Source organism: Erythrolamprus reginae, chromosome 2 (assembly GCF_031021105.1).
Source record: "Erythrolamprus reginae isolate rEryReg1 chromosome 2, rEryReg1.hap1, whole genome shotgun sequence".
Lineage (NCBI taxonomy): Eukaryota > Metazoa > Chordata > Lepidosauria > Squamata > Dipsadidae > Erythrolamprus > Erythrolamprus reginae.
The window spans coordinates 148934464-149078642 of NC_091951.1; the positions used below are offsets into that span (position 1 = coordinate 148934464).

General features: G+C 40.7%; 2 protein-coding genes, 1 long non-coding RNA gene and 1 other non-coding gene across 6 annotated transcripts; 2 read left to right on the forward strand and 2 right to left on the reverse strand.

Moving 5' to 3' along the window:
- The first annotated feature begins 13176 nt into the window (after positions 1 to 13176).
- Positions 13177 to 51660, forward strand: ST6GALNAC1 (ST6 N-acetylgalactosaminide alpha-2,6-sialyltransferase 1). 2 transcript variants are annotated; one of them, XM_070739844.1, is made up of 10 exons: positions 13578 to 13623; positions 19810 to 19889; positions 24748 to 25510; positions 27945 to 28113; positions 30939 to 31113; positions 33897 to 34035; positions 34214 to 34317; positions 39168 to 39254; positions 43346 to 43445; positions 46415 to 51660. In XM_070739844.1, exons 3-10 carry the CDS (start codon positions 24779 to 24781, stop codon positions 46583 to 46585), a joined length of 1677 nt encoding a protein of 558 aa, XP_070595945.1. In that variant the 5' UTR covers positions 13578 to 13623; positions 19810 to 19889; positions 24748 to 24778; the 3' UTR covers positions 46586 to 51660. The 2 variants fall into 2 exon arrangements, with proteins under 2 accessions (XP_070595944.1, XP_070595945.1); XM_070739843.1 differs by lacking the exon at positions 19810 to 19889 and having other exon boundaries at positions 13177 to 13623.
- A 6713-nt stretch (positions 51661 to 58373) lies between these two features.
- Positions 58374 to 100062, forward strand: ST6GALNAC2 (ST6 N-acetylgalactosaminide alpha-2,6-sialyltransferase 2). 2 transcript variants are annotated; one of them, XM_070739845.1, is made up of 10 exons: positions 58374 to 58988; positions 87002 to 87094; positions 88138 to 88177; positions 90664 to 90838; positions 94942 to 95107; positions 95751 to 95889; positions 96544 to 96647; positions 97586 to 97669; positions 98227 to 98326; positions 98948 to 100062. In XM_070739845.1, the coding sequence occupies exons 1-10, from the start codon at positions 58867 to 58869 to the stop codon at positions 99113 to 99115; spliced, it is 1191 nt and encodes a 396-aa protein (XP_070595946.1). In that variant the 5' UTR covers positions 58374 to 58866; the 3' UTR covers positions 99116 to 100062. The 2 variants fall into 2 exon arrangements, with proteins under 2 accessions (XP_070595946.1, XP_070595947.1); XM_070739846.1 differs by lacking the exon at positions 58374 to 58988 and adding an exon at positions 59036 to 59494.
- A 10152-nt stretch (positions 100063 to 110214) lies between these two features.
- On the reverse strand, positions 110215 to 117137 carry LOC139161120 (uncharacterized). The gene is made up of 6 exons (XR_011558071.1): positions 116910 to 117137; positions 116030 to 116092; positions 115619 to 115765; positions 113738 to 114062; positions 111532 to 111684; positions 110215 to 110735 (listed from the first exon to the last, which is right to left on the reverse strand). It is a non-coding gene; the product is annotated as an uncharacterized lncRNA (long non-coding RNA).
- On the reverse strand, positions 115846 to 115928 carry LOC139163331 (small nucleolar RNA R38). Its single transcript, XR_011558481.1, has one exon. It is a non-coding gene; the product is annotated as a small nucleolar RNA R38 (small nucleolar RNA).
- Positions 117138 to 144179: the final 27042 nt, after the last annotated feature.

Here is a 144179-nt window from a genome sequence, read left to right on the forward strand (position 1 = left end):
CCTTCACCCATTAGTTGCAATGTTATTGAAAGGGAAATTTCCACCCCTCTGTCTTCACCTCTGCAGATGTTTGTTTTTATTAAAACAAATAAATAAAGTGACCCTTATAACCCTTAACTCTTGTCTGTGTGTCATTCCATCTTTGCCACAATACCAAATCCAGGGTTGACTGAAGAATTTTATGTTCAATGTTTACCCACTGAAAGTTAATTCTCCCAGCTTGTAAAACTTGTTGGCAAAACAGTTGGCAATACATAATAAAACAATTTGATCCAATTAATAATAATTAAAAGACTTTAAAAACATCCTAAAAATTAAAACATTCAATTAACATTCACTCAATCATTAATTTATTCTAAACACGTCAGATGGGGGAAAGATCTAATGACCCCAGGCCTGGCAGCAAAGATGAGTCTTCAAACATTTTCAGAAAACAAGGAGGGTGGGGGTGGTGCGAATCTCTGACGGAGCTGGTTCCAGAGGGCTGGGGCCCCCACAGAGAAGGCTCTTTCCTAGGCCCCGCCAGCTGACATTGTCTGGTTGACGGGACCCTGAGAAGGCCAACTCTGTGGGACCTCACCAGGCGCTGGGATTCGCTGGATATTAATAGTATATGAGGGACTCTTGATCACCAAAGGCTCCTAAAAAAGCTCTTCAGCCACAGAATTAAAGGACAGGTCTTGTCCTGGATTGATAACTGGCTAAATTGTAGGAAGCAAAGAGTGGCAATAAATGGACAATTCTCTGGATGGAAAGAAGTGAGAAGTGGTCTACCCCAAGGTTCAGTTTTGGGACCTTTACTTTTTAATTTATTCATTAATGATCTGGATGTAGAAGTAAATAGTGAGGTAGAAAAGTTTGCTGACGACACTAAATTGTTCCGTGTAGTGAAAAGTGAAACTGATTGTCGGGAGCTCCAGAAGGATCTCTCGAAATTGAGTGAGTGGGCAACAAAGTGGCAAATGCATTTTAACCTAAGCAAGTGCAAAGTTATGCACATCGGGCAAAGAACCCCAATTATACCTACCAACTGATGGGGACAAAACTTTCCGAGACAACCCAAGAAAGGGATCTTGGGGTTTTGCTGGCCAGCTCAATGAAGATGGCAACCCAGGGTGCAGCAGCAGTTAAAAAAAAAAGCAAATTCCATGCTTGGCATGATTAGGAAGGGAATTGAAAATAGATCAGCAAGCGTTGTACAGTGGTACTTCAAGATATGAACCCCTCATCGGGGTTCGGGGGGGTGCTGGGAAGCCCCCCAGCCCGGCTGTCACCTTTTAAAACAGCCGGGCGGCTTTCCAGGAGCCTCCCGAAGCTGAACGCCAAACCCGAACTTCCGCGTTCGGCGTTCGGCGGCTGCTGGAAAGCCGCGCTGCTGTTTTAAAAGGTGACAGCTGGGCGGTGGGGCTTTCCAGCAGCCTCCCGAACGCCGGTTCGTAACTCGAAAAAAGTTCGTAAGAAGAGGCAAAAATTTTATGAACCCTGGGTTCGGTTCGGGAGGCTGCTGGGAAGCCCCCCAGTCCGGCTGCGACCTTTTAAAACAGCCGGGCGGCTTCCCAGCAGCTGCTGAACGCCGAACACGGAAGTTCGGGTTTGGCGTTCAGCGTTCGGAGGCTGCTGGAAAGCCGCACGGCTGTTTTAAAAGGTCGCAGCCGGGCTGGGGGACTTCCCAGCAGCCTCCCGAACCCCAAACTTTTGCCGAACTTTGGAGTTTGGGGGTGTGCTGGGAAGCCCCCCAGCCCGGTGGTCACCTTTTAAAACAGCCGGGCGGCTTCCCAGGAGCCTCCGAATGCTGAACGCGGAAGTTCGGGTTTGGCGTTCGGCTTCGGGAGGCTCCTGGAAAGCCGCCCGGCTGTTTTAAAAGGTGACAGCCCGGCTGGGGGACTTCCAGGCAACCTCCCGAACCCCGAACTTTTGCCGAACTTCCGGGTTCGGGGTTCGGGAGGCTTCAGGGAAGCCCCCCAGCCCGGCTGCGACCTTTTAAAACAGCCAGGCGGCTTCCCAAGAGTCTCCGAATGCGGAAGTTCGGGTTTGGCGTTCGGCTTCGGGAGGCTTCTGGAAAGCCGCGCGGCTGTTTTAAAAGGTCACAGCCGGGCTGGGGGGCTATCCAGCAACCTCCCGAACCCCGAACTTTTGCCGAACTTCTGAGTTCGGGGTTCGGGAGGCTTCAGGGAAACCCCCCAGCCCGGCTGCGACCTTTTAAAACAGCCAGGCGGCTTCCCAGGAGTCTCCGAATGCGGAAGTTCGGGTTTGGCGTTCGGCTTCGGGAGGCTTCTGGAAAGCCGCGCGGCTGTTTTAAAAGGTCACAGCCGGGCTGGGGGGCTATCCAGCAACCTCCCGAACCCCGAACTTTTGCCGAAAGTCCGAGTTCGGGGTTCGGGGGGTGCTGGGAAGTCCCCCAGCCCGGCAGTCATCTTTTAAAACAGCCGGGCGGCTTCCCAGGAGCCTCTGAACGCCGAACGCGGAAGTTCGGGTTTGGCGTTCGGCTTCGGGTGGCTCCTGGAAAGTCGAGCGGCTGTTTTAAAAGATGACCGCCGGGCTGGGGGGCTTCCCAGCAACCTCCCGAACCCCGAACTTTTGACGAACGTCCGGGTTCGGGGTTCGGGGGTGGGTGCTGGGAAGCCCCCCAGCCCGGCGGTCACCTTTTAAAACAGCCGGGCCGCTTTCCAGCAGCCTCCCGAAGCCGAACGCCAAACCCGAATTTCCGGGTTCGGCGTTCGGAGGCTGCTGGGAAGCCCCGCCGCCCGGCTGTCACCTTTTAAAACAGCCTGGGGGCTTCTCGGCGGCCTCCGGAACGCCGAACCCGGAAGTTCGGGTTTGGCGTTCGGCGTTTGGGAGGTCGCTGAGAAGCCCCCAGGCTGTTTTAAAAGGTGACAGCCGGGCGGCAACGTTTTTTTGCGGGGGGGGGGGTGTTGGTTGCACGGATTAATTGACTTTACATTGTTTCCTATGGGAAACAATGTTTTGTCTTACGAACCTTTTGTCTTACGAACCTCCTCCTTGCACCAATTAGGTTCATAAGACGAGGTATGACTGTATTGCCTCTGTACAAATTGATGGTGAGGCACTGCACCTCAAGAAGGATATAATGGAATTGGAAAAGGTGCAAAAAAGGGCAACAAGAATGATAAAAGAAATGGAGCACCTCCCTCATGATACCAGGTTACAACGCCTTGGTCTCTTCAGCCTTGAAAGACGGCATTTAATGGGTGACTTGATTGAAGTGTATAAAATCATGTATCGGATAGAAAAGGTGGATAAAGAAAAATTATTTTCTCTGTCACATAATACTAGGACAAGGGGGCACTCCCTAAAGCTCATAGGTAAGAAAGTGAGGACAAATCAAGATAAATATTTCTTCACCCAGAGGGTCATTGGTTTATGGAATTCACTTCCAGAAGAGGTCGTGACAGCTGTCAGCATTGATAGGTTCAAGGCAGGATTAGACAGATTCATGGATGCCAAGTGTATCGATGGTTATTGAAACGGATGTCCATGTGCCATCTCTATGTTGGTTGAGGCAGGCAGGATTCCCTTGAGTACCATTTGTTGGGGGTCAAGGGAAAGGGAGGGTCTTGCCTTCTCTTGCCATGGACAATTGGTGGGCCACTGTGTGACACAGAATGCTGGACTCAATGGACTTTGGCCTGATTCAGCATGTCTCTTCTTATGTTAATTTGATGTTAACTATCCTACAATTTTAAATTAAAACAGGACTAGTTTTTAAAAAAATAATCTTTATTAAATATACATTAAAAAAAGATTAAAAAAAGGAAACGTTAATCAAAACAAAATGGAAAAACAATAACAGTACAAACGAAATAATAAAGAAAAGAGTACAATTTCCATAATGGTGAATAGTAAATACATAATAAAAGTACAAAAAGAAAAAGTTAGTTTACATACATAGGGTTGATTCTTAATAGGTTAATCAATTATATCGATTTCATCTCTGAGTGAATCTTATATAGTCAGTAATCGTACTTTCCTGTTTTTTTGGTTCAGTCTTAAAGATATCACATTATTAGAGATTTTTAGAGAAGAAAAAAAAGGAAAAAATAAAAGAAAGGGTGGAGAAGAGAAGAAGAGGAAAGGGGAGGACTAGTTTTTATCCTTGCCAGCCTCTTTTTTGCTGGGTCCTGTACTCTACTCTGTTCTAGCATGCGAATTATTGGATAATCTATGAGCCATCGGATCAGCTTGCTATCTATAGGAGCTTAGCAAATCAAAAGAGATCTCTAATTGCTGACACAGAGGAAGAACATGGAAAGCTTCTCTAAGCAGTTTCCAGCGCACAGAAACATGTTTTTTCCTAAGCGTCCACCAGCACCCACCCTCCTTTTTCTACCCTGGGTCAAGGATGCCCTGCTAAATTATTTTTGTTCAACGTAATAGCAAACTGGCAAGCAAACAAGGAAAGCTGGAGACAAATGGGCAGTGCAATTAGCCGTAACACATGCCTTGGAACAGAGTTTGGATTATAATTATAATTGCAATTGTTTGGAATCCTTGCTTCTAAGCCTCGGGGAGTCTTGATCAAGCATTATAACAAAGCAAACGGTTGACACAAATGGCTGTGTGCTCTGAATTAATTTCCAAAGCAGAAGCTGGAAGCGGAGTGAATAATAAACTCTGTGTATGTGACCTCCATGACATGTAGAGCACAGATGCTCAAGTTTAGCCTTTGAAATGTGGAGTATCTCTTCTTGAGATTCATCATATCAATATGGGAACAAGAAAATTTGTGGGAAAACCGCCCCACGAGAATGAAATATTTTGGGAAATATTTTTTTAAAATAGAATATTATATTCGCCTAAAGGAGAAATAGGTTTTTAGAGCCTTAAGAGAGACATATTAACAGAATTGCAGGTCATGTATTCCAACCACCTGCCCAAGCAGGGGACCCTACATCTGCCTCTACTTAGCTTCGAACTCACAGCTTCCTGATACTGTAGTTCCTACGGTCCCTGGATGAAGCCGATTACCTTGACCCTTAACAGTCTGGTTTTAGGCCTGGCTACAGCACTAAAACAGTTTTGGTCGTGCTGATGGATGATCTCTGGCGGGCTTGGAATAGGGGTTACTCCTCTATCCTGGTGCTTCTTGACTTCTCTGTGGCTTTTGATACCATCGACCATTGTATCCTTCTACGCAGACTGGAGGGGTTGGGAGTGGGAGGCACTGTTTTACGGTGGTTCTCCTACCTCTCTGGTTGCAGTCAGTGTTAGTGGGGGTCAGAGATCGGTTCCTTGGCCCCATCTTTGTGGGGTGCCTCAGGAGTTGGTTCTCTCCCCCTTACTGTTTAATATCTACATGAAATTGCTGGGTGAGATTATTCAATGACACGAGATGGATTTTCCTTTCAACAAAAGTATTAAAGTATTTCAAAACAATCACAGTATGTAATTCCATGTTGCCCTTTAGATTATTGGGAAATGAAGCACAAAGATGTGTATAAAAACAAAGGGTAAAATGTTCTTTCTGGAATAGCCATGGACAGGAACAGCTGTTTGTTTTTCCTCCATCCTTTCAAATGGATGAAAAATCAACATTCCCATAGCAATAAGAGCCGGGGTGGCGCAGCAGGTAGAGTGCTGTACTGCAGGCCACTGAAGCTGACTGTAGATCTGTAGGTCAGCAGTTCAAATCTCATCAAGGTTGACTCAGCCTTCCATCCTTCCAACGTGGGTAAAATGAAGACCTGGATTGTGGGGGCAATATGCTGGTTCTGTTAAAAAGTGCTATTGCTAACATGTTGTAAGCCGCCCTGAGTCTAAGGAGAAGGGCGGCATAAAAATAAAATAAATAAATAAAATAAATAAATCTCACTTATTTTACTCTCAGCGTGGAAGTAAAGTTCTAAATATAGACTTAGGACAGTGATGGTGAACCTTTTTTTCATTCATATGCCAAAAGATGTGTGCGTATGCTAGCAGACGCCCATGTGCCCACATCCATTCATACACCTGCGCACCCTCATGTGCTGCCCTGTGCATGTATACAATCCTCCATCCCTGTGCTTGTGAACGGGCCTCACTGAAACCTGGTACGGTGAAAAAACCTCAACCAAATGGGCAAACTGGAAGTTCGGAAAAACAGACTTCCAGTTTGCCCAGTGTGCTGATTTTTGGACACCAGAAGTTTCAGGGAAGCTTTCTGAAGGTCTGGAGTGCCAAAAACAGCACAATGGGCAAACCGGAAGTTGTTTTCCAAACTTCCAGTTTGCCCATTGTGCTGTTTTTATGCACTCTGGGACTTCAGGAAGCTTCCCTGAAGCTTCTGGTATGCAAAAAACAGCACACTGGGCAAACTGGAAGTCTGTTTTTCTGAACTTCCAGTTTGTCCATTTGGTTGGTTTTTTGATGACACGGGGTGAGCCTCCGGACTGCAAAAAACAACACAAAAGGGCAACCTGGAAGTCCATTTTCTGAATTTCTTGTTTATCCATTCGGCTGTTTTTTTTTTTTTGCATTCCGGGGCTTCAGGAAGCTCGCATGAATCCTTTGGAGGATGAAATGGCCTTCCCCAAGGTCGAAAATCTGCTGGCTAGCATCTACATGTGTGCTGCAGCCAGTGATGGGCTACCAAAATTTTTACTACCACACTGTTGGTGTGGCTTATGCATTTTCTTTCAACATCTTTCACTGCAAATTGAGTGCTCTGGAATGGAGCTCCATTTTCGCTAGCCCACTGCATTCCCTCCCGTCCGGGCAATAGCCCACCCTTGATTATCTACTGTATAAAGTGTATGTACACACACGCACGCACAGCTCTTCTAAACTTGTACACATTCAACCTCATTTACTGTGATAGGAAAAACATACCCAGAGCCCAGAAGGGAAAAAAAAGAAAAAGAAAATCAAAATTTTGCTACCAGTACTGTGTACCAGACCAAAGTTTTGCTACCAGGGCTGCATACCTGACTGTACCTGTAGGAGCCCATCACTGGCTGCAGCTGACATGGAGCAATGCCAGTATTGGATTGCTAGGTAGTAAAACTGACAATGCCCACATAGCTTCAGGTGACCAGCAAGCGGTCGCGTGCATCCCGACCAGATTTTGCTTCTGTGCATGCGCAGGAAATAAAATGTCACAAGGGGGCACGTGTGCGCGAGAGATTTTGTTGATTTTTTGCATAGGTGGCATGCGGAGCCATATGGGAGAGAACAGAAGGTGTTGCCCAGATGGGGGTTCCTACTTACTGCTGTTACTGGTGCGATGTGCTGGCAGCTCCAGGTGACCGGGGGAACACATACACATCCCGGCGAGATTTTGCTTCTGTGCATGCGCAGGAAGCAAAAATCTTCCGAGGGGCTGTGCAAAAAAATGGGCAAAATGTATTTATTTTATTTTATTTTATTTTATTTTATTTTATTTTATTTTATTATTTTATTTTATTTTATTTTATTTTATTTTATTTTATTTTATTTTATTTTATTTTATTTTATTTTATTTTATTTTATTTTATTTTATTTTATTTTATTTTATTTTATTTTATTTTATTTTATTTTATTTTATTTTATTTTATTTTATTTTATTTTTATTTTATTTTATTTTATTTTATTTTATTTTATTTTATTTTATTTTTTAATTAGATTTGTATGCCGCCCCTCTCCGCAGACCCGGGGTGGCTCACAGCAATAATAAAACAATGTTCAACAAATCTAATATTTAAAAGTAACTAAAAACCCCTTATTTAAAAAGCAAGACATACACACAAACATATAATGCATAAACTATATAGGCTTGGGGGTGATGTCTCAATTCCCCCATGCCTGATGGCAGAAATGGGTTTTGAGGAGTTTACAAAAGGCAAGAAAGGTGGGGGCAATCCTAATCTCCAGGGGGAGCTGGTTCCATAGGGTCGGGGCCACCACAGAGAAGGCTCTTCTCCTGGGTCCCGCCAGACGACATTGTTTAGTCGACGGGACCCGGAGAAGGCCAACTCTGTGGGACCTAACTGGTCGCTGGGATTCGTGTGACAGAAGGCGGTCCCAGAGAAATCTCATGCGCATGTGCATCTCCTCATGAGGTTTTGCTTCCTGGGCATGCGCAGAGGCAAAGTCTCACCAAGACTCAGGCGCCCACCCACTGATCATCCAGAGCTGCGCGCATATCACACAGGTAGCCGTGGTAAGCAGGAACCCCCATCTGGGCAATGCCTTCCATGCCCTCTGATATGGCTCCATATGCCACTTGTGGCACACAGGCCATAGATTTGCCACCACAGACCTAGGAGATGCTGTTGCATGGAAAATCAATCAATAGTGCTTGCAAGTATCAACAACATACTTCTGGATGTGTAGGCCAGACATGGGATCTTCCCGAAATCTCAGGAGAACGTCTCCGCCCATCAGGATGCTGCCCAACTGCTTTTGTCAGAGACATATTTTATTTTTCAGGCTCATAAAAAGAAATACTTCTGAAGAGCTAAATAATTTTAGGAATGAAGCCAGTTATGCAAAAAGAAAGTTGGGAACAAATTGTTGCAGAGAAAACAATTTCCTGTTACAAAGACTACGGTATCTTCATTTATGGCCATTGGGACAAAATGACTCATTAATAACCTTGGCGCCGCTCTGCTCCCCTGTAAACATTTTTATCTATGCATCCTACTAAAACACTTTATAACACTGATTATCCAAACTGAAAGAAAATAAGGTACAAAATGCAATTTTGAAAGGAGCCCAATATATTCTTTGCACACACAGAAATGATCCCTTTTCAACCAGCCTCCAGCTTCTGTGCTATTCTTACTAGATCGTTCAATTGCCCTGCTTTAATCCAAAAATTCTCTAGTGATAAACGAATTCCCATCAGCGGTGGGTTGTAAATAATTTTGCCACCGGTTCGTGCACTTGCTTGCAACACTTCTACGTATGCGCAGAAGCATCCGAAGTGAGTGGGCGGAGCCTCCTGCCACTGGTGCTATCGACTCTAAGAACTGTTCCAAACCAGGAAGAACCCAGCACTGATTCCCCCTGACATCTTATGATTCTAAAATTCAGTAACAAAAAGCAGGACAGTTACTGTATGCAGTTTAGGAAGAAGTAAAATCCAAATGATCAACTATTATTATTATTATTATTATTATTATTATTATTATTATTAATTAGATTTGTATGCTGCCCCTCTCCGAAGACTCGGGGCAGCTAACAACAATATAAAAAGACAATGTAAACAAATCTAATATTAAAAACAATCTAAAAAACCCCAATTTTAAAAAAACCACTCATACATACAAGCATACCATGTATAAATTCTATAAGCCTAGGGGGAAGAGAAATTTCAATTCCCCCATGCCTGGTGGGTTTTAAGGAGCTTGCGAAAGGCAAGGAGGGTGGGGGCAACTCTGATATCTGGGGGGAGCTGGTTCCAGAGGGTCGGGGCTGCCACAGAGAAGGCTCTTCTCCTGGGTCCCGCCAGACGACATTGTTTAGTCGACGGGACCCGGAGAAGGCCAACTCTGTGGGACCTAACCGGTCGCTGGGATTCGTGTGGCAGAAGGCGGTCCCGGAGATATTCTGGTCCGATGCCATGAAGGGCTTTTAACTAACTATGATCAGTTAAATAAAACTTTAATCTGGGGTGGAAAACAGTATGAAATTAGTCCCAACTGCACTTTAGGAAAGAGGGATTTCCTCCAGAGAGAAAATTCTCTCTTCTTAATTCATAATATTTCTGTCTGAATGACATACCAAATACTGAACTGGTCAGCCATAATTTGGGCTAAGTGATCATACAACCCTAGCCCATATGGTCAATATATGCTTCAATGTGGTGGGCAAATCCAGAAAATATTTACTATTCAGCAACAACTTTACCACAACTATTTACATCTTTGTTAGATCTCACCTTTTCTCCAGGAATTTAGGATGGTTTATTTAGAATACCCTCCCCAATTTCCCCCCAGATTAACAATTCGGTGGGGTGGGGCTGTAAAAGAGACCCTTGTCCGAAATCAGCCAATGAGCTCCCTTGACTGAAGGAACAGTAGAACTAGGATCTCTTTGCTCCTAGCCCCAACACCTGAATTAGCACATTGCCTTTGAGTAGCCATGCCAGGCAAGTACAACTTGAACATCCAAGAAAAATTGAGGAGAGCATCTAAGAAGTTTTGTGGCTTGAGCCAACTGTTGTAAAAATTGCACTTCTTTTATATCAGCTGTTCTGGGCTGCCATAATATATTAATAACCTGGAAGGCCAAGTACCTTTAATTACGCTAACATGAATGATATAACTTAGTGATCAACATGAAACCTACAATTTCATATTTTTCATACATTCTCCTACAGTACCATTTTTTGTATAAATATAGGAATTGCAAGCACCATCTGCTGTAGATACTGACAAGCTTTGGAAATTTTTATGTGGCTGCTATCTTTCCCTTAACATTTATATCCCCCCCACCCGACTGGATTTATATTCCTTGCATTGTAATCCTGTTAGTTATTTACTCCATTGTAGGAGGAAATATAATAGACTCTTCCCGATCTTGGATGATACTGCATCTCACTGAATTTAACCTTGCATGTGGTTAGAGGTAGGTTGGAAAAATACAAATTAGTGCAAATGACTACACTTTTCATTAGTATTCTCAAGCTGCACTGGCTTTTCTCATCTTGAAGTCTGCATTATAATTTCTTTTTTGAATAATATAATAGTTTTGTTTCATCATTTTATATGATGGGACTAAAAATGTTTTAGTTAAATCTATTCCTTACCATGGCTGTGCATGGTAGCTTTCCTAATATACATTAATAATTATAAAACTTCATGATGAATCTGACCTTCAGTGCAATCAAAACTCAGAACAAACAGAACACACCTGTCACATTTATATGAACCTGTTCTGTCTGGGTGCCCCCAGACCTCAACACCAACTGGAAAAAACAGCCAGACACGCTGGTAAAAGCAAAAGTACTTTATAGCTTGAAAAATAAACACAGAGAAAAACCTGTTCTTCCCCACAGGCAGGTTATGAAACTTTACAGCAGAGTCCTGATGTCCAGACAATACAGCAGCCTTCTTGCTGGCACACCCACCACTGTAGAGAATAAGACCCCCCACCTTTCCCCCCCAAGGTTTCAGTATTCAAAGTCACAAACCAGAATTCCAAGACGCCAAAGAGCACAGCCAGGTCCCAGGACTCCCAAAGACAATACTCCACAAGCCAGGAAGGGTGGGTCTGCCTTTTAGCCTTTCCAGAGAGCACCACAACCAAACCCAGCTGTTGCCTCTTTAGTGCTGAAAGTACCTAGCTAATTGGTCCCTTCTTTGTGTTGCTCTTCTCTGTCGCAGATCGATTATTGCTTGTGCATTTTCCTCTAAGGAATCCAGGCTGCTTGCTGGGGAGAGCTCCCTCTCGGGGGCCTCTGGCTGTTCCCCCTCTTCCTCAGCCTGAGATTCCTCCTCCTCGTCTGCCTGCACCTCCTGTTCCTCATCCTCCCCCTCTGAGCAGGAAACCGACAGAAGATCAGCCGTTCCCTGAGGGGCCTCGGACGGAATCACAACAGAACCCAGCCCATTTATGCATTTATAACTCAGTATGCAATATAAACCCAGGAATTAAAACAAAACAAAACAAAACATGCTTTAATTAAAATAGCAACTCAAGAAACATAAATATTGAAATTTTAAAAACTATATTATTTTATAGAAAGTTCTTTCTTTCCATAAAAGTAGAATGTGTCTTCTGGTTCTTTTTGATGGTGTTTACTTTGAAAAAGTAAAAAGTAAAGAGTTGATTGGGTCCTACTTCTCCCCCCAAAATATGCATGGCATCATAGCATATACAGTAAAAATCCTATGCATATTTGGCATAATGTTAAGTTGTACTCTTCCTCCTCCTCTTTTTCTTTCACATAATCACTCAGAGTGAATGAAAATGAAATTCAATGGTAAATAAATGTAAGGGTCTACATTTAGGTAAGAAAAACAAAATGCACAGGTACAGCATCTATATGTGGTATCTTGCTGAATAGTAGTAACTGTGAGAGGGATCTTGGAGACCAAGGGGACAATCATTTAAATATGAGCCAACAGTGTGTAGCAGCTGCCCAAAAAGCGAACATAATTCTAGGCTGCATAAATAGGGGGCTAGAATCAAGATCAGATGAAGTACTGTATTAATTTTATAACTTTATAATGCCTTGGCAAGGTCACACTTGGAATACTGCATTCAGTTTTGGTTGCCAGGATGTTGAGACTCTAGAAGGAATGCAGAGAAGAGCAACAAAGATGGTTAGGGGACTGGAGACTAAAACATATAAAAAATCTTGCTGGAGCTGGGTATGTCTAGTCTGATGAAAAGAACTAGGGGTGACATGATAGCAGTGTTCTGATATCTCAGGGGCTGCCACACAAAAGAGGGAGCTAACCTATTCTCCAAAGCACTTGAAGGCAGCAAAAGAAGCAATGGATGAAAACTAAACTAGGAGAGAAGCAACTTAGAACTAAGGAGAAATTTCCTGACAAGGAGAACAATTAATCAGTGAAACAGCTTGCCTCCTGAAGTTGTGAATGCTCTAACACTGGAAGTTTTCAAGAAAAGATTGGATTACCATTGACTGAAGAGGTGTAGGGTTTCCTTCCTAAGCAGGGGGTTGGACTAGAAGACCTCCAAGGTCCCTTCCAACTCTGTTATTCTAATTCTAAAGGAGTCAGTACTTGGGGCAAATCAGTAGAACAGTCAAATATTGCATCCAAACTATACAAGAAGCAATAGGCAAAAATTACTCTTCTTCCTTCTGTGTGAATTAAGAAATTATCTTTTGCCTCCATAGCATTTTATGCCAGTGTTTCCCAACCTTGGCAACTTGAAGATATTTGGACTTCAACTCCCAGCATTCGCTGGCTGGGGAATTCTGGGAGTTGAAGTCCAGATATCTTCAAGTTGCCAAGGTTGGGAAACACTGTTCTATGCAATGGCAGGGGAAACATGTGATCAAGAAGAGGATTGTCTGCACTCTCATGTCTTTGTAGCTTTCAGTGTAATTGAGGGTTTCATTAGCTTCCAGGCTTGTGACAGTTGCCTTGATGAACTCCTTAACCAGGTTCCCCACATTTTTTCTAACAATCAGAAAGGACTTGTTGGTTATAACAGAAAAGAGGAGGGGATTTGGGCAGGTGCATCTTATTTAAGCAGATTTGGGGTGGGAGGGGAATTTGCACTCCTGCAACTTTGTAAAGAAGCCCTGTTCCTTTCACAACTACACACATTTGTGAATTCAGAAAATATTTGCACTTCCTTGTTTAACTTGTTGGAGTCTTTCCATTTGGGAAGTCTGCCTCCAAGGAGAATAATTCTAATAGGAGGAACTAGTCTTCTCTTTCTTTCTGACAAAGAAATGAAGTATAGAAATTCTGCAAAGAGCTCCTGCCCTGCCCTTTCTCCCTCCCTCCCTGGGCAGGTGATATCAGGGGAATAATGCTGCAGGATTAGCCAATCTGCACTTTTACCTGGGGTCAAGACAAGTAGAGATATTCTGAGCGTTCAAGATAACACCATGAGATTAAGGGGGAAGTTTCCTACATCATCCCATCTCTTTCTCCTAGGCTTTTTTTTCCTCGTTCTGTCATTTGCAGCTTACATTGGCATTGTTGAAAAATATCCATACAGGTAAGAAGAAATTCAACTTCTCCAATGAAAATTATATACTGCTTACTCTTAACACGATCAGCTGGTCTTTGATTGGGTACTGAGATGCACTATATGTTGTACCTAGCTATATCTTCTCTTTTGTGGATACAGCAATATCTTCTCCAGGCAAGTATTTGTGATGTCAAGTTATAAAATATCTTCCATTATTATCGTTCCCATAGCTTTGGGATGGCGTCAGGTTTTGTTTTGTTGCAAGATACATCTTGTGTTATTAGGATAGGTCCCAGCAATGTGACTAATTTTGCTCCCAAGCTTAAAACCAACTTTGGCAATCCTTTTTTCAAATTTGTGCATAATTATAGATAAAACATCAATAAAAATAATGCTGCCCCCAGAAGGATGCTTCAACCTTATCCTTGTCTCTTTGAACCCAATTGGAAGTCCCCGAAAATCTTGTTGTTTTGCCCATAGACTCAGTGTGGGCACCTTCCAATCAATAATACCACTGTGATCAAACAATATCAGCAAGCGATGCAAATGTAAGATATAAAATTCAATCACTTTATAAAGAATGAACAACGTAACCCAGAGATGAAGCAAACGAAGGATACAAAATTGAATCTTCCCTGGTGAAGGGAATTTTTATTTTTGTTTGGTGATGGTACACCTTTATGTTTTTGTCTTCTGTAAATTTAATAAAAAATCAATAAAAATTCTATATTAAAAAAAATATCACTGTGATTATTTTTAAGGTGGTTAAAAATGCAGTTCTTGCTTTGCTCTGCTTCGTCCTGCCTGAAAGTTCTTTTATTGGGACAGAAATGAAAGCAAAATGATTCTGATTCTAGACAAAAAAGAAATCTAAAAACTTATTAAAACGCATACTTGTATATTGGTACACACATACCTACCAATTTGTATATGTAGGATTAGGTCTAGAAACATATCAGTCTCTCTTCTGTGTGTGTGCATGTGTATGTTTAATTGAAAAGTTTTCATCTATTTGCAACATATTCCTTTAACAATAGTGACAGGATAGAATTTATCTAGCTTATCAGATTGCTAAGGTGTAAGCTTTGTTTAAAAAAAGAATGGATAATGGAGTAAAACAGGTATAATTTACTAAAAATATGTTCTCCAGCAATGGAAGATCGTTTATTTTTCCTAGACTGTTGGTAGTGAATATTCTAATATTTTTTTTAAAAAATAGTATCAGTCACAAAACAGAAGATGCAGTTTTCTAACTATAAAATATAGCACTTTCAGGTGTGACTATTTTCATTCAGAAATTAGTAATGAGTATGAGTTTAACTCTTCTAAGTAATGACCTGGGATTTGGTTGTTAGATAAAAAACAGGAAAATCTTTTTGGAATGGAATGGAATGGAATGGAATAGGATAGGATAGGACAGGACAGGATAGGACAGGGTAGGATAGAATAGAATAGTTTTTTAATTGGCCAAGTGTGATTGGACACACAAGGAATTTGTCTTAGTGCATATGCTCTGGGTGTAAATATAAGTTTGTCAGGAATCATAAAATACCACACTTAACGATAGTCCTGGTACAAATAAGCAATCAAATCATATTAGGAACCAGTCAATATAAATTGTAAGGGTACAAGCAACAGAGTTACAATCATATAGTTATTAGTGGGCGGAGATGAATGATGGGAACGATGAGAAGATTAATAGTGCAAATTTAGGAAATGGTTTGACAGTGTTGAGGAAATTATTTGTTTAGCAGAGTGATGGCGTTTGGGAAAATTTAATGTTCCTATTAGGTGAAAAATTATGAACCTAGGAGCAATTCTAGTCCTGCTTTAGCCATGAAAGCTGTCAGATTGCAGTAATTCTCCCTCTAGTAATCCATCTCACAGGGTTGTTGTTGTAGGGAAAATAGGAGGAGGAAATAGTGTTGGATATGTCCACTGCGTGGAGTTATTCATACCGGTAGGAGTAGGAATAATAAGAATAGGAATATAATTTTTTGGCAAGTGTGATTGGACACACAAGGAATTGATCTCTGTTGCATATGTTCTCAGTGTAACATATAAGCAACAATGTCCTATATCATGAGATACAACAACAAGGTGATAATCATAAGATAGGAGAAAAGATGAGAAGGATAATAGCAATGCAGCCCTGCTACATGGTTAGATATCCTTAGGCATAAGACAGTGCTGTGGAAATTTGGTGTTTAGAGTGTGTGTTTTGTCTAGTTGCTTTGAACAGGATGCACCGTAGTGGCATCCTGTACAGAAAACGTTTTCCTCCTTCTCATCATTCTTCTTCCATTGTTGTAAGAAGACAACGGCCAATTTTTTAGCCTTCACAGGAGGAAGTGTTATTGATGACTGTTATTTCTTGTGGAGTTGGACTGCAATATTTACTTTTTCACCTGGCTGGCCAGAAAATAAATTGTATGCTCCTTGAATCTATTTATCTAACATATGATGCTTCAATATTTACTAAACGTTACAGACTTGTTTAACAATTGAACGCATGCCTATGTAACTATGTGACTACAAGCTTTTATATATCCTGTATCCTGTTTTTAAAAGTTGGCATCTTTTAAAGTTTGAAGTTGCTTAATAATACAGTAGTCCCTCGCTATATCGCGCTTCACCTACCACGGCTTCACTTCGTTTTGAAGTCAGTGTTGGCACAGATACGGCGCTTAGAAGTTTGGAAGGGCAGGACAAGCCAACCAGCCCGCGGCTGGGCGAATGATGAGCGGGGCGGGGACTGAGCTCCGGCGGAGGCCCGTCCCCTTGTTCAACCCGCCTCGCCAGTGCCGAGAAGGCAGTCTTTGGAGGCGCGCTTAGTGGTTGGCGGCGGCGGTGTGCTTGGAGTTGTAGAAAGAGCTCCCGGCAGCGCGCGAACGAGCGAGCGCGAGCAAAGAAAGGAACGTGATGTGGCGGGGATTTCCAGACTGGGCTCGAGGGCGGGAGAGGAAGTGCTGGGCGGGTGGAGGGGAAAAAAAAAGAAAAGAAAAGAGAGAGAGAGAAAAAAAGAACCAGCCGGGGCAGCTCACCAGGGACTTTCCAGCCGGGGCAAGGCAAAAAAGACAACGTTTGGCCGAACTGCTACAAAGAACAGCAGTGGGTCGGGAATGCTCGGGGGCGGCCATTCTTTTGCCCCCCTCCCCTTCTTTTCCTCAGGCGCAGAGTAAGTAGTAGTGGGGGGGAAAGGTTAGCCGGCCGTTGCTCGCCTCCAGGCATCCGGAGCTGGTGGGAAGGAGGAGAAATGGAGCAAGGAGCGTCCCCCCTAAAGTACTATCAGTCGATAAATTCCCCATCGCGGATTTCACCTATCGCGGCCGGGTCTGGAACGTAACACCCGTGATAGGTGAGGTCTTAATGTATGTCTAAGATTCTCTGTTCATTTAGAACAGACTTTGTATGTGATCTAAATGTGTGCTCTTAAGACATAAGAAGGGTAGAATAATCTTCAGTTCAGAGAGTGAAGAAATAATAGTTCTTTATAAATCAAAGTCTTACATCTACTGCTTGATTATTATTTACAGCCGTGTTTCCCAACTTTGTCAACTTTAAGACATGTGGATTTCAGCTCCCAGGATTCCCATGCTGGCTGGGGAATTTTGGAAGCTGAAGTCCACACGTTTTAAATTCGGCAAGGTTGGGAAACACTGTTTTAGAGTTTAGCCTCTAGAGAATTTGCCACAAGATACAAAGGAAATGTGATTGGATCAAAGTAGCATTTCTACTGTTTCTGCACTATTCTGGCATGAAAATAGCACTCTCTCTAGTATTAATCTTGGGGTTGGGATGGACCCTCTCCTAGAAGAACTGAAAACAAAGCAACAACATTGCTTTCAGAATAGTTTTATTTTAGGAAACAATGTGATGGCATTGTTTCCTAAATGGGGCTACCTCTTCGGAAACTTCAGATCGTGCAGAACGCAGCCGCGAGAGCCATCGTAGGGCTTCCAAGATTCGCCCACGTTTCTTCAACACTCCGTGGCTTGCATTGGCTGCTGATCAGTTTCCGCTCACAATTCAAGGTGTTGGTTATGACCTTTAAAGCCCTACATGGCAATGGACCAGATTACCTCCGGAACCGCCTGCTACCGCACGAATCCCAGCGACCGATAAGGTCCCACAGAGTTGGCCTTCTCCGGGTCCCGTCGACTAAACAATGCCATTTGGCGGGCCCCAGGGGAAGAGCCTTCTCTGTGGCAGCCCTGGCCCTCTGGAACCAACTCCCCCCGGAGATTAGAACTGCCCCCACCCTCCCTGTCTTTCGTAAACTACTCAAGACTCATTTATACCACCAGGCATGGGGGAGTTGAGATAGCTGTTCCCCCTAGGCCATTACAAGTTATGCATGGTATGTTTGTGTGTATGTTTGGTTTTATAATAGGGGTTTTTAGTTGTTTTTATTATTGGATTGTACATGTTGTATTTATTATTGTTGTTAACCGCCCAGAGTCTGCGGAGAGGGGTGGCATACAAATCCAATAAATTATTATTATTATTATTATTATTATTATTATTATTATTATTTCTGAACTCAAGCAAATAGCAAAAAAAAAGTAAAACTGAAGCTTTGGTCCCAGCAGTCAACTTACATTATTATTATTATTATTATTAATAATAATAATAATAATAATAATAATAATAATAATAAGATTTGTATGCCACCCCTCTCCATAGACTTGGTCCGCTCACAACAGTAATCGACTTCTTGCAGATGTAGGAGGAAAATGTTGCGTGAAAATGTCCTCTGTTTTGCATATTTTGGTTTCTATAACCCTACTTGTAAATTCACTATTGAAAGCTAAAGCTACAACAAATAGATTTTTCTGTCCAATAGCATTAGATTCTTATATTATTAAGGCAGTTTTCTTGCAGCAAAGCAATGGAGGTCAAAAAAATCATGGTAGGCTTTTGAGTCAGAGAGTCCAACAATTCTCATAGAAATCATTTTTTTAAAAGGCTGGCACCTCAGTAGTGTATTTCCATTGCACTTCCATGGATGATAAATGGGTATGTCATCATAACCCTGTTTTTCAAAACCATGGCAAGTTCATGCATATAAACAGTTCGTTGCAGACTGGATTTTCTTTAACTTCGTATCAATATTTCAATCATTGCAGACTATCTTCCACCAAGATTTAGTTTTGTCTTTTTGCCTACCTAATAAATATTTTCAAATATAATTTATGAGCTGCAATAGCAATGGTAGTAATTATAAAAGAAGGAACAACTGATTTTATAAATCACTTACAACTAGACAGTATCTGTATACTGGAGATTTTTTTTTTGCCTTTTGTTAATTTACTGCATCATATTTAAATATATTTATATAAACATATCTAGAGAGGTAGACTGATTATGTTTTCCTACATCCGAGATGCTGATATACCAAATTTATAGTTGCTATAAAAAAATAGAACTTTTGCTTCTCTTTTCCACTTTTAAAATTAAATGAAAATACAGTCTATAAATGTGGTGAACCACAAAAAGATAGCTGTTATAGCAATAGAACGTAGACTTATATACAACTTCATGGGGCTTTATAGTCCTCTTTCTCTAAGCAGTTTACAGAGTAAATAGAACGTAGACTTATATACAACTTCATGGGGCTTTATAGTTCTCTCTCTCTAAGCAGTTTACAGAGTAAATATTACCCCCAATTAGTAACCTAGTAACGTAGACTTATATACAACTTCATGGGGCTTTATAGTCCTCTCTCTCTAAGCAGTTTACAGAGTAAATATTACCCCCAATTAGTAACCTAGTGGGTCTTCTCCGGGTCCCGTCAACTAAACAATGTCGGTTGGCGGGCCCCAGGGGAAGAGCCTTCTCTGTGGCGGCACCGACTCTCTGGAACCAACTCCCCCCAGAGATTAGAACTGCCCCTAATCTCCCTGCCTTCCGTAAACTCCTTAAAACCCACCTCTGCCGTCAGGCATGGGGGAATTGAAACACCTCCCCTGGGCATGTTTAATTTATGCATGGTATGTTTGTGTGTGCGTCTGTTAGTATATGGGGTTCTTTTAAATCTTGTATAAATTTTAAAGTTTTCTGATTATTTATGATTTGTTCTATCTTGTTGTGAGCCGCCCCGAGTCTTCGGAGAGGGGCGGCATACAAATCTAAATAATAAATAAATAAATAAATAAAATAAATAATAAACCTAAATTATCAAACTTTTTGATATACATTTCATCTTTACAGCCTAAAGCCAAGTACAAAATGCAGTATTGAGGTTTGAAAGTTCTCTCGTAACTGCTTGTTCATATCTTTCATTCCCCAAGGTGAGTTCTTGATTCCTTTTCAGGTCTAGCCTCCTGATTAGAAAAGAAAGGACTTATGGAAGGGAGGAATCTTAGAAACCTATTCCTTGCCACAATCATTTTGGATTGCAAAGCATTTCCAGTGAACAGAAAATGTAGACCGATTTTTTTTTACTGTTATCCTTATTCATCTGGTTTGTAAATGCTTTCAACAAATGACTACTTCTGACTGAGTGTGGAATTCAGTCAGAAGTAGTGCTGGCTGGGGAATTCTGGGAGTTGAAGTCCAAATATCTTCAAGTTGCCAAGGTTGGGAAACACTGTGCTAGGGTGTGAGAAAATGGAAACATGCCCAGCAGTAGAAAGTCAATGTGGCAGATACACACAACAATATTCCTCCCGACGCACTCCAGCTTAAATAATGCCATATCTTAAGACAGACAAAGTTAGGTCTGATTTATTTCACCCAACTCACAATCAAGTCTAGAGGGCAAGGTTAATAGCTAAATCCTTATAGTTGAAGAAATGGTCAGAAGAAGAATGAAGAAAAGCTTTTGTAGTCCTCTGCTTGTCTCACCTTTATTATTGTGCGTGTATGTGTGTGTGTGCGTGTGTATACATATGCAGGTATACACACACACACACACACACATGATTCATAGTTAATTTAATTTAATTTAATTTATTTGACTTCTATGCCACCCAATCCTGTAGGACACAGGGCGGCTTACAGCAATACAAACCAATAATAATAATAATAATAATAATAATAATAATAATAATAATAATAATAACAACAACAACAACAATAATAATCATCATCATCATTATAATAATAATAATAGTAATAATAATAATAAGTCAAATAATAATAAGTCAAATTAATTATTATTAATTAATATTAATAATAATTATAAACCCCCATATAAATCTATACTAAAATAACCCCCTAAAAATCCCAAGTCCAATCTAACAACAGCATTCATACCAATCGAACATAATTTGGCCGTGCCTGATGTTAAGATTCATGGGAGATATGCAGCAGGAGATGGTCCCGTAAATAGTCAGGTCCTAAGCCATGTAGGGCTTTATAGGTGATAAACAATACCTTGAATTGTGAAGGGAAATTAAGCCCCTCCTAATTAGAATGCAGTATTGCAGGCTGACTCTGCCCACTGCCTAGTGTTCGATCCTGACTGGTTCAAGATCGATCCAGCCTTCCAAAGTTGGTAAGATCGTTGGGGGTAATATGATGACATTATAAACTGTCATATGCAGCTGCAAAGCACTGTGGGGCATCATAAAAGGTTGAGTGCAATCACTATTTGTGACTATTACATATATTACACAGCTGCCATGTATGTGGGAATGATCAGGAGGAAGAGCAGCAGCCTACGGAATGGTTTGATAAATGTATTTATTTATTTTATTTATTATTTCAATTTATAGGTTGCTCTTCTCCAGAGACTCAGGGCGGCTTACAATATAAAATAGATATATACAAATAAAATAGTAGAAATTGAAAATTAAAACTGAGTTTAAAAACTAAATATTTAGATTATTTTTAATATTAGATTTGTTTACATTGTCTTTTTATACTGTTGTTAGCCGCCCTGAGTCTTCGGAGAAGGGCGGCATACAAATCTAATAGATAGATAGATAGATAGATAGATAGATAGATAGATAGATAGATAGATCCCTTAAATATGCTAAAAACTAATTTACCAAACCTAAAAACCCCATATCATTTAAAACCAACCATTCACTCTATTTATGAAATGAATAGAGCGAATAGAATAAATGAAGTCTGAAGAAAGGATGGAAAAAGACATCCCAGACATGGTACATCCACTCCTTAGTTTTCAGGAGAGTAAAAGTAAGGGGGAGAGAAGTACTTTCAGACTTACAAGATTCTATTAATGGAACCTTACAATAAAGGTAGAGTAAGTAGTCATTATTGGTGTTTTTTGTCTGGATTGCCTCAAAGGGCTAACCGTTGGATATTTATTTCCTTATTGTGGGGCCATATTTAGTCAACATATTGAGGTAGGTACAAGTTCTCAAAATATGAGCATGGCCAGGAAAGAAGTAGGTGAAGTCGGAACAAAAGATGGGAGAACAATTAATATTTCATCAATAAATACCAAGATATTCTGCCTCTGAAGGAGATACCCAAGTGCTTTCGGGTGACCAAAAAAGAGAATGTAAAATTTATCAACCAAGATAATTTGCTTTACATGCTATACAGTGATCCCCCGCTCATTGCGAGGGTTCCGTTCCAGGAACCCCCGCAACGAGCGGGTTTTCGCGAAGTAGCGCTGCGGAAGTATAAACACCATCTGCGCATGTGCAGATGGTGTTTTTACTTCCGCAGCGCTAGCGAGGAGCCGAAGATTGAGGACTCAGCTCGGAAGCTGCATGGGTGTTTTAAAAGGTCTCCGCCGGCATGGGGGGCTTCTTAGCACCCCCCCAAACCCGAGTTGGGGGTTCAGGAGGTGGTAGGAAGCCCCCCATGCCGGCGGAGACCTTTTAAAACACCCGTGCAGCTTCCGAGCTGAGTCCTCAAGCCAAGCGCAGAAGTTAGCCTTGAATCCCTTTGAATCCCGCCGCTTCTGCTGGATACGGGCGATGGGGGGGGGCGAGCTGCCACAGCCCCTGGCTTCCGCGCCGCTCGTCCCACCCACCGCCCGTATCCAGCAGAAGCTGCTGGATTCAAAGTGCTGCTGGGAGCCGCAGGCGAAAGGAGCTCGGGCATCGGAGCGCGGCGCCAGGCATTGTTCTCCGGACCCCGCCCGCTCAGCCCCGCGGCGGCCCTTTCCCTCTCCAGGCTGTGGGCGGGGTCCGGAGAACAATGCCCGAGCTCCTTTCGCCTGCGGCTCCCAGCCCACCGCCTGTCTCCTGCTGCCCGGTTTAGCCAGGACACGAGCGGCAAAATGACTTGGAGGAATGTGAAGCTGAAACTGGCCGGTTTCAGCTTCACATTCCTCCAAGTCATTTCGCCGCTCGTGTCCTGGCTAAACCGGGCAGCAGGAGACAGGCTTTGAGTTTTGGCTGCGGGGGGGAGAAGTAGGACTTTCCTAACTCCCTCGCCCCGCAGCCAAAACTCAAAGCCTGTCTCCTGCTGCCCGGTTTAGCCAGGACATGAGCGGCGAAATGACTTGGAGGAATGTGAAGGCTCAGCGGATCAAGGCCGGCTCCTCTCGGCCCAAGCGGCTGCCTTGATCCGCTGAGCCTGGCTGGCCCGGAAGATCGTAGCGTGCGTTGGCTGCACCGGCGGCGACATCGCTCGCCGCTGCAGCCAACGCGCGCTACGATCTTCCGGGCCAGCCAGGCTCAGCGGATCAAGGCAGCCGCTTGGGCCGAGAGGAGCCGGCCTTGATCCGCTGAGCCTGGCTGGCCCGGAAGATCGTAGCGCGCGTTGGCGGATCAAGGCCGGCTCCTCTCGGCCCAAGCGGCTGCCTTGATCCGCTGAGCCTGGCTGGCCCGGAAGATCGTAGCGCGTGTTGGCTGCACCGGCGGCGACATTGCTGCCAGCTTGGCTTCTCTCGCCGCTGCAGCCAACGCACGCTACGATCTTCCGGGCCAGCCAGGCTCAGTCACGGAAGGCAGCTGCTTGGCCCGGGATGCTGGGCCGAAAGGAGCCGGGCTTGAAGATCGCAGCGCGCGTTGGCTGCGGTGGCGAGGGCTTGCAATGGAGGGTGGAGGAAGCGGCCATGGGAGGGCGAGCTGCCTCAGGGAGGAGGATCGGGCGGGACCAGGTGGGGGCTGGAATTTCTCCGCCAGGGCGAAGGGCGGGCGAGCGGCGAAGGGCGGGTGAGCGGGTGCTGGGGAGGGCTTCTCGCCCTCCCGACAGCAAGAGGGGGGAGCGAACGGCGTGGGCAGGCGAAGGGCGGGCGAGCGGCAGCGAGGAGTTTGCGTGGGCGGTGGGGAAACTCCTCGCTGATGCTAGCAAGAGGGGGAAGACCCAGGGAAGCCGCTGCCATCTACGCATGCGTGCCCGGCACGCATGCGTAGATGGTATTTTGACTTCCGGGTTGAAAAATCGCGAATTACCCTGTTCGCAATGGTCGGGGACGCAATAACCGGGGGATCACTGTATATCAGTGGTCCCCAACGTTTTTTCCACCAGGGACCAGTTTCAGCAAGACAATTTTTCTATGGCCCGGTGGGGGCAGAAAGGGGTGTGGTTGGGGGCGGGATTAAGCATGGGGGTGCTGGTCCTCCCCGCCCCTCTTTCCCGCCATCGCCCTGTGGCCAGCAGAACCTGCCTCCCAAACCCTCTTGCCCAGCGGTGGCTAAGCGCTGGAGACAGAGAGTCAGGCTGGCCCTCCTGCCTCCCCCCAGCCAAAAACGCAAAAGCGCCTCGCGGCAGAAGCCAAAAGAGGCTTGAGCCTCTCGGTCCTTCCCGCCCCTCTGTCCCGTCCATCTTCCTGTGGCCGGCAGAACCTGCCTCCCGAGGCCTCTTGCCCGGCGGGAGGCGAAGCGCTGGAGGGAGGGGGTGGCGGCATGAGGGCCGGAGCTGCTGACTCCACGGACCGGTGCAACATGCCCTGCGGCCCGGTACTGGTCCGCAACCCGGTGGTTGGGGACCCCTGCTATATATCACTCATCAGTATTTTTTCTTAAAGATTTTTTCTGGAATTAGCTAGATAATAAAAATATACCTGTAGCCATTTATAATCCGGTGCAGCATTTAAAAAGGGGGATGGTTTAAAAGGCAAACATTTCTGAATAGGAAGTCTGCAATCCAGATGGGTTCAGGAGATTTACCGTACTTTGGTTTTTTATTTTTATCATACGTACGTTCTAAATGTCATACATATGGACTACTTTAAATAAATACATTTTGAATGCAATTATCTTTTTAACTACATTTCAGCTACTTGTTTAGTTTTCAATATGCCAAAAAGATGCCTCTGTTTGACATTCAAGATGACGTTCAAGACGTTGCAGCTGCCGGTCCAAAGACATTAGAGCTTTCAGATACAAGAGTGGGACTAGGCGGTTCTTCACTGCAGAGAGATCCAGTGAAGAGACCAGGAAACTACAATGCCCATGAGGGGCATACAGAGTTCCAAGGTGCATCAACATCACTTCAAAAGCAAACCAGGAGTAAGCTTGTCGTAGTGGAAACTGGTCAAAAATCAGCCGAGAAGAAAGAAAGGCCTTCATTAAACAAAATTGAAGCGAAAGAGAGTAAGGAGATACCAGCAGCAAGCCAAAACCGTGCCAAACCTTCAGTTGAAACACCATCATTTAATAAAGATGGCAAGAATAATTCGCCAGCCTCCAACAAAAAGGAAGAAACAAATAATGGCATGGCACCAGGAAATGAAGAAAAGGAGAAAGCAAAGACTAAACAGGTGACACCAGTACCCCCAAGAAAGCAGACTACAAGAAAAGCAGCCAAACAACAACCGTTTCTTGGTAAAAATGCCACACTGCCCTCTAGAGCAAATCAAACTCACCAGAGGAAGCAATCCAACAAAACAAACTTAATAAAAGAACACTCTGCAAAGGCATCCATATCTGGTGTTCCTTTAGCAACAACCCCTAAAAGATTAAAAGCAGCTGACTTTAAATCTGAGCCCCGTTGGGAGTTCGAGGACATTTACCTCTTGGATAATTCAACGCCACCATTGGTAAGTACCATAGTGCAATCGTACCATAAATTTCCTAAAAACATGCTTGCTGCAACACACTCACATATTAATAATTCTGTAATATAATCAAACAAGGCATAGGATTTATTGTGATGTATAATGCTTCCTGTTCTCTTCACTTAATGCAGTGGTTCTCAACCTTTCTGATGCCGCGACCCTTTATTACAGTTTGTGGTGACCACCAACCATACGTCTAGTGCCAATTCTCCCAACAGAGCTTTAAGCTGATTTGCAGGAAGATCAGAGGGACACCCCCACTATAAACACCTGATTGGTCGGATTGTTAAAAATATGTTCCAAGGCACCAGAATAGAAGCTTTAGTTCCTAACACCATGGGAAATTTGTCTTTTCCCAGGGTCTTAGGTGACCCCTGGGGTCATTCGACCCCCAAAGGGGTCCCGACCCCCAGGTTGAGAACCACTGACTTAATGGCATTTAATTTTTCTTGGAGACCATATGGCCCTTAAAAGCGGCTTCCCTGCAGCCTGCCAGCAGTCCGTATTAATCCTATCTAATTGATAATAAAGGTGCTGAACTGTTCCTGTGACTCACCTCTTCATTTACTCACGAATCTAACACAGGAGATGAAGCACCTCGTGGCATCTGCGGCCATCTTACGAAGGCCCATCCTGGGCTGCAACATCTGCTTAATTTCACTTCTAACAGAACTCAGGGAGAGTAAATATCATGCTTGCCTGTATAGTTCTTCCAACTTTTGGACAATTTTGGAATTGAACTCTCCAACCACATAATCCAAATGTATTTTATTTACTGATCAAATTTAGGCACTGCCCAACTAGTTATCTAGCATAGGATTTTATGGAATGAAAAAGAGCAATATTTTATTTATTTATTTACTTATTTATTTATGATTTGATTTGATTTGTATGCCGCCCCTCTCCGAGGACTGTTGCAGCAATCTCCACAGAAGATGAATCTAAAGACTAGATCCTGTTGAGATTGTACTGTTGTACCATGCCAGGGAGAAGTAGAAATTCAGTGATTTTTCATATACAGACCTGAATATTAAGTATTTTTCTAATCTAGCATCTACATTAGGATTCCTTACACATGTTTGGGGATTTAGATTATTAATGTTCTCAAATAATTCACTGATTTGTGTTGCTGCCAAACCAAGAATGTTTCCAGACAGATGGTTTCTAGTACAGGTCGTACTACTTACGACCTCAATTGAGCCCAAAATTTCTGTTTGTTAAGCAAAACATTTGTTAAATGAGTTTTGCTCTATTTTATGATGACAATTGTTAAGTGAATCACTGCAGTTGTTAATTAGTAATATAGTTGTTGAGTGAATCTGGTTTTCCAATTGATTTTGCTTGTCAGAAGCTCTCAAAAGTGATCATGTGACCCAGGGACACTGCAACTGTCACAAATGTGAGTCAGTTGCCAAGTATCTGAATTTTGATAATGTGACCATGGGGACTTTGCAATAGTCGTAAGTGTGAAAAACAGCCATAAGTCACTTTTTGTTGTAAGCTGCCATGAGTCCTGTAGGAGTGGGTGGCATATAAGTAATATAATATAATATAATATAATATAATATAATATAATATAATATAATATAATATAATATAATATAATATAATATAATATAATATAATATAATATAATATAATATAATATAATATAATATAATATAATATAATATAATATAATATAATATAATATAATATAATATAATAATAAATATAATAATAAATATAATAATATAATATAATATAATACAGTATAATACAGTATAATACAGTATAATACAATATAATACAATATAATACAATATAATACAATATAATATAATATAATATAATATAATATAAATGCCGCTCCGAGTCTTCGGAGAGGGGCGGCATACAAATCTAATTAATAATAATAATAACAACAACAACAACAACAACAATAATAATAATAATAATAATAATAAACAAACAAACTTCAAATGATCATTAAATGAACTATTGTAAGAACAGGACTACCTGTATTACTGGTCTCCAAGAATTTTGCTCCCCTTAAGAGATAAATATTTGGTAAGAGAAGAGTAGGAAAATATTAAGAAGATTGGAGAATTAGAACTGGAGAGCAGTAACGAGACCCCTCATCAAATTCTTTGAAGAAAACTTCGGATATGGAGGTATTCTTCAGCCATCACCAAAAAGAAAAAAAAGAAAAGGAACACTCCAAAATTAGCAAAAGAATGTTTACTTTTTTTAAAAAAAAATCACCTTCTTAGAATTATGTATCGGAATACCTGGCAATGTGCAGATCAGATTGACTTTGAGATTTCATTCATATCAATTATTGTAGTCAACAAGGATGGAAAGCTGCTGTGATTGGGAAATGATGTTTTTTCAAACAGTTGTGTAACTTTTCCTCCCTTCTTTCTTCACTTCTTAGACCTGCCCAGATTCTCTGAGGAACAAGGCTGCCAAATCTGATTGGTTACATGATATTTTCCTACCCAACATCACACTCTTCATGGACAGGAGTCACTTCAGTGACAGTGAATGGAAACGTTTGGACCACTTTGCTCCACCATTTGGCTTCATGGAACTAAACTACTCATGTGAGCATATTTATTTATTTATTTATTTGTTTGTTTGTTTGGATTTGTATATAGGGTGATATCACTATTATGGCATAATCTGGGTTAAAAAACAAGACTACTGCTTCTGGTAGAAGATATTAGAAGTCGTTATACTGAGTCAGTTATCAATCCATCCACCAAAACTTGCTCCATGTTTCCCCATCTTGTGATAAGGGAAAATTGCATATTCTCAGTGTGATCCTAAGGAAAAAAGAAACAAAAGTCACTAGATTATTGACATGTGATTGCATCAATATCTGCTACAAAATTTATTGGCAGTAATAGGGTTGGTTTACTGTGCACCATAGGATGATGCCAACAATTATATAGGATGAGCCGGGGTGGTGCAGCAGCTGGAGTGCTGTACTGCAGGCCACTAAAGCTGACTGTAGATCTGAAGGTCAGCAGTTCAAATCTCATCACCGGCTCAAGGTGGACTCAGCCTTCCATCCTTCCGAGGTGGGTAAAATGAGGACCCAGATTGTGGGGGCAATAGGCTGGCTCTGTTAAAAAGTGCTACATGTTGTAAGCCGTCCTGAGTCTAGGGAGAAGGGCGGCATAAGAATCGAATAAATAAATAAATAAAATAAATAAATTATGCCAACAATTATAGCCTTTTTCTACTGTATCTCTTAAATCGTCTTATCTCCCAGTGGTGTTCTGCTTCAAAACTGAGTGCAATATTACTGATCCTCAGGGCTAAATACTATGCCATTAAACACATGAGTATAAAAGGATCCTTCATACAAAAATAGTGAGGAAATATTAGGAGACCAAATCTTTCCTCTGATGACTACTGCAAGGCACAGGGACATATGACCATAGCAGAGAACCAAGTTATTTGTGGGGGCCCTTATCTCCAATTATTTCTGCCCACCTCACCTGATCTAACATAGCAGGCATGCTCCAATTCTCTATGAAACAGAGGAATGGGGTCCCAAAAGTGTGCCTTCTCTCATGGTCCCTACTTTATGGAAACACCCCACCTCCACCCTCAAAGAACCTCTTGGTTTTCCATAAGCCCTTCAAGACCAGGCTATTTCTCCAAACCTTAAGTGAATGTGATTCATATGATTTCAGTGTTGGGAGGGGTTTTTTCAGTTAAACACCAATGAATTGGGCTATGTGGATGAATATTACCTGTACCCTTATTTTATTATCATTATTGTTGCTGCTTTAAATTGTTGTTAATTGCCCAGACTCATATGCTGAGAAAGATAAACATAAATAACATTTTGTTGAAAGATTTGCCCTGGCTACAAGTTATCTTTAATTTAATTTAATTTAATTTAATTTAATTTAATTTAATTTAATTTAATTTAATTTAATTTAATTTAATTTAATTTAATTTAATTTAATTTAATTTAATTTAATTTAATTTAATTTAATTTAATTTAATTTAATTTAATTTAATTTAATTTAATTTAATTTAATTTAATTTAATTTAATTTAATTTATAATTTAATTTAATTTATAATTTAATTTAATTTAATTTAATTTAATTTAATTTAATTTAATTTAATTTAATTTAATTTAATTTAATTTAATTTAATTTAATTTAATTTAATTTAATTTAAAATTTAATTTAAAATTTAATTTAAAATTTAATTTAAAATTTAATTTAATTTAATTTAATTTAATTTAATTTAATTTAATTTAATTTAATTTAATTTAATTTAATTTAATTTAATTTAATTTAATTTAATTTAATTTAATTTAATTTAATTTAATTTAATTTAATTTAATTTAATTTAATTTAATTTAATTTAATTTAATTTAATTTAATTTTAAGCTGCCCAACTTCTTGTGGACTGGATGGCGTACAATAATAAATATAATCTAATATAAAAGCAATGTAAACAATAATAAACATCATAATACAACAATAGCAATATAAATCAGTTAAAACCCAAACTATAACAATCATTCAACAAATATTCACACTTCTTGGGCTGGGCTAGTTGGTCTTGCTCAGCGTCCCCAACCGTACAGGTTTTCACAGCCTTTCAGAAGGCTAGGAGGGTGGAGGCAGTACAAGTCTGTGGGAGAAGTTGATTCCACAGGGCTGGAGAAGGTCCTCTCATGTGGCCCTGCCAATTGGCACTGTTTGGCCAATGGGACCTGGAAAAGGACGATGCCGTGGGTTCTCATCGGTCGCTGAAGATGGTCCCATAAATAGTCTGACCCGATGCCATGTAGAGCTTTATAGGTAATAACCAACACCTTAAATTGCATCCAGAGACCAATAAGTAGCCAGTGTAGCTCACAGAGTGTTAGAGTTATGTGGGTATACCTAGGTACACCCACAACAGCTCGCACGACTGCATTCTGGTCTCCGAATGCTTTTTAAGGGTAGCCCCATGTAGAGCACATTGCAATAATCCAGCTGTGAGCCGTCGTAAATGTCTTAGGACACAATTATCTGCAGGAGCACTTCTCCTGCTATGAACCTATCAGGTTACCTAGATTAGCTGGAGGAGGGGGAACCCTCATCTGAAGATGGTCCTGTGGCTAGAAAGTAATCTTGTGGCACTATGGAAAAAGATGTTCTCTTACATGGTTACCTGATTAAGACTGGCGCCGACAATTCCAGATTCAATTTGTATCAGGGAAGATCACAAGCTCTATGCACTACTGAATTTTCAGTGCCAAGACAAGATAGTCAGTGCAATATATTCTAAATCTAATTTAGTTTTTCAGTCATGCCCAAATTGTTTGTTGTGTCCTACCTGGTTTGGACCTGTCCGGTTTAATGTAACCTGCTAGCCTCTTCCTATGAATAATTGTGTCTCGTTTCTTTCCAGTGGTAAAAGAAGTGATATCCATGCTTCCTTCTAAACTCTACCACCGTCACATTCTCTTTGGACGCAACAACAGTCAGGCCTCCAAGTGCATCACTTGTGCAGTAGTAGGAAATGGAGGGATACTGAATAATTCCAGAATGGGCAAGGAGATTGACTCTCATGATTATGTCTTCCGGTAAGAGGGACTATAGTTCTGCAGAAGGCCTGACTTTGTATGCAGCTTTACCTATTAAGATGCCACCTGCACAGTCACGACTCTTCCGCTGCCATCCCCGAAGCATAGCTACCTCCTCCCCTCCAGCTTAGCTGTTCCATCATCTATGTGACAGCAGGAACTCTTTAGCCAGGTATTCAGTCCCCTTTCAGAAGACTGCTGGACGCAGAAATAAAAAGCAGTCCCCAAAGTGTACTGGAGCAGGCAGCTATATTGGCCCTCTTTGTATTCTGTGCTACAGCAAAGTTTGCAGGCGCTGGCTAGTCCACCCCACTTGGAGGAAGAGAACAGGAAAACTGCTCTTCAGCTATCACCCCATGGAGGGAATTAAGCATTTTTGAGGACTAAGAGAACTGGCACCAAACATACTTCCTTCCTTCTTCTTCTTCTTCTTGCTGCTTTTCTTGTCACCTATTGATCACTAAAAGAAATGGGAGATGGTTTTTTTTTTAATTAAGAGAAGTGAGAGATATGTTTTGTTTAGCACAGAGTGGAAGCTGTGATTTGCCCAGTGCCAGAGAGCAAATGGAGCTGAAAACCAGAGACCAAAGAACAGAGAAAGGTCTGTAGCAGTTTCAGTTAGCCAGTGGACCCTGCTTTTAATCCGTTCTTAGTCCAGTGCTTCTCTAATAATAATAATAATAATAATAATAATAATAATAATAATAATGAATAATAATTTATTAGATTTGTATGCCATCCCTTTCTGGAGACTCGGAGCGGCTCACAACAATTACTGCAATACAGTGTTCCCTCGATTTTCGCGGGTTCAAACTTCGTGAAAAGTCTATACCACGGTTTTTCAAAAATATTAATTAAAAAATACTTTGCGGTTTCCCCCCCTATACCACGGCTTTTCCCACCCAATGACGTCATATGTCATCACCAAACTTTTGTCCACCTTTAATAAATATTTTTTAAATAAACTTTAATAAAGAAACATGGTGAGTAATAATCTAAATGGTTGCTAAGGGAATAGGAAATTGCAATTTAGGGGTTTAAAGTCTTAAGGGAAGGCTTGTGATACTGTTCATAGCCAAAAATAGTGTATTTACTTCCGCATCTCTACTTCGCGGAAATTCAACTTTCGCGGGCGGTCTCGGAACGCATCCCCCGCGAAAATCGAGGGAACACTGTATAACAAATCCAACAATAAAAAGACATCTAAAAACCCTTCATTAAAACCATACCACACAATCTTACCATACATAAACTATTTGGGCCCAGGGGTGTCTCAGTTACCCCATGCCTGGCGACATAGGTGGGTCTTCCCACCTATGGGGTGGGGGGCCCAGGGGGTGCATGGAGTGATGCTGGGGGGTGGGATGTGCTTTTTTTGAGTAGGGATTTTTTGCACTGAACAATAGTACACAGCACAGAGCAAGAAATATGAAGTGCAGATAACAAATCCTTAAGAGAGACCATGGAAAAATATTTAACAGGGATGAAAAGAAAGGAGGTGAGAGGAGGAGATAATGAGAGAAACGTAAGTCTCCTGAAAGCTAACAGGACGAAATATGATGAAGCATATGTAGCGCTTGGCTTCACTGTGACTACGGTGGGAAACGAGGAAAGACCGGTATGTTTACTGTGTCCAAAAATGTTGGCAGCGGACAACATGAAACCAAATAACTTATGGTGTCACTTAAAAACATTATACTCCAATCACACTGATTAGCCATTTGAGGTTTTTCAGTGAAAACATGCCGAATATTGCAAACAATTGTCCTGGCGGAAAGTTGGGGGGTATGCAAAATGTTTACTTCTTCCTAGAGGCCGTGTAACAGAAAATAATTGAGAAGCACTGGCTTATTCTGATGCTCAGTCTTTCAGTCCAGGTCCAAGGCTACTGCTGGAACAAGCTGGAAAATATAACCCTGAAGCAATTAAAGAAGAATCAGGCAGTGGATGCCTTTGTGGTGGGCCGGAATATATAGAGGACAATATTGTGTGTTCACACAAACAGTGCAATATCTTCATGCCATGTCAAGCAGCATGCCTGGATGATTCCTTAGTTTATCCAAACAGGAACCAGGAATAGCCAGCTTTAGTTCCCTTCTGTTGCTACTATTTAGTTCCCTTCTGTCGCTAAGGTTTTCTTGGAAAACAATGTGATTGTTACTCCAATTGTCATAATTGATAGGCTGAGGGAAGCTGAGCTGATTAATTATTAGCTCAGTTCTTCTTCCAAAGGAAGGCAGATTTGCAAGTTTCTTTCTAGAGCAGCAAGGAAGATGTATTCCCATTGGTGGAAATTTTCATCTTGTTCCACTTCGTGGTCCCTATAATTTCTTCCTGCATCCTAAGATTTTCTGACACAACTTCTTCCCCCCTCTTCCTCTTCTTCCTTCTTCTTCTTCCTTCTCCTCCTCCTCCTCCTTTTTCTTTTCTTCTTCTTCACATGAAAGAACAGCTGTCTCGCTGCTTTTGGTACTTTCCCATTGGCCAGCTGGAGGCACCAGAGGATGACTTATTGGAAGTCGGTAATCAGCACTGTGGAAATTAGACCGCAGGAAAAACTATTGCTAGTGATGAGACACACAAAAAAGCCCACAATGCTTAAAGCTAAGCCATTCCCTAAGTCTAGTTGGAATTATAAGAGCAACTCTCACCCATCGATCGGTGGGTATGCACGTAGGGAATGTACTTACCTTAATATTCCTGGAATCTTGCAAATTATGCCTATGTATCTGAAGTAGCCCCCCTTAGCTAACTTGGTGGTTTTATACGATTTCTTTTACCAGAGTGAGCGGAGCTGTGATCAAGGGTTATGAAGAAGATGTGGGAACAAGAACTTCTTTCTATGGATTCACAGCCTACTCCTTAGTGACTTCAATTATGATTCTGGGGAATCGTGGATTCAAGAAGATCCCTGCAGGAAAAGTAAGGCAGACGTCCTTATATGGTTCCCCCTCTTAGTTGAACAGTACTTGTGAGAGCAACTTAGATTAGAAAACTTTAAACCTTCCTCCAAGTTTTACAAGCTAACTCTGATTTATCAGTCTGTCACCCATTCCATCTGCTGCGCCCCCTCCCACTATATCTCTGGCATGTTTCCTAGGAGATCAAGTATCTACACTTCCTGGAAGGGGCAAGAGATTATGAATGGCTGAAAGCTCTCCTTCTCAACATCAATGTCAGGAAGGGATTTTTGGACTATTATGGGTGAGTAGTAGTGATATAATTTCTGGGCGAGGGTTCCCACAATGGAAGGCAAGAGGGGTCAAATGATAACACATGCAGTGACAAGATCATTTTGCAAATGTTGTGATTTGCATATTCTCAGAACCTCAGGTGTTGGGGTGCAAGTACATAATGGTATTGGCGGATATTCCTGATGACATTGTCGTGTCATTGTGTGGCTTGCTATGGATGTTGCTGAGGAGAAAAAATGCAGAAATGAAGATGTATGAATAGAATATGAGCATAAACATCTAATAAATAAATAAAACCATTTGAAATGCATACACACACACACACATATTTGTTTTCGTAGGTTTTCACAGGTATAGGTATGTAGGTTTTGGTGTATTTGGGTCTGTTCCGCTGTAAGATTGATAGAATCTTGGTGATGAAACATCGAAACGTTGGCAAGTTTCTATCAATCTTACACGGGAAAAGACTTGAATAAGCCAAGACCTACAAATCTGTGTGTGTGTGTGTGTGTAACATACTTTTGCTTAATTGAAAATGAAGGGAGACTAGTATAGATCTATTTTGAGGTTGTTTCCTCTCATCAGCTAGCCATGTCCTCACTGGAATTTGAACCTGTAGCCTCTGAATTATTATTATTATTATTACATCACTCAGTCTTAGGTGCTTTGGAAGCGCCCGACTGGTGATGAAATACGAAATCCAGCATAGTGATCTCGTTTGCTATATAATAATAATAATAATAATTATTATTATTATTATTATATAGCAAACGAGATCACAATGCTATATAATAATAATTTGCTATATAATAATATTATTATTATTATTATTATTATTATTATTATTATTATTATTATTATTATTATTGATTAGATTTGTATGCCGCCCCTCTCCGTAGACTCGGAGCGGCTCATAACAATAAAGCATAGTACAAATCCAATTATTAAAAGAGTTTAAAACCCTTAATGTAAAAACAATCAAACATCCCAAATATAAATTAACCTCTAGGCTATACACATATAGGATATTTTTGCTGATAATGAAAAGGAAGCGAGACCGGTGTAGATCTATTTCGAGCTCTTTTGCTCTCTTCAGCTAGCCATACCCTTACTGGGATTTGAACCTGTGTGGTCTATGCACACACACAAATACACACACACTTACCTTCCTCCCTCTCTCCCTCTCCTCCCTCTCTCTCTCCAGTATCTATCTATATTATAGACACATATACACATATACACATTATAGACACATATACACCCATATATATATGGTGAATGTGATTTCGCCGAAACGTCGCATAGACATGCAAAACATTACACAGGGCAAAACCCGAACTCAGAACAATCTACATATATATATATATATATATATTTGTTTTCGTAAATTTTCAAGGGTATATGTATGTAGATTGTTCTGAGTTCGGGTTTTGCCCTGTGTAATATTTTGCATGTCTATGCGACGTTTCGGCAAAAGTATATCTGGATCAAGACAGTCGTCCTTTCAGCCTTTATTATCTTGCAATTTTTCTGCCTTGGCAGTGTGGAGAGTTTTTCTTGACCTTGCATTGCTGACTCCTTGCAAACATTTTGAAGATCATTCTTCAGCGTGTAAAAATGTTAATGAATAAGGATGGCTGCATTTCCATAATTTATTAACATTTTGGCACACTGTGCCCACATCTCACTTGGCATAACAGAAAAATAACATTCTCATATAAGAACTCTGGAAACACCTTAATATTTTAATGAATAACCAGGAGATGAACCAGACAAAATTGAGATTAATTTTGTGAGCTCTGCTTTCAAGAAGCTCTGGTGGCCCATCAGTATCCTGTTAATGAAAATAAATGACAAAGAGATTTAAAAAACAAAAGAGTTTGAGTATAACAATTTCTATTGACTTTTTCGTAGGGCTTATCCCTTCAGTTTTGTTGTGATGTGCTTTCTCCTGTTCTTACAGTGGGAATGAGGTGTGTTCTTTTGAAACCCACTGTCCAATTTCTCACCCTTTAATGCTCTTTGCTTCCCTCACCGGGGACTTACATGGCCCTTTCACCAACAAATTTAAGAGCATTGTGAAGTTGATGGCCCAGCTGACTTTCACCATTGCAGTGGCCCTGCCCATTGCTTGCTAAAAATTTGTGTTGTGAAGTGCCTCAAAATGAATACATGAAGACAGAGTTAAGGAAGATAAAAGACTGGGATCCCTCCTCTTACCCAATTTCTATTTTGCTCAACGGCCCAGTTTCTTTGTGTGATTCAACCATCAAAGTAACATTTTAATAATTCCAAAAAGAAGGAGGGGAAAGTACAAAAACACACAAATAAAAGTTGACATATTTCCTATGCATTGCTGCAATAATCCTTGCATGATTAACTAAGATGAAGGAACAAATAAGAGAAGGATAAGCAAAGTAAGTTTGTGTATCATGGCTCATTTCACAAAGGATTTGTTTGTTTGTTTGTTTGTTTGTTTATTTAAATTTCTATGCCACCTAATCCCAAAGGACTCAGGGCAGTTTACAACAATATAAAAAAAATACAAATTACAATAATGAAGAAGCCAAATATAAATATTAAAATTATAAACTCCAGTTATAAAACCCACAACTCAAACAATCCAATCAACAGACATACCGTACATACCAATCGATGCAATTCAGCCAGATGTAAATGTTCATGGCCCCCAGACCTGCTGCCAAAGCCAGGTTTTTGCGGCTTCGGAAGGCCAGTAGGGAGCAATATGGACATGGGGGGGGGGGAGGGATTGGTTCCATAGAGCCAGAGCAGCCACAGAAAAGGCTCTCCCCCATGGACCCACCAACTTGCATTGCTGAGACCTGGAGAAGGCCAACTCTGTGAGGTATGCGGCAGGAGACGGTCCCATAGATCAGAGATCTCCAAACTTGGCCCTTTTAAGACTTGTGGACTTCAATTCCCAGAAGTCCTCAGCCAGCAAACCTAGCTGAGGAATTCTGGGAGTTGAAGTCCATAACTCTTAAATTTGCCAAGGTTGGAAACCCCTGCCATAGATGATAGAAGATGCCGCAGCAACAGCAAGTCTGATCTCAAAGAAGAAATTTTACAAGGTCAATATTCCCTGAGTTGAAAAAAGATAAAATTTGAGTGAAGTTTTTTTCTCTCTGGCAACCAAAGAAGGAATGACTTTTGCCATTGATAGAGCAAGTTCTTATCATTTGTAGCCCTGTAGGCTGCCAATTTTTCCTAGGAATACAGAATGTTTACACAGATGGTTTTGTTCCATTTTCGGATGGAAAGTGTTACTTTTCTTGACCTGATCTCAGCCTGCCTCAGGAACGGGATGGCAATATAGAGGAAACACTGAGGGGGAGAAAAGTCCTCCACAAAGAATAAATGAACATCTCAGAGCTGTGTAGATGAACCCACAATTAGGCTTGGTAGAGTCCTAAGCAAATCGGAGAGAAGACAAAACGTCCATAATGGTATCATTCAAATACTGCCATTAACAGAGCTGGGTCCCCACCAGTGCAGTCCGGTGCATGCGCTCCTGGAGTGGCCTGCCAATGATGCAATTTTGGTGCGACAGCTCCGGTGCTGTCTTTGCCGGTCTGTGTGTGCTACCATGGTTTTTTTGTAACTTTTGGCGATTTTTCAGCTCTCTGAGCATGCATGGAGGTCAAATCAAGGTAAAATCATGTCTCTGAGCATGCGCGGAAGCAAAATCGCGCTAGATGTGCATGAGTGTGTGAGCCTAGCAAGTACAAAACATTGTGATGCACACCGGCAGCAAAAGTAAGAGGAACCCGCACCTGGCCATTAAGTACGTATCTCCTGACATACATTTTATATCAGACACACTGAGACATCTCCCCCAGGCCTATACAGTTTATGCATGGTATGTTTGTGTGTATGTTTTGTTTTTTTAATAAGGGTTTTTTAGTGACTTTTAATTATTAGATTTGTTATACATTGTTTTATTATTGTTGTGAGCCGCCCTGAGTCTATGGAGAGAGGCAGCATACAAATCTAATAAATAATAATAATAATAATAATAATAATAATAATAATAATAATAATGGCATCGGACCAGAATATCTCTGGGACCGCCTTCTGCTGCACGAATCCCAGCGACCGATTAGGTCCCACAGAGTTGGCCTTCTTCGGGTTCCGCCGACTAAACAATGTCGTTTGGTGGGTCCCAAGGGAAGAACCTTCTCTGTGGTAGCCCCGATCCTCTGGAACCAGCTCCCCCCTGAGATTAGAACTGCCCCCACCCTCCTTGCCTTACGTAAACTCCTAAAAACCCACCTCTGCCGTCAGGCATGGGGGAATTGAGACATGTCCCCCGGGCCTATACAATTCATGTATGGTATGTTTGTATGTATGTCTGTTTAATAACGGGTTTTTAAAATGTTTTTAAATTATTAGATTTGTCTTGAATTGTTTTATTGTTGTTGTGAGCCGCCCCGAGTCTACGGAGAGGGGTGGCAATCAAATCAAATCAAATTAATATTAATAATAATAATAATAATAATAATAATAATAATAATTTTGCCATATGCCTCTGGCCCCTTTTTAAACAATCACATTCCTTAAAATTTTTGTCGCCTTCTTTCTTTTCAAAAAAGACTCTCTTGAGCCACTATTTTTTTTCACATTTCCCCTTTTAATTATAGCTGTTATTATGATTTTAACCTAAAACTACACTACAAAAATAAACGTTTTCAAGCCTCGGTTTTCCCCATTCTGATCTTAGATACAGTGTGAGAAAAGATAAGACCTTGCATCATCACTCTAACTTATAGAAAAGCTGGCTAAACCAGCTACGATTTGAACTGTACATAGATTGCCTAAAGATATATTTTGTTTTTATAGACCAAGGCCCCGGGATAAATTTGACAATTTCAATTTGGATCAATACTTTGTGATTCATCCAGACTTTCTCAGATACACTAAAAACAGGTAAGACATAATATGTGAAGTGAATTTCAAACCTCAGGAACAGTTTCAAGATTTTAAATAAGCTGCGTTGGCAGTAGGGATAATTGTACAAAACAATGCCTTGTTTCAAACTTCGCAACAAAGTACAAAAGATTCCATCAACATTATTACAAGTTGGTCATAGTCTATTGGCATGAAACATAAAACAGGTTGAGCATTCAATATCTGCTCAAAACAAAACCCAAAATATTTTGTGTTCTGACTATATAGGAAACAGTGAGAACTTGAAGCCAGCTGCTACTGATTTATTTTCATTCTGGGATTACAAGAATTGGATGGTGGCAGCGGCATTTCATTGATTTATTTAAACATCACATAGTCCTCAACTTACAATCAGAATTGAGCCCCAATTTTTTGTTGCTAAGTAGAACAGTTGTTTAATTAGGAACACGGTTGTGAAATTAATCTGGTTTTCCCATTGACTTTGTTTGTCAGAAGGTTGCAAAAAGTAATCATATGACCCTGGGACACTGCAACAGTCATATATGTGAGTTCAGTTGCAAAGTGTCTGAATTTTGGTCATGTGACCATGAGGATGCTACAGTGGCCATAAGTGAAAAAGAATCATGAATCCCTTTTTTCAGTACTGTTGTAACTTTCAATGGTCACTAATAGTGTTGGGCGAACCCAATGAAATTCGGGTTCGGCGTGTTTGTGCGAACTTGGCGGCTGGTTCGGGCAAGTTCGTGGAACCCGAACCCGCCGAACCCTTCCAGGGGCGGGGCTTTGACGTCATGGAGACGTCACTTCCTGGTTTTCGGTGTGGAGGCTGGGGGAGTGGGAGCGGGGAATTCCTGTCTGCCTGCCACTGTCCCCGTCCCCTTTGACGTCAGAAGGAAGATGGGTGCGGCCGGTGTGTGTGGGGAGCGTTTCTCCATTGGGAAAGTAAGATGGTGGCAAGTTTCTTGGCGGGGACTACCTCAGCGGCGGCTTTAACGCACGGAGAAACTTGCCACTGTCTTACTTTCCCAAAGGAGAAATGCTCCACACACACACCAAGCATGCCCATCCTCCTTCCGATGTCAAAGGGGAGAGGGGCGGTGGCAGGCAGAGGGGAATCCCCCACCCCCATTCCCCCAGCCCCCCCATGATGGGATTCCAGGGGCGGGGCTTTGACATCACTGAGAGTCACTTCCTGACCAGCCGAGGCGACCGAACGCCGAACGCGACTCTGAACTTTGCCCGAAGTTTTAAAAAAATTCGCCGAACACTGCAAAGTCCGCCCGGACCTGAATTGTGTGAGTTCAGTTTGCCCAACACTAGTCACTAAGTTAACTGTTTTACATCAGCACTAAGTTAACTGTTTTACATCAGCACTAAGTTAACTGTTTTACATCAGCACTACTTGTATTTATATGGTTATTAAAAATATGTAGGACAAGGAGGATGGTAGAATATAAAATATAATGTGAAACACACTATGACTGCAACCGTATACATAGTTCATGTTGCACAGTAGGCTTCTCTAACCTCCTGGTCCAGTGCCTGTAGGGCAGAGGTGGGTTCTTCCCAGTTTGAACCAGTTCACCTGAACTGGTAGTGGCTTGCTGGTGACATCATGATGACATCACAGATCCCGTTTGGTCGGTGCCAGTCCATGGACACCACTGCCATCTTTTTTTTTAATTTTAAAAAAAATTAAAAATTCTTCTATGCATGTGCAGAAGCTGAGTTTCTGGCACCGTGCATGAGTCACCCTCTTATTTTTGGCTTTTTTCTGCATGCACATGTGCGAAGGAAGCAAACTGGCAGTGAGGTAAGTTAGAACCCACCCCTGCTGTGGGGGAAGAATGGCTCTGTCATCAGCGCATCAAACTAAATTGGGGAGGGCTGTTCCACAGGACAGATGCTGCAACAGAGAATCCCACGATGCTCAAATGGAAGAACATTTGGCCAAACTTGTGATTTTAAAAACTTCAACCTTTTACAACAAATCTCTCCTGAAAATGATAGAAACAATTTTCAAAAACTTCTGAAAGTTGCATTTAGATTAGCATCTGTTATCAGCTCTTTTTCCATTCCCCTACCTCATTCTCAACAGAAAGAACGGATAATGTTTCTTTAAGTAAACTTTCAGGGTCACTTACCCAACACATTAGAAGACATAGAAAGCAGCTAAATTCCCTAGCATTTGTTTGAGTCCTTGGAAATTAATTTGTTTTCTTAAAATTTGTTCATGTTTTTGTTTACATTTTCGTAGCTAAGTTTCAGAAAGCACAGATTTTTATTTTATTTTTCAGCCTGTTTACCAGGCGCAATCCTAACAAAAGCAACATTATCATTTTGGGATGTACTAACAGGTTGTGGATGCTCTCTAACTGAAATAATAATTCTGTAATGTTTTGATCAGATATGAGAGCATGCGCAGGACATACACAAAGTTCAGCGGGCCAATCCTGTATTGTTAATCTTGGTATTTGAATCTCAGGAGCAGTATAGTAAGAATTCTTGTGCAGAGGACAAAAACCTCTGAGTCTTCCCTTTGTATTATTTCCCTCGGGGTGGGGGTGTGCAAAAGAATCTCTGTTGTCAGAGGAAGTATCCATCCACCCACATGAACCTCCCCAGAACAAAGTTTCTTTAAAAAGCAACTAACCACACTAATATGGAAGGCAAGCAGGCAATTCTGGGCAGCCGCTTTGTATTTACCTGCATTCTCCTCCACCCCATCCCTCTTGATGTTCCACTCTCACATTGCTCCATCCACTTTCCGACAACGGTAGCAGGAACATTTTATTTATTTATTTATTTTATTTATTGGATTTGTATGCCGCCCCTCTCCGTGGACTCGGGGTGGCTAACAACAGTAATAAAAACAGCATGTAGAAATCCAATACTAAAACAGCTAAAAACCCTTGTTATAAAACCAATCATACATACAAACATACCATGCATAAATTGTAGAAACCTAGGAGGAAAGAATATCTCAGTTCCCCCATGCTTGACGGCAGAGGTGGGTTTTGAGGAGCTTACGAAAGGCAAGGAGGGTGGGGGCTATTCTAATCTCCGGGGGTAGTTGGTTCCAGAGGGCCGGGGCTGCCACAGAGAAGGCTCTTCCCCTGGGTCCCGCCAAACGACATTGTTTGGTTGACGGGACCCAGAGAAGGCCCACTCTGTGGGACCTAACTGGTCGCTGGGATTCGTGCGGCAGAAGGCGGTCCCGGAGATAATCTGTCCCGGTGCCATGAAGGGCTTTATAGGTCATAACCAACACTTTGAATTGTGACCGGAAACTGATTGGCAACCAATACAGACTGCAGAGTGTTGGTGTGACCTGGGCATATTTAGGGAAGCCCATGATTGCTCTCGCAGCTGCATTCTGCACAATCTGAAGTTTCCGAACACTTTTCATGAGTAGTTCAAGCTTCCGAACTAGTCAGTATTAAACTTTGAAGGAAGAAGCCCAAACACAAAACGCAAAACAGCCGTTCCATTCCAGGATTTGGAGCAGTCAAAACTCTCAAAACCAGGCCTTTTGAAATTGCTGAAATTTCTTTCTCGCTTGGAATAAAACAGTGGGAATTTTATTTCATGCGCAGAATGAAATTTCTCAAAAAACCTGAACTCAAAACATTGAAACGGCTCTTTTGTGCTTAGCATGTTCCAAGGTTGGAACTGTTCAGTGGTTCTCAACCTGGGGATCGGGACCCCTTGGGGGGGGGGGTGTCAAACGACCGTTTCACTGGGGTTGTCTAAGACCATGGGAAAAGACAAATTTCCCATGGGGTTAGGAACTAAAGCTTCTGTTCTGGTGCCTTGGAACATATTTTTACAATCCAACCAATCAGGTGTTTATTGTGGGGGTGTCCCTGTGACCTTCCTGCCAATCAGCTTAAAGCTCCGGAGAATTGGCACTAGACTTATGGTTGGGGGTCATCACAACATGAAGAACTGTATTAAGGGGTCGCAGCATTAGAAAGGTTGAGAACCACGTACTAATGTATGTAGGGTTAGGGTTAGCTCATTCTCTCCTTCTCAAAGAGAGGGCTCTGCTCAGCTTTCATGATCTCCCAGTGCTACTTTTTAAAATCTCCTTTTATAACCTACCCCAGGTTTTTGAAGTCCAAATCTCTAGAAAAGCCCTATTGGCGCATTTATAGACCTACAACCGGTGCCTTCCTTCTTTTGACTGCACTCCATCTCTGTGATCAGGTAAGGGTTCAAAGATGCTGCACAGAATTTAAAGGTGAGCTAAAATTAACAGAGACATTTGTCTCTTGCGCCATCTTTTAGGAAAAAATGTATTTAGCAATCAGTGGATCTGCTACTTATTTCAACATTTGGGTTTTTTCCCTCCCTACTTCACTAGAGAAATGCCTCAAGGCAGAGATATTTGCTTTTAGCCTCCCCAACCCCCCCCCCTTGACCACTTCTGCTGTTCCTTTAATCATATTCTTTCAACCCTTCCTTTCTTGACTTAAAACAGCAGAAACCTCAAATTAAAACCTTTTCTGCCTGAGTTAGTTATGCTGGCACTGATTTACTTCACAAACACCACATCTGCATGCCAGCCACATAATGCCGTTCTAATGCTTAACTTGTGGTTAAACCTTTTCTGTTGCATGTCTTTCTCATATCTAGTGAAGTTAATTTCAGTTAAAAAAGAATGCTTGAAAGAACTCTGAAAAGTCCCGACATCCCCAAGGCTTCTTGAAGAGCAGATTTTAATGAGATAAGCTCATTTCTTTCCTCAACTTCCTCTATAGCGCTGCAAAGGCTTGGATTTCTTTGACATCTCCACAGAGTTAATTCACTATATCCATAGAGGGGCAAAGTCATCTCCCACTCTTCAAAAAGGCTTTAAATTAATCTTGCCTTCTTCTTCTTCTTCTTCCCTTTTCTCTTTCAAATTTCAACTGTTAAGCACCCTTTCCCAAGATTATGTGCTATCCTTCCACCTCATCTTTCAAAGCCACAATCTCAGTTGCAGAAGAATGGCTGCTGCCCTGTCATATATTTTTCTCCCCACTTGCTTCACATAGCTGGTTTGAAGTTTCCTGTTCCACATTACTCGTGGAAATGCTCTCCAGAAGAAGGACAAGGTGTGGATTAGTTAATCAATGAGCAACTAAGATCAGACATTTACTCAGTGTCCTGGACAAAATATAAGAATATGTAACTCACAATCTCAACATGAGAAAGATGCTAAAATGTATGGTTTTAATAAAGAATTAACAAAACTGGACCAGATATTAATAGAATAGTATAGAATTCTTTATTGTCCAAGTGTGATTGGACACCCAAGGATTTTTTCTCTGGTGCATATGCATTAACTGGAATGGATGAAAAATTAATAAAGAAAATATCTAGCTATTTACTAAGCATCAAATTGGTAAGTGAATAATAATAATAATATAATAATAATAATAATAATAATAATAATCATCATCATCATCATCATCATCACGGGTGCTTGGGAAGCGCCCTACTGGTGATGAAATATGAAATCCAGCATAGTGATCTCGTTTGCTGTGTTGTATTGACATAATAATAATAATAATAATAATAATAATAATAATAATTATTATTATTATTATTATTATTTATTAGATTTGTATGCTGCCCCTCTCTGAAGCCAAGTAAAGGAGACAATGATAGCTTGGGCTAAAAACATTGGATATGCAATAGAACTGAATAAATGGGATAGAAATGTTAAATAAATTATGTCAACTGCATATAAATAAAATCTGTAGAAAATGTTTTATAGATGGCATTTGTCACCAACAAGATTGGCAAAAATGTTTAAAGACAGGTCCGCTAAATGTTGGAAGGGTAACCAGACGCCTGGTTTGTGTTATCATATGTAGTAGACATGCCCAAAAGCAAAAAAAATATTGGACCAAAATACACGCTTGGTTTGAAAAATGATAAAGCAGCATATAGATTTAAAACCAGAAATATTTTGGGGGGGCTTCCTATTGGAAAAGTATGACAAAAGAAATGCATGTTTAATTTTACATGTATGAACTAGAGTCAGAATTGTATTTGCGCAGCAATGGAAAAGCGAAGAGATCCCAACAGATGAGAGTGTAATTTAAAAAAAATATTAGAATGTGCAGAAATTGACTATGCTTACAATTAAGTAAAAAGAAGGAACTGAATACTTTTTGACATGGGACTTATTTGACCAATGGTTAGATAATAAAAAAGAAGTTAGAAATATGGGGATACAAAAAGGTCTGTTATAAAGGAGATTTGTTAAAGTAGACAAGTACATATTATTATTATTATTATCCAATTAATATCATTGTGATGAATAATATTGTAAATACTTTATGATTTCCTAAAAATAATTATACCCAGACAACACACTGTTTGTTTGATTGAATTTGAATTTTTACATGTTACATAAATATTTATTTTTCAAATTAAAAAAAACCCCAATGTAACTCAACATCTTAAACAGTCACAGATCCTAGGTCTTCTTGTTTAAGGAATGCATACTTTATCTAGATAACAAACATGTATATTTATATGTCTTCATCCATTTGCACTGTCTTTAAACAACCAGTCGCTTTCCATTTTCTCAAATCAAAGCTCTATAGTCTGTGGATAATGTGCCGTACTTGATTAGGTCTGTTGTTCCATTTCTTGCAATTGCATTATAAGAGCTACCTTTAAGATTGGGGAGCCAGTGCTCTGAAAAGGATTGATCCTGCCCAACCTCATTGGAGTAGCATTTAATGTAGTTTTGCCTTTTCTCCTCCATCATCATTAACCCTGGGAGAAAGAGCAAATTGCCACTATTCCAATCTTCAAACAAACTTCCCATGGAGCTATTGGTAGTATAATGATAATGAAGAAGCTATCTCAGTAAATCCAATGAGCTCGTGGATTTATCTATTAAATATTTATTTATTAAGTATTTATTAAAAATTAAGCATTTATTAAGTATTTCTCATGTATCGTTAATTATTGTACCTCATTATTCTTGACAAATGTATCTTTTCTTTATGCACACTGAGAGCATATGCACCAAAGACAAATTCCTTGTGTGTCCCATCATACTTGGCCAATAAAGAATTCGATTCTAGTCTATTCCATGTATCTAACTAGGCTTTTCCCCCCCAAACCCACCACATTTATTTCCTTCCCCAACATATAATCCTTTGCTTTCCCAGGTAAGCGCTTATGGGTTCATCACTGAAGGCTACCAAAACTATTCAGATCACTATTTTGATAAAGAACGGAAGCGTTTAATCTTTTACACCAACCATGACTTCGATTTGGAACGGAAGGTATGGAAACAACTTCATGATGCAAATATTATGAAGCTCTATCAACGAACCTGATGGAAGCAGATTAGGAACTCTTGACTGGAGTGGGTTATTTTGCTACAGCGCAGTAACTCTGAAAACAGAGATGTTATTTGGACAGGCTGTTATCTAAGATGCACTAGTAATGTTTTCTCCTGAATGTTTCCATAACACTTAAGGTATTTCCAAAAATATACATACCATGAACCATTATTATCCCTCTGATACAAAATGATTATGTAACTTAAGAGCATAATTTAATGTAGGAATAATTAAATCGTGAATATTTGATTACACGTAGGAGACAGGTAGTCTCACGGACAATTTATGATGTCTGACCACTTTTTTCAAAATGTTCAGACAAAGAGATTCTTGATACTTGGTTAGAATTAATAAACTTGAGTCCAAATAACCACTAAATGGAAGCAAAGGGATACAGATAACTCTTAGGTGCTACCTAGTGGACCTCCTGATAACTGGACCCCAATATGCTTGCCCTACCTGAAATACTAGTCTTGAACCCTATTTGAATAAATGTGAACTTTTTTTTGTCTTCATGGGTAGAGAAACAAGAACCACAATTGCTTAGTTTTAATGTGAAGCCATTACTTTTTAATATGAAAATGGGCTTAGTTTAAACAGTAAAGAAGAATTTTCATACATAGATTGTGAGGAGTGTTCTTCCTTTCGTTGCTCTGGAATCGTTAGAAAAAATGGTGAAGAATATATTTTATTTATTTATTTATTTTTATAAATCAAACTTATCAATCGCTCATCTGTCACACAGTGCTTTTCAAACAGTAGGGTCTTTTTGAATACCTGGAGTTTTAAGAGATCATGAAAAATTCCTTTATGACTAAAGCTGCTGAGCAAGATAAGCAACATAAGCAAGACTCTCTTACGTTGGAAAGAAGTGAGAAGTAAAATTTATTTCTCTCTTCTTGCTACTGGGAAATTAATGAAACTTTCTAGATTTGCTTAACTTTTTGATTCCCAGTAAAGAATTGCAAACAATAGTAATGCCTTTCTTCTTGATATTTGGGGGTGTGTGAAGTGGGAATTTGCAAAACCATTTGTTATATTTGCCATCTCCGTAATAAAGACTGTTCTGTAGAGAGAGATTTCTCCATCCTTCGCACTTGGTTGCTTGCTCTCAAGAGTGGAGTCTCAAGCTTTTGAGTTCTCAGTAGGGTAGCGAGGAGTTATTGTTCGCCTTCCCACTCTGGAATCCAAATCATGCCACATTGCTCCAGGTTGCTAAGTGACAACTCTGTCCTGGTATTCTTCAAGCCTGAATAGGACCTTTACAATTCCCAATAAGTTTTGTTTTTCAAATGTTTTTTTCTCTGCAGAGGCCCCTTTCTCCCTTGTGTTTTTCTATTACAGAGCGGGCATTAATCTTAGTCTCCTTCACAACATGGAAGATGTTGGAAAAGTCCTTTAGAAAATAATTTACAAAGCTTGGAATAAATAAGGATATAGAAACATGAACAAAGATTATTTGAATGGGGCAGACCATCTCTATATTGTTTCATACAAGATCACATAAATGGTTTGAGATCAATAACAGTTTTAATGGAATAGAAATCATGATTTCATAGTTTAAAATATCACATAAATTTCACCTTCATGATAAAATAGGAAATTGGATCAACTCTGAAAAGTTTATATCAGAAACAGTCTGATGATAGTTAATTATTTATTTATTTATTAGGGCAGTTTGGATTCTATTTTATAATTAGAGAGGTACTGAATTTATCAAGAGGTCATGCCCAAACATGTAATTGCACACCATGGTCACAAATGGCTACAGCAGATGCAGAGATTTTCAATCAGGATTTTTTACATCTCCTATTGGTTGTCCATCTGCTGCAGTCTAGTGTAAGAGACTCCTGTTTCAGGTATTGGGGATGTATTGCTTATGCTTACTAGCCTTCAATGCACAGATAGAAATAAGCACAGCACAAATCACTTGTTATTGAAGATACAATGGTACCTCTACTTACGAACTTAATTCGTTCTGTGATCAGGTTCTTAAGTAGAAAAGTTTGTAAGAAGCAATTTTTCCCATGGGAATCAATGTAAAAGCAAATAATGTGTGCGATTGGGGAAACCACAAGGAGGGTGGGGGCCCTGTTTACTCGAGACGCCCCATAGAGGCTTCTCCCCACCATTTCCAGCCCTGTTTCCTCCCAGGAGATTCCTAGAGAGGCCCATGGAGGCTTCTCCCTGCCTTTTCCGGTTAGAGTTTCAGAGGCTCGGGTTTGCAAGTGGAAAATGGTTTTTGAGAAGAGGCAAAAAACCCTTGAACACCCGGTTCTTATATAGAAAAGTTCATAAGTAGAGATGTTCTTAGGTAGAGGTACCACTGTACACTATTCAGTTTCGGCACTCCCAGGTTCTCAAGCTCAAGAAACAAGCAGTGGAAATTCTACAAAATGCTATTTTATTGTTGTAGGGTACAATGACAGAATTTTGAAGGCTGAGTTTCTCTCTGCCTTGTGAAACAGAATCAAAATTGGGTTATATATATTGCGTTCCTATCTCATGCTTTTTCTTGCGATTCAACTGCTGTTTCTTCTCCATTTATGCTTCATTGCTCTCTTCTCCCTTTTGTCCACCTGGGGCTTGACTCAGAGTGCATGGAAACTAAGGAGAACTGCTCTCTAGTCTGAAAAGTTTTCGTATATCCGACATGTTTTTCCTTTAAGGATTCTATGTCCTAAACTTCACTCTTTGCCAGCATGTTTCAGGAAGCACACAATCATTAAAATTCAAACATGAAGAATAGAACAAAACCCAACGTGCCTTAGCATGATATATGAATCTAGCCACTGCCTAGGAAGATGGTGAGTTCTCATCAGATTTTCAAAAAAGGCTGACCGACTAAGATTCTATAGCAGCAGACTGCCTGCACTACTGTATGTTTGATCTGGATGATCTTTGGTGACCTTTCCGATTCTGGGTTTTTTACTAGTGCTTATTATGAAAATGCAGGAAAAACGGGTTTCATAAATAGCAAAGAACACATGACTAAATTGGACAGAGAGGCAGGGAAGAGAATATAGTAAATCTAAAAACAGATATTTCCACTGGACAGCAGAGCTAAGCTCAACAAAGAAACCAACATGGTTGTTATAATTTGCTTGTATTGTTTAAAGTCAAGGCTCTTAATGCTGTTAATAATAATAGATGCAATGGCAGTAAGAACTATGGCAATATGGCGAATGGAAGACAATAATGAAAAAATATAACTCTCCAGATGTTATTTGAAAAGTCGTTTTTAGTTGGGATGGTCAAACATTATAGATGCCATCAATTGTCATGCACCAGCACCTGGAGCATCACAGATTCCCCACCCTTAAAAGGTGGAGACATCTGGAAAATAGGGCATGGTTTCCTGAAATATTCAAATATTTTTGAATTTGAACATTGAAGGTACAAATAAAGATTACTCGATGGCCAGTACCCCATCTGACCCTTACATTTATTAATTTATTTATTGGATTTATATGCCGCCCCTCTGTGAGGACTCTATTTATTTGCCATTTCCACAAGTCTCTTGCTAGTAGATTAAAACCACTGAACGTAGTTTGGTTTTCCTTTGGAATTCATAAAATGGATCAAAATATTATATGAGTCACCTACATCTAAAGTGAAGGTTAATGGTATGTTTTCTCCTACTTTTTCACTATTTAGAGGAACTAGTCAAAGATAGCCACTTTTTATGAATTCCAAAGGAAATCCAAACTTGTCTAGTAAACACATATTTATATATTTTGTCAAACCCTTACCAATTGTTCTTTACCTTTATTCAAATCTCTTATGTGTACAATTAAATTCATGTTGTTTGCTGCTTGCTGAGTTTTTATAAACTCTGCTTGATCATACTGAACAACAAACAATATTGCTTGTTATATTTGCTAACACTGCTGTTAATATTAATCAATGAGATTGGATGATAATTAGCACTTGGAGTGTGATCTTTACCTGTGTGTATGATGTTTGGTATAATTGTAATATAACCCTGGTTAAATGCTGCTGATAAAATTCCCTTATCAAATATCTCATCATACAATTAACTAAGTTTTGGCACCAAAAGATCTATAAATGTTTTATACCACTGAATAGGGAATGCATCCAATCCTGGTGTTTTACCACTTGCCATGATTAAAATTATTTGTTTACTCTCTACCTCAAATAGAGGAGCAAATAAAAGTTGTTTTTGTGCAGCCTTTAACTGAGGTAAATTAACTTTATTTTAAAAAGTTAGTATTTTCAATATATTCTCGGGTTTGCTGTATAATTCTAAATAGAATTTTAAAAATTGTTGATTTATATCCACTGAAGTTTTATATATTTTCATCTCTAATAAGTGGAATCAATGTACTATTTTTTTATTTAGTTAATTATTTTTGCTTTAAGTGATTAGCCATAATCTTACCAGGTCTTTCACTCTTCTCCCAATATCTTTTGTTATAAACATATCAGCATAAATTCTGTCTTTGTGATATTATAGTATATTTTGCAATACCTTATACTTAATAGGTTTTGGGAGAAAAAAGTGGATTATATAAATATGGTTGCGTAACGAGACAAAACTTTCAGAGAATAACATTCTCCTGAAATTACATATCTAGTACTTGGAATTTGACAACCAGAAAATGTAAATGGATTCTATGTGCCCTTACTATGGCCAAGATTGATGCTGCAGCATTGGAAATATAAATGTATTGCTCCATTCATTCAATAGCGTGAAGACCTAGTTGCATTTGCCACCTATGAGCAGATTGCCTATAAACATAGACTTTATATGGAAACGTAAAATGAAATATGGGATTTATTTATATAAAATACAGATAAATTATTTTAAAAGCTGTATGTCTACTATAAATATATACATACATGAATAATATTTGCATTGGATAAGTATATGTAATGTAGTCACTGATTACTGTTATATCATACTATTTTTTCTTTATTGTAATTTTTTACTTCTTTGTTGAAGCACCATCCACGTGTTTCTTTTTCTTTGATAGTGTATATATCATGTTTTTTCTTTTATTACTTTAAAAACAATAAATAAATAAAATATATCTGAAACATACAAATTTGATATTTACTTTTATTAAATTAAACTCACTGGGTTTGCCATTTTAATCATACCAAATCTGAAGATACTATGTTATTTTATTATTTGGAGGATTTATATTGCCACTCAATTCAGACAACAGGATTCTGGATTCTTCTTCTTTACAAAATTCTTTTGATTAATTTCTCCTAAATAATTTGGTGTTGTCAGTATTCCTGGCTATCTGTCATCCCTAACAAAATTAGTTCCAATGCTGGTTACATGCCACTGTTTGAATTTCTTTGTGAGGGCCCATCTTCTGTTTCCAGTTCATGAACAAGCCCATATGAGGGCTTCTCCGATCTTCCCAATGCTTTTTCAGGGTGACTAGTGCAGAATTTCACCAAAAGATTATTGAAAATGGAAGTAATGATCTCTGCAAGTACAGCTATGTACACACGTTGGTTCATTCTCTCATAAAAACTTTAAATGGTGGCTGAAGCAGAGGTTTCCTTTACAGTAGTACTGTAATATGAATTTTATTTTGGTAAGACTGATCATGACTCTGAGGGATTATTTTCTCTTTAATAATGTTTTGACCAATTTATAGTAATTTATGTACTATTTATAAGCCTTTAAAATCTTTCTAAAAATTCTGCTGTAACCAAATAAACGAGGGACAGATTTCCAAAACATTTTTTAAAAATCAGGTGGGATGATTAACTCCTGGATAGCTTCTGAACTAGAAATCTTAGGTCAGTTATGTTTAACTGGAAATGGAGATTTTTACTTGATGAACCATGATAGGAATGAAGAAATTTATTTATTTGGGAAAGAGATATGGCCACTCATCTTAAACAAATAATCCTGGATGGATAACAAAACAAGCGAATATAAAGCAATAAAATACAAATAACCCCCCCCCCTGTAATGCATACAAAATATACCAGATCGTTAGAGGAGTCCACTGAAATGATTTCTTTTCCTATGTTAGCTACTAAAATAAGCAGCCCTAGGACAAAATATTAACTTTAGTAGATATTTATAGATTTATCTCTTGAGACACAAAGGAATTATTTATTCAATCTTAATTGTTGCTCTACAGCAGGGGTGTCAAATTTACAACGACGCATCACATGACATATCATAACTTTCCCACCTTTGCTATAATTGAAGTGGGGGTGGCTAGCATGTAATGCATCTGGTCTGTGGGCCACAAGTTTGACAACCCTGGTTTACAGGGGACTGTTTCACTATCTGGCTCTTACACTGGATTCCCTTACCATGGTAAACAGTTGCACTATTTATAAAGTTTGGTTTTCTTGTATTGTGTAAGCTCAGCTATTATTTATATCCTACTTTTATGTTATATAACTAAAGGCTGAAAGCCCATCTTCTATTTTGCCCATAACAACAACCCTGTGAAGTGGGTGGGACTGAGAAACAGTGGTCCAAAGTCATCCAGCTGACTTTTATGCCTAAGGGAAGACTTGAACTCACAATCCCCTGGTTTCTAATCTAGAACTGAACCACTGCACCAAATAAATGTGGCAAATTCTTTTCACATTTCAATGTCATGCAAGACTAAGTACGGGTTATTCCAGTGGTTCTCAACCTGGGGGTCGGGACTCCTTTGCGAGTTGAACTACCGTTTCACAGGGGTCGCCTAAGACCATGGGACTAAAGGAACTAAAGCTTCTATTCTGGCACTTTGGAACATATTTTTACAATCTGACCAATCAGGCGTTTACAGTGGGGTTGTCCCTCTGACCTTCCTGCCAATCATCTTAAAGCTCTGTTGGGAGAATTGGCGCTAGACTTATGGTTGGTGGTCACCACAATATGAGGAACTGTATTACGGGATTGCGGCACTAGAAAGGTTGAGAACCACTGGCTTATTAGATGAACATAACTCAACAATAACTGAACATACGGAGAAAGAACTAGGAATGGAACAGAACTTAAATCAAATGTAGCTAAAGCCAGCCTGGTAGCAGGCTTGTTGCTAATGTTGACATTTTGATCAAGTAGGCTGTGTAAGCTTTGCAAAGAGAGTTCTAAAAGGCTTACAGATATGAAGGTTTAGCTGGGCCCAGAATCTTAAAGCAGAGATAACATCATCTGATTAAAAAAAGTTTTGAATTTGAATTCTCTCAGTCTAGTCTACTTCATAGAATTGTTATAAGGATAACATTGAGGGAGAACTACATGAGAACTACTGTCAGGTGCACGCAACCAGAACAGTTTCAGTAATGGATCAGGTAGGTTTCTTTATTGTTGATTGCCAGTTTATATAAATCTTGCTAGATTGTCCGTCTTCCTTTGTGGAAGCCTGATATGGACTTATGTTTCCTCCCCTGCAGGGCCTCTAAGATGGAGTATCTTTTAATTCTAGATCAGGGGTGAAATTCAAAAATTTTCCCTACTGTTTCTGTGGGCGTGGCTTGGTGGGCGTGGCAGGGGAGGGATATTGCAAAATCTCCATTCTCACCCCATTCTGGGGCCAGCCAGAGGTGGTATTTGCCAGTTCTCTGAACTACTCAAAATTTCAGAAGCTGCTGAATTTCGCCCCTGCCCTAGATATCTTTTAACATTGGGACTTCATCTCTTTTAGCCGATGGTTCCATTAAAACTACCTTGAAGTTCATGAAAAAGAGCAGAATATAGTGTGCCCCTCAAAAGCATATGATTTTTTTTAAAAAAATCCAAGCCTTATCCAGGCAGCTTTTTTGGCTATATTTATACCCAGTTCTGGAAAGTACAGGATATTCCAAAAAATATCATAATAGCTGACTGCAGAGTTATCAAAGCTAAACATGGGGGGGGAGGGGGGCTCCTTCCAGACCTATACTGCATGCCCCATATTATAGAAAGTTAGCACCCACCCCTCTTCTAGAAGACTGAAATGTTTTGAGAAATATTTTTTTAAAAGGCAGAAAGTTATATTTCCCTGGATGAGAAATTGAGAAACATGCATTTTAGGGGGGGGGGGGGGGGGGAAGCAGTCATCACCTTTCTTAATAGCCCACAAGAGATGTCAGCACTTAAGAAATAGGTAGCTCTATTCATAGGCAAAGCAAATACTGCAGGCAGAAATCCATTCATGATATTTTGAGATTCCCTGTAGCAAGATCTGAACAAAGATAGGATTAGCCCTCAGCCACAATAGGAATTGCCAACCACCCTTCATTGCATCAGCAGTACAAACGTCAACCAAACTTAGCTCCGACAAATACCTAAGATTTGTATTTTGCCTATAGAGGCAGCTATGGCCCCTACATAACCGTTACATGACCCTCTGGAAGTCTGACAACAACCAATAGAATACCTGTTTTTGCACACTGGAACAGTAAACTCAAGTGCAAAGCCTAAGAGAAAGTATAAAAAAATCCCCACTCAACTCCATGTGGTTCTGCTTCATCATTAAACACTCTTTTCAGTCTCCATTTTGTCTCCAGTTCCTTTCTCCAAGCTTGGAACTGAATCAGATGGATATTTCTTCCAACAATATGAAAATACACCTCCCCCATTTTACTCTTTCATAGTCCTTTTAATCAATATTTATCTTAATCCTGTTCTAGCTATAACTAGCTCTAGAGTTGCTTATTTCTCTCAAATCGAGGAAGACTATTTTGCCATTAACTTTTTGACAAATGTACTGAGACTGCATTTTATATTCTGACTCCATGCTTTACTGTAGTTGAGAATATCAGCGATTCTTACCATCAAATAGGTGACACACTCAGTTTTCCTCAGGATGAATTGAAGGGTAGATTTGATCCATAGAGCACTGGAAGCAGGGGTAGGCAAAGTTGGCTCTTCTATGACATGTGGACTTCAACTCCCAGAATTCCTGAGCTAGCATCATTGGCTTAGAAAATCTGGGAGTTGAAGTCCACAAGTCATAGAAGAGGCAACTTTGCCTACCCGACTGGAAGCTTCCCTCTTCATAATAAGGTATATTATAAGGGATACTCTACCTGGTATTGATCTGCCTGACAACAGGGTATGATGGAAAAAAGCTGGAAGGTTTTATGTAAACCTTATACTGTATACATATATATCACGTTTTTGCTGAATTTTTTCCCCAACAGAATATGTATGTATGTATGTATGTATGCATGTATGTATGTATGTATGTATGTATATGTAACCCTTCCCTGGTGCAGAGCTGAAGGGATTGGATACTGTAGCCTAGAGGTTAATTCTCTGCCTTACAAGGCAAGGGTTGCAGGTTCAAGTCCCAGTGAGGGTATGGCTAGCTGATGAGGCCAAAATAAGGCCGAAATAGATCTATCCTAGTCTCCCTTAATTTTCAAATTCAGCAAAGAAAACATGTGACACATACAGATAGAATTGTCGGCTATCAATAAAATTAAGTGCCTTGGAAATGGCCCTGGGTTGGGCCTAGAGGCAAAAAAGGAGCTGTGATGTTCCTTCAATACACCAGAGTGATTCGACACAAAAATATGTAACCCTTCCCTGGGGCAGAACTGAAGAGATTGGACACTGTAGCTGAGAGGTTAATTCTCTGCCTTATAAGGCAAAGGTTGCAGGTTCAAGTCCCAGTGAGGGTATGGCGAAAGGTTTCTTCCTGTGTAGGATTCAGAGATTTCTGGTGATGTTTCGACGAGGTCCCACTTGTCATCTTCAGGCTGGTGCTTCTGTCCTTGTACTAGGGTGAACACAGCTCTATTTGCTCTAGAACAAGGGCAGAAGCACCAGCCTGAAGATGACGAGTGGGACCTCGTCGAAACATCACCAGAAATCTCTGAATCCTACACGGGAAGAAACCTAAATATGCCAAGACCGTCATACCTGTACTCGTGAAAATCTATGAAAACAAATATATATATATATATACATACATACAGTACATACATACATACACATTATCTTCCCCTAATTTTGGGAAGTGACTATTCGAAGGCGCAAATCTGATATTTAGAAGAGAGGAAACAAAACCACCTTATAGTGATATCAGCTCTGTTGTTAGAATCACCCAGAGTTGTTGGGAGTCAGGCACACAAATAATAAATTATTATTATTATATTACTGGAATAGTTCTAAATGCAAGACTGGTAGAACTAAAATTAAAATGATCATCTGGAGGATTGTGTCATCAGCAGTCTGATTTCTGATTGAGGATAGAACATAACCCCTCAGTTCCGCTTTAAGATTCCACTCCCTTGGGCAGTACTATGATCACCTCCATACCATATCCTTGGCACAGGTAGGAACCAACTCTATCCTTGTGTAATTACACAGAAATTTTTGAAAGGTGGGGGATCTACTTAAGTTTATTTGAAATAGTTTGTTTGTATTTTCTTTGTAATGTGTTGGCTCTGCTGATCTGTAATGTACAGTACTTTCATCTAATGCAGCGCTGCTGGCTGGGGAATTCTGGGAGTTGAAGTCCAGATATCTTCAAGTTGCCAAGGTTGGGAAACACTGATCTAATGAGCCGCCAAACACATGCAGAATCTCACATCTCTAGAAACAAGTTTTGCACATCTTGTTTTCCTAATTGGTGGGAACTGTTGGCTTCATTCTGTCTCTTGATCCTTGGATTTTAATAATTTATTGTTTATTGATTATTTTGATACCTGTGATAGAATGCAGTGATGAGATGGATCTCCAGGAGAGAAGAGGTACATTCCCAAGAAGTAAATACTGTACCTCAGTCTGTATGTCATGTATGAAGCTAAGAAGGTAACAGCAGATCCTCTTTAATAGTTGAGAGAGTATATTGTCGATTCAGTCTTTAATCTCGGACAATGATCATTCGGTTTGGAAGAATTTCATTCTTACTTTTGTGTCTGACCACACCTCCTTCAACTGAGATTCACCTCCTCGCCTGCTGTTTATAACATATTTTTCCTCATCACCAACTCAAAACAACAATAGCTATAGCAATAAAGCATGCACCTATTTGCAAAATGGTTACCATGCCTTCATTTCCTTGCCGATGGTAAACCATTTATAAATGCATAAATAAACTTTTGCACCCAGTTTCCACCCAAATCAACGCCGAACGGCAATTTTTTTTGCAACCAACCAGATACACCCATGAAATAAAAAGGGGGGGATTTCTGGCTCCAAAACAGGTGACAACTCCAACTGGAGGAACTTGAATGAAGTTCTTTGCAATCTCCTATTGGTCAGCTGTACAGGGTACCTATTGGTTCATAGGGTGATTTAAGCATGTAGAGGTTGGCAGAAAATCCCTCAATTTGCCCATTTGAGGTTAGGCCTTCCTGTTCGCTGTTGGTTTCTAATGACTGCTCTTTTGGGCAAGCCCAAAGGCATTATACTATGGATCCTTCACTAAACCATTGTCACTAAGCACACCATCAAAGAAGTTTCTCTCCACATTCTTTCACACCCACACCCATCTCACTTTTATGCACTGTAGTAGAGAAGTTGAATTAATTTATGCCGCAGATTTTCCTTACCGGATGTACCCTAATCTTACTTTTTAAAAAAAAATTTTTTGTCAAATATGTATAGAATAATAGTAGCTGGTATAACTATAACACAAGTAAAAAGTAACGATAAAAGAAGACAGTAGGACAGGGACGGTAGGCACAATGGTGCGCTTATGCACGCCCCTTACAATTTTGCATGCATCTGTGCAAAGTGTGGATAAATGGGTGACTCTTAAGAAAAACCGCCTGGCTTCTCTCTGTGGGTGAAATCTCTTATTGTACTACTCCTTCTCAACAAGGTCGACGTGAAAGGAGAGAAAGGGACTTCGAAGGGGTTGTTTTAAGCCAGCTCCCAGGAGCGTCACCCCCTTCCACCGTTGCAAACGAGTCCCAACCAGTTACTCAAGGCGCGGCGTTGCTTCCCCCCCCCCCCACTACACCCCCCTCTGTCCCCCATTTTCTCGCTCTCTTAGCTAACCGTCTTGAAGGTGCCTGCATCAAGCGGCGAGCAACAGATGGGAAGGCATGGAGAAAGCAGGCGGAAAGTCTTTACTGAGGCGCGGCAAGGCATAATACCCGGGCTCCGGGGGAAAACCTTTCTCGGCTGAGCTCCGTAACTTTTCCAAAGAACTAGAAGGGGGAGGAGGAGATAAAGCCTCCGCTGTTTAAAGCTGGGGGGGGGGGGGCGTTGCTAGTGAGTGGAGGTGACTTGATTTCTTCCCTAGTCAGAGTTAGGGAAGCTCCAGCCTTGCTAGCTAGACGAGTCCCCGGCGCGCAGACGGCGCGTTTCCCCCCTCAGCGCGCCCTCCTTCTCCTGAATGGGGTCTCCCCGGAGGAAGAGGCTCTGCCTTTTGTTCCTGGTAGGATTAGGGCTCTCTGTCATCCTCCTCGGACATTACTACACGGCGGATTCGCCCCTCTGCGCCGGGACTCCAATCAGGTAAGAAGACTTGGGAAAGGGGATGTTTCAAAATATAAGGGGGGGGGGGGGGGGGAGAGAAAAAAAAACCCTCTTAACGCCATTGGCGGATGGGAATAGGAGACTTGATGAGTGACCGTGGGGAAACAAGGTGCAAATCTGTGGGGGTTTTTTACTTTTTTGTGTGTGTGTCTGTGTAAACCAGCAAATGCACAAGCGTGCAATTGAATTAACGTTTTGCAACCGTGTGGAAGAACAAAGCGCTCAAAAGCAGCCAGAAAGGCGGTGCAGCTACTACTTAATCGTGTTCTTCACCAGCCATCCCAAGGAAGGTGTAAAAAGTTTTCAAAATAACCAGAACCATAATTCAGAGGACCCGTTTCGTATTTCTCTTTGAAGCTGAAGAGTTTTGAAATGTATTGTAACGGTTGTCGGCTTTCCCCCTAACTCTGCGTCCTGCACTGCAGATGTGTGGGGACTACAGCTCCCAGAATGCCCAGCCACCGTGACTAACAGACCATAAGCAGGTAAAAGAAAGCTGTGGTAAGGGTTAGAATTCTATTACAGTACCTCATATTTGTGGTCTAGCCCTGAGTGAGTAGTTACATTCCATGCTTCCTTTGCAAGAAAGCAAAAATCCTTGTAGGTAGAGAAGTTGCAAATGGACCACTTAACGCTAAAAAACCCGTTCACCTGGGAAAAAGATACAGAAATGTAATTGGATGTGACTCATGATGTTTCAAAAGATATGGCCAAGGAGAAATCACACATTTATTATCGATTTCTTTAGACACATACACTTTTGGGGGAAGGGTGCCTATTTTATAAACCAAGGAGTGGTTAAACTTTTAGTCCAGTGCTTCCCAAATTTGAGTAACTTAGCCCAAATTGGGTTAAAAAAAAGGTATGTTCTTTTGGTAATGACACACAAATCCACTAACCAATCACAGGGATATTTAACCAGACTGGGATATTTAAATAGCCTTAAAGTGTTTTGCCTACATTGAGTAAAAAGGGACTTTCTGATAAGCAGTTTCTGGTAATGAAAGAAAATGTTTGGGAAGGTCTGCTTTCCTCTAAGGCAGTGTTTCCCAACCTTAGCAACTTGAAGATATCTGGACTTCAACTCCCAGAATTCCCCAGCCAGCATGCGCTGGCTGGGGAATTCTGGGAGTTGAAGTCCAAATATCTTCAAGTTGCTAAGATTGGGAAACACTGCTCTAAGGTTTGTGTATCCTCTTATACACTCCTTGCTAGATTTTGAGCTTTTGGAGTTTGAAAATGAGTGAAATAGTTGATCCAACATACTGTTTTTGGAGATGGCTAAGAAAAAGAAAGCCTGAATGGAGGTTCCTTGTGAACAAGATAGTCATATTATCTCTTGGTTTTTTAAAACTTTATAAATGACAGTGGCCATTTCTTTACCTATTCACCATGTCACACATGTTCAATTTTTTTTGTGTGAAATTAAAAGTTATCATAATCAATAATTTTAATTTAATTTATTGAACCTTTAAGCCGCCCAACTCCTTGCAGACTCTGGGCGGCGTGCAATCATAATAAAATAGTAAATACAGAAATACAAACAGAATGACTGTAACTTGTTGCTTGCATCCTTAAGATTTTTATCAATATTGATTGTTTACTAAATATACTTATAGCATAACCTATCCTGGCCCTACTCCAGTTGTGCCAGTTTCTTATAAACTTGTTTTCAACCTATCTAATGGAAGGGAATAACTACAAAAACCACAACAGCACGAAACAATTTGATCCTAGAAAAACTTGCAAAACGATATCTCTGAGTGGATGGGTTCTAAACGAAAATGCATGAGCTGTATGGGAGAAAATCAGTGTGGTTTTATGTAGGCCTAAATAGCTGGGAAGCACCTAACTTTGGGAGCAATTGAACTTTCAGACTTTGTCATGCTTATCATGTAGTCTCCCATTGGCCCAGACACTTGTCATAGAATACAGAATAACAGTTGGAAGGGACCTTGCAGGTCTTCTAGTGCAACCCCCTGTCAAGCAGGAGATCCCATACCAGTGATGGCGAACCTTTTTTCCCTCGGGTGCCGAAAGCGCATGTGCGTGTGCTATCACGCATGCACGAATGCCCACACACATAATTCAATGCCTCAGGACCACTGTACCCTCTAAGGTGCGCGCCCACGTGCCCACGCACCCCAAAACACCCCCCCGCGCAACCTTTTCCAAGGCCGCGCAAGGAGCCGCGGCCGCCCCAGCGCCTCCAGCCCCCTCGCACCCATGGCTTCTTGCCGCTGCCCCCCGCCCGATCTGCCCCTCTTTCTCCTCCGCTTCCCGCCTTGGGGTGCGGCTCCTCCCGCAGCGGTGGCTGCAGTGGCGGTATCGGCTGCGTCTTCTCGTCCTCCTGACCCGGCCACTAGCCACTCCGAACGCTTTGGGAATGCCCACCCTGCCCCTCTCGCAGTCCCTTCTCCGAGAGCTTTCGTCCTGGCTGTCAGCAAAGGGGCTGTAGGAGAGGCGGGGCAGGCATTCTTCTCACAGCAGAGGCCGGCGAAAGTTAGTTTGAATGTTGGGTGCATGTGCGTGCGCGCTCCCCATCCCCCTGCCAGCCCGCCTGGAACATTCAAACTAAGAAAATCCTTCCCCGCCTCCCCGGAGACACTCTAGAGGCCTAAAATGGCCATTTTCCCAACTTCTGGCGGGCCCAGTAGGCCCATTTTTCGCCCTCCCCAGGCTCCAGGGGCAAAAATGCCCTCCTTCATCCACCCAGAGACTCCTCGGAAGCCGAAAATGCCATCCCAGAGCTGTAGGTGAGCCTAAAATCAGCTGGCCAGCAGACACATGCACCTTGGAGCTGAGCTAGAACAACAGCTTGCATGCCATCAAGGAGCTAGGACAACAGCCATCAAGTATGGCTCCGCGTGCCACCTGTGCCATATATTCGCCATCACTGTCCTATACTGTTCCAGATGGCTGCCCAATTTCTTTTTAAAAATCTCCAATGGTGGCGCACCTACATCTTTTGGAGGCAAGCCATTCCACTGGTTAATTGTTCTCTCAGGAAATTTTTCCTTAGTTCTAGGTTGTATCTCTCCTTGATAAATTTCCATTAGAAAGTCTTTTGTCTTAAAGAACACTATTGTCCCCTTACTTGAATGTACTTATCCTTTTGGTTCAGAAGAAATTGAAATCATTCGTGCAATGTTGTATTATAACTTTTATAGGTATTTAAGGAATTCATTTATTTTACGTATCTTGCAACAATATCCTAGATAGATCTTTGGCACAGACAGTTTCTATGTTTTGATTCTAATGATAGGATCTGTAATTGGGGGTCAAATATTCTGTGGCAGCAATCAAGAAGTCATCAAATTATGTGACTCTGGTTATCATAAATGTAACATTTTATGTTCTTGTATATGCTAATGGGTATGGATTACTGATTCGAATAAGAATGTAAAATGAAGTGCACTGTTGCAGGACTTCAAAAGAATTTTGGAGGTTTACTGGCTGTTCAATTACATTTAGGAAATGTGTGTATTCTATAAAAACTCAAAAAGTCATACTTGGAAACATTCCATTAATACTTTGATAATGATTATATACAGCCATGATGACAAACATAGAAACATAGAAACATAGAAACATAGAAGTCTGACGGCAGAAAAAGACCCCATGGTCCATCTAGTCTGCCCTTTTACTATTTCCTGTATTTTATCTTACAATGGATATATGTTTATCCCTATGGCACGTGTGCCAGAGGTGACACACAGAGCCCTCTCTAGGAGCATGCATGCCGTCGCAAGCTGTTCTTCTGGTTTCTGGTACGGTGGTCTTCGCTGGAAACCCAAAGACCGTATGCACAGGCCAGCTAGTCTTGGTTTTCCAGCATGGGCGTGCACATATGTGTGTGTATGTTCCAGTTTGGGCACTCAGTGCCAAAAAGTTTCACCATCACTGGTATACAGAATCTATAGTATCGGAAAAAATACTTTGTAATCTTGTCTGAATGGATCAGCGTTTTTGACTATACAGTGTTCCCTCAAATTTTGCGGGTTCGAACTTCGCGAATAGCCTATGCCACGGTTTTTCAAAAAATATTAATTAAAAAATACTTCACGGTTTTTTTTCCTATACCATGTTTTTTTTCCATCCGATGACGTCATACGTCATCGCGAAACTAAATTTTTTTTCAAATAAATAACCAAAAAAATAATTATTGTTAATAAATAATTATGTTTATAAATATCAGGATCACTATTCAATGGTGAGTACCAGTAATAATGGTGAGTAAATGGTTGTTAAGGGAATGGGAAATGGTAATTTAGGAGTTTAAAGGGATGGCTTGTGATATTGTCCATAGCCAAAAATGGTGTATTTACTTCCGCATCTCTACTTCGCGGAAATTCGACTTTTGCGGGCGGTCTCGGAACGCATCCCCCGCAGAAATCAAGGGAACACTGTACTATGTACTCTGTGAAACTGAAGGGAAGGAAGAAATTGTTCCTTTAGGTCATCATAGTTTGATAGAACTGAAAGGAATTTATTATTCTTTTTTCAATATAAAATGAAAGTTATGTTTTAAAAGCTCATAGAATATTGGAAGCTTTGGTTCACACTTCTACCATTCCATTTTTTAAAACTGTTCTTAACTTTTAGTAGTAAACAAACTATTGAGGGGATATAGGATTTCAAAGCTGTATTACATAATTTCCTTATGAAAAAGTTAAAGAGAAGCTTTGTCACATGTGTTCGAAGAGTGGTAAAGTCAGATGCAATATTTATGAGAAATCTTGCTTTTATTAAGCTTAAAGTATGCTTCTTTAAATGTGGGAAAATGAGAGGAAATGATAGTTTGCAGATCTCAGTTAGGATCTGCTGTGAGACTAATGCTTCTTTATTTTCTCCAGGAAAATGAAAAAGTTGAAGCTAAAAGCAATCCAGTATTGAAAATGGGAACATTATGTATAAAATGCAAACTCTGCATGCAGGTTCTTTCATAGGGCTGAAATGCTGCTGAATATTCCATGTTGAAGCCCTACTTAATTTAGTAGTCTCATTTTGTTAGTGGTCATAGTAATTGTCATTTTTGCATTACAATCTTAATTCCACTAAAACAACTTGCAAAATAAGTCAGGCTGAATGTTAGTGACTGGCTCAAACTCAACACTGATTTTCCCTAATTAAGTATGGACTTGGACCTGCCTCACCTTGTTCCCAATCTTACATGGCAGAGAAGTTGGATATATTTACAGGACCACTTGTCTCCAATTATCTCTGCCCATCCCACAAGATCTGGCAGGGTTGGCGTTCCAGGTTCATCGATTTAACAGTGTTGCCTAATGGGACCTATTTTAAATAAGGTTAATAGATAAGTAGAGACTAACACCAGACAGTCAAGCAGAAAACAATACCCTAATCATGGCACTATTAAAGAGAAGACTACACCCCTTACTAAAGCTGGCAAGGCAAGCCACTGTATATAAACAGGGAGTAAATTCCATACTTACTATGGAAACTCCTTAAAACCCCACTCTGCCGTCAGGCATGGGGGAACTGAAACATCTCCCCCTTGCCCATGTTTTGGTGTTTGATTGATTGTATGCTTGCTCTTTATATATATTGGGGTTGTTTTTATGAATTTCTTAACCTATAACTGCAATTGGATTGGTGGGTATTGGATTTGTCACTATATACTGTTTTTGCCATTGTTGTGAGCCGCCCTGAGTCTGCGGAGAGGGGCGGCATATAAATCCAATAAATCTAATCTAATCTAATCTACTAGTATTGATGATGTTGCTTAGTTGGGTATTCAAATGTCTGCAAAGAAAAAACAACCACAGAGAGCACCAAGGACTCTGCCTTTTTAAAACCTTTCTTGTAACTTCCTAGAGTTATTTGGTGAGTGGCAACTATGTCATTTCAATTAATAATTAGAATATATAAAATAAATACTCTTATCTCTACCTTTCAAGGTAATATTGAAAAATCTATTGCTGAAAAGGCTACATATTTGTCTTCCATAATGTTATATTGAAGTTTAAGAATTTATAGTGAAGAATTTGGGGGGAAAACAAAGAAAAAGTCAACTTGTTTTTTGCCTTTTTAAAAAATTGAACTTTTAAATTGAAGAAGGCATACAGATTTTTCTATGTCTTTAAGGGATTCAGCAGTGGTTCTCAATCTTTCTAATGCTGTGACCCCTTAATACAATTCCTCATTTTGTGGTGACCCCCAACCATAAGTTTAATGCCAATTCTCCCAAGAGAGCTTTAAGCTGCTTGGCAGGAAGGTCAGTGGGATATCCCTAACGCCTGATTGGTCAGATTCCAAGGCGCCAGAATAGAAGCTTTAGTTCCTAACACCATGGAAAATTTGTCTTTTCCCATGGTCTTAGGCGACCCCCAGGTTGAGAACCACTGTCTTAAAGCTTTCTGATTTTTTTTTTTACCATAAACTATTCTTGATAGATGAAGTAAATTTGGCTCAGAAATTGAGAATTGCCTGAAGTCTGCTAAAGAAGTGATTTATTAGTAATTATTCTCTTTGCTGACAAAAGCTCTGTTTTTCATCTTAGTTCCCCAAAAAGTGTTTTTCATTGTACAATGCATACTTAAAATGTAGAAATCCTTGCTATCAGATGTGGGATGCTGACCTGTCAAAATAGTTTTCAAAATAGCAGGACAAAATGAATACAGCTTATCTGTTTGGAACCCACACCACATTTCAGACATAAGCACTCTAGAAAATGTCCAGATACACTTTAACTAGAAGAGCCCTCCAGTCCTCCACTCGCAACAGAATACTCTATGCAACTAGACTTACAATCCTAGGTTTAGAAAGCGTAGAACTGCGTCGCCTTAAACACAACCTAAGCCTTGCCCATAAAATCCTTTGCTACAACATCTGTCCTGTCAACGATTACTTCAGCTTCAACCACCACAACACACGAGCACACAACAGATACAAATTTAAAGTAAGATGCTCCAAACTCGACTGCAGGAAATACAACTTCAGTAACCAAGCAGTTAATACATGGAACTCAGTAGTTGCCTCTGTAGTATCATCACCTAACCCCCAAAAGTTTATCCTTAGACTATCCACTGTTGACTTCACCCGATTCCTAAGAGGTCAGTGAGGGGCGTGCATAAGTGCACCAGCGTGCCTTCCGTCCCCTGTCCTAATGTTTCTCTCTTACTAGTATCATGTATATGAATATTATTATATCTTTGTATACCACCAATATGTACTTGACAATAAGAATGAATGAATGAATGAATGAATGAATGAATGAATAAATAAATAAATAAAAATAAAAAAAATCAAGGAGGAATGATCCTCTACTTTTATTGTAGAACAAACTCTTCAGTAGCAAACTCCTGTTTGTGAGCTTCTTAAAAGCATCTGGTTGGCAATTGTATGATACAGAACGCTAGATTAGATGGGCTGTATTGCTGTTGTATTGCAGTTGAATTACTGGAAGAATTACCAAGAGGAAGATCAACTTCAATTTTTTCTCAACATCCCCTCCCCATGGAGTTCTGTAGGTAAAAGTACAAAGAATCTTACAAAAGCTATAGGCAGCCAGACAAGGGGATTTGAAGTAGAAAAATACTGCTAAAGCACCCCTTTTCACAGAAAGATAAATGATTGAAATTAATAAGCAATTTTCCCCAACTCTCTAGTGCATTGCTAAAGATATTGGCCAAGCATGCATCTCTTTTTAAATTTTTTTTTAAAAAATTGGTTTTGCACATAAGGTTACATAAAACAAACATAAAACAGTGCACAGTGTGTGTGTGTGCCCATCACCCGACTGACAATAACCATCACCACCATCACCAATTGCGGGGGGTTCAAATATTTACTAGATTATGTTCTTTCTTTTTTTCCCCTTAGCTCTAATTTGCATTTGTTTACTATTCAAAGAGTGATTGGAGTTTATTTTTCACATTTTTGTCACAAATTCTACTCAACATATAATCTTTCACCTTATTCCATTGTACCATCAGCTTCTCCAATTTATTTTCATCAAACTTGTTTAATCTTATTTCCATGATTTCGAAATGAATATGATCAACCATATACCAGTACCAGTTCTGTAATGTCCATTTTATAGATTCTTTCCAACGCAATACCAATACCACTATCGCTTGAGCGCTTTCCAATGCTGCAGTTTTTATTTCTTTAAAATCTCTTAATTCTCTTTGTTTAATTAATATTGCTATTTCTTTTGTAATTATCCAATTAATGTTTAGCATTTTATTTATTTCATTCTGCACATCCTTCCAAAATTTCTTAACTTCAACACACTCCCAGAACATATGCATAACAATTCCTTTCCTTTGGCAACCATGCCAACAATTACCTTTCCCTTTCCCCTGGAAGTGTGCAAGTTGTGCTGGTGTATAATACCATTTATGTAAAATTTTTCTTCTCATCTCTTTAACTCTTGTATTCTTAATCTTATATATATTTTCTACTGTTTCTTTCATTTCACTTTCGTCTATTTGTAAATCATTTTGCCAGCATCTTGTCAAGCCTTTTATTACTCCCTCTTCCGCTTGCGATAACATTCTGTATATATTACTAAATCTTTTCTTTTAATATTTTCTCTAAGCTATTTTCTTCTCTCAAGAAAGCTTCTTTATTCTCACTTTTATTTAAATATTTACATATTGCATTGATCTGCAGCCATTTCTGTTGACCCAACCACCATTCCAGCCGAGTTCTGCTAACTCTTCCGTCCTTCTCATATAATTGTTCAATTCTCATTATCCCTTTACTATCTAATTCTTTTATGATTCTGCTAAAGTTCACATCATTACCTGTATTCAATACATTTAACGTTGATAATTTTGAATTTCCAGTTCCCAATTTCCCCTGCCATTTAAGGCCAAGCATGCATCTCACTGCTTTAAATACATGGTCCTTTCTGTCACTCATGCTGCATGTCTACTTAGGCTTCCACTTTTTGTCTCTCTTTCATCCAGCTTACAAGATCCAGCCATCCCATTCTATGATTTTTTTTCCTCCTCTCACTTTTAAACTTTCCTAAAACTTTCATATGCCCAGAAACAAGCACATTCTTTATCTATTGCTTTTGCAAACTCCCTGAGCTATTGCAGCCCTATCTTGGTTTCCCAGCTTACTTTTCCCGTTCCCTCAAGTCATCCCCACCTCTCTCCTGCTTGCCGCGCTGCCATTCTCAAAACCTTTCCTTATTAGGTAGTGGTAATGAGATCTGCCTGTCCAGCTTTTCTTTTTTTTGCATGTCTGAAAATGCTTCAGAACAAAGTCTTGCCTTCAGATACCTACCATCTTTGCTTCTAAAATGGCCTTCTGGATCCATCTAGGGAGCAAAATAAAAAGGGAGCTAGTTGCCAACCTTTCACTTTGAAGCATCCCTGCCACCATTCTTTAAAAGAAAGTGTGTATAATGCTTACTGAATTCACAACTAATGGTAAATGGAAAAAATGAAAGAGGTGTATAGTTTTTCTTCCTTTGGCCCAATTGTTGATAAAGACTGATAGAGTGCTGGAGAAGTGATGAAGACAAGCAATTTAAAAAGATAATTATTCTATTAAAGATAATACTTCTATGACAGCAAGAATAGTAAACGTAATGCTTTTTCCAGTGAAATGAATGGTGGTCATTGAGAGAGAAGGAAAAGGAAAAGAGATGAAAGGCTTTTAAGTTTTGGATTTTAAAAAATGATGAGTTCATAGTTGACTGCATTGACCATAGAGGAAGACTATAGACTGCAAGATGAAACAGCCAGACCCTCCTAGATGAAACATGAATGAATACTGGTTTTCTGATCTTGCTGAAGATACATGGCAGGAACTAGCTAACTTACAGACTCATGTAACATTTCTTATTATCTGAACTTACTCACCATGTTGCATCTGTTCAGGAATGAGTTGTACTTCAAGTAACAAAGCAAGATCTGTCTGTGTCTCTTTATTTAGTCACATTTGGAAATGTGCTCTCAAGGACATTTCCAGGCCCTTTAAATATGAAATCAGGGATTTTTTTTCTCAGCTACTATATTTTGTAGAGAATAATAGGCAATATCTCTAGCATATCATCTTGTTTACCAATTTATTTCACAGCCTTTGTTTTATCATCTGGCACTGCCAAAATTCATAATTTCTACCTGCTTGTAGTTCTATGCGAAACCCTTGACTCCAAAAACCTTTATTTTGTCATGATTGAGAATTTTGGTTTCTTTCTTTTATTTTTTAAAGGGCAATCACAATAAAAGGAATGATAAGAAATATACATAGAATTGATATTTAGGATATGAAACACTATGGCCTAAATGATTAGATTTAATTAGAAAAGAAGCAGCCTAAAAACTGTATTAGCTAATAGCTTTTTAAATGCACATAAGAAATTTGAGTAATTATTGTTTTTTCCAGATGTCAAATGTAAAGGAGGCAGCATTGGATGGATTATGAATATTGAATTCAAAAAATCTATTCATTGTAATATATTCTAAGATTGATGGTATATTATTTTGCATATGTGATTGGAGTGAAATTTTTTTAAAAAATTGCCAAAACAATTCCTTTATTTTGTGATAAAATCAAACTTTTTATTGATATAAATACACATAATGAAAAGTAGATTTTAAATGGCCAGGAAAAAGGAGTTTTCTCTCTTTGGAGCTAAATATAAAAGATTTCTGGGAAAGGTGCCAAACTCAGACTAATTAGCATTCCTTAGATAACAAGTCCATTCATCACTTAAGCATTTGTATTTGCGGGTAACAAGCATCCAGCAGAGAATGCCTTTTATTGAGGCAGAAATCATGGTTTTAAAGCCTTGTTCAATCACACACACCCCAGTCTCACATCTCTTCCATTGAACGATGTTGAAACTCCACACCCAATTTCCCCAAATCCATTGCCTTTATACTGCCTGGAAGTGACATCACACCCCAAAGAGGCTAAGTCTGTACACTAATACCTTTTACTATGCAACTCCTCTTGCCTTCTCAACCATCTCCTATAGCGAGGGTCTATCCACTGACTTTCCACTCTAATGTCTTCCTCATCCGCCAACTGGGACCACTCCCCCATTGTCACATCAGCCCCCTCTAGTGGTTCCTCAGGCTCACTCACCTCACTTTCTCCCTCTTTCTCACTCTCTGCATCAGCTGGCAACCCGACTGGTCCAGGGTATCCAGAGCGGCCTGGCTCATCCTCCTCAGAATCTGACATGACCTGAGGTGGACAAGGAGCACTCACAACACCAGTGATACAATTAGTTCTCAAGAAAAAAATGGCAGTTAAATATTTAGGCCAAACTTTAAAGATGGCAGTTAAATATTTAGGCCAAACTTTAAAGATGCGAAGCTCTGTGTGTGTGTGTACATATGCTAAGTGTATGAATGAGGCAGTTTTTATTTCCTTGGTCTCGTGGTTTCTTATGAAGAGAGTTTTCCCACAACCATTTTTAAAGTAATAATTGAAGTGCACACTTTAGGGCAGTCTTTTGATCTGAGGTACATAAGGTTCCTGGAGGGAATTCAAACTAAAATAGGGTAGTATTAAAACATGCACAAATGTGCTTCTGGTGTCTTGAGAGTAGAATGGAGACTCGAATGTTTCTTAAAAGTTTTAAATGCCTTGATGCGGCTTTGGTGTTTCTTATCTTCTTATGAATCATTTAAATGTGTCTCTGAAACGTTGACAGCCAAAATGAAGAGTGTTAAGAACTGTTAGAATCCCTTTTGGCCATGGTATCTGAGTATCTTTAGTCTCTTGCAGCATAATAATAAAAGCCCTGTAGTACTTAGAGAGCTAAAAGTCTTTTTTTATTGGCGCTGTAGCTTATACCAGCGTTCTTCAAGCTAAGATCCTCAGCTGATTTGGACTACTACTTGCCTTTCACTGATCTTTCCTTCACCTTCCAAAATCTTTTCCCTAGTCTAGATACTCAACAAGTAGAGTGACCATTTTTGAAAATGTCTTTATCTAATCCACTCATTAGAATACATAGACAGAAGTTCCACAGTCTAATTTAAATGGATCTCTTACTCTGTCAATATAAGAGGTTGATTTAAATTTGGATTGGATCTTTGGTCTACACTTCCTAATCTGGGAATCACATGTTTACACTTCTTAATTCAATTACTACAAGACTATATGTTACTTTTCAAACCATTCTTTCTTCCTATCAGCTAGAAACCAGATTTTATGGTATTTTGGTGATTATCAAGACCTCTGTGTGTTGTGCTCTATTTATATACATTGCTCAAAAAATAAAGGGAACAGTCATCCGAGATCTCAATGACTGAAATATTCTCATTGAATACTTTTTCCTATACAAAGTTGAATGTGCACAACAGCATGTGAAATTGGTTGTCAATCAGTGTTGCTTCCTAAGTGGACAGTTTGATTTCCCAGAAGTTTGATTTACTTGGAGTTATATTGTGTTGTTTAAGTGTTCCCTTTATTTTTTTTGAGCAGTATATTTCACCAGCAATTACTGAGGTTTTCATGTTGGTTCTACTCTATTCTCATACTTATCTGTTGGACAGGTTCAACACATTACAGAAGATTTGATTACATGCTGCATGGTACACATGAAGGTTTTTTCACTTTCATTCATACAGAAAGAAATCTAGGAAGAGGAAGTCATAGAGGAAGGTAGATGATACCTTTCTCCCCTGCTTGCATTAGGCAGAGACATAACAATTATTGCCTGAGTGTTTTGGGTTTTATTTTATTGTCCAATTAAACTGATGTGATTTACCACATAAATGACACTCCTTTATTGTGCCATACTGCAAGAGAAAAGCTTCCATATATTAGTCGAAGATGTAGATTACTTGGAGAGCAGAGGTGGGTTTCAGCAGGTTCTGACCAGTTCAGGAGAGTAGTTCTAAGAACTGATAAATACCACCTCTGACTGGCCCTTTCCTCATCTATTCTCTGCATCCTGAGTCCCTGTTGATTGGGAGAAAATGGAGATTTTGCAGTATCCTTCTCTGCCACACCCACTAAGCCAAGCCACACCCACCAAGCTATGCCTACAGAACCAGCAGTAAATTCTTTTCAAGCCCCACCACTATTGGAGAGTACCATGTTGTGAAATGATGCCCCACTATAATTAACTAATTAGATTACCATTCTTGCCCATCCTCATTTTAGGAGCTGCTAAGCCAGTTTCTGACTACAAAAAATAAGAAAAGTTGATATAATTCAGATATACTGTTTATCACCAATCATTTTATCCCTGGCCCGTATTTACTGTGTAATTCTAAGAATGATTGTGATGGAGCAAACCTAATTAGTAATACCAATCTTCCATCTGCCCAGACACTGATCTATCTTTACAATAAATGTTGATCTAAATGTTTATATCAAAGTTTAATAGTTAACTCACAGAGTGATTTTTGCAAATGTGCTCATTAAAATCAGTCAGCAACTTAAAGTAGAATATGTGTCTCATTAAATATTAATCCAAAGCATATATTTTTGGGAAGGCTAAGAACAACATATGCAGTCAAGAAATATGTCTAAGCCAAGTTTTCACAGTATAAGACATCAGTGGACATTTTTTCTTCATTGAGATTCTGCTAAAACCTTATATTTTAGTTCTATAGGCATAGAAATAATATGGAAGATATTTAAGCAAATCAAATTATATTAAATCTGTTTGCTAGCCTAAATTTCTCAAACATTCCCTTATGCAGTAACACAGTATTGTACCTCCTTCACTTTTTTCCCTCCAGGAAAAAGAACTTGATGAACTCTGAGAATTATTGGCAACACATAATATCCAGGGGCTGTGCTCCAATTTGTATATTTCAACTAGTTGTAATTAACAACTACAATTAATTATTTTTTCTTTATGCATTTGCATAAAAGTGATGCATGTCATCGAAGCAAATGAAAATACTGCAGTTTTTTAAGAATATTTAAATTATTAACTCCAAATATGAAATCCTTCTTAGATATTATTGGTGACACACTACAGTTATATATACAGTATATTTCTTTCCATAACTCCACATGTGCTTTTATTCAGTCTGATGTTTGGGACTGAAATTCTCCAGATTCTAAGCCACTATTGTTATTGGCTATACCTAAAACTACCTGGAAAATACTTGATTGGGAAATAACTACTTCAGTATACCTTGTAATAAGTACTTTAAACATTCCATGACAATGAATAGGAATACTGTGGGGTTCTTTGTGTTGAATAATGAACAAGGTAAATATATATCAAGAAACAACTTCATTATTTACTTTGATTTTTGCAAATGTGCGCTTTCTCTGTATCAGTCAACTCTACATGAAATAACCATATCACATATGCAAGAAGCTGGAGGGTCATATATCACCTTTGAATAACTCCGCATGAAACATGTGCTTGGAATTGTTAGTTCTAAAAAAATCAGAAATAAGGAATAAGAAGAAATCCACAATGTCCTTTAATGTTGACTGGGATCCAACCAGAGTTGATTATAAGATAGCAACTATATAAATATTTTAAATAAGCAAGCAAATAACAAAAGGGCTAAGCAAACCTTATGGGCACATATTACTGGCAAATAGCATTTGGAAAGCTACAGGTTACTTACCTGAAATCTAGGGAGCATTTTTGTACTAATATATACATTTGGAGTTTTGAAGGTATACTATAGGCTAGTCTCTGAAGATGGCTGCTGGCTTATTTATTTCTCCCCAGGGTCAATCATATGTTTTTTGAGAGTTTTCCAAGCAATAGATGGAGATACAGTGTTCCCTTGACTTTTGCGGGGGATGCGTTCCGAGACCATCCGTGAAAGTCGAATTTCCACGAAGTAGAGATGCAGAAGTAAATACACTATTTTTGGCTATGGACAGTATCACAAGCATTCCCTTAACTCTTTAAACCCCTAAATTATAATTTCCCATTCCCTTAGCAACCATTTAGATTATTACTCACCATGTTTATTTATTAAAGTTTATTAAAAAAATATTTATTAAAGGCGGACAAAAGTTTAGCAATGACATATGACATCATCGGGCGGGAAAAACCGTGGTATAGGGGAAAAAACAGCGAAGTATTATTTTAATTAATATTTTTGAAAAACCGTGGTATAGACTTTTCGCGAAGTTTGAACCCGCGAAAATCGAGGGAACGCTGTATACAGTGATACCTCGATTATCGCGGGGGTTACGTTCCAAGACCTCCCGCGATAATCGATTTTCCGTGGTATAGTGGTGCGGAAGTAAAAACACCATCTGCGCATGCGCGCCCTTTTTCCATGGCCGCGCATGCGCAGATGGTGGAGCCGGTGGCTGGGGAGGTGGATTCGCCGCCCCCACCAGCCCGATCTCCCTCCGGTGGCTGGGGAGGTGGATTCGCCGCCCCCACCAGCCCGATCTCCCTCCGGTGGCTGGGGAGGTGGATTCGCCGCCCCCACCAGCCCTTCCTGCTCTGGGTCAGAGCCGCGGAAACCTTCGGCTCGCCGAGGCTGCGTCTGACCCCTTCGTTTTTATTGCAGCGAAGGAGGCGAAGCAAGGCTCCAAGCTCGCCTGCCGCCGCCGTCGCTACGCCTCCGCCGCCTCAGCCACCCCCTCTGCTCTGCAGGGACCTCGCATGCCACGATCTCCCTCTCTCGCCCTCCCCGCGCTTCTCCTCAGCGGCGGCCAAGCAGCAGACCCGAACTCTCCCGGGTCCCTCTCTATCCTATCCCCACCACCACACACACACACGCCGCCGCCGCCATCCACCCCGCCGGGTTCCCCGCTTGCTCTTCGCCTTCTCCCGCCTCCGAGGCCGACCAGCCCAAGCCGCAACCTTTAGCCGGAGGCGGACCTCGCAACCGATTCCGCACAAGGCACCAGAAACCCTTCCACTCGCGACTCCCCACCCCGATAAATTCACCAAAAAAAAGAGAGACCCCCTTCAGAGAAACCCGTCCGTACACGCACACAAATGCACAATCCAAAGAAAGGGGAGGGGAAAGAGCTAGAAGAGCGAAGAAAGAGAGGAGGGAAAGACACACAGACACACACACACATACACGCACTCCCTCTCTCGCGCTCACACAGACACACTCAGACAGAGAGAGACAGAGACACAGCGGAGAACAGGGCAGGGGAGAAGGAAAACGGGGGGCAAAACAGAGAAGGGGGCGATTTTTTTAAAAAAAGAAAAGGAGCACTTACGTAAAGAGAAGCGCTTGGGTTGCTTAATAATATTTAATTAATATTTTTTGAAAAACCGTGGTATAGCGTTTCGCGAAAATCGAGACCGCGAAAATCGAGGGATCACTGTACCCTTAACTGGAATTTGGAGACTCCATTGTTTCCAAGACTGACAATTGTTGATAACCTATCCTCAATGAATTTATTCAATCCCTTTTATAGTTCTCCAAGTTTTAGTGACCATTCTGCCTCCTACTAATGAATTGCACAACTTAATTAAGGGTATTATCTTTCTGCAATCAAATGCCATTGAGCTGCATTGGCCAGCATATCTGAAGTCCCAGGATCCGCAGAAATCCAGATGACTGTTAGTTAAATGGCAACAAGGAGATGGTTTTCCTGCTTGATTTTGCTTTTTTCTAATTATGATCAGGAGTTTTGCAGTCCAGATCTGGTAGTCATAGCTGTAGTTCAATATACTTGGTGAGTACCGTAATAAGGAAATAGTATGAATAATTGAATATGAATACATGAATTTTCAACTCTGAGAAAAATATCATAAAACTAAATGAATACCAATGTTACAAAATGTGCCAGCATTTAGGAGAATATATATAGAACAATGCACTTTTATAAGCGTCCACTCTGTACCCATCAGGTGCTTCTGGATCTAAAATAATATCAACTCTTTTGAAGGACAAAAACAGGCTGTTACTACTTAGGGAGACAGCCACTTTTGGACAATTACCACAGGTCATCTTGGCCTAGACATGCCTCTCATGGTTTGTTTTATCCCTGTGAAAGTTGTGGGAGCCTTTTTATAATCAGAACACAAGTATAGTGATTTAAAAAAAAAACCCTTTAGCTCATTACCTGGTTGCTGTCAGCTTCAGTCTTTGAAAAAGGACTAAGTGATTGAAAGGTCTAAGTTATAATTATACCACAGCACCATTAGTAAAAACTAAAGCTTATTTATTTATTGGATTTGTATGCCGCCCCTCTCCGTAGACTCGGGGTGGCTAACAACAATAATATAAAACATCATGTAAATCCAATACTAAAACTAATACTAAAACAATTAAAAAACCCTTATTTGTAAAACCAAACATACATACATACAAACAAACATACCATACATAAATTGTAAAGGCCTAGGGGGAAAGAATATCTCAGTTCCCCCATGCCTGACGGGCAGAGGTGGGTTTTAAGGAGCTTATGGGTGGGGATGGGTGCTTGTTTCACTTTTAGCATATTTTGTCAATAACGCCAAATTCTCCAGGAAATGGCTATCTCTTTTTTTATAAAAGGGACAATTTTGAACACTAACTATAGACTCGTTAATGTCTTGGACATAATTATTTAGCTCTATGCCAGACAATTACAGTAAGTAGGAAATTCCAGGATTTAATCAGGAAAATAGAAGAGAAACAAGATAGATTTAGAATTTATCAGTCCACCACTATTGACTGGGGAATTGGGTCTCGGTAAAAACATTCCATCAAGCCCAGAACTTTGTTGCTTTCAGTGACAAATTTAAATTCAATCTGAAGAAAAATTCTATCAGAATAATGTATCATACTATTTTGTATATGAAATATACAGTGATCCCTCGATTATCGCAAGGGTTCCGTTCCAAGACCCCTCGCGATAATCGATTTTTCGCGATGTAGGGTTGCGGAAGTAAAACCACCATCTGCGCATGCGTGCCCTTTTTTTCATGGCCGCGCATGCGCAGATGGTGGAGGTGGGGAGCGACGAAAGTGCGGAAGCCGACAGATTGCAGCACCCGCTCGCCCGCCGCTCGCCGCTCGCCCGCCCTTCCCACCCGCCGTTCGCTCGCTGCTCGCCCAGCCACCCGGGTTCGGGGGGGTGCTGGGAAGCCCCCCAGGCCGGCTGCGACCTTTTAAAACAGCCGCGCCGCTTCCCAGCTGAGTCCTGAAGCCAAAGGCGGAAGTTCGCCTTTGGCGTTTGGCTTCAGGACTCAGCTGGGAAGCGGCACGGCTGTTTTAAAAGGTCGCAGCCGGCCTGGGGGGCTTCCCAGCACCCCCCCGAACCCGGTTGGGGGTTCGGGGGGGGTGCTGGGAAGCTCCCCAGGCCGGCTGCGACCTTTTAAAACAGCCGCGCCGCTTCCCAGCTGACTCCCGAAGCCAAACGCGGAAGTGGGGTTTTTTTTAATTAATATTTTTTTAAAAATCGCGATATAGCGTTTCGCGAAGATCGAGATCGCGAAACTCGAGGGATCACTGTACAACAATTCTGATGTGACTCACAAAACCAGCTACATAATCAATTTTCAACACAGAAAAAAGCTAAATAGGTTAGTGTATTGACACTCCTACATTTTCAGGTACTTTATTTATTAGGCATCTTAAAAATTTGGACTTTACAACCCTCAATTAGTTGGGAAATTCCTGTCCACCCATTGTATGCTCTTTAGGTTATGATCTCTCAGTATCTCCCAGGCCTTAGTAAAACATAGAATAGAGTAGAATTGAATAGAAAAGAATAGAAAATTGAATAGAAAATTGAATAGAACAGAGGAGGAGGAGGAGGAGGAAGAATAAGAATAGAATAGAATAGAATTTTTATTGGCCAAGTGTGATTGGACACACAAGGAATTTGTCTTAGATATATATGCTCTCAGTCTACATGAGAATAAAATACATTCATCAATAAGAAAGAGATACAATAGTTAGGTATTAGTCAAGGTTACTAATAAACTATAGTACTAGGAAACAAACAATATGAATTGAAAGATACATGCAATATGGTTATAGTAATAAGTGGGAAGAGATAGATAAGGTCTCTTAAATCAATATTGTGCTGCTACTCATCTTTGAAAGAATAGAAACATTAGAATAGCATAGCATAGCATAGAATAGAATAGAATTATTTATTGGCCAATAAAGATTGGACACACAAGGAATTTGTCTTGGTGCATATGCTCTCATTGTACATAAAAGACAAGATACATTCATAAGGAATAATAAGGTACAAATCATAAGATACCATAGTTATCAAAAGATAATAGTTAATGGTCTTTGCTAAAAGACCAAGGACATGTAAACCCAATATCGGCAGTAAGGTTATTGATCTGGTTAGAGGTTTAAACCCTCCAGGTGCAATATTTCATACTGCAGGTAGCAAGAAAGCTCAAGTCAATTAAGTGACCTTGTTGGCCAAAGAGAAGTCAGCAGCTGTTCTGCACTTTTTCCACTTGAAAGGAGTTGATTTTCTACCAGCAGCTATAAAGTTGTTTGTGACTAAATCACTAGCTCAGTTTCTTTGGGGAGTCCAGATAGAGCAATGTTTCACTTTTGCCAACTTTAAGAGAGTTCAATTTAAATTTCTAAGGGCTCTCTTTCAAACTCCAAACTTCTATCTGATAGTCTTTCATTGGAAGCTAAAGTGCTGAATTTCCCTGTCCCAAATTTAGCTGGCTGGTTAAATTTATATCAAATGCTGTCTGCCTTTTGAATATCTTATTTTAAAAAAAATATAAAGCAAAATAATCGGATTGTTTTCATAGCAGTAGTTGTTCTAACTTGGGGAGGTGGGGTGTTATTGTGATTTTCTAATTGCTCCTTTTCCCTCATCTGTCCACAGATTTGACAGTCGAGATTTATGTTATTCATTTCCTGACTCCCAACAGTCTACTTCAATCCATTCCCTTCAAATCTATGATCATTCTAAATTTTATATCACATCACTCATCCTATGTTTATAAGGACAAATTTGAAAATTGTATTGTTGGCACTATATTATCACTAGCCTATGTTTTTGAAAATTATGATTTGTTGGAAAACATATTGAGGTTTATAAAAGGGTATTTTGTGGGTGCCAAGAAATGTAAACAGCGTGTCCACCTTCCCCACATTTGTCTCCTCTCCAATTGCCCAATCCTCCTTTGCCTGTTCAGATATCTGAGTTGGTCTGTCTTTTTTAGTATTTACTGGTAATAATCAACTTGAATTGAAACACTATGTTATGCTAGTTCTCCAAAGTTCTGACTACTTGGGAGTCATGACTGGCCTAGAAATATGCTTGGGTTTCGGATTGAGAAATCGTGTTTTATGTAGAGCTTCGGTCTCCTCCAAATCCAGAATTTGGAGGTCCAATCCCAGCTGAGAACCAGCCTCTTTCCTGTTTTGATTGAACCTAGATACTAGAAAGGGAGCCAGCGTAGTCTAATAGTTAGAGTCTGTCTCTGAATCCTAAGTAGTAGGCAAGGGCAAACTACAGTACTGGTATTTCCTAAATCTTGCCAAGAAAATTACAGGGAAGACAATACTGACTTGACAGCACATACACAGATATTAGAAAACCTTTGCAGGGAGCATGTTTTAATATACTGCCATTTACTTTATTTCTTGATTTCATTGCCTATTACTAAACAATTATATTCAATATAATCTATATAATCATCCCTTTTTAATGAACCTATTTCCCCTTGTGATTCTGGGATCCTGGAAATGGTTGACCGTATTGTCTTAAGCTGTGATTAAAAAAATAAATACAGATAGAAACAATGGCTTAATGTTGCCTTTTATAATTGTCTCTTTCTGAATATTCATATGAGTTATTTGCATTCTTTATTTTCTCTCAATTAAGCATCCTGTTGTTATATAAAAAGAAGATGGATTCGCTAGTAAATAAGCCAACTAAAAATAATTGCAGGTTCACCCATTATCTGTTAATAGGTTGTGTGACTGCTTTGTGTTTTATCTACAAGATAAATTTTGCTGCTGTTCTGAGGTTGCAATTACCATCTAAGTGATAATAGAGTAAATTTGTATTCCAACGCTAAAACATTTAAATATTCCCCCTAGTTGAGATCAACTTCTAGTGGGCTACACAGGAATGTGATTTGACACTCCATTTCAGTGGGATATTTTAAATTTCAGAGCCTAATTTATAGCCCTGATTCTTCAATTTTTCATCCACTCAGGTTTATTTTGTTTAGGTTTATTATTAATTATTATTATTTATTGGATTTGTATGCCGCCCCTCTCCGTAGACTTTACCAAATTTTAATGTATACTTAACTTGAAATAGTTCTCAATTTTTATATATTTATAGTCTCTAAGCCTGTGGATATGGGTTTCTGAAAATCTATTATAATTGTTACAGCTTAAGTACTTAAACTTTTGTTGATGTTGGTGTGACTAGAGTTAGATCAAGTTGTCAAGAAAACCTTTGTGATGACCAGATGGAAATTTGTACATTATTGTATATAATTGTACATTAAGAATCCAAAAAGTAAACATATTTGCATGGGCTTCTAAACTGAAGGCTTAATATGCTAACTCAACCATATCTGAACCTTTATATGAAGAATCCATGCAGTTTACCCACCTAGGCATGTCTTATCTTGTAAAGAACAGTACTGTCTTCTTGATGGACATTTTTTGTGTAAAAGGCAATCTGCCAGATTACTGAGGTCAAACACCAAAGCAGTTAACCAGGACATACATACCTATGGCACAAAAAGTCCCTAGCAACAGTTTTAAAATGTTGATACTATGATGTTGCTCCAGGTATAAACAGCACAATCTTAGTGTAGCATAGCTTAACTCAGCTTTGCTCAGTATTTTTCAAACTTGGCAATTTTGCGATGTAATATGTAATATGTGCAAAATATATTCAATTTTACTGTTCTCTATGCTGAAGATCAAGACAGAAGCCTGCTGGTACATGGGATCACAGCAGTATTTATTGAGTATTTCAGGCTAATGCGGGCATCTACCCCTATCTGGTTGCCCATGAGCCTCATTTGCAAGTGTCACAATTCTTATCTTGTCTCCTTAAAAAATTGGACACAATAACATAGTTTTGGTTCTATGCTGGAGTTGCACAATAATTCTTCATTGTTCAGCTGGTGTCATACATGCTTTCACTATACAGCCGAAGCAGTGGAATAAGGGGATCAATAATGCTTCCCTACTCCATCTCTCAAAAAGGGCAAGGAGGAATTTGGAAGTGTGTAGTAAAGAAATGAAGAGGGGGAAAAAATTCAAAGTATTCTTTTGGTTTGGCTCCCTTTTATGACTGATTTTTTTTCAACTTTAGTCAACCTGAATTACATACAACAGAAAGGCAGGTGCTGATTCTTTTTTAGAAAAAACTTTTCAACAATGAAGTCAATGGAATCAATCACTAGAAGGAAACAGTATAGTATACATAGTATACAGCTAGTCCTCGACTTACAACAGTTCACTTAGTGATCGTTCAAAGTTACAACTGGTAAAATGACTTATCACCATTTTTCAGACTTATGACCATTGCAACATCCCCATGGTCACATGATTTTCCGATGATTGACAACAGATTCACATTTATGATGGTGGCGGTGTCCCTAGATCAAGTAATCCCCTTTTGCCACCATCTGCACAAGCAATGGGGAAGCCAGGTTCATGTAACAACCAGGTTACTAATTTAACAACTGCAACAATTCACTTAACAAATGAAAACTTGTAAAATGGGGCAGAACTCACTTAAAAAATTTCTCAGCAACCTAAATTGTGGGCTGAATTGTGGTTGTAAGTCAAGGACTCCTTGTAATTTTATGATTCTGTAATAGTGTAAAAAATGTTGGTGGAGAAAATGATTTTTAAAATGCCTTTCGTTATTTTATTATTACTATCATATCTGTCAGGCACAATGATTTTACAGCTTCCATGTGGCAATATATGAATGTCTATATGGATTGTAGACTTTGTTGCTGGCCGATAAGCTCTGATCAGGGGCATCAGCAGGGGCAGGGAGTAATCAATGGTGACAAACTGGTAGGCCTAACTGGAGCTATCAAAGCCTCACCTCTTTGTATGGGATGCATGCAACACACATTAAAAAAGGGAGCAGGGCTTTGATCACTTGATTCTACCAATCACTTTGACACTGTCGATTTTCTCTACTGACGCCCCTGGCTCTGATGTCCGTAATCAGGGAATGGGCTATTGAATAATAAATTAACACTGTTATTAGCAATCAGGTCTCACCAAAGCTGAAAAGGACTTGAATGCTAAAATACACTATTTCAAGCTAATACTATAGAGTTAGAAATGCTGTGCAGCTGGACATAAGAATTCTGTTCACATGCATTGTGGTTTAGTGTTTCTGCTGAATGCAAAATCTCGGATCCAAAGAATCTGACTTGCTTCTCAGAGTGTTGTGTTCTGCCAGTTTTGTGTCTAAGGGGTTCTTCCCTTACAGGCAGTCAGTAATGTCTGAGCTGAGAATATTATTTGGGTGATGGAGAGCAGTGGTGGGGTACAAGATTCCTGAATAAGGATTGACATCTTCCCTTTGTTTCTAGCCTTTGTAGCATGACAAAGAATGAAAAGTTATGAAATGCTTTTAATTCTGCAACTTATGTGTACTATCCCATGTTAGCAAATGATTGTGAGGGACAGAAAATTTCGTTAGCTATGGTTTTACAGACATACGTGGTTTGCAAATTTCACTTGGGGCTAATGGCATAAAGAATTATTTTGTACGGTGACTGACACCTCTCTTATAAATTAGCCTCCTATGTTAATTTTTGTACGGCATGCCTTTTAAGAGGTGGACCTAATTATTTTCTTAAATTCCACAATGCTGCTTTTATAAACTGCTTCAGGAATGTGTGATATGAGAAGCAGCATATAAATACTTTTGTCAAAAAAAAATATCAATAACAATGCTTCTTTCCTATCCTATCTGCAATATCAGGAAAATTTACATTTGAATGTAAATTGTTGAGAGGATTGCAAATGGATGTGCTTCAGATTGTTTCTCAACACTTGTTGCATGTAGTTTTTGTGAACATGTGGAGTACTTGGCAAGTTCCAATCATGATTAGAAAGGGAGGCTTGTAAACTTAATGTTATTTAAAGGGCATTACTATAGTTGCAAGGAAAATATGTTGAGAAACAGTTACCCTTTGGTAAGACATTTAGCCAATAAATTGGATAAATAAATAAATAAGATGATTGATCCCTTCATCTCCCAGTGCTCAGAATTACAAAAAACTACTGTTCTGTAGTCTACTTGCAAGGAGCAGCTGGAGTACTTATGGGCAATCTCCTGTCCTGTATGTATGGTTGCAGAAACAGAGTATGTCTAGTCCAGTGTTTCCCAACCTTGGCAACTTGAAGATATTTGGACTTCAACTCCCAGAATTCCCAAGCCAGCGGATGCTGGCTGGGGAATTCTGGGAGTTGAAGTCCAAATATCTTCAAGTTGCCAAGGTTGGGAAACACTGGTGTAGTCTAACACAGAGAAGGACTATAGTTTGACTTACAACCACAACTGACCCCAACATTTCTGTTACCAAGCAAGACGATTGTTAAATTACTTCTACGAACTTTTTGCCACAGTTGATAAATAAACCACTGTAATTGTTAAATAAACCTGGATTCCCCCATTGACTTTGTCAGGCTAATGGCATATTGAGGAACAGTTGCAAGCATCATCAAAGAGTCAAACACCTAAAATCAATCGTGCCTGCATTATGATATGGAACCAGCAGAATGGTTTGCACTTGTCTAGTTCTTTCCAAAGTAAAATTTTTAGAAGTTAATAGGACGGGAGACTTGTGAAACTGGGGAAGTTACAAATGGTGATCACATTACACTGGGACAGTGTAACCGTCATAAATATATCTATCTATCTATCTGTCTGTCTATCTATCTATCCATCCATCCATCCATCCATCCATCCATCCATCCATCCATCATCCCTCTATCCATCCATCATCTATCTCTCTCTCTCTCTCTCTCTCTCTCTCTCTCTCTCTCTCTCTCTCTCTCTCTCTCTCTCTCTCATCTATCTATCAAATTTCTATGCCGCCCTTTTCCTCAGACTCAGAGCGGCTCACAATAAAATGAAATACAAAAACATATAGAAATCTAAAGTTAAAATACATTTCTAAAACCCCAATTACTTACAATCATCCACCTTCATTCTATCATACATATAAATCCATTCATCTTCCGGGGCTAGATGTTAAACTTTGTGGATCCAAGCCTGCTGGCAAAGATGAGTTTTTAAGGCCTTGCAGAAGGCAGAGAGAGTGGGGGCAGTAAGAATCTCTGGAGGGAGTTGATTCCAAAGGGATGGGGCCGCCACAGAGAAGGCTCTTCCCCTATGTTCTGCCAGATGGCATTGTCTGGCTGATGGGACCTGGGGAAGGCCAACTCTGTGGGATCTGACCGGCCGCTGGGATACATGCATTGCTAAGCCCCTATGTTTTAATCGTGTGCCCAAGGGGAAGCTGCAATAAAGTATGAAAAGCAGTCATAGGTCATTTTGTTCACTGCTATTCTAACTACAAACAGTCACTAAATGAATAGTTCTAAGCTGAAGGCTGTCTGTAGGCCAGCAGTACCACAGGCCAGGCAGTGACTTCTTTCCAGCTCGCTAATAATGTACTGCAGAAAACGTTAATTGGTGAATGTCTCATTCCGAGCTGTTCGGTGCTCAGAGCAACAAAAACACAATCCCTTTCCCCCCTGCTTCATTTAGAAAGAAAATTGAATGAATTAGCTGCTCTATGATGTCCAAAATGTACTACGTACATTTGTCTGTAAGTGTCTGTGTTCACTTGCTATAAATGAGAGGCCATCAAGCTTCCATTCCTTTGTTGCACTTAAAAGCTTACTGGAAGTTGTGATGATGAAAGAGAGTATGCTGGTAATTGTACAATCAAATGCTTTCCCCGGTGACTGGTTGTATTCTTTTTGTAGTGCAGATAAGAGTCTAAATCATGGATGTGCAACCTTTTGGCTTGCCTGGGCCGCACTGAATGAAGAGGAATTGTCTTGGAGCTACATATAAAATATGTAGTTAATGGATATAAATCACATATTCATGTTAAAGGTTTAAAGAGTCCTTCGGGATTGGGCAGCATAGATGTCGAATAAAAAATAAACATTCTTGTGGGGCTGTATTACTGGCTGTCCATGGCAACGTGTGGTGGGGCCATGGGTTGGACACACTTGATCTAAACAATGGCAGTGCCAACTATTGTTGGGAGTGGGAGAGATGGTCTAGGAGAGACTGAAATCCCTTCCATACAGAAGGAATTGTTCATATGCACATCCTACACGTGAGGCAGTTGTGCCTTTTTTTGTCTTTAAAGGCAACTTTAGAGAGGGACACAACAGATACAAACTTAATGTAAACCACTCCAATCTCGACTGCAGGAAATACGACTTTAGCAAACGAGCAGTTGATGCATGGAACTCACTACCAGACTCTATGGTATCATCATCTAACCCCCAAAACTTTACTCTTAGACCATCTACTGTTGACCTTTCCCGATTCCTAATAGGTCAGTAAGGGGTGTGCGAAAGTGCACCAGCGTGCCTTCCGTCCCCTGTCCTAATGTTTCTTTTTTACTAGTATTATATATATGAATATTACTATATCTTTGCATACCACCAATATACTTGACCAAACAAACAAATAACATAAAATAACATAAATAAACTTGGGCAGACGCAAAGAAGGAATAAAAAGACCCCATGCAAAATTATTTCCAACTTTACGTAGGCTAATGGCATATTGAGGAACAGTTGCAAGGATCATCAAAGAGTTAAGCATCTAAAATCAATCTTGGCTGCATTTTGATATGGAAACAGAAGAATGGTTTGCACTTGCCTGGTTCTTTCCAAAGTAAAAATTTTAGAAGTTAATCGGAAGGGAGACTTATCAAGCAACCATTACAGAACCTTCTGCACGATGCTGCAGCTGTGTTGACAGTGCGGAAACGGGGTGGGTGAAGAATTGCCAATGGGAACAACAAAGAACTCACAAATTCTGCAGAGCCTCATTGTTACAAATGGAAAGGTGTGTCAGTAAGAGAAAAGTGATTTCAGCGGCACCATAGCTGAGCCAAAATTAATTAGCTTGGCTGCTGGTCAGAGATAGTGGCATGGAAACGCAACTCTGGAACAGAAGATCTGAAGAATTGCAACCAGAACTGGCATGGAAGCGCCTTGTATTTTGTTTTGATCTGGCCAATTACGTTCCCCTCTTAGCCAAAACACTTTATAGACAGTATCAACTGACTTTAGGGGGCCAGTGTCAAGGTGAAGTTGACACAGGTACTAGCAAAGTGGGTTTTAAAAAATCTAATAAGTAGGTTTTGACATATTTTCATGGGTTGCTAGCCACTATCAGATTGTTATTCTAAATTACATTTGCATATAGTTTGGAGCAAGGGGGGGGGGGGCTACTGCCCAGACACGGGGAAACACAGTGGGGTAATGAAAATGGAGCTCCACCCCAGAGCACCCGATTTGCACTGAAAGATGTTGAAAGAAAATGCAGGCCTTAGAAACATAGAAACATAGAAGACTGACGGCAGAAAAAGACCTCATGATCCATCTAGTCTGCCCTTATACTATTTTTTATATTTTATCTTAGGATGGATCTATGTTTATCTCAGTCATGTTTAAATTCAGTTACTGTGGATTTACCAACCACGTCTGCTGGAAGTTTGTTCCAAGGATCTACTACTCTTTCAGTAAAATAATATTTTCTCATGTTGCTTTTGATCTTTCCCCAACTAACTTCCTGAATGACGGCCTGCCCGTGCAGTGTGATAGTAAAAATTTTGGTAGCCCTTCACTGGTTTGGAGGAAGGAGATTCAGAAACATAATGTGAGAATGTGAGGTCAGAAATGTATGCAGCTACAAAATAGCATGGCTGTTTTTCTAGAAATTTAAGCAATATGCTTATCCAGTGTTTATTTTAATATTACTGCCTCTATTAATTTAATCCATGCACCAAACACATGCGGTACAAGTATACGCCACTGTTTTTCACTGGAAAATGACTTCCAACATCATACAAGCCACTGTGGATTGCTTTGCTTAAAATTTCCCTCTTGCCTCTTATTTTCCAGAGCACAGCAGCAAGAAACACGGGACCTAGAAGATACAGAAATATTGCAAGATATAAGAAATCATGATTTGATTAGAAGAGTCATCATGAAGAGGTTAGGCTTCTCATAGAAATGTGGTTTTCTTCGGATAAAATACCATGGTGTTTCAAACATAACATTTCAGAATAGCAAGAGCCTGTAGCTAAGTGACTTTGTTAGCTAAAATCAACCTTGCATGTTACGTTTTTGTGGTTTTCCTACACGGTTAACTGCTACTGTTCCTGTTGCCAAGAGGTGACCCAGGTTTGTCCTAAGAAATTGGTGATCAACAATCGTTGCTCCTGGAGTAAATACACAAAATACATTATGGGGGCAAGGCATGGTTTCGGTGCCCCTTAGCTGACCAGATAGAAATCTATTATTCTAAATTACTCAATTGTATTTCATATTTGTATTTCATATTTGCTCTCAGAATGCTTTGTGCATTTTTAAAGGCTGAAGCCACAGGCCAGTTCCAAGTTAAACTAAACTAAAGAAAACAAACTGACAAACTAAAACTGGAGGAGGAGGAGGAGGAGGAGGAAGGCAATTTTTAGGATCTAATCTAAACCTCATGGCAATCAACCAACTGGTAAGAAAGAAGGGAACTCCGCTACGAAGCAGGAGATGTGGGAAGCAAACGTGTCACTCAAAAAGGACTCGGATGCCTATCCACTAATGCTCAAAATGTGACGTACAAATAGGGTGAATTTGAAGTCCTAGTACCATACTGGCAAGCCTTTGGCATGTGTGCCACCGGTGGCATGTAGAGCCACATCTGCCAACATGCGAGCCTTTACCCTAGCTTAGTTCCAGCATGCATGTCCGTGCAGGTCAGCTGATTTACAGCTTGCGTGGACGCACTGTGAGGTCATCTTTGGCCTCTGGGTGGCAGGAGAGGGCATTTTTGCCCTCCCTAGGCTCCAAGAATGCCTTTGGAGCCTGGGGAGGGTGAAAAATGGGCCTACTGTGCCCACTGGAACGCATGTCTTTTGATTTGAACTGCAGCAAGTATAAGTTCCTCAGAAAATGTTATTGTGCCTGTGAACGCAGAATCCATAGTTTTTGAACAGTGAAATGTAAGTTTTACTCCTTTTTCTTGTTACTTTTATTTTCAGGAAAAATTCAACCAAAGATGTGTCTAACCCTAAGTGGAAGGTAACTGGCATATCATGCGTATTAAATATGTTATTTGTCAGTGGGTTTTTCTGTGATAATGCTCTAATGACCACTTTGATGCATTAGTAACCATTTTTTAAAAATTCTCTGCTATACGTCCTTTAATAAATACCCTTACTGAAGAAATGAAGGACTTCGGTCCTCTCAGGCCCGTGCATATTATTATTATTATTATTATTATTATTATTATTATTATTAATTAGATTTGTATGCCGCCCCTCTCCGCAGACTCGGGGCGGCTCACAACAACAATAAAAACAATATATTACAAATCTAATAATTAAAAAATCATTAAAAACCCCTTATTAAAAAACAAAACATACACCCAAACATACCATGCATAACTTGTATAGGCCTGGGGGGAAGGAATATCTCAATTCCCCCATGCCTGATGACAGAAGTGAGTTTTAAGGAGCTTGCGAAAGGCAAGAAGGGTGGGGGCAATTCCAATCTCTGGGGGGAGCTGGTTCCAGAGGGTCGGGGCCGCCACAGAGAAGACTCTTCCCCTGGGTCCCGCCAGACGACATTGTTTAGTGTAATTATACTTTTAAAAAATGCATCAGAACAAGGTTCAGCAGTTCACCTGCATTTAAAAGACAAAGCCCACTCATTTGAAGATATCAAAGTCTATATTTTGGACAGAGAGGATGGCTGGTTTAAAAGATGGGTCAAAGAGGCCATCTACAGTATGTCAAAATTGAATAGCTCTCTCTGGGGGAAGGATACGGCATCATCTATCTCCAGTCTACAATGCAGTCCTTTCAACAGTTCCAAAAAGGCTCCACTTTGTACTGCTCAGTAACTCTGACAACACAGATAAACCTCCAAATGGCCTCAATGACTAGCTGAAGGAATACAAATGACCAGCTGTCTTCAAGTAGTATAAATCCTTCTATTCCCCACCATCGAGTCAGAGCTGAAGAAGCTTCTTGGATGAGAAGCAAAATGTCTTCAAAGAAAATCAAAGCCCAGTTCCCTCTTGAAAAAGCACCTGTGGGACAACTATGATCTGGATGACTGAGAATCTCCATAGACACTGGGCCAGAATGTTCCTTCCTACTGCTAAGTTTGTTCAGGATCCCTGCATAAGAGAATTAGTTAAGGAGTTCTTTAGTTTTAATGTGACAATTATTTAAGGCAAGAGTTCATTTTCAGCTCTTTTACTTATGTTCTTTAATGATACTGTTCTCCATTTTACTTGGAGGAGATGCTTATTGCCCTATATGGTTCTTTTAACAGCTATCCCTTTTCAAAAATCAAAGTCACATTGAATATTTCCCAGTTCTTGGGAATAGAGGTGTCAAGCTTGAAAAAAGTTCCTCTTTTTGCCACACATTCAGTAATTCTAGGATTGAAGGAACTGGGATTAAGTTTATTGCTTGCGTTAATTAAGCAAATTAATTAACTTTAAATATGGGTATGGCCTAGCTTAGCCTTGACAACTACTGCTCTTGTAGTTTTAATGAACAGTGAAGGCCAATGATTACTTCTCACATATAAGAAAACTTTCCAAGTAGTAGTAGAAACCTACCTTCTTAGCTTCATACCAATGTGAAATGATTTGTTGGATGATGACTGAGTATGTTGCATGATCTTTCCAATCTGATTTATTCAAAAGTATGGCTCAGTAAAACTACAGGACACTGTGTGTCTAGATACATGGTTAATAAACCAGGGCTACTGTTCCCGTACACTTTAACATGATTTAAACATATTCAGAATATTGTAGCACTTGGTACTGCTTCTGTATACCCTACTTTGAAGTGCAATAGGAGATTTCCAGAGATTAAAAATCAAACTCCTGGACAATTTTGAATGCTCTGAATCTGTCAAAATCAAATCTGTCTTTTAAAAATTGGATTATTTTATTCTGAATCAAGAGTTGGATTTTCTATGAATTACAACAGAAATTACATTTGGAGTACAGGTAATGCTCAAGTTACGACCAGAATTGAGTCCCAAGTTTAGGTTGCTAAGTGAGGCATTTATGAAGTGGGTTTTGCCCCATTTTACGACTTTCCTTGCCCCATTTGTCAAGTGAATTACTGTCATTGTTAAATTAGTCACACAGTTGCTAAGGAGATCTGATTTCCGCATTGACTTTGCTTGTCAAAAGGTTGCAACAGGGATCACATAATCACGCTGAAATATGAGTCGGTCGCCAAATTTCCGAATTTTGATCACATGGCTATGGGGATGCTGCAATGGTCATAAATGTGAAAACAGCCACGAGTCATTTTTTTAAATGCTGTTGTAACTTTAAATGGTCACTAAATGAATTATTGTAAATTATGGACTACCTGTATTTTGTCAATTATAATCTAGGTACCCTAAACTCTATTTGGGCTCCTTGGATACACATTGCTTCGAATGGCCAGTGAAAGTGGTCTTTCAAAAAAAAACAACTATAGATAGATTGTAGTGTTTCCTGCCTTTCAAATTTACTCACTTCTGATCTCTCACAGTCTAGATCCTGCCTCTCGTCATTAAAATCCAGAGTGAAGCACAATCCCACGTTTGAGAAGCAGTTTGATTTTGATATCCCTGTGTTTATGTGGGAGCAGCACTTCACTCCTGAAACTTGGATCAGACTGAAGGAACGGGCCGTTCCATATGGTTGGCGTGATGTCCCGTATCCAGGTATAGACCCGTATAGAGCGTTAGTGGTGGGAGGTGGGGCTTTGATGAACGTTGCGTCTTGTTGGATCCATGCAGTTGGACCCAAATTGTTTCATTATTGGCCTAACCTCATTGCTGCAACAGAGGTCAAAATGGTTAGCGGAAAAAAACAATGTTCATGGTTCACATACATTTTCCAAGAGTTTTAAACTTTCCAAATTTACAAGACACAGCACCAGGAGTTGCATATTATATATTTTCTTCAGGGCGGCTCCATTCCTCTTTACAGATTTTGACACAGAAGTACTTTGCCTTGTTGAAAAACCTTGTACTTTTAAAAAAAATTAAATTGATGCATAACAAGATTGACATTTTAATTTAAAGTGATATAGAAAACAGATGACTTCTGCCCCTAGAATGCATCAGAGATCATATTAAAGACTTTGTATTAAATTTGTATGCTGCCCCGAGTCTGCGGAGAGGGACAGCATACAAATCTAATAAATAAATAAATAAAATAAATAAATAAAGACGACGTCTGTCATCATCTGTATCTGCACGTGGACGTAGTTTTCTCTTAAAATAGAAGCCACAGGGACAGTGTTTCTCAAGCTTGGTAAGTTTAAACTGTGTGGATGACAATTCCCAGAATTTCCCAGTCAGCATTCATCACGTCTCAAAGTTGACAAGAAACACTGCACAGGGGTCGATGATTAGGACAGCAGAAAAAAGGTAATCAACACTTTTTGTTGCCTTGCTGCCCTAACCAATAATCTCTCTCTCTCTCTCTCTCTCGAGAAAAGTTGCTGGTGGAGTCAATAAGACCTGCGCTATAAAGAATAAGGTTTAGCACCATGCTGTGTGCAAATCCAGATTCCGTCACCTTGCAACTTTTTAAAACGTGCAAACAACGAAATTATACATCCAGTGGAACTTTGTGTAGATTAAACAGTAGTGGAGCATGGTAGACTTGTGTTCATAGTAGTTGCAGCTCATGCCCCAACTAAGGATCAAAAGAATGTGACACATGTATCTCGACCTAATACTCTGCCAATGTATTGACTATTGTAGTGATGGCTAACCTTTTAGGCACTTCCCAAAGCGTGCGCACGCATACCTATAAGGCAATGCGAGTGCGAACACCCTCCTGTGTGTGCCTCGCCCCTGCACATGCATGCTTGACCCCCCTGAGTGTGCTCTGTGCAAGCAGGTGTGACCCCCATGTGTTCACCCCATTCCCCGTGCATGCGTGCCCCCATGTGCTCCCTACCCCAGGCATGCATATGTGACCCTCCGCACATGCATAATAATAATAATAATAATAATAATAATAATAATAATAATAATAATAATTTATTAGATTTGTATGCTGCCCCTCTCCAAAGACTCAGGGCGGCTCACAACAATAATAAAACAATATTACAATGAAACAAATCTAATATTAAATACATTTGCTACCTCCTGTGAGCCCCACTCCCCGCACATGAGTGTGCACCTCCTGTATGCACCATGCATGTCTGCACATCTCCCGCAGGTGCCCGTCCCCTGCACATGTGTGGCAGAGACCCGAAAACCAACTGGCAAGTGGGAGGCACACACACAGGCATCCTGGAGCTGAGCGGGGGTGACGGCTCGCGTGCCCGCAGAGAGTGTTCTGCATGCCACCTGTGGCGCGTGTGTCATAGGTTCGCCATCACGGGACTATTGGATTCTGGGAATTGTAGAATAGCAGACTGTATTGTGTGGGGCGGGTGAATGTGACTTGTCAATATCAGATGGCTGATAGCTGGTTGTAGCATAGTTGAATCCCTGCACCTTTTGTAGACAGGTTGATGTGTTGATGGGTAGTGCTTTGATCGCACTGCCGTGAGCAGCCCCTTGGCTGTTTTAATCCCCCTGTGGATGCTGCTACTTATAGATCCATAGAGAAGAAATTGGGGGAACCTCTCAAACTGTCTGTTAATGATTCCCTAATATGAGAAAATAATGTGTCCAACACCTTTCTCACATGAGCTACAGTATGTTATCAGGCTTAAGCAAGAAATAAACACACTGCCTTCGATACATTTTAATCTGTTTATCACAGGTTCGCCAGCACAGTACTAGGACTTCAAAGTCACCCTCTGTGTACACTTTTGAACATTAGTGGATAGGCATTCGAGTTCTTTTTGAGTGACCCGTTTGCTTCCTACATCTCATGATTCGTAGCGGAGTTCCCTTTCTTTCTTCTCAACTGGTTGATTGCCATGAGTTTTATGCTTTGGATCAGGTCCTAGAAATTACCTTCCTCCTCCTCCAGTTTTAGTTTGTTAGTTTAGTTTAAACTATAAACTGTTCTGTGGCCTGCCGTTGTGAAGATGCAGAAATAAAGTTTTCAGCTGAGCAAGTCTTGTTGCTCTTTTCTAATGTCCCGATGTGACAGTTTGACCCAGAATAGATAAGGAGAGCACTATGGTTAGGAATACAGTGGTACTTCTACCTACAAATGCCTCTACTTATGAACTTTTCTAGATAAGAACCAGGTTTTCAAAAAAAAAATTGCCTCTTCTCAAGAACTATTTTCCACTTACAAACCCCAGCCTCCAAAACTAACCAGAAAGGGCAGGGAAAAGCCTCCGGGGGGGCCTCTCTAGGAATCACCTGGGAGGAAACAGGGCCGGAAAAGATGGGGAGAAGCCTCTGTGGGGCCTCTCTAGGAATCTCCTGGGAGGAAACAAGACCTCCACCCTCCCTGTGGTTTCCCTAATCGCACACATTATTTGCTTTTACATTGATTCTTATAGGAAAAATTGCTTCTTCTTACGTCACGGAACGAATTAAGTTTGTAGGTTACATCGTACCATTGGAATATGGTCACTGTAGTTTCTAGGGTGCAAGAGGGAATATTCTTTAGTTATAAATTACTTTTTATGAGTTTATTTGAATGGAAAAACCTCTTTACCTAGTTCCAGCATCCAAAAGTTTTAACATATTGGATTGCTTAGCACCATTTTTATAATGTTCATGCAATCTGTTGTTTTTCTTTAAAGGCTGAGATCTAGGGAGGGGAGAAACCGTAATTGGAAATGCTGGTACTATCCACGTCTTATGACTTTTGCTTGTATCAAAGGTCCCAGTGTCTTTCCGATGACTAACTTGAAGAAAAAGGCGTTGACACAACCCACTCTATTGTTGCTCTTTACCAAGTGACTTCTGGGAATTATTTTGCTTCCTGCCCCATGCCCATTCTTAGTTACTTGTTAAATATCCTCAGTGTGTCTGGACCTAGAACTTGGTAAAGGCTCATTTGCAAGACTGTTAATTTTCTGGACATTTCTTGTATAAAAGTTATTTATAAAAGGAGGTAGCTCCAGTGCCAAGAAAGAGTAGGAAAGAACAAAGAAATACTTTTCATCACCACTCCTTGCAGGACCTCATGCTAATTCAAAAGGAATTATTAAAGCAGTAAAGTTGAAGTTCAGCGTCTAACATTTTAGAAGCAGGACTGAAACCATTAATCATTTTTGAGACATATAATTCATGAAAGATTGTTACTCAGACTTAAAAATATTTCTGACACAAAAAGACTGTTCATAGTGGGCATAAGTGCATCTTTTGTTTAGTAGAAATAGTGTTATTTACCTTCATTAAATATGCTCAAACTGTGTTGTTCAGTAGTCAACAGATATATCTGTATAATATAGATTCGTGGATATTTTGTAGAGTCACATAGGAATTAAATGTTCATTTCAATTACGACTCACACCATCATTCCCAAACTACTTCAATAATACAGAATAACAGTTGGAAGGGACCGTGGAGGTCTTCTAGTCCAACCTGGCTCAAGTAGGAGACCCCATGTTCTTTCAGACAAATGGTGATCCAATCTTTTCTTAAAAATCTCCAGTGATAAGGGCAACTTCTAGAGGCAAAAGTTGTTGTACTGATTAATGGGTCTATCAGGAAATTTCTCCTTAGTTCTAGGTTGGTTCTCTCCTTGATTAGTTTCCATTCTTTGCTTCTTGTCCTGCCTTCTGGTGCTTTGGAGACAGGGTCTTATTTTCAGGGAAACATAGAAGATCGGGTTTTCGTTCTCTCGCTGGAGTTTTTGCTAACTTGCATCATTGCCTTGTTTTAATCTACAGTTATTGCATCTACGGTGCAACTTCTCACTGAGTCTGTCGACAGTCAGCTAATCGATGAAACCAAGTTCCTCAACGGTTGCATCTGCTGTGCAGTGGTTGGGAATGGAGGAATTTTGAATGGGTCTCGCCAAGGGAAGAAGATAGATGCTCATGACTTTGTCTTCAGGTAGAAACCCTCTTCCTTTGAAAGGGACAAAGGCACCATTTCTGGGTGGGTATGGAGATTTTTTTTAAAAAAAAAACCCACAAGATCCATTGTTGTTGTTGTTATTATTATTATTATTATTATTATTATTATTATTATTATTAATTGGATTTGTATGCCGCCCCTCTCCTTGGACTCGGGGCGGCTAACAACAGTGACAAAAAACAGAATGTAAAAATCCAATACTGCAACAGCTAAAAGCCCTTGTTATAAAACCAATCATACATACAAACATACCATGCATAAATTGTAGAAGCCTAGGGGGAAAGATTATCTTAGTTCCCCCATGCCTGATGGCAGAGGTGGGTTTTGAGGAGCTTACGAAAGGCAAGGAGGGTGGGGGCTATTCTAATCTCTGGGGGGAGTTGGTTCCAGAGGGTCGGGGCCGCCACAGAGAAGGCTCTTCCCCTGGGCCCCGGCAACCGACATTGTTTAGTTGACGGGACCCAGAGAAGGCCCACTCTGTGGGACCTAACTGGTCGCTGAGATTCGTGTGGCATGCTCCATCCAAACTTTCAGAATAAAATCTCAGGCATTTATTTACTTAGTTGTGCCTTGTGGACAACTATACATTAATAGGCTTTGCTTCTGTGGTTTCTTATAGGCTTAATGGGGCAATCACCAAAGGTTTTGAGGAAGACGTCGGGACCAAGACGTCCTTCTATGGCTTTACAGTGAACACCATGAAGAATTCCCTTGTTGCTTATGCAGAATATGGCTTCACGCAGATCCCACAAGGAAAAGTAAAAGCACAACTACAGTCTTCTTTTCGATTGCAGGAACCCTTGGTGATCGCTGAACTTGTTTTCTTGTAGATGTCTAATTAGGTAGCATCATCATGCTAGTAAGGAGTGCTGTTGGTGTCAGTTTATATTCTGGTGACTTGCCTGTCTGTGTGAGTGGTGTTGGGGATTTTTGAGTTGGGCTGTTTACTAATGGCTGTTTGTCAGTTTCTGCAATGAAATGTCTTCAAGAAAAACAAGCAAGCTCAAAGAGCACCAAGGACCCCTAAATTTTAACCCTGAGCTACAAATGTTCTCCTTAATTGCAGGATTAAACTAAGATACTATTAACTTCAATCACATTTGCTTTAAAGTGGGTAGCTGGTTTTGCAGATTATTGCTTGTAGAATACTTTTCAGTCCAGGAAGTTTGAAGGCAGAACAATAAACCAGCTTCACTTTTAAAAATCTTGTCTGATCTTCACTGGTAGGCTTGATGCTAAAACAGCATCAATATGACAATTTCCTAAATTTAGTCAACTATTTAATTAAATTAAGTCACATATTTAAGCGTATGAGAAGGCTTTCAAAAACAGTCAAATTATGGCTATACAGTGCCCACTAAGTAGTGGTGAAATCCATTTTTTGCTTACATTTCCTTTTATGTTGGTTGTAGGACATACAGTACATTTTCATTCCATCAAATGTACGAGACTACGTCATGCTTCGGTCTGCCATTTTGGGCACTCCTGTCCCAGAGGGCTATGATAAGGATGATACGTAAGTAATTCTGTTAGCAGAATTCTTGTTCCTCTACTTCATGGTTATGAACCGCATATGATCTTATTTTAATGTTTTAAAATTTCTAGTTCAGCATGTGACCTCACTATCACAAGATATACTGACCACATAAAGCCCTTATAAGCAGATAATTGACACTGACATCCCCTAAACTCCACTGAAGATGTTACTCCCAGCAATTTGCCTCCTTGCAGCTTTAGTTTCAGTTTCAGTTTTAACATGTGGACCTGCCTGCAGTTTCAGTCAGCTGAGAGTTGGGAAGCTGATAATTGGTTGCTTGGCTTAACAGGCTCTGTTCTGTTTGCTACAAGGAGGTAAATTGCTGGGAGACAGAGGCCAAAGGGTGGCTGGTGGCTGGGTGGGGCTACATACGACACGCCCAGGTTTTCACCCTCTTTTGGGGGGGTAAAAGGGTGTGTCTTATACTCCGAAAAATATGGTACCTGGAAAGTGCACCACAGAGACTGTTGCTGGAATGGATATTTGTGTCTTACATGCACATAGAATAACACAAAACATAATGCACAACTCCCCTACATCCCTTATAAATCATTCTTTAATAGCACAAGCTATAGAAAGAAAGGTGCAAGAGGATAATTCTCCTTGCATGCTACGTTGCCTCCTCTTTTGTGCCTTATTCTTGCGCTGGAAATAAAACAAAATTTAGCTGGATTGGAGAGGCTTTGTATGGGTCAGCGTGAAGGCCTCTATGGGCAACACCGGAAGTCCCCTATGACATCTTGGCACTAGGCTTCAAACCTTATCTTGAATGTGAACACCTGTTGTTTCAGATTTCAGATTTGTTTCAGACTACTATTGTTTAATCGCTCAAATTTCTTTCCAGTTATGGGGTTAGTTGAATTGCTTAATCACAGAAGTGTTACTAAAAATGTTTTCCCTTTCGTTTCTTTCCATAGCCCCTGGAAATATTTTGGATCTGAGACATCTACAGGGAAATTCAAGTTGCTGCACCCAGAATTCATGCATTATCTAAAAGAAAAGTAATGATTTTGCGCTTTTTATTACTGCAACAAAACTTGATGTTAAGAGCAGTTGATTATTTGCTGATTAGCCATTTATGTATGAATGATACCCTTCACATAACTTTTCACATACCTAGGGCAGGGGCAAGGCTGAGAAGCGGATTTGAATATTTTGTTCTGGTATGAACAACAGCATAGACTCATGTATTATATATCAGTTCATCTTTTGGGTTTCCAATATTTAGGTTTTGTTCAAACCTCCTGCTGGTTTTGACCTGGAAACCCTAATAGAAACATAGAAGATTGACGGCAGAAAAAGACCTCATGGCCCATCTAGTCTGCCCTTATACTATTTCCTTATAATGATATTTAAATCTCCTCCTAAATACAAACAGGAAAGCAGGCATTTGAAAACACTCCATATCGGATCTTTTCAGTTTTGAAACCTTGCATTTCGAGGAGACATGAAACCTCTCTATTTACCAGCTTCTAACATATAGAAACCAAGCAAATATCAAAGTATTCTGATTTTTCCAATAAATATTCCTGCTGAACCGGCTTCTTTCTCTCCCCAGGTTTTTAAAATCAGAAATCATTAATTCTCAGTTTGGCCATCTCTACATACCCAGCACTGGAGCAGTTATGCTTTTAACAGCTCTACATACTTGTGATCAGGTAATAATTCCCATAGTGTTAACTTTTCCAATTTTTGGTTGCTAACTAACAGACAGTGGAGATTTAAAACTACTTGTAGGGCGAATTGGTATCTTTCGAAAAACAGTGAAAGGAGAGAAGCATATTTTGCTTACAAGGTGCACTTTTATGATTTGGAGGAAATGGGAATGTTGCTGTGTTATTTGTTATTCCAAACCATGTGCCATTTGGACATCTGCTTCATGCTGGCTGACATTCCATCGGATGCAGCTTTTATTTATTTATTTATTCATTCATTCATTCGATTTTTATGCCGCCCTTCTCCTTAGACTCAGGGCGGCTTACAACATGTTAGCAATAGCACTTTTTAACAGAGCTAGGCTATTGCCCCCACAATCCGGGTCCTCATTTTACCCACCTCGGAAGGATGGAAGGATGAGTCAACCTTGAGCCAGTGATGAGATTTGAACCGCTGTCCTTCAGATCTACAGTCAGCTTCAGTGGGCTGCAGTACAGCACTCTACCTGCTGCGCCACCCCGGCTCTTGTCTCTCCAAGGGAATTCCTTGGCCAGGTAAACCACCAGCATGAAAAACTCCATGTCTGTCCCTCACTCATCCTTTCACTTCCTCTCCTTTGCTAGGTTAGTGCCTATGGATTCATCACAGAGAATTACAAGTCGTTTTCGGATCATTACTACGAGCAGGAGAAAAAGCCCTTGGTGTTCTATGCCAATCATGATATGTTACTAGAAGCTGAACTATGGAAGAGCTTGCATCAAGTTGGCATCATGAAGCTCTATCAGCGATGAAGATAAACTATTTTATTTTGGGAGGGGCAGGACAAAGGGTGCATCTTCCCTTGACTCTCTTTGTATGAGAGCTCTTCTCATGAAGGGGAGCCCTTTGTGTGTGTGTGTGTGTCCAGAAATGAAACTGATCATCAGCGCATTCCAAGCATATTGGACAGTCAAGGATTCTGAAAATCATCCCTATTGGATTTGGTAAAGGCAGATCCATCTGCTGTTAAAACGGTGCAGCCAGGAGACGTAGCAACATTACTGCTGTACAGGAGAATCTCAAATACAGTTTTATTTCATTTATTGTGGGCAAGCATTCTCCTATGCTTGCATACATTATTCAGATTTGGATGTCACTTCACTATCCTCCGTTTAGGACACATCCAGCTAATCGGTACTGAGGTGCACGGAGCTTTGCTCACAACTACCATTTTACAGCCTTAAATGCAGAAGGCCACAACCCTTCACAAACACTGCATGTCCTGCATCCAGAGAAAAATGGCTTTATTGAAGGTGAATAAGTTCTAATAAAGTAAATACTATTCCAATAGTTGTTTCAAGCAAGAAGGGACATCTTTGCCAATCTGTCTTGGACTATATAGATCTCTCTTCCATCACAAACTTGAACTCAGGGATCCTTTGAGGTGCACAAACATTTGCCCCCCTTCTGTTTTCACAGTCGGCTGCAATGGTACGGAGTAATTCTTCCACCTCCACAGTGGGAAAGATCAGCCTTCTAACTGGACGTTGTAAGACTACTGAATGCTACAAAGTTCAAAATCAATCTGTGCTAAGAAAGTGGTGGGCAATACCTCTATAAATGTTTCAGTAGCCTGGATTTCTCTAAAGACAAATCATGGCTTGGGAAAGGGGATAGTTGCAGATGCAAACCTAACCAAGTGTTCTTATTAAATGTATTTATATAAAAAGTAGCAATAAATTTGAGAGTGTCATTGTTACTCAAATGATTCCGTTTTCTTTAAGAGGTAGAGAACACATGTTTTGACACACCTGGAATATCAATCGAAAAGCAAAATAGCCCTCCAATAAATAAATAAAAACAACCAGTTTAATGATTAAGGCACCAAAACCAGAAAGCTCTGAGTTCTGGTTCCACCTAAATCAGGAAAACCAAGTGGGTGACCTTGGGGCAGTCACTCTGAACCCACAATATCAAGACTCGGGCAACAAAACTGGTCAGTCAATTCTTGTCATAATCAATGGATCAACACTCAATAGAAACATAAAAACATAGAAGATTGACGACAGAAAAAGGCCTCATGGTCCATCTAGTGTGCCCTTATACTATTTCCTGTATTTTATCTTAGGATGGATATATGTTTATCCAAGGCATGTTTTAAATTCAGTTACTGTGGATTTACCAACCATGTCTGCTGGAAGTTTGTTCCAAGTATCTACTACTCTTAAAATGATCAGAAAAAATAAAAAATTGACCTTGCACTAGTGGGAAAACGCTAGGAAGAAGTGGAAAAAGGGGATGAACAAGTGGGTAACGGATCAGGAGGCAGAGTATTAAAACAAAACATGGGGCTGTGGCCATGATTATTATCACAATATAGCCTGTTACAGGTATCCCTTGTTCCAAATAACCCACTCCTCTTGTTAGATGGCAGCACAAGAGTCTGCCAGGGGCCATTATAACCAGTCCTACCAGATATCGTAAAGGAAGTTGGGGGTTTCTCATTTTTCTGGTCTTTATATCAGCCCTTCATCTGATCCATGTCAGGAATGCCCACATTACTATTATGGTATTATAAAGTTACAGTAATAGAATCTTCCAAGTCTGGATGTGCCTCCTCTTTCCTCCTGTTATCTCCAATGAGAACCAGTTATATCTGAAATGCTTTCTCAAATTAATTTTCTGCCCTAAACTCAAATTTCATTTATCTGACTGGCCTTTGCTGTGGCTTTTTCTCCTATTTCCTCAGTATTATTCCTACTGCCCATTACAACACATTTGAGTATTGCTCTTACTTGTTTCCAATTCTTGTACCCATATAGGGGTGAAAATAAAACCAGTCTAGGACTCCATCTCAAATGGAAATCTTTGAAAGTCCAATAGGAACCCTCAAAGAAGAGATCACAATAGAAAGGAGTTGGCCGACTGAGGAGGTGGAGTTGCTTTCCCAGGTGTAGTAATGTCAATTGGCTGGCTCGGTCGACTCAGCTCAGATCTAGAGGGGGGAATGGTTTCACACACCTAACATAATCCTGCCAATGTGCAAATGAAGCTTCATACGTTCCCCCTCCACTTGCACAGTCTTGTTTGGAGACCCAAGGTCTCCAAACGCAACAACACAAGAGCAGGCAACAGATTCAAACTTAATACAAACCGCTCCAAACTTGACTGTAAAAAATATGATTTCAACAATCAAGTTATCGAAGCGTGGAACTCATTGCCAGACTCAATTGTATCAATCCCTAACCCCCAACACTTCTCCCTTAGACTCTCCACGATTGACCTCTCCAGGTTCCTAAGAAGCCAGTAAGGGGCGTACATAAGTGCACTGGTGTGCCTTTCGTCCCCTGTCCAATTGTCTTTCCTTTCTCTCACTTACCATATATATTTTCTTTCTTTCCTATATCCTCTCCTCTAAGTTCACTTTACCCTTATATATATTACTACATGTCTATTTTTCTTCCTATGTATTTGTGTATTGGAAAAATGAATAAATAATTAAATAAAATAAATAATAAAGGTTGCCTAGGGGTGGATTGGGAGGCTGGGATTGCAAATTGCCAACCACTGTGATATAATTCCTGAAAAATCTTTCATTTGTTCTCATTGGTCTGAATCCAGTTGTTCCAGTCCAAGAATTCTCCCAGTTTGTTAAAGGATTCCTATCATTTGTGGGTCATGCTAGACATGTGCCATTCCACCGCATCTTCTCTCTTCTGAAAGCAAATGGAGAACTGGGTTTGTTTTTGTTTGCTCAGTCTCATTTGGTCACTTTCTGTAAAATTGATTGCCCGCCTGTAAAAGCCTGCCTGCTTTTGCAGCTGCATTGAGACATTAAACAACCACAGAAAGGTCTTGACTTACAACCCTTTCTTCTGCTGTTTAATTTTCTCATTGTTATTGTCTGTAGATTATTCAAAATTGATTGTGTCCCTCGGGGTGAAATGCTACTGGTTCGGGCACATCGGTAGTGGCAGTTGCTGGTGGTTCAACAAACTAGTAGTGGTGACAGTACAAGACTCTGCCCACCTGCCCGGACATCACAATTTTGTTTTTAACCCTCTGCACATGTGCTAGGTTTCACCGCTGCTGTCTCTGCAATGTAGCACCACACAATAAAAAATTTCAGGATTCTGAGACACCCCTACCACCACCCATGGTGCATAGGACTGGCTGCAGACTCTGAATTCCAAACGTAGGAATTCAAGGCTTCATGGAACAAGAGGCTATAAAATGCACTCCAATTGCAGGCTGGCATTTATTTTTTATTTTTATTTATTTATTCATTTGTCCAATACATAAATACACAGGAAGAAAATAGACATGTGATAATATAAAAGAGGGTGAAAGTGAACTTAGAGGAGAGGATATATGAAAGGAAGAGAATATATAAGATAGGTGAAAGAAAGGAAAGACAATTGGACAGGGGACGAAAGACACACCAGTGCACTTATGTACGCCCCTTACTGGCCTCTTAGGAACCTGGAGAGGTCAATCGTGGAGAGTCTAAGGGAGAAATGTTGGGGGTTAGGGGTTGACACAATTGAGTCTGGTAATGAGTTCCACGCTTCGATAACTCGATTGTTGAAATCATATTTTTTACAGTCAAGTTTGGCGCGGTTCGTATTAAGTTTGAATCTGTTGCGTGCTCTTGTGTTATTGCGGTTGAAGCTGAAGTAGTCATTAACTGGTAAGACATTGCAGCATATGATCTTGTGGGCAATACTCAAATCGTGTTTTAGGTATCATAGTTCTAGGCTTTCTAGGCCCAGGATTGAAAGTCTAGTCTCATAGGGTATTCTATTTCGAGTGGAGGAGTGAAGGGCTCTTCTGGTGAAATATCCTTGGACATTTTCAAGGGTGTTGATGTCTGAGATGTGGTATGGGTTCCAGACAGATTAGCAGTAGTCTAGGATGGGTCTGGCAAAAGTTTTGTAGGCTCTTGTGAGTAGAGTGAGGTTGCCTGAGCAGAAGCTGCGTAGGATCAGGTTAACAACTCTAGAGGCTTTTTTGGCGATATTGTTGCAGTGGGCTTTAGCAGTTAGGATTAGCACTTAGGATTAGTGGGATCTTCAGTTCTTTTATGTTTTCACAGTCTTTTTCTCTTCTCCATGGTATTTTAAATAACATCTCTAGAAAATTGGAATGACTATTACAACATGCTGTCTTATTTATTTATTCAATTTTTTTTATGCCGCCCTTCTCCTTAGACTCCAGGTGGCTTACAACATGTTAGCAATAGCACTTTTTAACAGAGCCAGCATATTGCCCCCACAATCCGGGTCCTCATTTTACCGATCTGGGAAGGATGGAAGGCTGAGTCAACCTTGAGTTGGTGATGAGATTTGAACCGCTGACCTGCAGATCTAGCAGTCAGCTTTAGTGGCCTGCAGAACTGCACTCTACCCACCGCGCAACCTCGACTCCTTAGTGTCAAGGCTGAAACTTTAATTGATTTCATAATCTGTTTTCATTTACTCCAACGCACATTGATTTAATCAAAACTCGATATAAGTCATTTTCACATACATGTGTGACCTGTTTTCCCGAAAATAAGACAGCATCTTATATTAATTTTTGCTTTCAAAAATGTGCTATGTCTTATTTTCAGGGGATGTCTTATTTTTTTTTCAATGAAGAAGAATTCCCATTTATTGCTGAACAAGGGTGTTGGGTTCGCGGCCACATAGGTGTTGCCTATGGTTATTTGGAACAGGATATTAGAGGGAACAGGATGTTTGGGAATGCTGCAAAACGAAACGTCTCCTACATCTTACTTTCGGGGGATGCCTTATATTAGGCAATTCTATGAAACCTCTCCTATGTCTTACTTTCGGGGGGTGACTTATTTTCGGGAAAACAGGGTGTCTGTCTAAAAGGCAGGCATAGGGTCAAAACCAACAGTATTTTTTATACCAGGAAGGTACAACTTTTTTTCCCCCTAGGATGAAGCTTCAAGCCCTGTGAATATCAAACTGAATTTTGAATTCATCCAAACTAAGTGGGAATGATATCACCCACAAAACGAACAGAGCAATATAATTTAATTTATACAATTTTTATTAACCATTATTGAAATTTATTTGTCTTACAATTTCCTATATGTAAACATATTCACCTGTGCTCAAGTAAGAAAAATAAAATAAAAATTCACCTGCTACTTTTGGAAACGTTTTGGAGGCATCTGCCCAGATGTCCCAGCAGAATTTGTGTTGAGGAACACGGGTCACCAAATAGGTTTTTAAAAAATGGGGAAGGGGAAAAAAAAATCTAGCGCTATCCAGGTGCATTATGCAATCTGAGCTGTGTCATCCCTCTGGTTGACAGGATGCATGCTTTGTTTCACAAGGTGCACAACCTCATCAAAGCGCCTAGGGGGGAAATGTACCTAGTGAGAAGGGAAGAGTAACTTGAACTGTGGTCCACATGGGCCAAAATTTCCTCTCAAGCAAATTAAAACAACCACTAGAAGCCAAAGGAAGAGATATTGTTGATACAAGTAACCTTGCGAACACCTCACATTGGGTGTTTGTAAGGTAAGTGTAAATAGCAACGGGAAGATCAGAATCATGTCTTTGTTCTGCTGAAAAGTAATGGCTAGGGACAAAGGGTTGCACACACATAAGGGGAATAGAGAGATGTAATCCGAAACGTTTCCCCACTTTGTATAATCGCATAAATGTTGAATGATCTTTGTGCTTTTGTTTCTTTTCATGGGGTGGAGGGTGGGAAAGAGGAATAGAAAATTCTGTCCTTCTGGCTGAATAAATTAAACCAAGGAAGACTAGCTGAAAAAGAAAAGCTTGTTTCACGCTCATTATTGTAAAATGAATGAGAAAGACATTCAGTCCTGCCCATTAGTTTTCTGAAGGTCCTGCTACTAAGATAAAAGGAAGCGAGCAATAAAGGAGCATTTTCAGGCCAGTGCAGGATACCACAGCCACTGTCCTCATCCCAAACACAAGGGTTCTGGTGATAAGGTGAGACCACATTTGGAATACTGTGTTCAGTTCTGGAGACCTCACCTACAAAAAGATATTGACAAAATTGAACGGGTCCAAAGACGGGCTACAAGAATGGTGGAAGGTCTTAAGTATAAAACGTATCAGGAAAGACTTAATGAACTCAATCTGTGTAGTCTGGAGGACAGAAGGAAAAGGGGGGACATGATCGAAACATTTAAATATGTCAAAGGGTTAAATAAGGTTCAGGAGGGGAGTGTTTTTAATAGGAAAGTGAACACAAGAACAAGGGGACACAATCTGAAGTTAGTTGGGGGAAAGATCAAAAGCAACATGAGAAAATATTATTTTACTGAAAGAGTAGTAGATCCTTGGAACAAACTTCCAGCAGACGTGGTTGGTAAATCCACAGTAACTGAATTTAAACATGCCTGGGATAAATATATATCCATTGTAAGATAAAATACAGGAAATAGTATAAGGGCAGACTAGATGGACCATGAGGTCTTTTTCTGCCCTCAATCTTCTATGTTTCTAAGATTGGCCTGAAGACCCTCAGGCATTGTTGAGAGACTAAGCCTTCAGCGAGGAAATTACTAGTTCCAACCTTGGTTCACAAATGTAATAATCCATTGCCCCCTCCAGTCTGCAACACAAAGATATTCACCTACCGTGTTTCCCTGATAGTAAGACAGTGTCTTACTTTCTTTTTACCCCCAAAAGCCCCACTAGGTCTTACTTTCGGGGTATGTCTTACATACCCCCCCCCCCCCGCCGTTTCCTGCCTCCACTCACCAAATTGACAGGGTGAAGTCGGGAAGACCCAGGGAAGGTTTCTTCGGCCGGCCAGCAGCTGATCTGCTCGGCAGCGCGGCAGCAGCCCTGGCGGCGGTTCCCTCCGCTTTGACGGCGCTGGTCCGCTCGCTCGTCCCCACAACCGACCCGCTTCCCCGACATGCGTCTGGAGGGGAGGAGCCGCTCTGCGCAGTTGGACAGCCCTGCCTGCCAGAAAGGAGGCGGGCAAAGGAGGGCGCAGCTCCGCCCACCCGCTCGGCTCGCTTCTACAACTTCGGACCAGTGCCGTCCTTCGCCTCGCATTTCCGGGTTGGCGAGCCTGGATTGTTTTTCCTGCGAGCGCTGGTCCCCGCGAAGCCTTCTGCGCCTGACTCGGCGAGGCGAGAGGGAAGAAGGAGAAGCGCAAGTGGATGCGGAGCGCCCGGGAGGCATTTATCCGTCCTTCGCTCCGCATCCACTTGCGCTTCTCCTTCTTCCCTCTCGCCTCGCCGAGTCAGGCGCAGAAGGCTTCGCGGGGACCAGCGCTCGCAGGAAAAACAATCCAGGCTCGCCAACCCGGAAATGCGAGGCGAAGGACGGCGCTGGTCCGAAGTTGTAGAAGCGAGCTGAGCGGGCGGCCGGAGCTGCGCCCTCCTTCGCCCGCCTCCTTTCCGGCAGGCAGGGCTGCCCAACTGTGCAGAGCGGCTCCTCCCCTCCAGACGCGTGTCAGGGAAACGGGTCGGTTGCGGGGACGAGCGAGCGGACCTGCGCCGTGAAAGCGGAGGAAACCGCCGCCAGGGCGCCGCGAACTGCTCCAACGCCTCCCTCGCTTTTAGTACCGTGTTTCCCCGAAAGTAAGACATATGTCTTACTTTCGGGGTATGGCTTATATTTGCCGACCCCCCTGAAACCCCCCATATGTCTTACAATCGGGGGGGTCTTACTATCGGGGAAACACGGTAGCAGAAAGCTTAGGTAGATTAGCACACATATCCAGGGCCGTTGCTTTATGGAAGGCTGCATTGTGGAGTAATATCATCAACAGGGCTAATGCCCAGCGTGCTCCAGAATTGCATTACAAAATAGGGTCCAGACTCTGCCTATTTTGTAACAAGAATGTGAAGCACTGAATAAAGTAATTACTGAAATAACAGCCATCCCCTACAAATTATGTAAAACACTGAACAAATATTTTTCAGAGTATAAGACGTGCCTAGAGTCTTCGGAGAGGGGCGGCATACAAATCTAATAAATAAATAAATAAAATAAATAGATTTTGGAGGAGGAAAACAAGAAAAGTGTATTCTGAGCCAAATGGTGTAGTAGCATATTATTTAATAAGATACTGGTATAACAGAATACTTTTTACAGCCATGTAAAGTCAACAGCGATATTAAGAACCATCATCACTGTCATTAACAAAAGAGGAGAGACTTTAAGGTTCAAGCACTGTAATTTTCTGGAAACCCCAAGAACTCCTCATCGTCACTGGTGTCAGTGTTTAGGCAGCTCGATTGTTCACAATCACTTTCTTTGCTATCTTCATAAAAGATATCATCTTCAGTTCCATCCAAGGCATTGCTAGTGCCACGTATTTTGAAGGATTGTGTAACAATTTCATCCTTCACTGAGTTCCATGATGTTCACCCATTCACACACTTGAGTGACAGTGGGCTTCCTCATTAGACCAGAGGGTGTCAGATCATTATTTGTTTTCATTTATTGGACTTATGTGCCATACACTCAGGCACAACTCAGGGCAGTTCACAACATATAATATTAAAAGTATCTAAAAAACCCACGTTATAAAACCATGGAACCACACTCATTCACACCACAATTTATTTTATTTGTTTTGTCCAATACACAATAATACACAATGAGGGTTATAGAGGATATAATCAGGTAGAATGTATTAAAGGGGGAATAGAGGATAAAATAAAGGAGTAAAATATAACTATGAGACAATAGCAGGAAAAGATATAGGTATAGAAGAGAAGATATAGGAGATATAGGAGAGACAATAGGACAGGGGACGGTAGGCACTCTGGTGCACTTATGTACACCCCTTACTGACCTCTTAGGAACTGGAAGAGGTCAACCGTGGATAGTTTAAGGGTAAAGGATGATACTAGAGTCTGGTAGTGAATTCCACGCTTTGACAACTCGATTACTAAAGTCGTATTTTTTAGTCAAGTTTGGAACAGTTAATATTAAGTTAATATCTTATTAGTATTCCGAGGTCCTTCACTGAATGGGAATTATCTTTGATAATTTGTTAATTGTTTGTATTTGGAGTTTTGATTTTTTTTGCCGATGTGAAGGACAGAGCATTTGCTGGTTGAGTTTTGGAATTGCCATGTGTTAGACCAATCAGAAACAGAGTCTAGGTCTTTTTGGAGAGCAATTGTGTTATCGGTGGTGTTGAAGAGTTTTACATCGTCTGCAGAGAACAGTTGCTTGTGATGAGATCACAAAGGTCATTGATGTAGAGAATGAAGAGCGTTGGTCCCAGAACACTACCTTGGGGGACACCGCTTTTAACAGGGACAGGGGTAGATATGGTGCTTCCTATTTACTTCCTATCATACTAATGGTCAGAGCAAGATGTTAGAGCTCAAAGGTTCCAAGCCTCCTGGCAAGGGTGAGGAAGTCCAGGAAAGTGGGGGCAGTGCGAATCTCCAGAGGGATTTGGTTCCAGAGGGTCAGAGCTGCCAGAGGTCCTTCCCCTAGAACCCGCCAGCTGGCATTGCTTGGCTGATGGGACCTGGAGAAGGCAGACTGTGGGCTTTGACCAGTTGCTGGGATACATGAGGCTGGAAACGGTCTCATAAGTAACTTGGTCCTAAGCCATGTAAGGCTTTAGAGGCAGCCATCCATCTGTTCCATTCTCCTCGCATGTATACTTTGAATGGCTTGTTGATGGAAACGTCAAAAGACTGCAACTGGTTGGTAAGACCCCCAGGAATTACAACTAAATGAGTCTTCACTTCTTTGAATCTTTTCTTTGTGGTTTCACTAATATGTGCTCTAAACTGTTCGAGCACTAATAAAGCTGTTTTTGGAAGCCCTCCACAATGGTTGGACCACTTTTTCAATCCAACATAGGTGGCCATTTGGTGCCATCTGCACAGCAGGACAACATAATCATGTAATGTGTTTTCTCATGTCCTGAGGTTTTCACTGTTATGCTTTTGGTACCTTTTACATCAACAGTCCTATTTGATGGCATATTAAAAGTTAGAGGGACTCCGCAGTTCTAGTTTTGGTGCGCATAGCAAGGCCAGATCACCTTATAAATATAAAACACCACAATGGTGATCAGTAAAATCCTGAATGCCTTTCTGTGTAGCAATATATCACCATTTTTGTGGTGACTGCAGCCACTATTCCAGTGACCTGTGATCCAATATCTCATTTACTGTGGCCACTTTACTGGAAGCCCATGAACATTGTTTGCTTTTAAAAAAAATAATAATTCACAAATAAAACGACGATACAATTCAAAAAGAGCAATGAACAATTAACCCTGCTGTTCTGTTTGCATTTACTATACACTTATTCTGTTCCAGGTCCTTTTAGACATGGAGTAAAAAAAGGTTGGTTTTATCTACTGGAAGTGGTTTTTTTTTAAAAAAAATACTTTTTTCGCTAGTATACTAATTTGAACATTTCTGAACATAATGATTAATGCTTCTTTATTTTGCTCAAAAAAGCCCGCCCCCACCCCCCGGCTGTGTGCAATTTTTTCAATTTATAGATTAGCCTGCAAAATATGGATTTTTTTGAATACCTTTGACATACTAATTTGAACATTTCTGAACATAATGAAATGAAAAATAAAAAAATGATGCTTATTTTGCTCAGAAAAGGGCCTCCCTCTCCGCTGTGTGCAATTATTTCACTTTATATATAGATTAGCCTGCCAGTTCCAAATTTTTTGAATATCTTTGGCATACTAATTTGAACATTTCTAAACATAAACAAATAAAAAATGAAATGAAAAGAAATGATTTTTTTATTTTGCTCAGAAAAGGGCCTCCCCCGGCCAACCAGCTGTGTGCAATTATTTCACTTTATATATAGATTAGCCTGCCAGTTCCAAATTTTTTGAATATCTTTAGCAGTGGGATCTAATTTGAACATTCCTGATCATAAACAAATGAAAAAAGAAATGAAAATATGACGCTTATTTATTTTGCTCAGAAAAAGGTAACACGGGCTGTTTGCTTTATTGTATTCTACACACAAATAACAAACATGCTTATGTAACTTTAAATCTAACTAAATATAACTGCATATTTTATAAAACAAATGAAAAATAACAAAAAGTTTGTATGTATAAAAAGTTTGACAACAGGTTCTATTTTTTACATTCATCACAAAAATAAGAGGCATGTCCTTTGCAAACAATATTTTTACACCTAGCACAAGTAATATTAATTTTATTATCACTGGAAGGAGGACAGAGGCTACATCTCCCCATTTTTTTCTCTGTAGCTGTGTTGGTGGAGGCCATGGAGTCTCTTTCTGGATCATGCTGCTAGATATTCTTCATAATGGATGCTGCTCCTTCAGCTCTGGAATTCACTGTTCTGGCTTCAATACATGGTCTAATTAGGGATTTTCCTAATTCTTCAATGAAAATTCTTCTTTTATGCAGCTTATTTTTGTTCCAATTGGAGTCAATTTCTCTCTATAAAACAAATGCATTATTTTTTGCCACCACCAGACCCTCAGCAGCAGACCGCGGTGAATGGACGGGAGATTCAGGAACTTATATCTAGGTGTAAAATCTCATGTGCCGCCGCGAGCTGGATAAATGGCCTCGGCAAGGCGCATGCGTCCCGCGGGACGTAGTTTGGGGACTGCTGCTTTACACCACTTTGCTGGTTTATTAGGTAAATAAAAGTCTAAACGGGCACTTCCCTCGAAATTATCAATCATGTCAATGTATTACAGTATTTACTTATTTGTTGGTTGTTCCTTCCGGTTTCAAGCCATTTGTAAAAGTTTTCCCAAATTGTATAAAAATCTTTCTCTTGCTTATTTTGTAGTTCAAATTTGAGCGTGGAAATTTCAGCGCACTCCATAAGTCTACTTATAACCGTATTATCTATTGGGAGATTATTGTCCTTCTAGGTTTTTGTGTATGCTAGTCTCCCTGCAGTTATTATGTGGATGATAAGGTAGTAGTATGATTTTGCGTATTGCCCTCTAACAATCCCTAAAAGGTAGGTCTCTGGTTTCAGCCTTAGATCGCATTGCAATATTTCTTTTATCCATCTCTTAATTTTCAAGCAATAATTACGTGCCACTGGGCATGACCACTACAGATGGTAGTAGGTTCCAAATTCTTTTTTGCATTTCCAGCATGTAGCATCTATGCTGGGATAAAACTTAGCAAGCCTGGCAAGGGTGTAATGTCATCGATAGAACATCTTGTAAAGATTTTCTTTGTAGCGTTCCAATAGTGAACTTTTATCCTTTACCTTTTGCATCTGATCCACCTGTTTCCTCCACTCTATCATTTTTTCAGTTGGAGACAGTCCAAAATGTTTCTCCGCTTCTGTCCTTCAGCATATTTCACGACTTCCAGCTTGAAAGAGATTTTATATGCTTCCCTTTTTGGCTTTGACATTTTTCTGCAAGAAAGAACAATGTTTCCTTTATAAGCACTTTAGCTGAAACCATGTTCATACATTCATACACAAATACACTCACCCTAAACTTTGAACTTGGCAATTTTATGGACTTCAACTGCCAGAATCCCCCCTCCAGTCATGCTAGCTCAGGAATGGGAGTTGAAAGTTCACAAATCTTAAAGTTGCCAGGTTTGAAGACCCTGGGGTTAGTGATTACGGATCGAAGGGTTTTCAAACCTGGCAACTTTAAGACTTGTGGACTTCAACTCCCCAAATCGCACTTTATTATTTATTTATTAATACATTTACTAATCAGATTCTATGCCACCCTTCTCCTGGGACTTAGGCTGGCTAACAGTAAACAATTACAAAACATGAAGAAATTGAATATTAAAATACTCTAAAAGTCTCAATACTAAAAACATAGAAATCTAACTTATGTTAAAATTTCAGTGGCCCCAGACCTATCGGCAGAAATGCATTTTTCAGGCCAGGTGGGGGCAGTACAAATATCTGGGGGGAGCTGATTCCAGAGGGCCAGGGCCACCGGAGAAGGCTCTTCCCCTAGGCCCCACCAGACGACACTATTTGGCTGGCGGGACCTGGAGAAACCCAACTCTGTAGAACCTAACTGGTCACTGGAATACATAAGGCAGACGATGGGCCCACAGGTAATCTGATTCCATGCCATATAGCGCTTCATAGGTCATAACCAACACTTTGAATTGTGTTCGGAGACCAATCAGCACCCAATGCAACTCATGGAGTGCTTGAGAAACAAGGGCATGCCTTGGCATGACCACGACTGCTCGCGTGGCTGCATTTTGCACCACCTGTAGTTCATCCCTCTAATAGTCTTAAAAGTCTTAAAAGACCCTTGCACCTCTAATCTCTAACCCATGTGTCTTCAAACTTGGAAACTTAAGACTTGTGAACTTCAACTCCCATTCCTGAGCTAGTCCTCCTGTTAATTGTGGCCCCTTTGCTCTTTGAATTTCTCAGTGCTATTTACAAAGAGCCATATCACCAGATTCAGGAAAGGAAAATCAAAAGGGGAGATAATGAAGTTACAGCATTTCTCTTGCCTATTGGAACCGGCAGAACAGAAGCGATCGAAATGGCAGCTTCAGCAGAGAAAGTGCAAGGATGCAGGCAAAGGAAACAGTTTCCTTCCTTCCTAGTCACCCTGTGCCAAATATACCTGCAATCCAAATGAGTGTGCACGTGGTTGTTCTGCTGCTGACTCTGGCTGTAGCCCAGGGTGTCGTCCTGTCGCCTGCGTGCCTTTCCTCCTTTCCTACCCTGTTAGTCAGCTCCCTAGAACACAATGGGGGCAGCAGCTCCTCAGGCAGTCTGGGAGCAGGCTTTGTGCAGGAAGGGCAGCAATGTTTTTCAGGCAGCAGCAGTGGGGAGGGCTCATTTCAGGCACCCAACAGTGGCAGCAGCTGCTCTCACTCTCTACCGCTTAGACGGTAAGGCGTGGCAGGGGTCCTCAGCTATCAGTTCCATAGACCTCTTTCACCTATCTGATTGGCGGTTGGATCAATCTCCTGGAATACCAACAATGAACTGTCTGTTCCCACCCTTTGTGGCTATTACTACCGTCATGTCAACTCCCTCCACCCGGGTATGTCTGATGCAGCATTCAGTATAATCCAGTTTTTGGCCCTCTTTTTGAGAGTTAAAAGGTGTGTCCTATACTCCGAAAAACATAGTAATTCACTTAGCTACCTCACATCCAGGATCAAGGATAGCACATCTCTTAAACCTGAGAACATGAAGGGGCAGAGCCAATAGTAAAGTCTCAGGGCTTCCTTGATGGACCTGACTGCTAACAAACTACAGGACAAGAGGTACCTTGTGTAATCTTTTAATGGCCTGAAACATTCTTTCAACAGAGAAAAGGATTCAGCCCTTTTCAAAACCAACCAATATTGCCGAAATGTTTCCTGCTGCATTCTGATTATACCCATAATTAAAAAAACAAGTTAATGTATATATAATATTTTATTAAAACCTTCCCCCCCAAAACCTTTTAATAAACGTATTAAACCTTATAGATCTGTTGTTGTTGATGCCATCCATTCAATTGTGTCAGATCCTTGGCGATTTTATGGGCCAGGTCTCTCTACATCATCCAATCCTGCTCTGTTTGGGTGTCAGCCTTGATAGTATCCAGCCAGTGTTTTTTGGCGGCCTGATTTCCTTTTACCTCTAACTTTTCCAAACATCATTACTTTCTCCAGTGAATTCCCCCAGGTGACATGGCCAAAGTAAATGAGAGACAGTTTCATGATTTTGCCTTCCAGGTACATGTCTGTTGTTATCCGCTCCAAATTCACCTTGCTGCTTCTTTAAGCGGGCAATTTATACCTAAGCTGTAAGAAATTAAAGGGGGAGAAAGAGATAAAAATACAGTTGACATATGAATTTCACTCGATTGTCCACTCTTTGACAACATGAGAACACAGGACTGGCAGCATGGATTTTGACCTTGATCATTTGACTGAGAGGGAGACGTAAACTGGAGTGGCCAGTGGCATTCTGAGCTATTGCCCAACTCACAACTGAAATTCATTGAGAAAACTTGACTTAGAAATGTTTTTCTTCTCAGAACCAGCCCAGATTTGGCCCATTCCCAAATTGAAGGATGCCAATGCAATGCAACTACAGAAGACCACTCCTTGGTGAATAGCCTCAGTTGATATTAATTTTCCCTCATGGTTGAATTTTCAGACAGGGATAACATCACATCACAGGCTTGAATAAACAAGTGCCAAAAAGCCGAAAGGCACTTAAAATCCAGCTGGAGAAATAAGTATTCTTAAGTTAACACAGTCTGATCTTGAAACTCTAAAGCAGGGTGGACTTACTTAGTACAAACAAGTGAGGACATCTACCAACAGTACCTGGGACCAGAAACCTCCCTGCTAAGCTGGATAGTTATAAAGCAGGCTGTCACATGACAACAGACTTATAACCATTCCACAAGTTCAGTTACTAATAGGTGAATTCCATTTAGTTAAAGTGTCTCCGAGTTACAGGATTGCCATTTTTTGTGAATTCTTTCCAGCTTCCTTTTTTGATTTTGCTTGTTGGAAACTGGCAGTGAAGGTTAAAAACGGTGACCACAAAGCCAGTTGCCAAATGCCTGACTCACAATCGTATGATTACGCTGACACTGGAATGCTGCAACCATGAGTATGGGTTGTAAATCCCACTCATTCAGCACATTAGTTTTGAATAGTCACTGAACAAGTGGTGGTTAAATGAGGATTACCTGTATTTGCATGAAGGACCAGAAAACCCCAAAATTGTTTTGCCTCAATGCAATGTTTACACCCTACCACTTGGTTTACAAATTATGATATAAGAATTCTGTAAACCTAACACAATTTGATTTCATCAACTAACCTAACTAATATACATGGCCCTGAACAAGCTGCCAATAAGTCACTCAAGATCATGCAAGTATAATTTGGAGCAAATTAAAAGTTCTTAATCCTTAAGCAGCACAGTAATATATACATACACCTTATTGACTCTCCAAAGAAAAAGAATGCATCACATTGGATGTGTTTAAAGAGTATTCCAGCAAGTTACCAACATGAAACATTATTTCCTGCTTCTGATTAATACTCCAAATTTTAATTATCTTCAGAATGACTACAAAATTTTAAAATGGAAATTACCCAGTAAGTGGAAAGTTCAAGAGTTCTCTTGACCAGGGTTAAGTCCACTGAACTCAGACTAAAGCTCTTAACATTTCAGGCCAAAAAGAAAATCTGTTTGGAGCAGTTGGGCATTTGCCGCCCCCCCCCCCCAAGCATGGTTGCTCACATTTTTCAAATATTTGAAAATGGCAGTTCTTTGCTTTAATAGTGTCCAACTTTCATTAACTGCTGCCCTCAAGAGCATCCAAGCACACACATACCTTGGAATGTAGATCAGAAGAGATGCATCACAAACACTCTTTGCTCCAAAAAGGAATTTTCTTGGGATTAGAGCTCACAATAAAGATATATGACATCTGCATTCCTGTCTTGGTTGACTCCATGACAAATACTTGCAATCTTGCAACCTGAGGATCAGTTAGACATATTATTAGAGACAGCTTTATTTTTTTAAAGCTTTATCATTTGCTTTTAATATCTTCCAGGACTGAACTTCAGTATCCACAATTCCACAAAAAGAATAACTTTCTCTTTTCAGACAGGGATAACTCTGTATCATCAGTAGCTCAGTTCTTTATACCTTTGATGAAAGTTACTAACCCAACCCAAATCTGTCTTTTTGAGCAGCAAACAAATCCTAATACTGACCCCCTACTGAATTTTAAACATACCTTATGCGTGCAAGTTGATGGAGAGTCATGTCCTCCAATCGAGAGACTTGAGATGTTTCTGGGCTGTATGGTATAAATTAGGGAATAAATTATATTTTCATTTATACTCGTGAACAGACACCCAAGACATGCTGAGGAACAACCTCTTAATGATTTGCTTTTGCAAATTAATTCCCTTCAGGTGCACAAAAATTATGGAATTGCAGTCTTCTTATCACACACGTGGGTGGAGATAGAGCTGACCTGAAGAATCCACATATCAATTGTACAAAAGATATACAACTATTCCTAAGATGAACAAAAGCTGGTCACCTATCCTCTCCCATTTTCTTCAAAAAAGAAAAACCAAAATGAAACACCCCACCATGTTTTTAAACCGTCGGGAAACTTGCCCAAAATTTATTTATTTAAATTTATATTATATTTATATTAAAGGAAGGTCCAGAGTGGCACAATAAAAACATAAAGTGGATCCCCCCCCCATGGATATTTCCAAAGAAACAATTAAGTTTGCGTTTTCATAATACAGAGATCTGCCCTCCATTTCGTTTTTGGGAGACCAGTGGGCTATTATAGATCGGGCCTGCACGAAACAAGGCAACCACTAAGTCTATTCCTGACTGCTGCCGTCTAATAATCGCCGGGATCTTTGCAATCTCAGTTACCCGCACCATCAGAAAACGCCCGCGCGCACGACTTCTCCAGCTCCTGGAAGCGAAACTCTTTTAACCTTAAAAATAACAAAAGCGGCAGACGGAGCCGGTCCAACCGATGCATCTTCCCTCTCGCTTCCATCCCCATTCCCCGTCCTTACTACGGTCCCGCATCCTCTTAGAAGAATAAAGGATTGCACTGGATACCGCAAGAGTCAAAGCCTTACCGCCATCACGCCGCGTCGCTCAAGCGGTGATAATCAACTCGCGCCTGCGCAAGACGGGTCTTTACTTCCTCCGCGCGGGATGGAAGTCTCGTCGTCTCTCGCGCGACTCATTCAACTCCCTGGGAGGGGTATTTCGGGAAGAGGGCCCTTTAGTGGATCTGCAAACTTTTGGAAGGCGGGCCTTTCTAATGCAGGAACTTGCTGCGGGAATGTGGTTGCTTCGTCTCCGGCAGATAGTCCTCTTTTTTAGGGTAGTGCAGGGGTAGGCTCTTCTATGACATGTGGACTTGAAGGGCTCAGGAAATCTGGGAGTTGAAGTCCACAAGTCATAGAAGAGCCTACTTTGCTTACTCTTGATGTAGTGCGTGTTCTTTAAGATTGGTCACGGTGCGTTGTGTTAGCAGTTCTGTTAATACGTTGCAAACAAACAAACCCACTCAGTAAGGGGCGTGCATAAGTGCACCAGTGTGCCTTCTGTCCCCTGTCCAATTGTCTCTCCTTATCTCATTTATCTTTTCTTCCTTTCAAATATGTTCACCTATACTTTTATATCTTTTCTTCTATTCTTTTCTTTACTTATATTATTACATATCTTTCTCTTCAATGTGTATTATGTATTGGACAAAATAAATAAATAAATAAAATAAAATACACAAAGGGGGGTGCATAAGTGCACCAGCGTGCCTACCGTCCCTGTCCTAATGTTTCCCTCTTATTAGTACCAATCTCATGTGTATACAGTATATGTAAACAGCGTTAAACCTATGCATGCTACCAATACGTACTTGACTAAAAAAATAAAAAAATTAACCTGGTGATATAAAAGTTTGCTTGTTTATTGTGACGACAGAGTCCCTCCCCATCACGGTTTATTTAATCCTAAAGTGCACTCTGCGTTAGAAATAGGATCCAAGCGCATTTAAAAAAAATTAATTTGTTATGTTTTATATCCAGCATATTCTGGGAGATCTCAAAGCAGATTACTAATACAGTACTGTACTTCCATCTCCCATTCTCTCCCCACCCCCCATCTAAGAATGAAGGCATTCACATAGAGTTTTGATTCCATTTCTAATTATCCCTAGTGAGGAAATTGTTGGGTTCTTTTTTAAAAAATAGCTGCGACAAACTGGCTTGACATTTTCAGGAAAATCCATGCAGTTCTCATGGCTTCTATTTACTCTGATCTCAGCAGTTTATGTGAATGTTAGGGTTGACTTTCCACAATGCACATCACTCTGTTTTTGATAGAGCTATATTTTTAATTGTATTGCAGATCTTTTGGAATTCTTTCTAAACCCTATTTTTAAATTCCCCAAATAAGGTGTAGTCATCAGCAAACAACCTTTCTCAAACTGAAAATTCCAGATCATTTATAATTATGTTCATATCTATCAATGCAGATTCTTAGAAGGCTGTAATGTGTTTACAGTTTCATTGCAAGAGTTGTGGATATACTGTATTCCTATTTTCTTCAAATTCTTGCAGGGGTCCTCAACTTGGCAACTTTAAGACTTATGGAGTTCAACACCCAGAATTTTCCAGCCAGCATAGCTGGTAGAGAATTCTGGGAGTTGAAGTCCACAAGTGTTAAAGTTGCCAAGTTTGAAGACCTGCTTTAAAATGATCCAGTGGCTATTATTTCAATATCCAGGCCAGTTCACGTGTAGACAGAGACAGAGTTGGAATGCAGTTGTGGCTAAAAGTTAAGATTTAATTCAAATCGAGCCTTCGGTTTAATCCTTTAATCTGCTTCTGTGGAAAGAAACTGACTTCTCCTCTGACTCGTAAATAGTTTGTTACAGGTTGCCCTCGACTTACAACAATTCATTTAGTGACCATTCAAAGTTATAAAGGTACTGAAAAAAGTGACTTATGACTATTTTCCACACAACCTTTGAGACATCCCCATGATCATGTGATCAGAATTGAGATGCTTGGCAACTGGTTTACAATGGTTGCTGTATCCAAAGATCAGGTGATCACCATTTGCAAATGTGACAACAAAAGTAATGGGGAAGCCAGATTCATTTAGCAGCTATGTTACTAACTTACCTATATTACTAACTTATCAAGTGCAGTGATTCACTTAAACAGTGGCAAAAAAAGTTGTAAAATGGAGCAAACTCAACTGTCTCAGTTAACATCAGAAACTTGGAGTTCAATTGTGGCAATAGGTTGAAGACTACCTGGATAATATTTATAGAAGTCTCTCAGCAAAAGTGACCAATTCCAAAGTACCGTATGTGAAATTTGGAGACACGGGGTACATACAGCAAGAAACACTTGATGTCCAAGTATCTTCTTGCAGCGTTCTTGAAGACCAGAAAATAGATGGATCTGGGGGACATAGTTAGGTTTTCAGGGTTTTTTTTTTCTTTCTTTCTGCAAAGCATGTTGTAGATTGTACTATAGTTTTCATGTTGTTGCTTCCTACTTGCAGGGCTGCCTTTCTAGGCAGTTTTTACCCACCTCACCAAATTCTAGCAAAGAAGTCATTCACAGGATCCCTTCTATCAAACAATCTTGTTGGACTTCTTCGTGGCGACACCTATTCTGTGCGAAGAGCACCCCACTCCCTAGATTCTCCCAAATGTTTGAGGACAAACAGGATGACCATTAAGTGTTGTGCCACGTGAGTCTTGACAAATGTATCTTTTTCTTTTATGTACGCTGGGAGCATATGCACCAAGACAAATTCCTTGTGTGTCCAATCACACTTGGCCAATAAAAATTCTATTCTATTCTATTCTATTCTATTCTATACCTTCTGCTATGCATACTTTATACTTAGTTTTGGACACCAGTCTGAGGATCTGTGTATGTTTTTACTCTTATAAACTATCCAGAGTCATTCCATCACAAACAAAAATTATTTGCCTGCTTGTGTTGAAAAATAATGCAATATTAAAATCTCATCAAGCAATCGTGAGAAATGCTAGCAGCACTGAGTGTGTTGATTTTAATTTTTAATATAGTAAATATTGATACATATAACCCATAAAAATGTCTTTAGGGGTTCACCATAATTTATAAACCTGGGAAGAGTCCTAAGGGAAAAATATTTTAAAAACTTGGTGCTGGATTATTATTACTGTAACAGAGATCTTCAAACTTGGCAACTTTAAGAGTTGTGGACTTCAACTCCCAGCATAGCTGGCTGGAGAATTCTGGGAGTTGACGTTCACAAGTCTTAAAGTTGAAGTTTGGGGACCCCTGGGTAGAACACTCACATTTTGCTATTTTCATTTTTTATATATTTTACCACTAGGGTGCACTGCTGTCACACCTAGATTTCTAACAGTTTCATTTGATTGCTTCAGATGGCTTTTGCATTAGTATATCATAGAAAACAGCAGGTTTGTCCTGCTACAACATAATACCCCAAATCAGTAATATATTTGTTTTTAAATAAAAACTGCAGGCGGGATTTGTTATCAGGCCATTAGTACTTGCCAAATATGAAAAAACCCCAAGAAACATTGCATGTTGTATAACATAGTGACAAGGATTTAGCATAATTATCTTCAAAAGCATATGCATAAAATTGAAGAATATGCGATTTCACTTTTATCTGACACTTATCTGACAATTATTTTGTGAATAACAAAACAGAAAATTCTCTACAAATTAGGACATGCATGAAGTAGTAATTAGCATTAAGTATTTATCCCAAGATTTGGATTGAAATGTGATAGACAAGGATAATTAAAGAATTTGTAAACAATAAAATCCAGTGATTTGATTTGCAGTATCAGAAGAACTGTGAAAAAGATGATGCATTGCAAAAATTTGTACTGTCATGAGTAAAGTTAATTAGCTGTTTGGAAATCACAAACAGTAGAGCAAAATTCAAACTAAATTCCACAATGTTCACTCATTATTGCAAATAACAGGAGAGATACTAGCTTTTCATTTCGCCCCACCTGTTTTGAAGATTTGGACAGCTCATTGGTATATGTGGAAGTTCTGTGTGTTCTATAGACATGTGTGCATGCATGGCTTCCACAGTGGTGGGCTACAAGCCGGAACGCTAAATTACACTCGCCGCCACGGCTTGTAAGTTCTTGCGGGGCCAGTGTTTCGGTGAGGTTTTTTTGCTTCCGCGCATGCCAAAACATGGGTGCACCTGTGGCTCCGTGCGCGATTTTGCTTCCTCCACATGTGCAGCAGCAAAATCGCGCTGGCCCCGCAAGAACTTATGAGCCACATGATTGTCAAGCTACTCCCACCGGGTTACATGGCCGGCAAGCCACTCCTACCCGGTCACATGACCATCAAGCCACACCTACAGAATCAGCCATACTCACAGTGTGGTAGTAAAAATTTTGGTAGCCCTTCACTGGTTAGGCATCTGTGAATTCAGAGAGGGAAACAAATACCACCAATGCGTTCGGAGAGGCTTGCTATGGTTAAGAGGCTCTTAACATTTTCAGCCTCCTTTATTTACATTTCTTGGATAAATAAATGAGAAAATCCTACTGGGATGAAAATCCACCTAGAGTTAGAGCTATGAATTTGAAGTGGAAAACTAATATCAATAATAGATTCAGAGAAACTCAGTATGCTTTGATTATGTGTCTCTCTGTGTTAGCATATACTGTATATACCGCAGAAATGAAAATATAGCTGGTATTTTCCAATTGACTGAAGATATCTCCGTACCATATTATTTTGTGTTTATACACCGAAAGACAAAGATAAGAAAAACATAGAAAATTGCATGACATTTATACGCCTCCTGTAGTTCTGAAAATACCCTTCACATTTTCTCCTCCTGATAAGCTAGACTGAATTCTTTGAACAGGGGCTCTCTGATACAACCGCTGCTCTCATGTCCTCCTGAGGCCTGGATTTTCAATCAGAAGCGCTGCTCTGAATGCCGTTGGCATCTCACTGTCCTGATTTGCACTGTTTTTGCCCCCCCCCCCCACTTTTGTTCCCTACGGGCTCCCGTAGCCTAAGCAATGGAAACATTGCAGGAGCCAAAAAAACTCGAGGGCTCACATTCATTGGAGTGTGTGGCTCTCTTCAGATGTTAAATCCCCCTTACTTCTATACGTCTCCCATCTGAATTTGTTCTTTGGTCACCTTTATCTGAATGCAAATCATGTTCCCTTTGTTGCTTTTGGGCAATGCAAAGCCGGGAAAGGCGTTGCACTTTGAACTCGCTCGCCCCTTGGAAGCTGCTTTTTGGAGCATGATGGTCCTGACTTTTAAAAGCGAAAGGGTTGCACTGCTTTGTTTGACTTCCTCTTGCTTCCAAGCAAAGGCTCTTGTGCTTGTACTGCACATGGGCAGGAACATAATGGTTATAATTCGTTGCTGAATGTGAAGAAGCCCTGACTGACAGAAGTCATATGTGTCATATGTATGCACTGGCTGCTGATTAGTTTCCGGTCACAATTCAAAGTGTTGGTAATGACCTATAAAGCCCTACATGGCATCGGACCAGATTACCTTCAAAACTGCCTTCTGCACATGAATCCCAGCAACCGATAAGGTCCCACAGAATTGGCCTTCTCCGGGTCCCATCGACTAAACAATGTCGTCTGGCGGGCCCCAGGGGAAGAGTCTTCTCTATGGCGGCCCCGGCCCTCTGGAATCAACTCCCCCCCTGAGATTAGAACCACTTCCATCCTCCTTGTCTTTCGTAAGTTGCTAAAGACCCACCTATGTCGCCAGGCATGGGGGGACTGAGATCCCCCAGGCTTATATAATTTACGAATGGTATGATTGTGTTGTATGGTTTAATGTTGGTTTTTAGATGTTTTTAATAGTAGATTTGTTACACTGTTATTATTTTGTTGTGAGCCGGTCTGAGTCTACGGAGAGGGGTGGCATACAAATCTAATAAATTATTATTATTAATTATTATTATTATTATTATTATTATTATTATTGTATTGCCTCTATTCCTCAGGGAAGAGCAGTGTCATCATGGATAAATTGCTTCTAAATTTGCCTTCCACTCTGTGGAAACGTCATTCTCCAGAGGTGAGGCTGGCCCCAAGCCTATTCTCCTTGAAGGCCTTCAAAACAGGGTTTTGCCAACAAACTTGGAGAATTCCATCATTGAGCTCAGCTAATTAGGTACTTGTATGACAGGACACTTTCCGTATACTTTGTCGTCATTCTTTTTTCTTGCCTTTTACTTCAAATTGTAGCTTTAATGGTTTTTAGACATTTTGTTGTGTTATTTATGCTGCCCAGAGTCACTAGGTGAGACATATGGTGTTCTATCCTGGACCTACGCAGATTGAAAACAAAGGAGGAATCCACACGTTGATATTTCAAATCAATTTTTTTATATAGCAAGCAACATTTATCCAAGCCAAATTCATGCATGCGAGTTCATCTTGGCAGTGAGAGGAGTTAAAAGATAACAGTCCAGTGGCTAGGATGCTGCTGAAGATCAAAGCTAATTGCAAACTCCTTTAGAAGATAAGGAATCTCCAGTGTCACTGACTTACAATTACAACTTTCCAGCTATTGTTTTAAAGCAAATGAAGGCATCTTCTGTGCATCAGAAGATGCCTTCACTTGCTTTAAAACAATAGCCACCCCCAGGGCAACCCTAGTAAATGGCTTGACTCAGACAAAACATATCAAGTCTAGAAGACGCCTCAGCTGTCTCCGGCTTGTTTGGTCCCACAACATCTTGGATGAAGACACAGAGCAATCCAATTAAAAAATCACATATCTGTTTAATTGATTGAACATTATCCGCGGATATCACCTTGTTTTATTATTATGTCTTAAACTTGTATTGTACACCCTTTTGTGAACAGTTACTAAAAAGTAATGTACAAACATGATATCTAAGGCAAAAGAAGCATTTTGTGTAGATACAATAAAATGACTAGTTGGATGGGGAAGCAATGGCCTTTAGCTATTTACAATTATTAAATCTGGGTGTGTTGTCAACATTGGTAATCTAACTGAGGGGTTAACATACAGAAATATCTTATTTTTGTTAAGATTCTTATAAGTTTCTTCAGCAGTCCAAATCAAGTGTTGCATTTTCAAGAATTTTGTTTAAAACAAAGACAGGGATGGAAGATACCTAAGTTTAGAAACACAAATATTTACTGCTGGTATCATAATTTGTCTACAGCCCTTACTTTTACTGAGAAAAAACACCCACATATCAGTCTTGTGGTGTTACAGTACCATGAAGGCTGAAAATAGCTTTACACTTGGGGGATAATCCTACTTTCCCCCTCAAAACCAGTGATGGGTTGCTACCGTTGCAGTAGGCGTCTGTGCACCAGTAGCAGCTGCCAGATTGCGCAATTTGTGCATGACCATTCCGGTGCCAGTCCTTCGGGTGCCGCCATCTTTTTTCTTTAATTTTGGGAATCTTTTTGTTTTCTGCACATGCGGAGAAGCAAAATCTCACAAGGAGACGCTCATGTGCATGAGATTTGGGCAATTTTTTCTTTTTGTGCTTGTGCGGAAGCAAAATATCACAAAAATCTCACAGGCATACGCATCCCGTCACAAGATTTGGGTGCGTTTTTGCTTCCTGCGCATGCACAGAAGCAAAATCATCCTGGGAGATGCACGCATGCATGCGTAACGCACCAGTAGCAGAAGGTAAGAGCAACCTGCCCCTGCCTCAAACTGATCATTAATAGAAATGTGTCTACAAATGCTTACACATTGTTGTGGTTAGCTCTGGCCCAGCTCCTGCCCCAAGGACTGTGGATGTGGGGGAGACATCCACATGCTGCAGGCCTGTTTTGCCCCCGGTGGAATCTGCTGATGAAGGCTCCTCTGACCAAGAAGACATGAGTGACAGGGAGGAGGAGAGTGGGGCAGACAGCTCAGAAGGAGATCAATTATCTACCTCCTCCTTGGATTCAGAACAAGAGTTAATGATACAGCCACACATCCGGAGAGCGATGCATAGGCAAAAACAACTGAGATTATTATCAAAGAAAATGAGGCCACCTGTGGTTGGGTGGGGCTGTGGTAATTAGTGAGGCTGCTATAAATAGCAGCCTGTGGGTTTGGCCATTGTGAAGGATTATCTGATCGTTGTGTTTCGTGACTGCTTTACTGACTTTGACCTTTTGTGTGCTGATTTTTCCCCGCTTTGAAACTAAACCAGAGCAAAGTGTGTTTCACTTTGTGCAAGAAGAAGGACTGTGAATTGCCTCACAGCTGCAAGCTAAGTATCACAGAACTGATAAGGGACTTGTACAAATTACCAGTTTGTTTGGAGACGAGTGCTCTTTGCTATACCAAAAGAGGGCTTAGGTTAAGTGAATTTTCATTATAAAGAACATTGTTTTGAATTTTCAAACGTGTGTGTGTGTGTGTCTGAAATTTGTACTTGTGAATTTTTGGGAGGAGTTTACCAGAGAGCCCGACAGAACACACATAAGGACTCTGTCTCAGTTTGGAGATATTTCAATACTCGGATAGTCAATACACAGACATCTGAACATGGATAAATTGAGCTCAGTTGTTCCAGGTGTAGTTGAAACAGCAGCAAAACTGATTTTGTTCGTTCAGTTGCTTTATGAGGAATTCATCCTTTGATCCTCCTGGCTCCTGAGCTGCAGATCTGTTAAAAGGAAAGACAGTTGGATTGTTTTGCAGCTACCTTCTGAAATCCAGACTAGAATAGAGGAATAATTAATATGTTTGGGTGAGCTTCCTCCTTCTCTTCAGTAGAGATAAGTTATCAGGCAAAGCCCCATGCCACTAGTCTTCTCACATTACATCGGGTCAAATTGAAGATGTCCGAGACCAAACCTGGGACCTTCCTGTATGGAAGAAGCATTCATGTCTTCTGACATCCTGCCTGATGTCAGACTGATCTTTTCCAAGGCAGCCATCAAGTCTTACACAGCTTCCATGTAAACATGACTTTTGTACTCTTGAAAGAGCTTCCTGGGAGGTTGAATTAAACAGCAACTGTGGGCCAGCCAACTCTGTGTGACTTGTTTTGTTTATTACAGTTTTCTATTTGCTTACAGGGAGTTTTCTGTGACTATTTTTTTTACTGTTTTTATTATGAGAGGTGGAGACACTGTGACTGTTTGTGTACTTGATTCCAGTCCCAAGGCCATCCATAGGGTACTTCTGGGTGTGGCCAGCCACAAAGTTAACATTAAATTCACAGTGTCGCCATTCTTTTATAGCTTTGTGAAGCTTATCAGCTGCCACCTTGTGCCTCTCCTCTGGCCTTGTCACCTCTCAGCCAGGCCATTTCTGGACAAAGGTTTAGAACTCTTTGATAACAATGTTGGATTCATGCTCAGAAATTGCTTGGTTTGGAGTGCCTCCATGCTATGCTATGTGTATATGAGGCAATAGGTAGCTAAACTGCTATTCTGAGCCATTGTCTGCATTTGCCACCAGCCCTATCCGTTGGAGAGTCAAGTTGATAGTAGTTTTGCCCCTGCCAAAACAAGAAATTGAAGCAGGCAAAACATCCTTAACTCCTCTATACAATAGTACCTTGGTACTCAATGCATTTTGACACAAAAGCTTTATCCCGGTACACATCGTTTGCTTGGTATTTGATGCATAAGTTACAACCTATTGCAGTTCACTGCCTTGTGATTCACTATATTATTAGTTATGGGAAAAATTAGTTTGGTACTCATCATTTTTGGTACTCATCGCACCTCCTGGAATCAATTAACGATGAGTACCAAGGTACCGCTGTACGTATATTGTAGCCCAGCACCAGTCACTGATCTTTTAACTGTGACAGAAAAGGGGACCAAATTATGTATGAGTGTATGTATGTATGTATGTATGTATGTATGTATGTATGTATGTATGTATGTATGTAGGTAGGTAGGTATATATGTATATGTATATTTGTTTTCGTAGATTTTCATGGGTACAGGTATAAAGGTCTTGGCATATTCAGGTTTCTTCCCATGTAGGTTTCAGAGATTTCTGGTGACATTTCAATGAGGTCCCACTCGTCATCTTCAGGCTGGTGCTTCCTTGTGCTAGGGTGTTCAAAATATATATATTTTGCTGGCTCAAGGATGGGTTTAAAGGCATCTGACTATGCCTTGAGATATATTGCCAATGGAAATATACAGTATATATCTTCTGTTTCTTTTCAGGGACATTCACATTACACCAAACTGAGTCAGTGGGTCAGTGTGGGACCTGGAAATTGCAAAGCAACATTTCAGAACAGTTCTCCTGCTGTGACAGTCATCTCCTGAAACACAAGACCAAGGGATAAGTGACGTGATGAATTCAGTGGCCTTGTGGCAATAGCACCTTCAGACATCAGTGCACACAGGCGAAAAGAGACTGAAGGGTCAGGGGAAACAGAAGCACTGGAGCATCACAGTTACATAGCCTACAGCCGAGGTGAACAGCTAAAGGTTCAGCTGGAGCTCAGCAGTTCAGGCTCTTGGGTCAGAGGGGGAAGAGAAAAAACACACAAAATAATTCAATGCTTTGCTCACCCTTTTAAATTCTTTTCCCAGCAAAGCAACAACAAGATCTTGATATGTATGTTTTTTGTTGCCACCTTTTCTGCTTGTTTTTAAAATGTGATGATTCTGGGACTTTGAACCCTGATGAGAAAGCTAAGGACTAGAAATGTGAATTGGTCTGCCACAGCTTTGATCCTAAACAATTACTATAACTCTACTGGACAATTGGGCAAAGCAGCTTCAGATTTTGGAGCGTTCTCATTCATACACAGCCACCCAAATTTCCTCTCTGGTGATTTTGTCAAGTAAACCAGTTTTGAATGGATAGTCTACACCAGTGTTTCCCAACCTTGGCAACTTGAAGATATTTGGACTTCAACTCCCAGAATTCTCCAGCCAGCAAATGCTGGCTGGGGAATTCTGGGAGTTGAAGTCCAGATATTTTCAAGTTGATAAGGTTGGGAAACACTGGTCTACACAACCCTTCCTCAACTCTGGATTGAACAGCTCCCATCAGATGTGGACAGGGCTGTCACACATTGGCACAGAAGTACCGTATTCTTTACTATGTCACACTTTTCACTGCATGGCTGAAAATAATGGGTTGCTCAATTTCAGGGAGGGGCTCCAGCAATTCAAACAATATTTGACAGCGACAACAGCAATGAAGCCAAAATGGGGCCATTTTGGTTTGCCAGCTGGACTATTTCTAATTGAATCCAAGCATTCCAAGCTCTTTTATCTCGGTAGTACACAAATCATCTTTGTGTTCAAAGATTAGGGAAGACAAAAGAAAGCAAACAAACCAATAGGATTCAGAATGCAGCCAATTAAGTAATTTGTTTAACTTCTGGGAACAGTGTGAAGCTATAGGATTCTGTCCAGATGCAATCTAAAATGAACCATTTATGTGAAGGCAGCAATCAAGGCATTTTATACGCAACCATTACTATAGACAACAAGAGGTCCCAAAGTCTGCATTTCATCATATAGCACAGTTGTTTCGTTTGCAGAAAATTCTTTGTAATATTCTCTTTTGATGTGGTCTGAAGCCTAATTGTAATTTCCTGAATAAGGCTCCCAGGATTGATTGGGATTTGCAAGCCATGTGGATGAGTCCCAGTAAGTATTTGCCAGAGATCCTGCTATATCCAATAAATAAATGAATGAACGAGTGAATGAATTAATATGCCATAACGTCACTGAAGAATCAGCTTCATGAAAATAATTATTTGGAATGAATGCCTCTCTTATATCCAAGGTTCTGTCTGTCGTGGATGAAACATCTGTACAAAATATGATGTGGGTCCTTCAGGGTCACCGTTTAATTTTGTTTTCTTGGATTCTATTTGCTTTGCCTGGACATTAGTTTTTAAAGATAATATAATAAGGCAAAACTATTAAGTGTTAGATTGCATCTGGACAGAATCCTATAACTTTGCACTGTTCCCAATTGTTTTTTATTTAGTGATTATTTTAAAAAATAATAATATTTTTTAAATTATTATTTTTAAAAATAATAATTTTTATTTCAGATATATATGGTACATTTAAAAGGACATTTTCTCAATCATTATATCTTTACATTCACCATCAAAGCAAGCAGAAAAAGAAGTGAAAGAGAAAACCATAGACATAACAAAAACAGACTATACCTAACCCCACCCCACCCCTGCTGTCTCGTTGACAGCTTAGTTTTAACTTATCAGTTTATCATACAATGAATACTACTAGCGGATACTATCTGGACATAAGTATAATCAATTTTCAAATAACTTATGTTTTTTGATCCTCTTTTCCTATCTTGTCGCATAGTCAATTGTTACAAAGTTATTAAATAAATCTAATATTTTAAAACCCTTTTAAATTTATTCACAGTTTCCTTTTTTTCTCCCTTTTTCCAAGACATTCACAAAATTCTTTCCATATTTCATAATACTTTGAATCTTCTCGGTCTTTAAGCTTCATTGTCATCTTATCTGATTCTGCACAATTGAGAATCTTTTTAATCAGACTTCTTTCAGATGGTGTTGTTTCCTGCTTCCAATATTGTGCAATATTTATCCTTATTGCTGTTGTTACGTGCTGAATTAGATAGTAGTGTTCTTTCTTCATTGGTTTTTCCAAAATGCCAAGTAAATATATTTCCAATTTTAGTTCCAGCTTTTGCTGTACCATTTCTTCTATCCAAATTTGTGTTTTATGCCAGGTTTTTTAAATTTGGGGGCATGTCCACCACATATGGAAATAGGCTCCGTTTTTATGACGACATCTCCAACAATTTGGCTTAAGATTTGTATACATTTTTGCTAATCTTGCAGGTGGTAAATGACATCTATAAAACATTTTAATTATATTCTCTTTATATGTTGTAGCTTTGGTCAATTTGTAGTTTTTCTGCCATAGTTTTTACCATTGGTCGAGATGTATATTGTGGCCGATATTCCTTGCCCAACTGATCACATTTCCTTGAACAATTTCTTCTTCCATCCTATATTCTAATAATAATTTATATATATTCGTGATTGCTTTTTTCCCTTGACCCAATTTTTTTTATCTAGTATTGAGTTTTGACCCTGTATTCCATATTCCTCTTATTGATTTAATTTGTGCATATTGCCACCAGTCTATTTTTATTCCTTCTTTCTCTGATTGTAATATAGTTTTCAACTTCCCTTCTTTATCTAGTATCTGTATTTTTTATAGTGATTAAATATACAGCTGAAGTATCCGCAAGAAGTGGGATACAAGAGGCTAAGAATTCTCCATTTAAAAGTTCCAGGAGTTCAGTAGGAAAGTCTAAGTAGCTCAAAATCTATCCTGTAGGTGTTACAGGTAGCTCACGACTTATATTCACAAGTAAGCCCAGAATGTATGTTACTAAGTGAGAAATTTGTTAAACATGTTTTGTCCCATTTTATGACTTTTCTTGACTTTGCTTGTTAGAAGATCACAAAAGATGGTCACATGACCGTGAGACACTGCAACCACCATGAATATAAACCACTTATCAAGTATGCAAATGTAAATCACATGACCATGCGGATCCTGCCATGTTGATAGATCACTTTTTACAGTGCTGTTGTAATTTCAAACAGTTACTAAACAAACTGTTGTAAATCAAGGACTAATTGTACAGATTAATTATGATAGAGGGTTGAGCCACATGATCAGGTTGACCCAGAGAAAATGGGGACCATTTTTCAATTGTAAAAACACACAGTGTCACCCTCTATATACTATACCTTTAATCCACAAGGCAGGCAGTATCCACAAAATGTTTTCTGACATCCAATTCAGGAGCCTTATTTAGTTTAATCTGTTGTTTTTTTCACATCTGTTGTGTGTAAGAAAATTACTCCACTCTAATCAGTTACTGGGGTACTCTGGCAGGAATGCCTCTCCCCTCCTCATCACTGACAGCTGTTCTGTATTGTAATTTCATCCAGGGCTACTCTGTGCATGAAATAAGGAACCCTTGGGGGGGGGAAAGTGTTTACTGATTGAAAGTAAAATATTGGGCTGGTTCGGTGAAGGAAGAATGAAACCAGTGGATCATTTTTTTAATTTCCCATATGCAATCGACAAGATTACTGGCATTTCCCCCTAAAATGCAAGTGAGAGAAATAAATAAAGATACAATCGTGTGCGGCAACGGGTCTGTCAGAGTCTAGGCGAGATCGTATATCTCTGAGCCGCAATAATTCAGGAAGATCGCTTTCTTCCTGTCGCTGTCAGCGTCCTTCATGCCCGCAGCTTCTAGGAAGATGTCGAATTTTGAGATGTAATTGTCCCAAGTAGATTTTTCTGGGTCGAAGAAGTCAGGAGCTCTTCCGACAGGCAGGTTGTCCACAGTGGAGAGCGCAGGTTCGACCGTCCGACGTCGCCAGTGAAAAGTCTGAGGCAGCTCGTGTTTTAAACGGTTCCTTTATTCAGCTCTTATTCAGTAAGTGACTTCAGCAAGGAACGCGTCTGGCTTTACACAGTGCCAGACGCTCCTTTTATACTTTTAGGCTTCCCGCCGAAACCCAACTGCCAGCGTCTTAGCCAATCAGAGGCGTCTAACAAAATTCAACTATTTACACTGAGTCATACATGCTCAACACTTCTTTTCTTTCTTCTTTAGATTCACCAAAGGAACAATAAAATGGTGGGATGTGCCCCAGAAATATGGGGTGGGGTAGGGGTGAAAATAATGAGAACATAAAAGTGGGAATTGGCAAGTTCTATTTTTTTCCTTTTACCATCTTACATTTGACAGAAGAAAATTGATCCACTGGTTGTATTTTATGAGGGTGTTGATTAAAAGGATAGCAACAGGCAAGCCATGGATGAACTGGTTTGGCAAAGTTTGTTGTGAAAAAGCAATACAAACCCTATTCTTATTAGGCATGTTGAACTGGAGGAGGACTTTTCCAAACCAATTCATTTGGTTCCTTAATTTCCTTTCAGCATGACAATTTTTGAAAATCCCAAGAGTTGGTGCAATGCACTGGGAAAGCAACACACTGGGAGAAACAGCTGTGTTCTCTGCATCACTAAAAAGGGAAGGATTACATCAGGAATTCTCAAATATCGTCATATCACAATTACCGCACACCCAACAATTTTTGTGGTCTCCATGAATAATTTGTTTTCCCACTGGAGTTAGGTTTGGGCAAGTAATAAATATATCACTTTTATTAAATATATTTTGGGGAAAAAAGATTAAAAATGAATAAAATAATGCTAGTGCAGCAACTGTTGAAATAGCAAAAACATTTTCCTTCACTAACACTTCTACGGATATTCCAAAGATTGATATATGTCACCGGGATTTAAATTGTTTAAAAGAAACAGACCTAATAAAAGAGGAAGTGGAGTTGCGCTATACATTAAAAATAACTGCATCTCTACAGAAATAACAACAGAACAATGATGAAAACCATCTTCAATGCATTTGGATCAATATAAAAGGAAAAAAGAATGAAATTGCTATAGGTGGATATTATGGGCCACCGAACTGAACAGAGGAAATAGATAAACTTTTTGCCAGGGTATGTAGGAAGTACCCCACAATAGTAATGGGGGACTTTAACTAACCTGACATCAACTGAGAGACAAACTCTGCACTATTAGATGATCAAACACTGGTGAAGATGGCAAAGACAAATAAATAAATACATGCATGCTTGAGAAGCTCTTACAATCACTTTGAAGTGTTTTGCTCTTTTTTCTCCCTTATTTTTTTCTTTTGCAATTGTTTCCTTTTTCTTTTCCTTGTTCTATTTAATTTAAGCCACCCTTGCAAAATAAATAACAGCCACCATTTAATCTTGTTGGTGGTTCACAGAACCCCCCTGTACCTCTACTAAGTAAAAAGGTGGAAAGCTCATTCACAAGCATAGCAACATTTTAAAACCCTAAGTTTAACTTAACATAACAACGATTTTAAAAACAGTACAACACTGAATGCTGCTCATGAACCCTCACCCTCTGGACTAAGCAGAATTCAGAAGTGAAAGACTCATAGCACTCATAGAAGCCACCGACTAGGGCTGTGACGGTGAACCTATGACACGGTGGCACGTGGAGCCATATTGGAAGGCACGTGAGATATTGCCCTATATCATCTCTTGTGTGCATGCGGCACTAGCTAGCTGATTTTCGGCCTTGGGGAAGGCTGTTTCACCTTCTGGAGGCTTCAGAGAAGTTTCCCTGAAGCCCCAGAGTGCAAAAAACTGCCCAATGGGCAAACTGAAAATTTGGAAAAATAGACTTCTGTTTTGCCCGTTGTGCTGTTTTTGTACTCCGGAGGCTTCAGGAAGCTTCCTGAAGCCCTGGAGTATAAAAAAACAGCACAATAGGCAAACAGGAAGTCCATTTTTCTAAACTTCCGGTTTGGCTATTTCGGGGGTAGACAAACTTGGCTTTTCTATGACTTGTGGACTTCAACTCCCAGAATTCCTGAGCCAATCATACTAGCTCGGGAATTCTGGGAGTTGAAGTCCACAAGTCATAGAAAAGCCAACTTTGCTTACCCCTGGGCTATTTATTCACTGTGCCAGGCTTCAGTGAAGCCTGTGCATATGTGTGGAGATGGAGGGACTGTTAGCATGCGCAGGGGCAGCACAGGGAGTGCACATGCATGGGTGTGGGCACAAGCACGTGTGCTAGCACACACGCACACACCCTTTGGGCACATGAACCAAAAAAGGCTCACCATCATAGGACTAGGGAAAGACGTCTCTTTTACTTCACTATTATGGCAGTCAGTCATATAATTCCAAGCATTTTTGCCAACAGATGTCTGCCTTATTTACCGTGCTCTTGTTTTTTACACGAAATCAGATCCAGCCACAGAAAGTACGCTGCGGCTTAACAATCTGCGGTGCTTTCAGCTGCTTCTGCCCTTCCACATTGGAAAGTGTTTTTCCTTTTTCTCACAGCTGTCATCTCAAAGAGACTCCCTGCCAAAGACAGAGTGGGAGGGAGGGGAAGGATGCTTCACGCAAGATGGCTGATCTTTTCTGGCATATGCGTTTGTGTAGGAGAAAGACAGAGAAGAGAGAGGAATAACTCTCTTCCCCCTCCCCAACTCCAATACTTATCCAGGAGATAATGCCCTGAAATCGTCATGCAGCGTCGCCATTTGGGGATAACAGCTCTGCTCATCTGGGCTGTTTGTATCAACCCGAACTCTCTTGAGGCCTTTGAATGAGATGTCTGCTTTTGACTGGGTGCTTCTGCTTGGAAAGCCCACTGTTTCCTCCTCTGTTGTCTCTCTGTTTCCTGTCATTAAACTTCTTCATAAACAGTGACCCTTGAGCCATGCAGATGTTTTCAAACAGAGAAATGTTCTTCCCGAAATGAAGATTTGGGACTATTTGCAGCCATAGGAGTTAGGGAAGAGTTAATGATTTGAACAGGTGGTATGATGAGCCACAGGTAGATTTTGAATAAAGACACACACATTTTTATTTTCACACTTGTTACAGAGCCATCTAGTAATGAATGATTTTCAGACAGAGCCATAATACCGTACCCCAGTGACAGATGGTTGCAAACTACCTTCTTTAAAAGGTGGATCACAGCATCATCAAAATCATCCCAGAATAACAAGAGTTGGAAGGAACCTTGGAGGTCTTTTGACTGAACAGGAAGCCCTATAACATTTGAGAAAAATGGTTATCCAATTGTTTCTTTAAAACTTCCAGTGTTGCGTTAAATTTATTTTTTGTGGCTCTTTTTGTAACTTTACCTTGAGTCTTCTATATTCTTCTTCCAAAGATTATTGTTGTCACTTTTTCCTTTTATTTTTATTCACTGGGTATGATATGGCAACTGTTCTCGCTGTAACCCACAGGTTTTGTAAAGACGTGTCTTCATTTCTATTTTCTTTAAAGAAGAACTCCATTTGTTTTTTCATCATCTATCTAAATTCTCCATCATTTAAATTGACAAATTTAAGGTCTATCTTATACAGTACAGTGATCCCCCGATTATTGCGAGGGTTCCGTTCCAGGACCCCTCGCAATGATCGGTTTTTCGCGAAGTAGTGGTGCGGAAGTAAAAACACCATCTGCGCATGCGCAGATGGTGTTTTTACTTCTGCCGTAGCAGCGAGGAGCCGAAGATTGGGGTTTCCTTGCCGCCCACGCAAACTCCTCGCTGCTGCCACGCCCGCCGCTTGTCCGCCCGCCGCTTGTCCGCCGCCTGCCGGCCCGCGCGCCCGCCGCTCGCCTGCCCTTCGCCCGCCCACGCCGTTCGCTCACGCCACTTCCCAGCTGAGTCCTGAAGCGAACTTCCGCGTTTGGCTTCGGGACTCAGCTGGGAAGCGGCGCTGGGGTTTCCCCACCGCCCACGCAAACTCCTCGCTGCCGCTCGCCCGCCCTTCGCCCGCCCACGCCGTTCGCTCGCGCTGCTTCCCATCTGAGTCCTGAAGCGAACTTCCGCGTTTGGCTTCAGGACTCAGCTGGGAAGCGGCGCTGGGGTTTCCCTGCCGCCCACGCAAACTCCTCGCTGATGCCCGCCGCTCGCCCTCCCGCCAGCAAGAGGGGGAAGACCCAGGGAAGCCGCCCAGCAGCTGATCTGCCCGGCGCCATCTACGCATGCGTGGCCATAGAAAAAAGGGCGCGCATGCGCAGATGGTGTTTTTACTTCCGGGTTGAAAAATCGCGATTTAGCCTGTTCGCAATGATCGGGATCGCGATACCCGGGGGATCACTGTAATACCTCGTCTTACGAACTTAATTGGTGCCGGGAGGAGGTTCGTAAGGCGAAGTTTGTAAGATGAAACATTGTTTCCCATAGGAATCAATGGAAAAGCGATTAATGTGTGCAAGCCCAAAACTCAGAAACCCGGAAGCCGGCCGCCACCACCGAAGGAGGCTTGAGCCTCCCGATCCTCCCCGCCCCTTTGCCATGCATGTCATCCTGGGTGAAACGCTGGGGGGAGGGAGTCAGGAAGATCCTCCTGCTCCACCCCCCCCAGCTGAAAACACAACGGAGGTCTGCGGCTGCGGCTTGAGCCTCACTTTCCTCTACGCCACTTCGCCCTGCCTGTCATCCTGGCCAAAGCGTTGGGGGGAGGGAGTCAGGAAGGTCCTCCTGCTCCCCCCTCCAGCCAAAAACACAAAGGCGGTCTGCCGATGCCCGCTTGAGCCAGCGGTTTGAGCCTCCCTTTGCCCCACGCTGCTTCTCCCTGCCTGTTGTCCTGGGCGAAGTGCTGGGGGGAGGAAGTTAGGAAGGTCCTCCTGCTCCCCCCCAGCCAAAAACACAAAGGCGGTCTGCTGCTGCCCGTTTGAGCCAGGATGACAGGCAGGGCGAAGCGGCATGGAGCAATGGGAAGCTGAAGCCGCCGGCGGTTTCAGCCTCCCTTTGCCCCACGCTGCTTCGCCCTGCCTGTTGTCCTGGGCGAAGTACTGGGGGGAGACGACAGCTGGGCAGCGGGGCTTCTCAGCGGCCTCCCGAACCCAAACTTTTGCCGAACTTCCGGGTTTGGCGTTCGGGAGGCCGCCAAGAAGCCCCCCGGCTGTTTCAAATGGTGACAGCCGGGTGGCTTCTCGGCAGCCTCCCGAACGCCAAACTCGGAAATTCAGGTTTGGCGTTCGGGTTCAGGAGAACGCTGAGAAGCCCCCCGGATGTTTCAAAAAGCGACAGCCGGGTGGTGGGGCTTCTCGGTGGCGGCGGGTTCGTAAGACGGAAAACGTTCGTAAGAAGAGACAAAACATTTCTGAACCCCGGGTTCGTATCTCGGGTTGTTCATATGGCGGGGCGTTCGTATCATGAGGTACCACTGTATTTTTCTTTCATTCTTTCCAGCTAATTCTCATTGGCTTGTGGTCTGCCCAAAGATTTTCTACTTTTTATTTCCACTTTATTTCCACTGGATTTTAATTCCATCGACCTCCATACCATATCAATTCTAGACCAGGATTGGTGTCCGTTTGAATACAATGTATATGGGTTCTCCTTCCCCGATTCCTCTCTCTCCATGTATCTTGTCCTGCCTTCAGAAGCTTTGGTGATTAAGTTGACCCTCTCTTCTTTGTGGCAACCCCTTAGATATTGGAATACTGCTATGACTCCTAGCCCTTTTTTCACTAAACTAGACATATCCAATTCATGCAATTATTCTTCATACCTGCAAGCATACCTGCAAAAATGAGACATACTACTAACACTTTATGTTCCAAGTATAAAAGGCTCTCTCTCGGATTATTCAGAGAAACAGTCAGAGATTATTCTGATTAGAATGTAGAATGTTGATACTATTAAATGAAAAATTGGAGAGGAAATGTGTGCATTCCATCTGCCTATCACATCTTACTTTTTAAAAAATCAAGCTGTGGATAACAACCCAAATTTAGTATTTGTTGTTTATGGGGTATTTATTTATTGTTGTCTATAGTTTAATTGCAAGACATAAATGTTATTATTAAGTTTATACTCTACTATCCTGTTTATATAAGCAGTCAAATGGCTTTTCAAAAGAAGTGACTCACAAACCACATGTAATTGTGGCCCAGTGATTTTACACACACACACACACACACACACACACACATTCACACCACTTTCGGATAATATCAGGAGCTGAGAGATGAGTGGGTGTATTTATGTATTTGATTTATGATTTCCTATCTTGGTACAACTCTGGCCAGCTGCCAGTAAAATGAAAATGAAAAATAGGAGCAATCCAAAACAATGGAATAGGAAATTATAACAACAATCAATAAGCCATGTGCCAGAATTGCAAATACTGCAGATCTCTGTCTCTTGCAAACTGATAATAAACAAGCTTAGTTTGGGATAAATGCAAAGGCCCTTCTAGCCATGGCTGCTATCAGCTTCTTGAGCACAAGCCATAATTCCAAGAGAATTGTCACATTGTGTACTAATGCTATCTGGAGGAGTGTGAATCCCTTTCGGAGTTAAAAATGGAATGCACCCATAGCTGGGATGCCACAACTCCTCCCCCTACCTCAGCCTTTTATCTTGCCAGGGTTGATTTGAAGCCTGTTCTTCCCCTTCAAATTTCAAACTAAGAAAGAGCTTTGAGAACGTCATCTAGTCCAGTGTTTCCCAACCTTGGGAACTTGAAGATATTTGGACTTCAATTCCCAGAATCCCCCAGCCAGCGAATGCTGGCTGGGGAATTCTGAGAGTTGAAGTCCAGATATCTTCAAGTTCCCAAGGTTGGGAAACACTGATCTAGTCTACCCAAAGCATAGACGTACAGTTGAATATCAACAGCACAATCATTATAATTCACCTACAAGATCGTGCCCAGTGAATTCATATAGATAATAAATACTAAATAGAGACTTGAAACAACCAAGAGAGTGGGAGTCTAGATCTAGATTCTCCCTCCCCCTCCCCCCAATATTAATTGGAATTATCCCTGGAGATAGGGGAGAACTACTGCAACAACAAGCATTCCATTCCTAATCCTGTGGGCCAGTTCAAAAAATCAAACTGTGGAAAACCACCCAAATTTAGTATTTGCATAAATGTTATTATTAAGTTTATTTATTTATTATTTATTTATTTATTAGATTTGTATGCCGCCCCTCTCCGTAGACTCGGGGCAGCTAACAACAATAATAAAACAGCATATGACAAATCTAATGTTTAAAATAACTAAAAACCCTTATTAAAAATCAAACATACACACAAACATACCATGCATAAATTGTATAGGCCTGGGGGGAATGAATATCTCAATTCCCCCATGCCCGACGACAGAGGTGGGTTTTAAGGAGCTTACGAAAGGCAAGGAGGGTGGGGGCAATTCTGATCTCTGGGGGGAGCTGGTTCCAGAGGGTGGGGGCCGCCACAGAGAAGGCTCTTCCCCTGGGGCCCGCCAGACGACATTGTTTAGTCGACAGGACCCGGAGAAGGCCAACTCTGTGGGACCTAACTGGTCGCTAGGATTTGTGGGGCAGAAGGCGGTCCCTTCTGCCCCACGGATATTCTGGTCCGATGCCATGAAGGGCATCAGTTTATACTCTACTATCCTGTTTATATAATTAGTGAAATGGCTTTTCAAAAGAAATGCCTCACAAACCACATGTAGTTGTGGCCCAATGATTCTACACACATGCACGTACACACATACATGCACATACACACCTATCACTCTGGGAGAATATCAGGATCGGAGAGATGGGTGGGAGTCTAGATCTAGATTCTCTCCCCCTGCCCCAAATATTGATGGAAATTATTCCTGGAGATGTTTGTTTGTTTGTTTAGTTAGTTAGTTAGTTTTGTCAAGCAGGTATTGGTGGTATACAAAAATATAACAATATTTATATACATGATACTAATAAAAGAGAAACATTGGGACAGGGGATGGAAGGCACTCTGGTGCACTTATGCACGCCCCTTACTGACTTCTTAGGAATCAAGAGAGGAGAGAACTATCGTAACAACATGCATTCCATTCTTAATCCTGTGAGCCAGTCCAAAAAAATGCTATGATGGATGGCATTACTTATGGCCATCACAAAAGGGAGAGCCAGATGAATGCCATACCACCATCCTACTCTTGCCAAAGGTTATCAACATACACTGATCAATACAATTTTCAATATAATCAATACAAACTTCTTCTCTGGTAACATTGTACTACAAACCAGGGCATACAAAACCTTTGCCAGTCCAATTCTCGAATACAGCTCATCCTTTAGGCTTCAAGAACTCTGGGGGATTTTATCCAACAGCTGCTTAAGTACTACCTCACATTGGCCCTGTAAATAATGATGTCTGTTTTAAGGGACCAGGTTACTGCATGTTATGACAATTTGCCACAGCAATGGCAAACTTGCTATGGGACAACTCTCCATGGCTAAGTCATTGCAGGACAGCTTGCTGAGGGATAAGAGTTACACTAATATATTTAAAAAATGGTGGAATAGAATTAAAGAAAGGATATAAAAAGAGGAAAAGAGGAAAATGTGAATGAGAAAAAATAAAATAATTTTTATTTATTTAAATAATTAAATAGAATTATAAAATTGTTCTGTGGTGAGTTTTCTCCTGGTGAGTCGGCCATGGCGAGTTGTCCTGCAGCAAGTTGACCATGGTGAGTTAGCTACAGCAACTTGGATGTAATGAGTCGGCAAGCAAATTGACTGCAGTGAATTGTAGAGTTTTATTACAGACTAACCACAAGTGAAAACTAGGGCATTAGGAGAGAGCACAAGGGATTGGAAGATGGTGCTAAATATTGCAACCCCCAACTCTCACTAAGGCAGAAGCAAATAGTTAATATAAATCCACAAATTCTTTTTACCAAAAGCTTTCCAGACCACAGAGATCTAAAACTCATCAGAGTTATTCTATTGCTCTACTGGTAAAGAAGTGAAAAGTCTAGAGCCAAAATAAAAGTTGTAGGCTCCAGTGTATGATGTGTGTATGATGCAAAATGAATGCAATTGACAAAATGGCCACTTATCCAAATAGCTGATCTGATAGCAATCAGAGGACATGTGTGTGGTTCTGTCAAGAGCCCACTGTTCTGTTTGCACTGACACTGGCCTTATCTGTCCACCTGTGGTGATGTTCGTCCATTGTGTTCGAAGAGGACCTTGACATATTGCAGGGGAGAGATGTGGAGACTTGTATGTGAATTGGATTAAAGTGTGGGAGATATGCACATAGTCAACCTCACGCTCTCTTCCCAGATTCCATCTTGCTCCAATAGCAGGACAAGAGTCGAGTCACTTGGATATGGGCTGGGTACAGTGGTTGACCAGCATCTTTCATGTCTTGCTGTGCTCTTAGCATACTACACCACTTGCAGAGATCACCTTCATGACTGTTGTCCTATTCTAATAGATTTCATCCGCTCAGTCTGCCGGAATCTCTTCGCATGTTCAAGTTCCTATCTCACGGAAGGTCAATGACCCATCAGCTACTCTCAACATGGCTTGGCCAGGCTAACGAAGTATTGCCCGGGTTGTGGCCACCTGTACTGTCACTCTGAAAACAAAAAACAATCTAGAGTGTAACCAATTTTTTGCTGTTTCACATTATTTCTGAAATTTCATACTGCCTTTCTCTCAAAGCCTTCATTGTGGTTCACAATTTAATATTAGAGCCAATAGACAAGTTACAAAAGACAAGAACAGCCCCTTTAAGAACTGGCAATTCTGCTGCTTTCTTTCAAGACATGTGGGTCTTAAGGAGCTGCAGGCAAAGGGGAGAAAAGGCTACCCCCCCCCCCTTTTGTGAAAAGAAATTTATAGAGGACAAGAGGCAGGCAAGAAAAAAGTTGTGCACCCCATTTTTGATCATTTCAGATGTCTTCCCTGGAGGTAGCTTCTCCTAGCCTCATGCACATCAACATTAAAACAGTACATTGCTTCGTCTACAGGTGGTATGAGCATGAACAAGGAAAGTACACTGCTCAAAAAAATAAAGGGAACACTTAAACAACACAATATAACTCCAAGTCAATCAAACTTCTGTGAAATCAAACTGTCCACTTAGGAAGCAACACTGATTGACAATCAATTTCACATGCTGTTGTGCACATTCAACTTTGTACAGAACAATGTATTCAGTAAGAATATTTCATTCATTCAGATCCAGGATGTGTTATTTGAGTGTTTCCTTTATTTTTTTGAGCAGTATAGAATAAGTACAATGCTTCCAATTTAAATGAAAGAAAAACCAAAACCAATGGGGCTGCTGGTTGCTAAATGCAGCTGAAACAAAAAAATAATAATCATAGACTGGTTTGAGTATTACACAAGAAAAGATTTAAGTGCCAAAGCCCACTGCAACAACATAGCCAAGAAGGCTTCAAGAGTTGTAAACCTAATCCTACTTAGCTTCTGCTCTGGCAATCTCACACTGCTTACAAGAGCTTACAAAACGTTTGCCAGACCTATCCTCAAATACAGCTCATCTGTTTGGAACCCATATCGCATCTCAGACATTAACACCCTTGAAAATGTCCCAAGATACTTCACCAGAAGAGCCCTTTATTCCTCCACTCAAAATAGAATACCCTACGAGACTTGACTTTCAATCCTGGGCCTAGAAAGTTTAGAACTAAGACGCCTTAAACAAGATCTAAGTATTGCCCACAAGATCATATGCTGCAATGTCCTGCCTGTCGGTGACTACTTCAGCTTCAACCACAACAACACAAGAGCACACAACAGATTTAAACTTAATACTAACCACTCCAAACTTGACTGTAAAAAATATGACTTCAGTAACCGAGTTGTCAAAGCGTGGAACTCATTACCGGACTCCATAGTGTCATCCCCAAACCCCCAACACTTTACCCTTAGATTATCCACGGTTGACCTATCCAGATTCCTAAGAGGTCAGTAAGGGGCGAGAACAAGTGCACCAGAGTGCCTTCCGTCCCCTGTCCTATTGCTCTCCTATATCTCCTATACCAGTGATGGGCAACCTTTTGAGCTTGGTGTGTCAAAATTTGCCAAAAACCCGAGCATAACTCAGGTGGTGTGTCACCTTGAGAAAAAAACCACTCTCACTCTCTCTCACTCTCTTCCTTCCTCTCTCATCACTCACTCTTTCTTTCTTGCTCTCTCTCTCTCCCTCTCTCTCTTCCTTTCTTTCCTTCTCTCTTCCTTCCACTTTTTTCTCTTTCTCTCTTTTCCTTCCTTCCCCTCTTCCCCTCCCTCTCCCTCTCTCCTACTCTTCTCCTACTCTTCCTCTCCTGCTTTTCTTTCTCCTCCTCCTTCTCTTCCTCCTCCACTCCTCTTCCTCTCCTCTTCCTCCTCCTCTCCTTTTTCTCCTCCTCTTCCTCTCCTGCTTTTCTTTCTCCTCCTCCTTCTCTTCCTCCTCCTCTCCTTTTCCTCCTCCTCTTCCTCTCCTTTTCCTCCTCTTCCTCCTCCTCTCATTTTTCCTCTTCCTCTTCTCCTTTTCTTTCTCCTCCTCCTTCTCTTCTTCCTCTCCTTTTTCTCCTCCTCTTCCTCCTCCTCTCCTTTTTCTCCTACTCTTCCTCCTCCTCTCCTTTTTCTCCTACTCTTCCTCTCCTGCTTTTCTTTCTCCTCCTCCTTCTCTCCTTTTCCCCCTCTTCCTCCTCCTCTCATTTTTCCTCTTCCTCTTCTCCTTTTCTTTCTTCTCCTCCTTCTCTTCCTCCTCCTCTCCTTTTGCTCCTCCTCTTCCTCTCCTTTTCCTCCTCCTCTCCTTTTTCTCCTACTCTTCCTCTCCTGCTTTTCTTTCTCCTCCTCCTCTTCCTCCTCTTCCTCCTCTTCCTCCTCTCCTTTTTCTCCTCCTCTTCATCTCCTTTCCCCCCTCTTCCTCCTCTCCTTTTTCTCCTCCTCTTCCTCTCCTTTTCCTCCTCTTCCTCCTCCTCTCCTTTTTCTCCTTCTCTTAATCTCCTCCATTTCCTTCTGGTTCTCCTTCTCCTGCTCTTCCTTCTCCTTTTCCGCTTTCTCCTCCTCTCCTTTTCCTCCTCCTCTTCCTCTCCTTTTCCTCCTCTTCCTCCTCCTCTCATTTTTCCTCTTCCTCTTCTCCTTTATCTCTTCCTTCCTTCCCCTCTTCCTCCCTTTCTCTCTCCTTCTCGTTCACTTTTCTCTCCCTTCCCTCCTTCTTTCCTCTCCTCTTTCCCTCCCTCTTTTTCCCTTCTTTCTCTCCACGTCTCTGGCGGGCAGACGGCTTTGCTAACCGGCACAAGGTTCAAGCCAGCTGCCCGGGAAAGCCCTGTGCCAGCCAGGAAAGCCGGCTTTACGGGAAAGCAGCGCGCTTTTCAAATGCGCTGCTTTCCTGCTGCAACTCTTTCCTGGGCGGGGGGGGGGGCTAAACAGAGGCGGTGGCGGGGGGTTCAAGGGACCAACAGCCGGTCCTTTTCGAGGCTGCGTTGTTGCAGCGTCTGAGGCCGCCGCTGCCTCCGCCTCCAGGCGAAGGGATCTCCTCGGTGGGTGGCCTCGGAGGCTGCAACAATGCAGCCCCGAAAAGGACCGGCTGTTGGTCCCTTAAACCTGCCGCTGTCGCCCACTGCGGAGATCCCTTCGCCTGGAGGTGGAGGCGGCGGCCTCAGATGCTGCAACAACGCAGCCCCAAAAAGGACCGGCTGTTGGTCCCTTGAACCCGCCGCCGCCACCTCTGTTCGGGCGAAGGGATCTCCGCAGTGGGCGGCAGCAGCTTGAAGAGACCAACAGCCGATCCTCATTGAGCTGAGTTTCCTTTGGCTTCCTTCGAGGCAGCAGGTGAGCTTTGCAGTTTTGCCTCGAAGGAAGCCAAAGGAAGCTCAGCTCGGGGGCAGGCCTGAAGCAGCCGCCGCCTACTCCGCCCCACGCTTCGGCCGCGCTGGGGCCAAGTAAGCTGAGGCTAGGCCTGTCGCCCCGGCTCCAAGTGCGGGGCCTGGGCGGGCAAG

Excerpts from the sequence above, each read along its gene's own strand:
- ST6GALNAC1 (XM_070739843.1), top strand. The coding sequence starts at position 13,511 with ATGAGATTAAGGGGGAAGTTTCCTACATCATCCCATCTCTTTCTCCTA. Across the intron at positions 13,624-24,747 it reads GTTGAAAAATATCCATACAG|CTACTTGTTTAGTTTTCAAT; the intron begins GTAAGAAGAAAT and ends ACTACATTTCAG. Across the intron at positions 34,318-39,167 it reads GGATTTTTGGACTATTATGG|ACCAAGGCCCCGGGATAAAT; the intron begins GTGAGTAGTAGT and ends TTGTTTTTATAG.
- ST6GALNAC2 (XM_070739845.1), top strand. The coding sequence starts at position 58,867 with ATGGGGTCTCCCCGGAGGAAGAGGCTCTGCCTTTTGTTCCTGGTAGGA. Across the intron at positions 88,178-90,663 it reads TGTCTAACCCTAAGTGGAAG|TCTAGATCCTGCCTCTCGTC; the intron begins GTAACTGGCATA and ends GATCTCTCACAG. Across the intron at positions 90,839-94,941 it reads GCGTGATGTCCCGTATCCAG|TTATTGCATCTACGGTGCAA; the intron begins GTATAGACCCGT and ends TTTAATCTACAG.